Here is a 144,179-nt window from a genome sequence, read left to right as displayed (position 1 = left end):
CAGGCATGATGGGAATTGTAGTTTTGCAACAGCTGGAGGGATGAAGGTTACCCCATCCCTGCCCTAGAGGGTACAAAAGGTTTAACAAGGGTCCAGTGGGTGAACACTCCCCTTAAAAGACCCTTTAAATAAACCCCTGGGGTGTTAATCTGGTGCAGGGCCCCTTGATGCTGCCCAATGGGGTAACTACTGGGGTAACTGCCCCATCTGTATATTGCCTTCTGTTGCCCATAGTTTCTGACCCTCCCATGCTTAGCATAGACTTGCTTCAGTGCCCCCCCCCTCCCCCCATGAGGCCCTATAGAGTAGGGAGTATGATGTCATGGTTATTCGGTCAGGGTCAGTCTCTGTCACCTTTTTGAGTAGCCGAGGGGCGTCCACATTAAGCTTACAGCTGCGCTCCACCACATGGAGAGACCCGTCCTCGCTCTTGTGCTCATAGGTGACATCGCTGCCCAGGAAGACGGGGATGAGCGGGCAGGTAGGGAAGCGTTTCTCGTAGGCCTGCGGGATTGAAGAACAAAAAAAAAAAAAAAATTCAAAAAGTTTAAAGGGATACTCCCTGCCAAAATCTTTTTCTTTCACCTCCGAACATTACATAGATTTCTAATTTACTTCTATTTAAAAATTTCAAGTCCATTACTTATCCGCTGCTGTATGTCCTGCAGGAAGTGGTGTTCTGTTTCCAGTCTGACACGGTGCTCTCTGCTGCCACCTCTGTCCATGTCAAGAACTGCAGCAAATCCCCATAGAAAACCTGAGATCCCTACTGATGCCAAGTTGATCATATATCTATGGATGAGACTCCCTACTGACCCCAACTCACATTTCATGGAAATCTATAGAAGATGACAGAGTGATGTCATCACGCCAAAATGGCTGACAAACTATATTTATCTAAAGAGCCTCATCATCATCAATGCTGGAGGTTTATACTATTCCACATGATCCCTGAGATCCCCACCTGCTCCCAGATGACCACGTATCACACGGCACTGGATTCTGTGGATATGTAAACACTGTGATGTCATCAACCCAAGATGGCTGCCGAAGGAGATGGATGAGGATGTGTGAGGAGCCGTCTTATCATAACAATCTGCAGCCTCACCAGGAACATTCCGGAGCAAATGAGAGGCTGATGAGAGGATCTGCGGGGGGCCGGTGACAGAAGACGTCAAACTCATATCTGATAATCTGCAGGGCCCGATCCTGGCGCTCCGTCCACCGCACAGACCCTCAGGAGACCCCCCAGCTGCTAAGAGGTGGCTGATCCGGAGGTTTATCCAATGTCATATGCCGAGTGGTGGAGGAATTCTATCCCCGGAAGATGGAGACAACTGGCACATACTTCATAGGGGTCACAACAGGCCCAACCAGACGGAGAATTACCTGATCAGCAAGGGGAGGACCGTCACTCCACGGCCTTAGATCAGGGATGAGCGGAGATGCCAAACTATTGGGTTTGGCCAGGTTCTCTGAACCCGAATGCTCGGCATTTGACTGGAGAAGTTGGAAGCCGCCCTAGGGAGTCCTGGAAAGCATGGATACAGCCATAGGCCATAGGCCGTATCCATATTTTCCTGGCAGCCCTAGGGCGGCATCCAACTTCTCCAGAAAAATGCCGAGCACTCAGGTTCGGAGAACTTGGCCAAACCCAAACAGTTCTGCTCAACACTCATAGGGAACCTTTCGGCCCTTCAATTGGTGCAAAACTACAATTCCCATCATGCCTGGACAGCCAAAGCTTTAGCTTTGGCTGTCCAGGCATGATGGGAATTGTAGTTTTGCAGATGGAGGGCCCAAGGTTCCCCATCCCTGCCGTAGATGATTGGTAAACCTATACCATGTGACCAATCTGTTCCAACACATAGAAGAATTTGGGATTTGGCTGTGAACTTTGAGGACTATGGGGGAGATTTATCAAACATGGTGTAAAGTGAAACTGGCCCAGTCGCCCCTAGCAACCAATCAGATTCCACCTTTCATTCCTCACAGACTCTTTGGAAAATGAAAGGTGGAATCTGATTGGTTGCCGGGGGCAACTGAGCCAGTTTCACTTTACACCATGTTTGATAAATCTCCCCCTATATGAATCAGTGGTGTTGTCACGACTCTTTTTTTATTAAAAATTTCTTATTTCAGTACGTTAGAGATTTCACTGGCTATGGGTCAGGTTTCTATGTCTTTGGGGTCAGCGTATAACCTGGCGTTGCCCATATTGGTTGGGAGGTCTACCCGCAGGTTGGCCGTGGTCACCGCCGGATGTTTGTTGAGTTACAGCCTCACAGACCTCTCATCATCCGCAGGTTGTGGCCGCTCATCGGTGGAATGTCCTTCCCTTCCCATAGTAGGATTGGCACTTGAGGAATGTAGTGTAAGCGTTAGCATCTGCTTTCCCTTTAACCCTTTGCCTCCTAGTGGACACTTCTGTAAGGACATCTCTTCTCCTTCTGTAGTCTTCGAGGGAAACTTGAAGGAAGAGTACACTTTTTTAGTTTTTGCAAGATTTTTAAGGTTTTGGGTGCAGCCAGAGCTGAATTCATAATTCTGCTGGTTTTTTAGTACTGGACATCAATGTCTTGTGGGAGCTCAGATAAGAGTGATCCAGTCCTTTCACATACCGGCCGGAGTCCTAGAAGAATCTTTCTCCTCTTTGGATGGATGTTATGGATGTATGGATGTTTTTATGGGTTGTTACTATGAGAATGTTGGTATGGGGTAGTAGGGGGCTGTAGTATAGCAGTAGTATGGATGTTGTTATGGGTTGTTACTATGAGAATGTTGGTATGGGGTAGTAGGGGGCTGTTGTATAGCAGTAGTATGGATGTTTTTATGGGTTGTTACTATGAGAATGTTGGTATGGGGTAGTAGGGGGCTGTAGTATAGCAGTAGTATGGATGTTTTTATGGGTTGTTACTATGAGAATGTTGGTATGGGGTAGTAGGGGGCTGTAGTATAGCAGTAGTATGGATGTTGTTATGGGTTGTTACTATGAGAATGTTGGTATGGGGTAGTAGGGCGCTGTAGTATAGCAGTAGTATGGATGTTGTTATGGGTTGTTACTATGAGAATGTTGGTATGGGGTAGTAGGGGGCTGTGGTATAACAGTAGTATGGATGTTGTTATGGGTTGTTACTATGAGAATGTTGGTATGGGGTAGTAGGGGGCTGTGGTATAACAGTAGTATGGATGTTGTTATGGGTTGTTACTATGAGAATGTTAGTATGGGGTAGTAGGGGGCTGTAGTATAGCAGTAGTATGGATGTTGTTATGGGTTGTTACTATGAGAAGGGTGGTATGGGGTAGTAGGAAGCTGTAGTATAGCAGTAGTATGGATGTTGCTAGGAGTTATTACTATGAAAAGGGTGGTATGGGGTAGTAGAAGGCTGTAGTATAGCAGTAGTATGGATGTTGTTATGGGTTGTTACTATAAGAATGTTGGTATGGGGTAGTAGGGGGCTGTAGTATAGCAGTAGTATGGATGTTGTTATGGGTTGTTACTATGAGAATGTTGGTATGGGGTAGTAGGGGGCTGTAGTTTAGCAGTAGTATAGATGCTATGTTGTTAGGGGTCCTTACTATGAGAAGGGTGGTATGGGGTAGTAGGGAGCTGTAGTATAGCAGTAGTATGGATGTTGCTAGGAGCTATTACTATGAGAAGGGTGGTATGGGGTAGTAGAAGGCTGTAGTATAGCAGTAGTATGGATGTTGTTATGGGTTATTACTATGAGAATGTTGGTATAGGGTAATAGAAGGCTGTAGTATAGCAGTAGTATGGATGTTGTTATGGGTTGTTACTATGAGAATGTTGGTATGGGGTAGTAGAAGGCTGTAGTATAGCAGTAGTATGGATGTTGTTATGAGTTATTACTATGAGAAGGGTGGTATGGGGTAGTAGGGGGCTGTAGTATAGCAGTAGTATGGATGTTGTTAGGGGTCCTTACTATGAGAAGGGTGGTATGGGGTAGTAGAAGGCTGTAGTATAGCAGTAGTATGGATGTTGTTATGAGTTATTACTATGAGAATGTTGGTATGGGGTAGTAGGGGGCTGTAGTATAGCAGTAGTATGGATATTGTTAGGAGTTATTACTATGAGAAGGGTGGTATGGGGTAGTAGGGGGCTGTAGTATAGCAGTAGTATGGATGTTGTTATGGGTTGTTACTATGAGAAGGGTGGTATGGGGTAGTAGGGGGCTGTAGTATAGCAGTAGTATGGATGTTGTTAGGGGTCCTTACTATGAGAAGGGTGGTATGGGGTAGTAGAAGGCTGTAGTATAGCAGTAGTATGGATGTTGTTATGAGTTATTACTATGAGAATGTTGGTATGGGGTAGTAGGGGGCTGTAGTATAGCAGTAGTATGGATGTTGTTAGGGGTCCTTACTATGAGAAGGGTGGTATGGGGTAGTAGGGAGCTGTAGTATAGCAGTAGTATGGATGCTATGTTGTTAGGGTCCTTACTATGAGAAGGGTGGTATGGATGGCATGAATATCTAATCTCACGACTGATATGAGGAATAAGTGGCGGCCATGGGTGTCATCCTCCACCTCACGCTGAGGTGTCACCGCCGCACACAGTCCTCGCTGGACACCACACGGATAAGCAGCTCTGTGTAATCCAATTTACATTCGGCTAAAAATACAAACAGTGCAAGGAGCTAATGGAGAGATTATGACTTTCCCTCAGAGAGGGGCCCAGCGAGGAGGAATCATGGCTGAACACTCAGTACAGGGCTTGTATACAGGGTCAGGTGCGGGATATGTTAGCAGGTTACATGTCCATACATCTCGCTATATACAAGTATATAAGCAGCTGTACTTAGTCCAGGATGTGCAGAGTGTGCGGTAATAATATAAGATAATGTTGTGATGATATACTGCAGCGGAGTATATGACGGGTCTATACTGTGCCGGGGAGGGGGCTACGCCGCACCTCTTATCTCACCGTGCCAGTGTATTTCCTGCTCGCTAGATCTGTCACCAGGACAAACTATTATTAGTATACAGCTCCCCAATGCATCATGTGTCACCCGCTGTACTAGCAACAATACCGCCACTCCAAGAATACATCAACATACATCAACCACTGCCACCCACCGTATGGAAAACTACAAACTATTGTGTATGATGGAGCATAGATTATAGGAGCCGTACAATTATACAGAGCTCACAGCTAAAGGAACAGCATCTACAGGATCACATTAAATACTGTATTGTAATAGTATTATAGTAGTTATATCCTTGTATATAGCAGCAGTATTATAGTAGTTATATTCCGGAATATAGAAGCAGTATTATAGGAGTTATATTCTTGTATATAGGGGGCAGTATTATAGTAGTTATATTCCTGTATATAGGAGCAGTATTATAGTAGTTATAGTCTTGTATATAGGAGCAGTATTATAGTAGTTATATTTCTGTATATAGGGGGCAGTATTATAGTAGTTATATTCTTGTATATAGGAGCAGTATTATAGTAGTTATATTCCTGTATATAGGAGCAGTATTATAGTAGTTATATCCCTGTATATAGGAGCAGTATTATAGTAGTATTATTCTTGTATATAGGAGCAGTATTATAGTAGTTATATCCTTGTATATAGGAGCAGTATTATAGTAGTTATATTCTTGTATATAGGAGCAGTATTATAGTAGTTATATCCCTGTATATAGGGGGAAGTATTATAGTAGTTATATTCTTGTATATAGGAGCAGTATTATAGTAGTTATATTCTTGTATATAGGAGCAGTATTATAGTAGTTATATCCTTGTATATAGCAGCAGTATTATAGTAGTTATGTGAAATGGAGAGAAGAGTGCAGCTGCACCTCACACCTATGGCTGATACTAAAGCCGCGAAGCTACTTTAAAAACAAACACCAGGAATTTGGTATACAATTTGATCAAACCATACTGCCCCGTGTACCACGTGCAGGTATCCTGGTTCACACGGGTCCCTACCAGGGCCGATTGAAGGGTTTCTGCCGCCTGAGGCAAACCTCCGGCGGCCGCCCCGAGTGATAGCCGGCATCCCCCCGGACCCCCCCCCCCCCCGCCGCCGCCGCCGCCATCTACTCACCTGTCCCACACCGCAGCCGGCCCGCGCTCTCCGTTGTCTCCACATCCCGTCAGGTCCCGCGATGTCACCCTGCAGCTGTCACGGACCTCCAGGCTGTGGTGAGTGAGTGGGGTGATCGGGTCGCGCGGGGCAGTCCCGCGCGACCTGATCACCCCAGCGCGTCCCCCACCGACCCCGGGCACTCACCACAGCCTGGAGGTCCGTGACAGCTGCAGAGTGACGTCGCGGGACCAGACAGGATGTGGAGAGCGCGGGCGACGGGACAGGTGAGCGGCCGCTGTCATTTTTGTTAAGTGATACTTAACAAAAATGACAGCAGGGGGGACATAATGCCGCCCCCAGCCGGACCGCAAATTCTGCCGCCTGAGGCGGAAGGCTCATTCCGCCTCATGGCAGAAGCGGGCCTGGTCCCTACGCTAACTCTGTACCGTGTCAGTCAGTGACTGCCTCCCCCACAAGGCGTGCACATGCTGGGAAGTGAGGCCATGGAATGGTCCTGCAACCCCACTGTCACAGGACCAAACCCAAAATGCCCCACACAGGCCCTGCCGGCACCGCCGGCGGAGAACGCTGCCCCCAAATGACACAAGTATGAATATGGCCCCCGTTCCCTGACTGTGCACGCCTGCGGGGGGGTGGTGATGGCCACTGACTGGCACGGTGTGGACTTAGTTTAGGGACCCATGTGTATCAGATACCTGCACGATTGTACATGGGGCAGTATGGCTTGATCAATTCATACACAAAATTCTGATGTGTTTTTTATTTAGCCTAGGGGCACTAGTATCAGCCATAGGTGTGAGGTGAAGCACTCTTTTTCTTCCCTGAACCGTATTTTGTTTCTCTCTTTTCTCCGTGTTTTTGCACTCCTCCTGGTGAGACCCACATGACCGCAATTAGCAGGAGACACCTGAGTGCACATGGTTTTAATCCCTCCTGTCTTTTCCGCCGTCGGTGCTGGCCGGGTTCTGGTGTGGTGTTTTTGGGTCTGGTCCTGTGACATGGGGGTCGCAGGGCCGTCCCATGGCCCCCGTTCCCTGACTGTGCACACCTGCGGGGTTGGTAGCCACTGACTGGCACGGCGTGTAGGGACCCATGTGTATCAGATACCTGCTCGCGGTACATGGGGCAGTGTGGCTTGATCAATTCATACACAAAATTCTGATGTGTTTTTTATTTAGCCTAGGGGCACCAGTATCAGCCATAGGTGTGAGCTGCAGCGCTCTTTTTCTTCCCTGAACCGCATTATAGTAGTTATATTCTTGTATATAGAAGCAGTATTATAGTAGTATTATTCTTGTATATACAGTAGGAGCAGTATTATAGTAGTTATATTCATGTATATGGGAGCAGTATTATAGTAGTTATATTCTTGTATATAGGAGCAGTATTATAGTAGTTATATTCTTGTATATAGGAGCAGTATTATAGTAGTTATATTCTTGTATATAGAAGCAGTATTATAGTAGTATTATTCTTGTATATAGGGGGCAGTATTATAGTAGTTATATTCTTGTATGTAGGAGCAGTATTATAGTAGTTATATTCTTGTATATAGGGGGCAGTATTATAGTAGTTATATTCTTGTATGTAGGAGCAGTATTATAGTAGTTATATTCTTGTATATAGGGGGCAGTATTATAGTAGTTATATTCTTGTATGTAGGAGCAGTATTATAGTAGTTATCCGACATGGAGAGAAAGGAGCTGTTGCACATTACAATTATGGCTGACACTAATGTCACAGGACCAACCCCAAAGTGCCCCCCCAAAACCCAGTTGGCACCACCGGTGGAGAAAGCTGCCGCCAAACAACACAAGTGTGAATACGTTGGTTTTTAAATATAGCCGAATGACATTAGTATCAGCCATAGGTGTGATGTGCAACAGCTCCTTTCTCTCCATGTCGTATTTTATTTTTTTCCCTTTTCTGAGTAGTTGGCACTCCCCTTCGTAAGACCCACGTGACCCAAATTAGCAGGATACACCTGTGCCCACATGTCAGTACCTCCTATCTTTCCCATTCTATCTGCAGCAGTTAAGGCGAGTACAAGATCACATTCACACTTGTGTTGTTTGGCGGCAGCTTTCTCCGGTGTGATGTGCAGCCACTCCTTTCTCTCCATGTCGCATTATAGTATTTATACTCTTGTACATAAGAGGCAGTATTATAGTAGTTATATTCTTGTATATAGGAGCAGTATTATAGTAGTTATATTCTTGTATATAGGAGCAGTATTATAGTAGTTATATTCTTGTATATAGGGGGCAGTATTATAGTAGTTATTTTCCTGTATATAGGAGCAGTATTATAGTAGTTATATTCTTGTATATAGGAGCAGTATTATAGTAGATATATTCCTGTATATAGGAGCAGTATTATAGCAGTTATATTCCTGTATATAGGAGCAGTATTATAGTAGTTATATTCTTGTATATAGGGGGCAGTATTATAGTAGTTATTTTCCTGTATATAGGAGCAGTATTATAGTAGTTATGCGGTTCAGGGAAGAAACAGAGTGCTGCACCTCACACCTATGGCTGATACTAGTGCCGCTAGGCTAAATAATAAACACATCAGAATTTTGTGTATGAATTGATCAAGCCACACTGCCCCATGTACCATCGTGCAGGTATCTGATACACATGGGTCCCTACACTAAGTCCACACCGTGCCAGTCAGTGGCCACCAACCCCGCAGGCGTGCACAGTCAGGGAACGGGGGCCATGGGACGGCCCTGCGACCCCCATGCCACAGGATAAGACCCAAAAACACCACACCAGAACCTGGCCAGCACCGCCGGCGGAGAAGGTCGCCCCCAAGCAGCACAAGTCTGGATAAGGAATTACACTCACCATAGCTGCAGCAAACAGAATGGGAAAAAACAGGGAGGGATTAAAACCATGTGCACTCAGGTGTCTCCTGCTAATTGCGGTCATGTGGGTCTCACCATATCCATACTTGTGTCGTTTGGGGGCAGCCTTCCCCGCCGGTGGTGCTGGCTGGGTTTTGGTGGGGCTTTTTGGGTCTGGTCCTGTGACATTGGGGTTGCAGGGCCGTTCCATGGCCTCCCTTCCCTGCATGTGCACGCTTTGCGGGGTTGGCGGTCGCTGACCGACACGGTGTGGAGTTAGCGTAGGGACCCGTGTGGCCCAGAGGACCTGCGCGGTGGTACACGGGGCAATATGGCTTGATCAATTCATATACAGACACTCTGGTGTTGATTTTTAATATAGGCCTAGCGGCATTAGTATCAGCCATAGATGGGATGTGCAGCCGTTCCATTCTCTCCAGTTCGTATTATAGTAGTGTGGACATGTGACGGGAAAAGTGCTCGAGGGGATGTACATCTCACCCAGGTTAATACATAGCGTGAGATCAGGGGCGTAGCTAATGTCTCCTGGGCCCTGGTGCGAGAGGCCAACTTGGGCCCCCCCCCCCTCCTTTCACGACCAAGTGATGCTATTGTTGTGTGTGTGTGTGTATATATATATATATTTATATATATATACACACAGTGGTGCCTTGGATTATGAGCATAATTCGTTCCAGGACCGTGCTTGTAATCCAAATCCACTCTTAAACCAAAGCAAATTTTCCTATAAGAAATCATGTAAATGCAGACAATTGGTTCCACACCCCAAATATATTTATTAATCTGTACTGTACAGTAATGGAGAGGATGGGAAACACAAGGACTGACAGAGACTGCAGGGAGCAGGGAGGAATGAGCAGGACAGATGTGGGTACATACATGCAGCACTCTCTGTCCGGGGAGAGAGGGGTTACAGCTATGGAGAGATTACCCCCCCCCCCACAGTCCTGTCCCCTGATGTAAGCCCCAGCTTGAAGGGGATCTGCTATGATTTGGAAGGTGTTTAGAGTACAGTGCTGTAGACCCCGCTATGCAGGCCATGCCCCTTCTCCACTCGCGCTCCCACCCAATACAGGAAGTTCTTAAACCAAAGCAATGCTCTTAAACCAAGTCACAATTTTGAAAAACTGTGAGCTCTTCAACCAAAACGCTCTTAAACGAAGTTACTCTTAAACCAAGGTACCACTGTATGTATATATATATATATATATATATATATATATATATATATATATACATATACACACACACACCAAGACAGATATTACCTATTACCGCCATACTGTTACCGACCAAATCCTGTATACTGAGACCAATATTACCAGTAATACCAGTATATAGGAAGGAAACATTACCGCCACACCACAACCACTACCATCACCACCATATTGTTACTGACCAAATCCAGTATACTAAATCACCTCATCCAGTCATATAGAGGTGGTCCCAGCTCTACACAGGCTCTATACACCATATACATTACTGTGCAGTTATATCAGGTGACTCACAGGAGACGTCTTCTCTGATCGGAGTTCTTCCCTTTTCATCTTCTTCTCCATCCGTCCTGGGCCGTTATGAGAACTTCTCCGAGCCACGAATCCACAGAATCTGCCAGACAGACATATTAGGCTCCTCACACTGACACCATCCTCATCTCTCTACACACTGCACATCTGTACTGTCCCCTTTACACCCTCATTTAGTGGGTAGCCCTGACTCTGTGACCTCCTAATAATATATGCCCCCCTCTGTGTATTCCCTCTCCCCCTATGTTGCCCCCCCCCAAATAGATGGCCCCCTCCCTTACAGATGGCCCCCTCTACCCCCCCCCCCCTTATAGATGGCCCCCTCTCTCCTCACCCTCCCTTATGGATGGTCCACTCTCCCCCCACCCTCCCTTATAGATGGTCCCCTTCCCCCCCCCCTCCCTCCCTTATAGATGGTCCCTTCCCCCCCCCCTCCCTTATAGATGGTCCCCTTCCCCCCCCCTCCCTTATAGATGGTCCCCTTTCCCCCCCTTTATAGATAGTCCCCTTCCTCCCTCCCTTATAGATGGTCCCCTTTCCCCCCCCCCCACCCTCATAGATGGCCCCCTCTTTCCCCCCACCCTCATAGATGGCCCCCTCCTTCCCCCCCACCCTCATAGATGGCCCCCTCCTTCCCCCCCACCCTCATAGATGGCCCCCTCCTTCCCCCCCACCCTCATAGATGCCCCCCTCCTTCCCCCCCACCCTCATAGATGGCCCCCTCTTTCCCCCCACCCTCATAGATGGCCCCCTCCTTCCCCCCCACCCTCATAGATGGCCCCCTCTTTTCCCCCCACCCTCATAGATGCCCCCCTCCTTCCCCCCCACCCTCATAGATGGCCCCCTCTTTCCCCCCACCCTCATAGATGGCCCCCTCTTTCCCCCCACCCTCATAGATGGCCCCCTCCTTCCCCCCCACCCTCATAGATGCCCCCCTCCTTCCCCCCCACCCTCATAGATGGCCCCCTCTTTCCCCCCACCCTCATAGATGGCCCCCTCTTTCCCCCCACCCTCATAGATGGCCCCCTCTTTCCCCCCACCCTCATAGATGGCCCCCTTCACCCCCCCTCCTCCCTTATAGATGGCCCCCTCCTTCCCCCCCCACCCTCATAGATGGTCCCCTTCACCCCCCCTCCTCCCTTATAGATGGCCCCCTCCTTCCCCCCCACCCTCATAGATGGTCCCCTTCACCCCCCCTCCTCCCTTATAGATGGCCCCCTCTTTCCCCCCACCCTCATAGATGGCCCCCTCCTGATAAAAAAACAAAACTTAACTCACCTGACATCGCGCTCCCACGTTGATCCTCACTCCTTCGCCTTCGGTCTGTCCCCGTCTGCTGCGCGGCTGCCGGGGGTGTCGCGTCTTATCCCCGGCAGCGCGCGCATCCCAGAACTCCCTGCGCGCCGGAAACCGGAAGTCAGGGCCCAAGGCGCGCAGGGAGTTCTGGGATGCGCGCGCTGCCGGGGGTAAGACGCGACACCCCCGGCAGCCGCGCAGAAGCCGTGGGAAAGACGGAGCCCGATTCTTGTGACCGCAAGCAAAACAATGCTTGCGGTCACAAGAGTGATTGATCGGGGGGCCCCGCGGGCCCCCCTTGTGGCGGGCCCGGTCGCGGCGGCGACCCCCGCGACCACGGTGGCTACGCCACTGCGTGAGATGGTGAGTCCAGGAGGCATCGGTGCTCAGCAGTGTTATGCTGCTGAGCTATTATTTATTATTGCCGGGCCTGGACTTACATGGAATGGCAGGTAGGTTTTGGTAGTGGGACTTGCCATTCCCTTCCCCCGATCCAGTATGGGTTTTGGGATCAGGTGAGCTCTAATCCCAATCAGCCTGAGAAGGCAAAAGGTGGGCTCAGTGTACAGGTCCTAGCTCTCAGACAGGAGTAAACAGCCTGCGTGGTCTGTTTGGTGAGAGCTGGGAAGACAGCCGCTGCTGGGGCCTGTTCACAACCTGCAATACTGCCGACTGAAGTGCCAGAGAGGTAACCTGCTTTGTTAGTTAGCGCCCAGACGGGCAAGACCTTTTTGTTTTGTTCTTAAAGCACAGTGTTGCTATATTTCTGTTATGGACTCTTTATGCTGCAAATAAATGCCAAGCTGTTATTTTACAAGTCCAAGTCTGCTGTGAACTGTGTCCAAACACACCATCCCCCGGGAAGATCCCTACAGTAGTTATATTCTTGTATATAGGAGCAGTATTATAGTATTTATATTCTTGTATATAGGGGGCAGTATTACAGTATTTATATTCTTGTACGCATGGATCAGCTGTACGGTATATTCCCCATCATTCAGTCCAGATCCTCCTTGTATTATCTGTATAGACTGTAGAGAAGTGTAAGCTCTTCTTTATCTCCCCTGTTGTAGCACACAAGTTTTTTGCTCGTTCCTGGAAGAACAAACTCTTATGTACTTTCCGTATGACGTGTACAATTACCAAACAGTTTCCCCAGTCAGTTCAGTCCAGTTCTCCCAGTTTAATAGTGAGGCAGTCATTACCGTACAGTCTATCCTATAGTTCTGCCCCCATACTGAGAATGATGCAGCTCTTTCCTCCTCTGTCTCAGGAAGAAATCTCAGCACAATCTCAAGCTTGTCATCACAGAAGACAATCATCTAATGAACTTCTAGTTGTGATTGACGGCCCATAACAATGTAGCTGAGCTGAACCTCTCGGAGGAACGCGTAGTTTGTTTTCGGTTGGCTGAACATAGCAGCGGTTACATGGTACTGCCTCTCTTCCTCCTCAGCTCCTTCGCTGACCACAACTTAATTAAACGGACAACGTCCTAATCTTAATATAGATAGATAAAATAGTCGCAGAAATGAGATCTGGTCATGTGACTCAGGAAGGAACTCGTTCTCACCGGATCCTAAGACAATTAACCAGCATTCCGCTTTCCTCATCTGCATTAATTCCCTTAAGGCACCGACTTAAGAATTCGCGTCCGTTCCTCCAAGTATCAAGAATGGGATGACTTTTAGATTCTCAGGACGTTGTACACTTATAAGGTTAGGTGAACGGATGAGGTGCACCGCTTTTTGTGCCGATCTTGGTCATACCCCATCATACCAACCGTCTGCGTTAAGCTTCCATGACCTTGCAATGTGGAACTGGAGCCGACTACCGGTGTTTAGTAAGAATCCGGAATGTGTGCATGCACAGCACATAGTATGGAGGACTTAGTATGTTCTAGCCCCTCAGCGGGACAGACCAGAACTGGGCAGTTCAGGGAGGGCAGGGGAGGGGGGATATAACTTAAAAGTTCACCATGACCTGTATAAACAGCAAGTAACAGCTCCATTCATGCAGCAACGTGCGGCTCTGTGTATACATACCATACTACAAGCCCTCCGGCAATGTCCTCCAGACTTATGGAAATATGGAGGGGGGGGGTCTAGAAAAACCTGTGTGCTGACGCGGTCATCTCCTCATACCTGCGGTCTTCTTCTATCCAGACACCACGGCTGATGACATCCTGATGCTGCCCCCCGTGTCAGCCCCGGGGGGTAAACAAGGCCCCGATTATGAGGAGAGACGTGCATCTGTGTATTCTGGTCTGGGGCCTGAAGTCTCTATATTGAGGGCCTGGTCTGAGGTCTTGGGGTTTGCAGTCTCGTGTTGGGATTGTATTTTTAGGGGTCCAATCTGTTTTTGTTTAGAGGTCTGTATCTGTTTAGGGATCTTGTCTGGGGTCTATATTAGTTTAGGGGTCTGGTTTGAGTAATCCGAGGCCAGTAATAGATTTAGTCTGGGGTCTATATGTGTTTAGGGGGTTTACTTATTTAAAGAGTCTGATCTGGGATCTGTATTTTTAGGAGGTAGGGTCTGTATTTATAAGGTGTTCGGTCTGGGGTTTGTATTTTTAGGAGGTAGGGTCTGGGGTCTGTATTTGTTATGGGGGTGTGATCTGTATTCTTAGGGTACGGTCTGGGGTCTGTATTTTTAGGGGGGTATGATCTGTATTTTTAGGGTACGGTCTGGGGTCTGTATTTTAGGGGTACGGTCTGGGGTCTGTATTTTAGAAGTGTGGTCTGGGGTCTGTATTTTAGGGGTACGGTCTGGGGTCTGTATTTTAGAAGTGCGGTCTGGGGTCTGTATTTGTTGTGGGGGTGTGATCTGGGATTTGTATTTTAGAAGTGCGGTCTGGGGCCTGTATTTGTTGTGGGGGTGTGATCTGGGATTTGTATTTTCAAGAGTCTAGTGTGGAGTCTGTATTACTTTAGGGTGTGTAGTCTGCGGTCTGAATTTATTTAGAAGGCCTAGTCTGTGATCTGCATTAGTGGTGGTGGTGGTAGTGGTGTCCTGGTGTCCTGGAGTTTGTAATTTTCTGGTCTAATTTCTGGTCCCATGGTTCATGGCTGCTCATTGTTCTGCAGCTGGGGAAGGTCCAACCTGACGGCCACACCTGTCATCATCATTCATGTCCACATGCTATGACACATCCACATGACAGCCCACATCCATACATTGGGAGCTGGACATTGTGGATTTCCATCATTCCATGTAATTGCCTTAGATCTGCGTCTTATCATTCGTACAGTAAGAACAGATGGATGTGAAGGGATTGTAATAATTACTGGGAATCCATAGATGACAGGGCTTTCTATGATAATGAGGCCCTTACTGACACGGGCCTCCATCTGTCTGACAGGCGGCCGGTCCGGCACATGCAGGAAAGCCTCCAGCTCTCTGTTATCCTAATCACACTGATCTCCGGGGATCGATAGGATGAATATTCAGTGTCTGCTCTCTCAGAGAACACGTCGCCACCTCCTGAGGGCATCATTTACCCAACAAGGACATCAAGGAGAAGTCGTACCAGGAATCCTCCGTCTCCTCGGAGCTCTGTAATGGTGAGATAGGGAACAAGACTACTGGGACATGTCCATGACTGGGTATTGTGCACCCATGACACCACCCAATGTCTGGCTATAGGGGCCTGAAGAAGTCGCTGGAAATGAGAAAACGTGAGAAAACGTGACTATGGGGGTCTTATCATCCCCTACTGAAATGTCACTTTCCACTCCTGATGTGGGAACATTGTATTCTGCTAGTTGTGTTGCAGCATTACCATTAGGTTAGTGATCACTAGGCTCCACATGTGACATGACATCACTAGGCTCCACATGTGACATGACATCACTAGGCTCCACATGTGACATGACATCACTAGGCTCCACATGTGACATGACATCACTAGGCTCCACATGTGACATGACATCACTAGGCTCCACATGTGACATGACATCACTAGGCTCCACATGTGACATGACATCACTAGGCTCCACATGGGACATCACTAGGCTCCACATGTGACATCACTAGACTCCACATGCGACATGACATCACTAGGCTCCACATGTGACATGACATCACTAGGCTCCACATGTGACATGATATCACTAGGCTCCACATGTGACATCACTAAGCTCCATATAATACATCACTAGGCTCCACATGTGACATCACTAGGCTCCACATGTGACATCTTTAGGCTCCACATGTGACATCACTAGGCTCCACATGTGACATCTTTAGGCTCCACATGTGACATCACTAGGCTCCACATGTGACATCAGTAGGCTCCACATGTGACATCACTAGGCTCCACATGTGACATGACATCACTAGGCTCCACATGTGACATGATATCACTAGGCTCCACATGTGACATCACTAAGCTCCATATAATACATCACTAGGCTCCACATGTGACATCACTAGGCTCCACATGTGACATCTTTAGGCTCCACATGTGACATCACTAGGCTCCACATGTGACATCTTTAGGCTCCACATGTGACATCACTAGGCTCCACATGTGACATCACTAGGCTCCACATGTGACATCACTAGACTCCACATGTGACATCACTAGGTTCTACATGTTACATCACTAGGTTCCACATGTGACATCGCTAGGCTCCACATGTGACATCGCTAGGCTCCACATGTGACATCACTAGGCTCCACATGTGACATCACTAGGCTCCATATGTGACATCACTAGGCTCTATATGTGACATCACTAGGTTCCACATGTGACATCACTAGGCCCCACATGTGACATCACTCGGCTCCACATGTGACATCACTCGGCTCCACATGTGACATCAGTACAGTCTCCACATGTGACATGACATCACTAGGCTCCACATGTGACATCACTAGGCTTCATATGTGTCATCACTAGACTCCATGTGACATCACTAGGCTCCACATGTGACATCACTAGGCTCCACATGTGACATCACTAGGCTCCACATGTAACATCACTAGGCTTCATATGTGACATCACTAGACTCCATGTGACATCACTAGGCTCCATATGTGACATCACTAGACTCCATGTGACATCACTAGGCTCCACATGTGACATCACTAGGCTTTATATGTGACATCACTAGACTCCATGTGACATCACTAGGCTCCACATGTGACATCACTAGGCTCCATATGTGACATCACTAGACTCCATGTGACATCACTAGGCTCCACATGTGACATCACTAGGCTTTATATGTGACATCACTAAGCTCCACATGTTACATGTGACATCACTAGGCTCCGTATGTGACATCACTAAGCTCCACATGTGACATCTTTTGCATCCTTTTTGACCTGACTATGTTCAGTACCTCTATATAACTAGGCTCCATATTGGTAATATTAATAAGGAGTAAGAATAAGGAGAGCGGATAAATCCTGGAGAACGTCGGCACGTTACCCCCCGTTCCTCATTACAAAGTTGCAGATCTAGGCCGAGGTCTCCGGGGGGCGCTGTGTAAACAGTCACAGAGAGAGAGTGCACCCGGGGGAGCTGAGCTGTAACAGCTGCTGCGCTGTCACATTCACATGTAAATCACAGAACGGGGCCCCCGGGGAGCAGGAGCCATTACTGTAAAAGCCTAAACATGTATCACCTGAGAGAAACATCCGAAGGCGAAAAAAGAGTTCAGCTCCGGAGTGTGCGAGTACAGATTGTGCCTGGAGTGTCACATATTCCGCCTGCAACGTGGACATGGATGGGTCGCTATAGGGGACATCACGTGCGGCCCGGCCTACGTGACCACAAGGGACCAGCCCAGGGCGGGACCCCAGGGGTGAGCAGGGCAGCTGTGATACCCGATCACTATGAATGGATAGTGTTTACCCGGTAAACAGAGGTATAATACACAGGTTAGAACCGGCATCAGGCTGAATATAAAGGGGAGCTCCACCCTCGATTAACACCGGCTCCATACTCAGCAAACACACCACCTGCCATCTCTGGAATACATCTCTATTACCCTTTATGTTGTATTTACTTCCCTATTAGACTGTATATAGCGATATACTGCCACCTGGAAACCTTGTTGCTGTTGACAGATCTTTACTTTTTAAATTATAATTTGGCTGTCAATGAATCCCAGGTTCTACTTATTAGTGAGCACCTGATAGTCATTTAAGCTGGAGATAACATCAGATGACCATATAATCAATATTTATTAAAAGTGGAGTATCCCTTTAAATAGCTTCACTTGTTGCAAGTGTTCCATTTAACTGCAGCGCCTCCGCAGGGGAAGTGAAGTATTACACATTCCTAACTGAAATAAATGAGATGTCTGTGTCAAGTACAGATGGGCTGGGTCCTCCAAAGGGTGGGGACCATCCAGTGAGGGGCTCCGTCTACGACCAGGGGTAGTCAATAGAGTAGGAGCAAATAAAGTCCGGGCTGTAACACCAGGGATGGCGCAGTAAATGTCACACATTAAAAATGTACGGCTCATTGTTAAACGTTCACTGCATCAATACAGCTCCACATTGGATGTGCCACCCAGCGAGACCCACTATAAAGCCGCCACTCACTGTCATATACAGCGGCGGAGGGATAATGGAGACGGCAGCGTCATAAATGAATAATATGAAACAGACACTGTCAATGGGGCCGACGATGAAAATTTAAACACGGGTGGAAATCAGGAATATCTATTACATCTACTGATAGAGATAATGTACAGCGTACACAGGCAGATCCGTATCTCCCATTACACCGTCCAGGCACAGCAAGATCTCCGGAGATACAAGATCTCCTTCACCTGACACCTGAGGACACGTAATACCGCACAACAGGCGCATGGCCGAAATCCAAGTACCGTCCAGTCGCCTCACATCACTGCAACTATATCAGGCTCTCATCCAATACCAATATACATAGGAGGAAGCAATAAAATAGATATATACGTATACATACAAGCAGTATTATAGTAGTTATATTCTTGTATATAGGGGGCAGGATTATAATAGTTATATTCTTGTATATAGGGGGCAGTATTATAGTAGTTATATTCCTGTATATAGGAGCAGTATTATAGTAGTTATATTCTTGTATATAGGGAGCAGTATTATTAATAGTTATATTCTTGTATATAGGGGGCAGTATTATAGTAGTTATATTCCTGTATATAGGAGCAGTATTATAGTAATTATATTCTTATATATAGGGAGCAGTATTATAATAGTTATATTCTTGTATATAGGGGGCAGTATTATAGTAGTTATATTCTTGTATATAAGAGCAGTATTATAGTAGTTATATTCCTGTATATAGGAGCAGTATTATAGTAGTTATATTCCTTTATATGGGGGCAGTATTATAGTAGTTATATTCTTGTATATAGGAGCAGTATTATAGTAGTTACAGTATATTCTTGTATATAGAGTTAGGCTGCATTCACACGTTCCGGGAAGTTGTCCGTGCTCACAGATCCGTGGGCACGGATAATTTTACAGTCCATTGCTTTCTATTGGGCTATTCAGATGTTCCGTGATTTCACGGATCCGTGATCCGTTCCGCTAAAAAATAGGACATGTCATTACTCGGAACGGATGCACGGAAAGGATTCTCCATAGAAATCAATGAGATCCGTGTTTTTCACGGATGTACACGGATGTGACATCTGTGTTCATCCGTGGAAAACACGGATGTGATGTAATCAATGTAATTTAAAATCCTTTAACACAGATCCATGAAAAAAACGGACACGGATGCAAAACGGATGAAAAACTGACTGTTTTGCACGGATCACGGAGGTAGCTGCCGGACCACAATCACGGACCGGGAAAAACATTGAAAGTGTGAATGCAGCCTTAGTATTATAGTAGTTATATTCTTGTATTTAGGGGCAGTATTATAGATATATTTCAGTACACTGGGGACATACCTACATTAGAAAACACTGTCGTTGGCTCGGTCATTGACTCTAATGACATCACTATTCCTGGATTTTTTCTGTCAGTACTAGATTTCTGACACAATGACAGAGTTGACAACATGCAGTGGTTTTGTTCTGATATCGCTGCAGGGGCCAATAATAGTTCACTGTAGAAGGTTGTAGTCTGACTTGTTTCCAGCTATTAGCTTCTATCCCTCCCCCCTCTGTACTTGAATGTGCTTCCGTTTCGGAACACACTAGGAGCCAATAAATGTCAAGGGTGCCGGTCACACTGCAGCTGAGAAAGGGTTAAGTCTCCGTCTCTACTCATCTCTTGATGGAGAACAAGTAGTGTGACGTCAACGTTGTACAGAACATGAAGACAAAGCCGTGTGAGAGTGATCGGTGGCTCATATATCGCTGGTGGCTCCAGGCCAGAGTCATTGCGTCATTCATGTGGACCGCTCTATGGCACAGATTGGGTAACATTTCCCAGTTCCCCAAATGTATCAACCTGTACCAACATATACTATACTATACTAAAATATACAGCTATTAAGAATATAACTAATATAATACTGCTCCTATATACAAGAATATAACTACTATAATACTGCTCCTATATACAAGAATATAACTACTATAATACTGCTCCTATATACAGGAATATAACTACTATAATACTGCTCCTATATACAAGAATATAACTACTATAATACTGCTCCTATATACAAGGATATAACTACTATAATATTACTCCTATATACAGGAATATAACTACTATAATACTGCTCCTATATACAAGAATATAACTACTATAATACTGCTCCTATATACAAGAATATAACTACTATAATACTGCTCCTATATACAAGAATATAACTACTATAATACTGCTCCCTATATACAGGAATATAACTACTATAATACTGCCCCCTATATACAGGAATATAACTACTATAATACTGCTCCTATATACAAGAATATAACTACTATAATACTTCTCCTATATACAGGAATATAACTACTGTAACACTGCTCCTATATACAAGAATATAACTACTATAATACTGCTCCCTATATACAGGAATATAACTACTATAATACTGCTCCTATATACAAGAATATAACTACTATAATACTGCCCCCTATATACAAGAATATAACTACTATAATACTGCTCCTATATACAAGAATATAACTACTATAATACTGCCCCCTATATACAGGAATATAACTACTATAATACTGCTCCTATATACAAGAATATAACTACTATAATACTGCTCCTATATACAGGAATATAACTATTATAATACTGCTCCTATATACAGGAATATAACTACTATAATACTGCTCCTATATACAAGAATATAACTACTATAATACTGCTCCTATATACAACAATATAACTTCTATAATACTCACCCCTATGTATAAGAATATAATTATATATATTATTATATACCCAGGTTATACCAGCATGCTCGGTATCACTATATGTACTCACCGCCATGACCAGCTCAAATGGGTACTTGTAGACCCGCACAGGTGACTGGTATTTCTGAACCATCTTGTGTCCCGGTCTTGGTCTGTAAATATAAGTAAGAAGTGATGACTTGTCAGGAAGAAGGTGCTCAGTTCCTCGTCCCTGTAACATAGAAGAGTTAATCCTTTGGGGGAGGGGAACACAGCAGAGAACGTTTGGGAAGTAGAACCGATTGATTAAGATGCAATATCCTGGAAATAAGGAAATAGTCACCCTGTCTTATATCTCTATGGTCTGATGAGATCTAGGAAGTTTTCACCTGCGCACCGGCCCAGACAGACATTCACCTGCCGTAACCAATGATCAGGCTCAGATCAATAAGAACTTATGACATCACCGAGTGACATGAAGTGAAGGTCAGATATAGTGAAAGAGATTAGAGGGATTTCTTTAATTGAGGAAAATTACTGACGGATCAAAACTTCTGGATACATTACTGATCCTGAGTTACATCCTGTATTATACTCCAGAGCTGCACTCACTATTCTGCTGGTGGGGTCACTGTGTACATACATTACATTACTGATCCCGAGTTATATCCTGTTTTATACTCCAGAGCTGCAATCACTATTCTGCTGGTGGGGTCACTGTGTACATACATTACATGACTGATCCCGAGTTACATCCTGTTTTATACTCCAGAGCTGCACTCACTATTCTGCTGGTGGGGTCACTGTGTACATACATTACATTACTGATCCTGAGTTATATCCTGTTTTATACTCCAGAGCTGCAATCAATATTCTGCTGGTGGGGTCACTGTGTAAGTAATATAACGCCATGAAGGGAGCGCATACAACACCCATGGATGTGCAGAGACACAGGGGTCAAGTTACTTTCTAACTACACAGCCTCCGGAGGTTCCATAAAGCTGCCATATACCTCAAGGACGTAAATGATCCATCTGACTGTTCACTATAAAACATAAATTAAAAAAACGCACTTAGTCACACTACAGGATACTGAGGGGGGCGCCCTGACACAGAGCAAAAAGAAGAACGGGAAGGAGAAAAGTGGTCGAAAAAGAAGTCAGTCCCATTGGCTTCATGTCCGATCAGATACCATGGAGTAGAAGCCGAAACGTCATGGATATACTGCTCCCCCCATACCTGCCCTCCAGCTGTTACCTCCGCACCTCCGCTCCTCCAGTCTGACCTGTCAGTGTCTTCTACCTCTTGCACACCTTCACGTATTACATCTATTATCGGACTTTCTTGGAAACTGTCATCTGGAAGGTTGATCCTCGGAAGACTGCGAGAACCACTGGGAACGTCCTTATTGCTCCAACATTTCCTGCTCTTATAAAAATACCGCCCTCTTGGGGCTCATAGACGTCAGAGGCCGTTCCTTGAATTAGATGGTGAGCTGGGGAGCGGGTGTCTATGGTCACATGGCTTGTGTTATGTAATCTGCTGCTTTTGGGAAGGGCTGGGGCCCGCCTGACATTGGGCAGACAAGTGGTCCTTAGTAGTGGAGACATTGGCCATCAACATGTACGGACAGCAGATCCACTGGTGACCACCGATGACCGGGCTTATCCAGTCATAGGGTTGATATTCTAGACCAGGTGGTGGATAGCCCTGACAAGATGTAGACCCCATTGGCAGGTATGGTTGGCTTATCGTACACAAGAAGCGGGAGGAAAGAAGACGGAGTAGGAATAGTAATCTGCCTATAAGTGACCACCAGGGTTCAGCAAAGTTGCCGAACTGTTGGGTTCAGCAATGTTGTCCGAACTCGAACACTTGGACTATCGGCAGCTGGAGAAATTAGATGCCGCCCTAGGGAGTCCTAGAAAACATGGGCACAGCCATAGGCCATAGGTCAGGGGTCCTTAACTGGCGGACGGCTGTCCGGACCCCTGCTGCAGCTTAGTATACCTGTATACTGAGCTGCGCTGCTCTTCTCTGCACAGTAACTATAAGCGCTCGTAACAAGCACTCATAGTTACCGTGCAGGAGCAGCACTGACAGAAAGGGAGCTATTGGCTCCCTTCCTGTCAGTCACTATTGTGGCCGCAGCGGTCACAAGAGGCCGCTCTTTCCTATCTCTGGTTTTGTCGCTCGAGTGACGTCACTGGAGCGCCGACGCCAGGACAAGAGGAGATGCCGGACCCAGGTGAGTATAAGTGTTTGTTTTGTTTTGTTATGTTATATGCTATATGGGAGGGGGAGCACAGGGGGGCTATATAACTGGGGGAGCACACAGCAAGGGGGCTATATACTACTGGGGGAGCACAGGGAGTATATATATTACTGGGGGAGTGCACAGGGGGGCTATATACTACTGGGGAGCACAAAGCTGGGGTCTATATACTACTGGGGGAGCACACAGGGGGGCTATATACTACTGGGGGAGTACACAGGGGGGCTATATACTACTGAGGAGCACAAAGCAGGGGTCTATATACTACTGGGGGAGCACACAGCGGGGGCTATATACTACTGGGGAGCACAAAGCGGGGGGCTTTATACTACTGGGAGAGCACAAAGCTGGGGTCTATATATTACTGGGGGAGCACACAGGGAGCTATATACTACTGGGGAGCACAAAGCGGGGGTCTATATACTACTTGGGAGAACAGAGCGGTGTATATACTACTGGGGGGGTGCACAGGGTGTTTATATACTACTGGGGGAGCACAACATGTTTACTACTGATGTTCAGCTCAGACAATAGACCCGGTAAGTGGACCTTCACTAAAAGTTGCTGAGTACCCCTGCCATAGGTTATATCCATGTTTTCCTGGCAGCCAATGGGCAGCATGCAAATTCTCTAGACACCGGGAGTACAATGCAGAGTGTCTGGGTTCGGAGACTACTGCCAAACCCAACAGTTCGGCAACTCCACTCAGGTGACCAAAAACTATTCTCTGTGGCCACTAAAACGTCTAACTCCAGTGTCAACTAAACTGAATACAGCTCTGGAGCACAAACTGCAGCTCTAATACTAAAAGAGGTAAAACATTTGGAAAGAGGAGACAACAGAACTGGTCTGAGTCCATGTCACCTCTGACCGTGGTGTCCCCCTCCATGTAACGCATGGTGGAGGCAGACAGCCGAGGAGGATCACTCCCATCCGCATCACATCCACTAGTGACAATGTTTCCCCTTCTAAAAATAACAAGGACTCTTTTACCAGGCACAGGGGGACAGCGCTGGTAGTGGAGCGTGCCGTGGGAGGACCACCGCCAGTCGCCGCACATTACCGGGACAATGCCCTGCTTGAGAAGAACACAAATGCTCCTTGTACTGCCGCGTCCCTAAGCCTTCAAAGCCGGTAGGAGGCTGGCAAGTCCTAGCCCCGCCACACAGCGACGCGCGCCCTGCATTGTGCTGCTCCGCACCAGAAGGAACGTGTGGGAGGAGGAATAAAAGGCCTTCTCTTTCACTTCAGCACATAAATTGGCAGCTACACCGTAACCTGCTGTAATAAGAGAGCGGAGGACTATAAGACCTGCTGCAATCCCTATCCAGCTATACTATAGATATGTATATTATTTATGTGTAACAATGGCGGCATCTATATACTGGACAGAATACTGATCTATAACACACATATATATATATATATATATATATATATATATATATATATATATATTACACAGCACGAGAAACACTGCAGGATTATAGTACTTATAGTCCTCTATATAAGAGCAGTACTATAGTAGTTATATTCTTGTATATAGGAGCAGTATTATAGTAGTTATATACTTGTATATAGGAGCAGTATTATAGTAGTTATATTCCTGTATATAGGAGGCAGTATTATAGTAGTTATATTCCTGTATATAGGAGCAGTATTATATTAGTTATATTCCTGTATATAAGAGCAGTATTATAGTAGTTATATTCTTGTATATAGGAGCAGTATTATAGTAGTTATATTCTTGTATATAGGAGCAGTATTATAGCAGTTATATTCCTGTATATAGGAGCAGTATTATAGTAGTTATATTCTTGTATATAGGAGCAGTATTATAGTAGTTATATTCCTGTATATAGGAGCAGTATTATAGTAGTTATATTCTTGTATATAGGGAGCAATATTATAATAGTTATATTCTTGTATATAGGGACAGTATTATAGTAGTTATATTCTGGTATATAGGAGCAGTACTATAGTAGTTATATTCCTGTATATAGGGGGCAGTATTATAGTAGTTATATTCTTGTATATAGGAGCAGTATTATAGTAGTTATATCAGCACAAGCCATTGAGGAAGTAAAGACCACCGGCACTCACCGGGTTGATGCAGTGATGGTGATTTATTGGTAAGATGTCATCTTGCAGATAAGCTCAGGGCAGGGGGAGACAGGTCCAGAGGTGCTGTGCACCGTGGCGACGGCCGTTTCGCGGGTGCACAGCACCTCTGGACCTGTCTCCCCCTGCCCTGAGCTTATCTGCAAGATGACATCTTACCAATAAATCACCATCACTGCATCAACCCGGTGAGTGCCGCTGGTCTTTACTTCCTCAATGGCTTGTGCTGATTAAATGAATTGCTTTCTCATTTACGCTGAGCACCACTATGATGCATGAATGTCACTGAGATTACTCAGTCAACAAAGACTACAACGCTCCTCATCTCACAAAGTCACTTAACCTGAATACACAAACAGCTCCACACAAATTACGGGTCACTGATAGTGCCAACACATCTATTTGCTTGTGCTTATAGTAGTTATATTCTTGTATATAGGAGCAGTATTATAGTAGTTATATTTTTGTATATAGGAGCAGTATTATAGTAGTTATATTCCTGTATATAGCAGCAGTATTATAGTAGTTATATTCCTGTATATAGGGGGCAGTATTATAAAAGTTATATTCTTGTATATAGTAGGCAGTATTATAGCGCTTATATTCTTGTATAAAGGGATGTGTAAATATTATAAATATAATTTCTATAGGGGATCAGACCTGGTATAGACAGTAAGTACCTTGGTGCAGGTAATCCAGGTTGTCAGGTGATCAGTGTGACATGGAGTCAGATCCCTACACAGGCCACATTTGGAGCTTCCTGTAAATTCTCTGAAATAAAGGAACAAAGACGTGTGAGAGAATAATTATTACCCGTGGAGAACATCACCTCATACTACAGCCAGTCCATGAGGTTCTGTCATGCGGTTACAGATTCCATACAGCCCATTCTCAGGTGGTAGCCAGTGTGGCCATCAGTCAGGCTTTGACCTGCAGCTGAATTACTGTCCCTTGAAATCTCTGGAGATCTGAATGGTCGTGTAGTCCCAGCCTTTCCCCATATAACCTTACGTGATCCGGCCACCTCTCTGCGCTCCGTCTGCTTCCACTATTTCCTGCAGGTGAAGGATGGGGGCGATCGCAGGAAGGTAGCGTACACAGTCAGGTCTCCACTACACAGACTAGGGCTAGCAGCGGGGCTGCGGACCGGCTGGCGTAACATAAAGCTGTAATGTGACCCGGTTTCATAGATACCCACATGGTGAGACGGAAGGAGCTGCAGCCTGACACCGGGCGGCTATTTTGGTGACAGAATTGTATGTGCTGCGGGGACGTTGTCACTCTCCTGATCCTGACCCTACAAACAACCCTGAAAGAGGTGAAAAAAAACGCACCCAGCTTCACCAGACTCCTGAACGGCAAACCTGTACTGTGAGACAGCAGTGTGGCAGCACTTTAGGAAGCCACGCCATTCAGGATTCTGGGAAAGATGGCTTAAGACTAATATGGAAAAGGCTTCAACAAGGAGAAGGGTTGCCTCCAAACTTTTTTCAGCTTCCTAAATAGAAGATTTGTCTTAAAGGGATACTCCTGTGCTTTTCTTTCCCTTTCAAATCAACTGTGCTCTCTGCTGCCACCTCTGTCCATGTCAGGAACTGTCCAGAGCAAGAAAGGTTTCCTATGGGGATTTACTACTGCTCTGGACAGTTCCTGACATGGACAGAGGTGGCAGCAGAGAGCACTGTGTCAGACTGGAGAGAATACACCACTCCCTGCAGGACATACAGCAGCTGATAAGTACTGGAAGACTGGAAATTTTTAAATAGAAGTAAATTATAAAGCTATATAACTTTCTGAAAAAGATTCTCACCAAAGTACCCCTTTAGGGTGCGTTCACACGTACAGGATCTGCAGCAGATTTGATGGCGCAGATTTGAAGTTGCAGATTCAATGCAAAGTAACTCTGGGCCTTCAAATCTGCTGCAGATCCTGTATATGTGAACGCACCCTTAAGGGGTTGCAGTATGAGCAGGACTTGCCTTCTTATTGTATAGTCAGGACCTGCCTTCTTCAGGATTCTGGGAAAGCTAAAGTTAAAACCAATACAATATGGAAAGCAATATAGTTTTCATAGTATGGTAGGTGTTGCTCCCATACTTTCTCATACCCCTGAATGACAAACTTGTCTCCTTATGCAGAGATATGAAAGTGCTGACGGTGTTAGTGTACAGTCAGGATGTCTAAGAAAGCTGCAGTATATGTCAGCACTGAACTTTAATAGGCACAAAAGTCACCACCCAGCTTTCTCAGACTTCTGAATGACAGGTCTATGTCACGAGGTGGCTGTATGACGCCACTTCAGGGCTGCTCTTGTGTAAGGAAAAAGATTTGCTTTTCAGGATTCTGGGAAAGCTGGGTTATAGGTGATATGGAAACAACTCCCATAGGGATATGTGATGCTTCCAAACTTTCTCAGACTCCCGAATGACAAATTTGCCTTCTTGAAGATGTGCTGCTGTACAACTAAGAAGTCAGGAACCCAAGAAAGTTGGATGGAATTATATATACAATGGGGGAGATTTGTCAAACATGGTGTAATGTGAAACTGGCTCAGTCGCCCCTAGCAACCAATCAGATTCCACCTTTCATTCCTCAGAGACTCTTTGGAAAATGAAAGGTGGAATCTGATTGGTTGCTAGGGGCAACTGAGCCAGTTTCACTTTACACCATGTTTGATAAATGTCCCCCATATATATATCCAATAGGCACAAAGGTTAAACACACTTAAAGCCTTGTTATGGGGTGACATGGAGCCCTGTAGGTCTGTTACTATATATCTGACAACATTTGCCATTCAGTAGTTTAGGAAAGTTAGGTGGACACCAATATGCCCCCTGCTACAGCTTTCTCACACTCCTGAATGGCGAGTCTTGTTATGCTGGGATGAGGTGACGTTATTACTATATGAGGAGATTCCGAACTTTCAGTAAAGTTTAGTACAACTCAATGTTGCTGCCAATGCACCTTGTAATTCAGCTTTCTCAGACTCCTGAATGGCAACGGTACAGGAACATGACGGTATATAGCGGTATGACCAAGATTTACCTCTGATATCATTTCTATTTTATGTTCCGTTCATTGACAACAAGCTGAGATCTTAGAAATATGTGATACAGTGCTTGGTGCCAACTGATACATTGTAACAAAATACAGCTGTGTGAACTACATGGGGATGACATGAATCCCATCATATCAGCCTCTGGCTGGGATCGCCCACCTGAAGAGTCCGTCTCGCCCTTGTCCCCGGTACGTCTCGGGTTCCTTACACATAATCCTGTTTTATTAGTATCGTAGAAATCCTTTGCTTCCAATTTCAGTGAATTATGAGACGTTCATTCCGCGGGATACGGTTACACACGGGAGCTTTGAGAGTTCGCCAGCGCCTCCCCCCTACCCCCATATCAATACCCAGAAATGCACCTATTGGGTTACATGTACAGCCCTTCATGGCTGGAAGCAGACGTGTCTTACATAAGTCACATTATAGTCCGGGACCTTGGTGAGGGTCAGTCATCTTCTAGAAGACATAACATAATAGATCTGGTCTTCCCGATTAGATTGACGCGTCTCCCGTTTCTCTAGGATGTTCCCAATAAATCTTTTAGCAGTTTTGAGTTACTTGCAATACCACTTTTCACCACCACTGACAGCACAGCAAAGGTTTTTTATTGAAACCAATGCAATAGCGCCCCCATTTCCTGAACACTGATTTCTGAAACGATTTAAGTTTGGGATAAAAAAAATAGTTTAATAAACATATGATAAAGTCTTAGACGGAGAGAAAAAAAATCTACAAAATCTGATGTTTTCAAAGTAGGTGCCGCAACCCCTTTAAATGTGCTATAATGGACGATTTATGGTCAAACAGACCTCGGATTAAGAAGGAAAGGGGTATGGGCAGTGCCATGGACTATAATAGGCCCATATAACATGAAATGCCCAATCTGGGCTGCAGTGAGGTATATGGCTGAGATGATGGTATATAGAGGAGGCCTGCCTGCCCAGATCAGCTTCTCTAGTAATACAGCGCTGTATGCTCAGATTTCCTGCCTCCGCCTATCAGTCGATCAGTATGCCACCTTCTCAAGGACAAGATCTTTCCATGGATATCGGACAATAAAAACTCTAATTACAGCTCAAAGGCGCAGAAAAGTACAGAACGTTGGCGCCAGCAACAAGTCCCGCGCCAAAGACGACCCTTCAAGGTCAGGACCGATGTCTTCCCAACGCCCCAAGACTCCAGGATTAGCAGGAAAAGCTGTATCCTAGTTATATCTTGTTCCTAGGAAAGCTGGGTGACAGCCTGTATGGCCACTATTCTCACCCGACCCAGCTTTACTACAGTCCTGAATGGCAGCTCCATCCCTCTTACTGTATATTTTGGTTGCTTTTACCAGTCATAGTGTCACTGCTCAGCTCCCATACAGGTTATTATCCAGTTTTCGTAATGGTAGATCCATATTCCCCAACATTGTCATTCAGAAGCCTTGGAAAGCTGGGTGACCAAGAGTTGGTAAATCCATCTTCCATTTCTGAGAGTGAAGAATGTAAATTGAGCCGTACATCATCCACTATGTAACAAGGCTGCTTTGCCTTTGAGGAGCCTGGTAAAGCTGGGTGAGAGCCCATATGGGACCCACATCAGCCTCCACATACTTAGAGTTGTAAACTGCAGATTGGCCTGGCTATATAGTTATATAGTCATCCACCATGTAACGTGCTAATGCTGCCATTCAGGGTCATGGAAAAGTTGGGTGACCATGGTTTGCATGGCAAAGCTGAGTGACCACCCACAGAGGTTATTGTAACCCATCTTTCTGAGAGTCATGAATACAAAACCCCTCTTTCCTAGAATCTACCTAAGAAATTATATAACATGAGGCAACAGTGGAGTTCAGGGGCCTGGGAATGCTGGGTGACAATGTGTTTGTAATCCCATCTCCTACAAGAGTTGTAACCGTTTCTGAGTCAAGCCGTACCTTATCTACTACATACATAGGTTGCTTTGCCATTCAGACATCTGGGAAAGCTGAGTGAAAAGTCATATGGCCACTATTCTCATTCTCCCATGCGTAGCAATCCAGCTTTATTAAAATCCTGAATGGTAAATGTATCATGTTCTGCAGTTACATTCCCGTGTACAGTGTAACTGCAGCTTACCATGCAGAGGCTTTGGAAAGCTGGGTGACAGCCCATATGGAAGCCTTTCTAGCTCCTGCAAGTTGTGAACACCAAACCAGCACGGCTATACAATCACATATCCATCCACTCTGCAACGTTGCCATTCAGGGGCTTGGAAAATCTGGGTGACAACTTTTTCTGTGGTTGCATTGTTTGAAGCTAGGCAGCTCTGCCATTGAGGAACCTAGAAAAGCTGGGTGACATATGATGCTCCATATTGTTGTAACCCAGACATGAATTGAAATAAGGCCATCCATCATTAATCATGTGACCAGGCTGTTTTACCATTCAGGAGTGTTGGAAAGCTGAATATCCACTAAAATAGCCACTGTTCACACAGGTGCTGTGTGAATAGGTGGCTTTCACACTACAGAACCTAGGAAAGCTGGGTACACATGACGACCCACATGGAAGTTACTTATAGGAGTTGTCACCCAGCTTTTCTTAGAATCTACCTAAGCAGTCATATAAAACAAGGCAGCTGCAGCATTCAGGGGCCTGGGAAAGCTGAGTGACTTTGGTTTTGCGTCTGTTAATCTCCATATAATCCGGCTGCACACAAACAAATGATGTGAAGGGTAAAACACAAATGATCCGGGTGCTGAGCGTGGCGGTGACACCAGGATTCCTGAGGGATTTGCATGGCTGCAGTCAGGTATGGCGGCCGGCGTGCAGCAGTATCTACACCGCACTATCATCCATAGTGACACACACAAGGAGTAGTGTATATGTGAGCGTGTGACGGGGGTGCAGGAGAAGGTTTTGCATTTGTGGACTTCCAGTATTATTTATCACAAGCTCAGGGCGGCCATATCACAATGCAAATGAGAAGCGTCCGCCTATACAAGCGTTATATTATATTATCTTACAGCTTACTGGTCGCTGGCGTCTTACATAACTGTCCTCCTTGTCATAGCTTATGGGATCTGTAAGTATATATCTGAAAAATCACTCCTTACCCCAGGAAAACAGCTCTGAAGTCCTGGCCACTAGGTGTCTCACTTATCTGCTGACCATTGCCCGTTGTTAGCGGAAATCTGTCTCAAGTAACAGACAAACCAAGACAGAACACAGGAAGCAGGAGTGGAGCTTAGCATGTGCTATGTTCAGGAGAGAGCCTCGGCTGTGTACTTTACCTATACACTAAGTCAGTCTGCCTGCTGAAGATGAACCACGCTTGTTTCTCAAAGGTTAATCAAGGCTTCTCTCTCATCCCACAACGCATAAAGCTGTTGCTTGTGTAAATACCAGAGAGGAGAAGGTGCTGTGCTGTGTGACTGGCCAGAGAAGTAAAGGAAAGCCATCTATAGTAACGTTTATCCCCTAGCACAGTATCAGGATGTTCTGTCTAGTAGGTGCTGTGCTGTGTGTGACTGAGAAGTAAGGAAAGGGAAGTTCAGGTCTAAGTACTGCTGACCAAGAGGCCAGTCCTGGTGCCATCCCCTGAGAGGGAGAAATAGCTGTATAACAGCAGTGACAGCACTAAAGTTGTCACCTCTCTGAAGGGTTCATGGAACCAGGTAAAGTGTCACTGTCGTTTCATTTTTTGCAGAAATCAATAGTCCAGGCGATTTTAAGAAACTTTGTAATTGGGTTTATTAGCTGAAAAATTTGATCATGAAAAAGCAGTTTGACGCTCTCCCCCCTGTCTTCATGGTTTTCAGATGAGGCACCAAAACAGGACAACAAAGAGTTAATTTACAGCTACATCACCGGGCTATCTCCTCTGAAGTCAGCACTGACCTCTCTGACCTCTGAATAGTGGCTTTCACACAGCTCCTGCTGTGTAATGCGTTGTTCTCTGCTCTCTTCTGGTGACTAATCTCCCTCCTCCCCTCTCCATAGGTTACACAGGGCCCGACTGATGTAAAAGAGTCGAGATTTGGTGATAATGAGCAGTGAATGAGAGAGAGGAGGGAGGGGGGGAACCTGGGGAAAGTCTTTTTGAATGCAGATAATGACAGATTTGCCTAATAAACCCAATTACAAAGTTTCTTAAAATCGCCTGGACTATTGATTTCTGGAAAAAAAAATAAAAAAATGAAACGACAGTGACACTGTCCCCCCCTTTGTGCATTCTGACATCTCTACACAGGTGTAATGGGTAAATTTAGCAGGTTTTATACCTTATTTTATATCATACGTCACGGTGCTTGTTTAAGTAAAAAGTCATCTTTTATCAACTGCAGATTATGTTAAGTGGGCGGGGCCTCACAGCATTAGCACCACTTAGCCCCGCCCATAACTGTTGGCCCCACCCACTCACCAGCCATTGGAACAGGCTGGCCTAAAGCTCTAGGCCCCACCCCCTCTAGGTCGGCTCACCAATGGCCGCCAGCGGGGCTAAGTGGCGCTAATGTTGCGAGGCCCCGCCCACTTAACACAATCTGCAGTTCATAAAAGATGACTTATTACTTGAACAAGCACCATGACATAGGATATAAAATAAGGTATGAAAACTGCTAAATTTACCATTTACACCTGTGTAGAGATGTCAGAATGCACAAAGGGGGGACAGTGTCACTTTAAGCATTTTTTTCTTTAAATCTTCTGAAATTACTGGAAAGCATTAAATTCAAAATTTTATTCAAGATCTCTGCTTGCTGTTAAAGAAAGAAAAGCCTCCACCAAGTAGAGATGGGACCCAGTGGAGGATCCGGTCCCGATAATAGTGAGAAGTAGGGGGTCAGGACAGGAGACCAGCAGGTGTGTGCTTCTACTCACTGACAGCAATCACAGGTGTGTGCGCTCCTATTCACTGAAAGCAATCACAGGTGTGTGCGCTCCCGTTCACTGACAGCAATCACAGGTGTGTGCGCTCCTATTCACTGACAGCAATCACAGACGTGTGCGCTCCCATTCACTGACAGCAATCACAGGTGTGTGCGCTCCCATTCACTGACAGCAATCACAGGTGTGTGCTCTCCCATTCACTGTCAGCAATCACAGGTGTGTGCGCTCCCATTCACTGACAGCAATCACAGGCGTGTGCGCTCCCATTCACTGACAGCAATCACAGGCGTGTGCGCTCCCATTCACTGACAGCAATCACAGGTGCACTCCTGCATCTCTACACTACAGAATGAGCACAGGTAATGATGGAAAATATAACAAAGTCGCAGTATGACGCCCATAGCAATACAGTTACACAAAATATGGCAGCAAATTTCTGTCGCAAAATGGGACAAACCAAATGAGTGGGGGGGGGGCACCCTGAGAAAGTGCCTGAAAATGCAATAAATAATAGCCCCCCCTACCCCTCCCGAGCAGACCCCATGGACAGTGCTCACCTCCTCTGCAGCCGGCGCCATCTCCACTTTCCAGGTCACTCCACTTGTGAGCCGTCTCCTGGTCTGCACGCCTGGTGTGGTCCCATCTGTCCTCACCTGCAGATTCTCCAGCTCTCTCCGCCCCCTCCCTGCTGACCCCTGACCTCTAACCTGCGGCAGTCAGTGCTCCATCACCATCTCGGAGTGACCTGTGTAATAACTTCTGCTGTAAGTTCTGTGGATGGTGCTGAGGACCGTGCAGGTTATCCGGCTGTCACACACAATCTGCCCAACCTGCTGCACCGCCTCTACCGCTGCGCAACAGCTGTCATCCACATCTGTCAATCACAGCTAAGCCCCGCCCACCACCATCAATCACTGGTGACAGCGATCAATGGTTATTACTGACCACCTGGGAAGGGGGGCGCTCACACAGATCACACAGATATCAAACCTGTCACTAGTGCACACATACTCACTATCACTGGTGTACAGGTACTGCTATCACTAGTGCACACATACTCACTATCACTGGTGTACAGGTACTGCTATCACTAGTGCACACATACTCACTATCACTGGTGCACACATACTCACTATCACTGGTGCACACATACTCACTATCACTGGTGCACACATACTCACTATCACTGGTGCACACATACTCACTATCACTGGTGTACAGGTACTGCTATCACTAGTGCACACATACTATATCACTGGTGTACAGGTACTACTATCACTAGTGCACTCCTACTCACTATCACTGGTGTACAGGTACTGCTATCACTAGTGCACACATACTATATCACTGGTGTGCAGGAACTACTATCACTAGTGCACACATACTATCACTGGTGCACACATACTATATCACTGGTGTGCAGGTACTGCTATCACTAGTGCACTCCTACTCACTATCACTGGTGCACACATACTCACTATCACTGGTGTGCAGGAACTACTATCACTAGTGCACACATACTCACTATCACTGGTGCACACATACTCACTATCACTGGTGTACAGGTACTGCTATCACTAGTGCACACATACTCACTATCACTGGTGCACACATACTCACTATCACTGGTGCACACATACTCACTATCACTGGTGTACAGGTACTGCTATCACTAGTGCACTCCTACTCACTATCATTGGTGTGCAGGTACTATTATCACTAGTGCACACATACTATATCACTGGTGCACACATACTATATCACTGGTGTGCAGGTACTACTATCACTAGTGCACACATACTCACTATCACTGGTGTACAGGAACTACTATCACTAGTGCACACATACTCACTATCACTGGTGCACAGGTACTATATTACTGATGCTCAGGTACTACTATCACTAGTGCACACATACTCACTATCACTGGTGCACACATACTATATCACTGATGCCCACATACTATATCACTGGTGCTCAGGTCCTATATCACTGGTGCCCACATACTATATCACTGGTGCTCAGGTACTATATCACTGATGCCCACATACTATATCACTGGTGCCCACATACTATATCACTGATGCCCACATACTATATCACTGATGCCCACACACTATATCACTGATGCCCACACACTATATCACTGATGCCCACATACTATATCACTGATGCCCACATACTATATCACTGATGCCCACATACTATATCACTGATGCACACACACTATATCACTGATGCACACACACTATATCACTGATGCCCACATACTATATCACTGGTGCCCACATACTATATCACTGGTGCTCAGGTACTATATCACTGGTGCCCACATACTATATCACTGGTGCTCAGGTACTATATCACTGGTGCACACATACTATATCACTGATGCTCAGGTACTATATCACTGGTGCCCACACACTATATCACTGATGCACACATACTATATCACTGATGCCCACACACTATATCACTGGTGCACACACACTATATCACTGGTGCACACACACTATATCACTGGTGCACACATACTATATCACTGGTGCTCAGGTACTATATCACTGATGCACACACACTATATCACTGGTGCACACATACTATATCACTGGTGCACACACACTATATCACTGATGCACACACACTATATCACTGATGCACACACACTATATCACTGGTGCACACACACTATATCACTGGTGCTCAGGTACTATATCACTGATGCACACACACTATATCACTGATGCCCACATACTATATCACTGGTGCTCAGGTACTATATCACTGGTGCCCACATACTATATCACTGGTGCACACACACTATATCACTGATGCACACACACTATATCACTGATGCACACACACTATATCACTGGTGCACACATACTATATCACTGGTGCCCACATACTATATCACTGGTGCTCAGGTACTATATCACTGATGCCCACATACTATATCACTGGTGCACACACACTATATCACTGATGCACACACACTATATCACTGATGCACACACTATATCACTGATGCACACACTATATCACTGATGCACACATACTATATCACTGATGCACACACACTATATCACTGATGCACACACACTATATCACTGATGCCCACACACTATATCACTGATGCCCACATACTATATCACTGGTGCTCAGGTACTATATCACTGATGCACACATACTATATCACTGATGCACACACACTATATCACTGGTGCACACACACTATATCACTGATGCACACACACTATATCACTGATGCCCACACACTATATCACTGATGCCCACACACTGTATCACTGATGCCCACGCACTATATCACTGATGCCCACATACTATATCACTGATGCCCACATACTATATCACTGATGCCCACACACTATATCACTGATGCCCACACACTATATCACTGATGCCCACACACTATATCACTGATGCCCACACACTATATCACTGATGCCCACACACTATATCACTGATGCCCACATACTATATCACTGATGCCCACATACTATATCACTGATGCCCACATACTATATCACTGATGCACACACACTATATCACTGATGCCCACATACTATATCACTGATGCCCACATACTATATCACTGATGCCCACACACTATATCACTGATGCACACACACTATATCACTGATGCCCACATACTATATCACTGATGCCCACATACTATATTACTGGTGCACACATACTATATCACTGATGCCCACATACTATATCACTGATGCCCACACACTATATCACTGATGCACACACACTATATCACTGATGCCCACATACTATATCACTGATGCCCACATACTATATCACTGGTGCACACATACATGCCCACATACTATATCACTGATGCCCACATACTATATCACTGATGCACACACAGTATATCACTGATGCTCAGGTACTATATCACTGGTGCCCACATACTATATCACTGATGCCCACATACTATATCACTGATGCCCACATACTATATCACTGATGCCCACACACTATATCACTGATGCCCACACACTATATCACTGATGCCCACATACTATATCACTGATGCCCACACACTATATCACTGATGCCCACACACTATATCACTGATGCCCACACACTATATCACTGATGCCCACATACTATATCACTGATGCCCACATACTATATCACTGATGCACACACACTATATCACTGATGCACACACACTATATCACTGATGCCCACATACTATATCACTGATGCACACATACTATATCACTGATGCCCACACACTATATCACTGATGCACACACACTATATCACTGATGCCCACATACTATATCACTGATGCCCACATACTATATTACTGGTGCACACATACTATATCACTGATGCCCACATACTATATCACTGATGCCCACATACTATATCACTGATGCCCACACACTATATCACTGATGCACACACACTATATCACTGATGCCCACATACTATATCACTGATGCCCACATACTATATTACTGGTGCACACATACTATATCACTGATGCACACATACTATATCACTGATGCCCACATACTATATCACTGATGCTCAGGTACTATATCACTGATGCCCACACACTATATCACTGATGCCCACATACTATATCACTGATGCCCACACTCTATATCACTGATGCCCACATACTATATCACTGATGCCCACATACTATATCACTGATGCCCACATACTATATCACTGATGCTCAGGTACTATATCACTGATGCCCACACACTATATCACTGATGCACACATACTATATCACTGATGCACACACACTATATCACTGATGCCCACACACTATATCACTGATGCCCACATACTATATCACTGATGCCCACACACTATATCACTGATGCCCACATACTATATCACTGGTGCTCAGGTACTATATCACTGATGCACACATACTATATCACTGATGCCCACATACTATATCACTGATGCCCACATACTATATCACTGATGCCCACATACTATATCACTGATGCACACACACTATATCACTGGTGCACACACACTATATCACTGATGCCCACACACTATATCACTGATGCCCACATACTATATCACTGATGCCCACATACTATATCACTGATGCACACACACTATATCACTGATGCACACACACTATATTACTGATGCTCAGGTACTATATCACTGATGCACACACACTATATCACTGATGCCCACATACTATATCACTGATGCCCACATACTATATCACTGGTGCCCACATACTATATCACTGGTGCTCACATACTATATCACTGGTGCCCACATACTATATCACTGATGCCCACATACTATATCACTGGTGCTCAGGTACTATATCACTGATGCCCACACACTATATTACTGGTGCACACACACTATATCACTGGTGCACACATACTATATCACTGATGCACACGCACTATATCACTGATGCACACGCACTATATCACTGATGCACACATACTATATCACTGGTGCCCACATACTATATCACTGATGCACACATACTATATCACTGGTGCTCAGGTACTATATCACTGATGCACACACACTATATCACTGATGCACACATACTATATCACTGATGCCCACATACTATATCACTGGTGCACACATACTATATCACTGATGCCCACATACTATATCACTGATGCACACACACTATATCACTGGTGCCCACATACTATATCACTGATGCACACACACTATATCACTGATGCACACATACTATATCACTGATGCACACACAGTATATCACTGATGCACACATACTATATCACTGATGCACACACAGTATATCACTGATGCACACATACTATATCACTGATGCACACACAGTATATCACTGATGCACACATACTATATCACTGATGCCCACACACTATATCACTGATGCCCACATACTATATCACTGATGCCCACATACTATATCACTGATGCACACACACTATATCACTGATGCCCACACACTATATCACTGATGCCCACATACTATATCACTGATGCTCACATACTATATCACTGATGCTCACATACTATATCACTGATGCACACATACTATATCACTGATGCCCACATACTATATCACTGATGCACACATACTATATCACTGGTGCACACACACTATATCACTGATGCACACACACTATATCACTGATGCACACATACTATATCACTGATGCCCACATACTATATCACTGATGCACACACACTATATCACTGGTGCACACATACTATATCACTGATGCACACACACTATATCACTGAAGCACACATACTATATCACTGATGCCCACACACTATATCACTGATGCTCAGGTACTATATCACTGATGCCCACATACTATATCACTGATGCACACACACTATATCACTGATGCACACACACTATATCACTGATGCCCACACACTATATCACTGATGCTCAGGTACTATATCACTGATGCCCACATACTATATCACTGATGCACACACACTATATCACTGATGCCCACACACTATATCACTGATGCCCACATACTATATCACTGATGCCCACATACTATATCACTGATGCACACACACTATATCACTGATGCCCACACACTATATCACTGATGCCCACATACTATATCACTGGTGCCCACACACTATATCACTGATGCCCACATACTATATCACTGATGCCCACATACTATATCACTGATGCCCACATACTATATCACTGATGCACACACACTATATCACTGATGCCCACATACTATATCACTGATGCCCACATACTATATCACTGATGCCCACACAGTATATCACTGATGCCCACATACTATATCACTGATGCCCACACACTATATCACTGATGCACACATACTATATCACTGATGCACACACAGTATATCACTGATGCACACATACTATATCACTGATGCCCACATACTATATCACTGATGCCCACATACTATATCACTGATGCACACACACTATATCACTGATGCCCACATACTATATCACTGGTGCCCACATACTATATCACTGATGCCCACATACTATATCACTGATGCACACATACTATATCACTGATGCACACATACTATATCACTGATGCTCAGGTACTATATCACTGGTGCCCACATACTATATCACTGATGCACACATACTATATCACTGATGCACACATACTATATCACTGATGCCCACACACTATATCACTGGTGCTCAGGTCCTATGATGACTGGTGGTAGAGCCCCAGACACCAGTATAATACTCACACGCCCCCGCCCTCGCCTCCGTGTCCCGGCTCTCCCCTCAGTCCCGGCTGCCGCTGCTCCCCGCCCGCTCCCGGCGCTGCCTGTCATACTCAGCGCTCCGGCACAGCAGCCACATCTCGAGCCACGCCCATATCCCTGACAGCTGTGTATAGCCCCTCCCATCACCATGGCAATAGAACGCTGATACCGGCCGCCGCCCCTGTGATTGGCTGAATCCATTACAGATAAGGCCAATAGAAAAGTAAGGATCTACATAGTCCCGCCCATCTAGCGTGGACATTCTCTGCCCGTACACCTGTCAATGTTTAGCTCCTCCCCTCTCTAAGCCCAAATTTGGTGTTTCCCCCCGCTCAGATCGACGACTGAAAAGGGCTGTACCAATGTGAGATGGGGGGCGGAGACGTGTCCTAAACACCTGGACCGGCGCGGGACAATTCTACCTGACGTCACCAGCCACGCTCCTTGCCTGCTGGGATTTGTAGTCCGGCAGCTAGTTGTACAGTTCTGTCACGGTGTGTCGGCTATTGGGGGCAGAGTAGGCGCCCATTAGTGTCCCACAGAAGTGGCTGTAACATGTACGAAGCGGAGCCCGGCCCATATCAGAGGGCAGATACGGGGGCGTCTGTGACAGAGGAACAACTACTGTGCCACAGAGTGATGCTAAGTGCACTGCATGCTGGGAGTTGTAGTCCGGAGGCAGGAGGAGATCACGTGTCGGAATTATCAGAGTATCAGTTCATAAGTGAGGTTTACAAAGGAGGGCGATATGTTTATATGCAGTGGCTGCCATCTGGTGGTGGAGTGTGGTATCACATGGATCCTTTTAACTAAAAGTCCAGCGAAAATTATTACTAAAGTGTTGTGTTGACCCCCAAAAGTTATACAAATCCCCAATATACACTTATTAGGGAAAAGGTTATAAGGGGCTTTTTTCCCTGCACTTACTACTGCATCAAGGCCTCACTTCCTGGATGGTAGTGACTAAATCCCATACCGTAAAGGGACCTCTCCAGGCAAGCCCCGCCCCGGACAGATTTAATTGGCTGCTCCACTCCGTGCTTCCCAGCAGCCAAAATCAGACCCTGCCGGACCTCGACCCGAATCCGAACGTTTAGTATTAGGGTTGGGGGTCGGGTTAGGCTTACCACCAGACTATTTAACTACCCCCTACCCACACAACAACCCTAACCCTCGGGAATGGTGCTAATCAGGAGGGTTAGGGTTGGGGCTGTGGGGATGGTTAGAACATGACAAATCAGTGGGATGTAACCCTAATCTGACCCCCAACCCTAACCCTTAAACTAAACGTTCGATGTAGGGTCGGGGGTCTGGCAGGGTCTAATTTTGGCTGCTAGGAAGCCCGGAGTGGAGCAGCCAATGAAATCCGGCCGGGACCGGGCTTGCCTGGAGAAGTACGTTCACAGTATAAGATTTAGACACTACCCTTCCTGGATAACATGGTGATGTCACTTCCTGGATAACATGGTGATGTCACTTCCTGGATAACATGGTGATGTCACTTCCTGGATAACATGGTGATGTCACTTCCTGAATAACATGGTGATGTCACTTCCTGGATAACATGGTGATGTCACTTCCTGGATAACATGGTGATGTCACTTCCTGGATAACATGGTGATGTCACTTCCTGGATAACATGGTGATGTCACTTCCGGGATAACATGGTGATGTCACTTCCTGGATAACATGGTAATGTCACTTCCGGGATAACATGGTGATGTCACTTCCTGGATAACATGGTGATGTCACTTCCCGACTCCCAGAGCTGTGTGGGCTGTGGCTGCTGAAGATCATGACGGCAGAGGGACATTGAGGGACACAGGGCACTGGAGGGACACTGAGCATCCCTCTGCCATCATCCTCTCCAGCAGCCACAGCCCACACAGATCTGGGAGTCGGGTCGTGACATCACCATTTTATCCAGGAAGTGACATCACCATCTTATCCAGGAAGTGACATCACCATGTTATCCAGGAAGTGACATCACCATGGTATCCAGGAAGTGACATCACTATGTTATCCAGGAAGTGACATCACCATTTTATCCAGGAAGTGACATCACCATGTTATCCAGGATGTGACATCACCATGTTATCCAGGAAGTGACATCACCATGTTATCCAGGAAGTGAAGCCTTGATGCAGTAGTAAGTGCAGGGAAAAAAACACTTTATAAGCATTTCCAGTAATAAGTGTATATTAGTTATTTGTATAACTTTGGGCACTATAAATAATAAGGGCAATATAGAGGGCAGTATTATAGTAGTTATATTCCTGTATATAGCAGTATTATAGTAGTTATATTCCTGTATATAGGAGCAGTATTATAGTAGTTATATTCTTGTATATAGGAGCAGTATTATCGTAGTTATATTCCTGTATATAGCAGTATTATAGTAGTTATATTCCTACACGGGGCAATATGGCTTGATCAATTCATATACAGACACTCTGGTGTTGATTTTTAATATGGGCCTAGCGGCATTAGTATCAGCCATAGATGGGATGTGCAGCGGTTCCATTCTCTCCAGTTCGTATTATAGTAGTTATATTCTTGTATATAGGAGCAGTATTATAGTAGTTATATTCTTGTATATAGGGTCAGTATTATAGTAGTTATATTCCTGTATATAGGAGCAGTATTATAGTGGTTATATTCTTGTATATAGGAGCAGTATTATAGTAGTTATATTCCTGTATATAGGAGCAGTATTATAGTGGTTATATTCTTGTATATAGGGTCAGTATTATAGTAGTTATATTCCTGTATATAGGAGCAGTATTATAGTGGTTATATTCCTGTATATAGGGGCAGTATTATGGTAGTTATATTCCTGTATATAGGGGCAGTATTATAGTAGATATATTCTTGTATATAGGGGGCAGTATTATAGTAGTTATATTCTTGTATATAGGAGCAGTATTATAGTAGTTATATTCTTGTATATAGGGGGCAGTATTATAGTAGTTATATTCCTGTATATAGGAGCAGTATTATAGTAGTTATATTCCTATATATAGGAGCAGTATTATAGTAGTTATATTCTTGTATATAGGAGCAGTATTATAGTAGTTATATTCCTGTATATAGGGGCAGTATTATAGTAGATATATTCTTGTATATAGGGGGCAGTATTATAGTAGTTATATTCTTGTATATAGGAGCAGTATTATAGTAGTTATATTCCTGTATATAGGGGCAGTATTATGGTAGTTATATTCCTGTATATAGGGGGCAGTATTATAGTAGTTATATTCCTGTATATAGGAGCAGTATTATAGTAGTTATATTCCTGTATATTGGAGCAGTATTATAGTAGTTATATTCCTGTATATAGGAGCAGTATTATAGTAGTTATATTCTTGTATATAGGAGCAGTATTATAGGAGTTATATTCTTGTATATAGGAGCAATATTATAGTAGTTATATTCTTGTATATAGGGGGCAGTATTATAGTAGTTATATTCTTGTATATAGGAGCAGTATTGTAGTAGTTATATTCCTGTATATAGGGGCAGTATTATAGTAGTTATACGAACTGGAGAGAATGGAACGGCTGCACATCCCATCTATGGCTGATGCTAATGCCGCTAGGCCTATATTAAAAATCAACACCAGAGTGTCTGTATATGAATTGATCAAGCCATATTGCCCCGTGTACCACCGTGCAGGTCCTCTGGTCCACACGGGTCCCTACGCTAACTCCACACCGTGTCGGTCAGCGACCGCCAACCCCGCAAAGCGTGCACATGAAGGGAAGGGAGGCCATGGAACGGCCCTGCAACCCCAATGTCACAGGACCAGACCCAAAAAGCCCCACCAAAACCCGGCCAGCACCACCGGCGGGGAAGGCTGCCCCCAAACGACACCAGTGTGGATATGGTATTACACTTACCATTGCTGCTCTCACAGAATGGGAAAGACATAAGGTCCAGACATGTGAGCACAGACATATCCTGCTAATTTTGGTCATGTGGGTCTTATAAAGGAGTGCTAGCTGTTCAGAGAGGGAGAACTGTGAAACACGAACTGGAGAGAATGGAACGGCTGCACATCCCATCTATGGCTGATACTAATGCCGCTAGGCCTATATTAAAAATCAACACCATATAGTAGTAGTTATATACTTGTATATAGGGACAGTATTATAGTAGTTATATTCTTGTATATATGAGCAGTATTATAGTAGTTATATTCTTGTATATAGGAGCAGTATTATAGTAGTTATATCCCTGTATATAGGAGCAGTATTATAGTAGTTATATACTTGGATATAGGAGCAGTATTATAGTAGTTATATTCTTGTATATAGGAGCAGTATTATAGTAGTTATATTCTTGTATATAGGGGGCAGTATTATAGTAATTATATCCTTGTATATAGGAGCAGTATTATAGTAGTTATATTCTTGTATATAGGGGGCAGTATTATAGTAGTTATATTCCTGTATACAGGAGGCAGTATTATAGTAGTTATGCGGTTCAGGGAAGAAACAGAGTGCTGCACCTCACACCTATGGCTGATACTAGTGCCCCTAGGCTAAATAAAAAACACATCAGAATTTTGTGTATGAATTGATCAAGCCATACTGCCCCATGTACCTCGTGCCGGTATCTGATACACATGGGTCCCTACACTAAGTCCACACCGTGCCAGTCAGTGGCCACCAACCCCGCAGGCGTGCACAGTCAGGGAACGGGGGCCATGGGACGGCCCTGCGACCCCCATGCCACAGGACCAGACCCAAAAACACCACACCAGAACCCGGCGACCTTCTCCGCCGGCGGTGCTGGCCGGGTTCTGGTGTGGTGTTTTTGGGTCTGGTCCTGTGGCATGGGGGTCGCAGGGCCGTCCCATGGCCCCCGTTCCCTGGCTGTACGTGCCTGCGGGGTTGGTGGCCACTGACTGGCACGGTGTGGACTTAGTGTAGGGACCCATGTGTATCAGATACCGGCACGAGGTACATGGGGCAGTATGGCTTGATCAATTCATACACAAAATTCTGATGTGTTTTTTATTTAGCCTAGGGGCACTAGTATCAGCCATAGGTGTGAGGTGCAGCACTCTTTTTCTTCCCTGAACCGCATTATAGTAGTTATATTCTTGTATATAGGAGGCAGTATTATAGTAGTTATATTCTTGTATATAGGAGCGGTATTATAGTAGTTATATTCTTGTATATAGGAGCAGTATTATAGTAGTTATATTCTTGTATATAGGAGCAGTATTATAGTAGTTATATTCTTGTATATAGGAGCAGTATTATAGTAGTTATATTCTTGTATATAGGAGGCAGTATTATAGTAGTTATATTCTTGTATATAGGAGCGGTATTATAGTAGTTATATCCCTGTGTATAGGAGGCAGTATTATAGTAGTTATATTCTTGTATATAGGAGCAGTATTATAGTAGTTATATTCTTGTATATAGGAGCAGTATTATAGTAGTTATATTCTTGTATATAGGAGCGGTATTATAGTAGTTATATCCCTGTGTATAGGAGGCAGTATTATAGTAGTTATATTCTTGTATATAGGAGCAGTATTATAGTAGTTATATTCTTGTATATAGGAGCAGTATTATAGTAGTTATATTCTTGTATATATGAGGCAGTATTATAGTAGTTATATTCTTGTATATAGGAGCGGTATTATAGTAGTTATATTCTTGTATATAGGAGCAGTATTATAGTAGTTATATTCTTGTATATAGGAGCAGTATTATAGTAGTTATATTCCTGTATATAGGAGCAGTATTATAGTGGTTATATTCTTGTATATAGGAGCAGTATTATAGTAGTTATATTCTTGTATATAGGAGCGGTATTATAGTAGTTATATTCTTGTATATAGGAGCAGTATTATAGTAGTTATATTCTTGTATATAGGAGCAGTATTATAGTAGTTATATTCCTGTATATAGGAGCAGTATTATAGTGGTTATATTCTTGTATATAGGAGCAGTATTATAGTAGTTATATTCCTGTATATAGGAGCAGTATTATAGTGGTTATATTCTTGTATTTAGGAGCAGTATTACAGTAGTTATTTTCTCATATATAGCGGGCAGTATTATAGTAGTTAATATTCCTTTAGTATGTGGCAGTATTATACTATGATTGTACACTATCTTTGCCTCCCTTAATAAAGTGAATATAAAGTCTCTGCTCCCCGTAACAATGATGCGTGTATTCATGGCTCTATGTATTACTGCTGCATCATTAGTATTAGTGTTCGGTGACTCTCTTGACCCTCTTACATATATATATTAGCTCTAGGCTACTATGACTGATGATGAGGTTAGATGATTGTATAGTTACCGGTTGTGCAGTATGTGTCCTGGGGCTCCGGGGCGTCTCCATAGATGGCCGTTACCTGGGACTGCAGAGGACGGGGAGTCACGGGACACGCGGTGCCAGCATCAGTCAGAGCCGCTGTCATACACCAGGCTGCCAGCCCAGCTCTTTGTTAAGCCGCTGCAAACTCCATCCTGCCGAGCCAGCAGATTTCCTCCTGAATAAGTGCATTAAGGGCTGGGAGCGTGATGACATCATGCAGCCGGGAGACACCAGGAGTGCGGCCATTATCAGGACGCTAACACCTTTTCTATTGATTTTTACACTCTGTCACTGAAGATCGCCTCTTCCTTCAGGGCGAGAAAACATGAAAAATGATATGTCTGATGTGGAGGCGACATCCACCATGATGAACCCGGTCACTCCAGGGACCTATGCAGGGACCTGAGACAGATGTGGATGATGGGAGTTATAGTCATAGACATTACTGAGGATTACAGTATATAGACACAATGGGGAGATTTATCAAACATGGTGTAAAGTGAAACAGGCTCAGTTGCCCCTAGCAACCAATCAGATTCCACCTTTCATTCCTCACAGACTCTTTGGAAAATGAAAGGTGGAATCTGATTGGTTGCTAGGGGCAACTGAGCCAGTTTCACTTTACACCATGTTTGATAAATCTCCCCCATTGGGTTATATTCTGTGTAGGGATGGTCCGAACTCGCCGAGGTTCGGGTTCGGATGAACCCGAACGCTTGGCATCAGATTCCCGCAGTCTGCCCGCTCCTTGCAGCGGGTGGATAGAGCGGGAGGACCGCCTAGAAAACTGGAATACAGCCTATGGCTATGGCTGTATCCCAGTTTTCCAGGCGGTCCTCCCGCTGGATCCTCCCGCTGCGCGGAGCGGGCAGACTGCGGGAATCATTACCGAGCGTTCGGGTATGTATGAACCTGAACCGAACTCGGTTCGGACCATCCCTAATGCTGTGTAACTGCGTGTATATACTTTTTATTATGACGAGCAGATTATTTGGGCCTCAGATATGATAAAGGGGTACTTCAGCAAAAAAAAAAAAAAAAAGTCTTTTAAATCAACTGGTGCTAAAAAGTTATATAGAATTGTAATTTACTTCTATTAACAAATCTCCAGTCTTCTAGTACTTATCAGCTGCTGTATGTCCTGCAGGAAGTGGTGTATTCTTTCCAGTCTGACACAGTGCTCTCTGCTGCCACCTCTGTCCATGTCAGGAACTGTCCAGAGCAGGAGAGGTTTTCTATGGGGATTTGCTGCTGCTCTGGACAGTTCTTGACATGGACAGAGGTGGCAGCAGAGAGCACTGTGTCAGACTGGAGATTACACCACTTCCTGCAGGACATACAGCAGCTGATAAGTACTGGAATATTACTTAAAGAAGCAGTTCACTTTTTATTTTTTTCTCCCCCCCGGGTAGCCGCTGTCAAGTATACTTACAGAAGATGGTCGGTGTCCCGTTCCCGTCGGTCAGTTCCGTCCCGCGGTGCCGTTCACATCGGGCGCGCGCTCACTTCCGCCGGCGCTGTGACTCCTCTTCTCTCCCTTGTCATTTGAACGCCGGAAGTCACGCACTTCCATAGAGAATGCATGGAAGCGAGTGACTTCCGGCGTATAATCACTGGGCAAAGAAGAGGACTCGCAGCAGCCGGCGGAAGTGAGCGCGCGCCCGATGTGAACGGCACCGCGGGACGGAACTGACCGACGGGAACGGGACACCGATCATCTTCTGTAAGTATACATGACAGCGGCTACCCGGGGGGGGCGAAAAAAATAAAAAGTGAACTGCTTCTTTAAGATAGTTAAGATTTTTCTCTAGCACTTTCAGGCACAAGTTGATTTGAAAGACTTTTTGTAAACGACTTTGTTACTGTGGAGATCTGTTTCTATTTGTAAGGACTGAAAGATTATAAACTACAAGCAACTAGCAGTGAGCTGACCTGTGCATAGTCTGATGGGAGGGGTTTAATAAAGGGGAGGGGCATCATCAATGGGAGGGGTCTCATTAAGGGAAAGAGTCTCAATAAGGGGAGGGGTCTCATTAAGGGAAGGAGTCTCATTAAGAGGAGGGGTCTCATTAAGGGGAGGAGTCTCATTAAGAGGAGGGGTCTCATTAAGGGGAGGAGTCTCATTAAGGGGAGGGTCTCATTAAGAGGAGCGGTCTCATTAAGGGGAAGAGTATCATTAAGGGAAGGAGTCTTATTAAGAGGAGGGGTCTCATTAAGGGGAAGGGTCTCATTAAGGGGAGGGGTCTCATTAAGAGAAGGAGTCTCATTAAGGGGAGGGGTCTCATTAAGGGGAGGAGTCTCATTAAGGGGAGGGTCTCATTAAGGTAAGGAGTCTCATTAAGGGGAGGGGTCTCATTAAGGGGAGGCGTTTCATTATGGGGAGGGGTCTCATTAAGGGGAGGAGTCTCATTAAGAGGAGTCTCATTAAGGGGAGGGGACTCATTAAGAGAAGGGGTCTAATTATGGGGAGTCTCATTAAAGGAAGGAGTCTCATTAAGGGGAGTATCCCAATAAGGCTCGATAAGGGGGGGGGGAGCCTGAAGTCCCTCTTTTCCAGGTGATCACAGCACAGATGTCAAACTTGCGACCTTCTAGCTGTTGCAGAACTACAACTCCCATCATGTCTGGGTAGCGAAAGCTTTGGTTGTTTGGGCATGATGGGAGTTGTAGTTTAGCAACAGCTAAAGATGGGACACCACTGGGTTTAGGTTCTCTTATCTGCGAGCTTATATCCCTGCTCATCCAGAGCTTCCTTGTTCATGACTAAATGACAGCATATTGTAATACATGTTACAGAAGCATTGCTGTATGAAGAAGACAGATGTGTATAAAAGGGGAATTACACTCTTTCTAGGACTCAGACAGCATCTGTGCCCTGTGTATTAGACCAAGAGCGGTCAGGAGTATGCCAGAAGAAGGTCTCTCAGGGTCACATGACGCTCTAAGCTATAGGGCCCATCTGTACCTAACAGACCCCATATCCTCTGTATAAGGGGGAAGAGAGAGGATTACATTACAATATGCAGTTACTCTGACCGCGGCTTCTCTCACCCGGAATAACATGGGATCTCTCCTTATGGAAGACTCCTAAGGCTAATAAGAGGATTCTTGTATATGATACTCCATATGGGATCTGCTGTATATGCAACTCTATGTAATATTCCTGCAAACCAGTTCCCAGCTGTAATTTCAACAGATTTCCACAAGATGGCAGCAATGAAATAGAAAATATAAAAGACTTGAGGTTCACATCTGCGTTTGTCTCTGTTCATGAACGGATCCGTCCATATTAAATGAAAGGAGAAGCACTTCTGGCTTAAAAAAAACGGATGGTTTACACCAGGTCGCTTCCGTCTCCATCCGTTTATTAAGGGCTTTTTTTTTTGTTTGTTGGTAATTCCTCCTCTTCCTGCTTCCAGCGGCCATAAAGGAAGCCAAGCAGGGAGAAGGATAGCTGTGTACTTGTAGTTCTCTCTGCTGTTCAGACTATTACAATGCTGCCTGTACATATTCTTTACAGCCTGGACACAATGATGGTGCGAATGAAGCACAGACGGCATGCCAGGGAGAGACGCCCGGCCGTCCAAAGACGACTTCGCAGACTGAAGATCGGAGACGAGTCGGCACGTGACAGGTAATGTATAGCGCACCACACTTACACGGTACACGGGTGGGGGTGGTGGGACACGGAGAAGGGGGCCATTCACAGACATAACATACATTACAAAGTTGTATAACTTTGTAATGTGTGTTATTCTGTCAATAATTCTTTACCGCCGCACTACCCCTTTAAGTTGTTTAGGGTGTTATCAGGAGGCTGAAACTGGCCAGAGAATACAGGGCAGAGACAACTTTACATACACTTCTGTGCCTGCACTGTGAGGATGTCTGACCCCACTGTTCTATGTGCACTCAATGGTAGCCAAGTGCATCCAAATCCTTCAGAGGTGGTGCTGCAACAACATCCCCCCCCCAGCTCTCATACATAGTGGTCCAGATGAGGGTGCAGCAGGGGTTAAGAAATTCATGAGCCCTGGTGCATTTCAGCCCCCCACCCCCACCAAATCCTTTCTAGGGCGGCTGCAATAAAATGTCCCCACCCCCACATACACTGTTGTGGTCCATGTAACCTTACAAGGGTGCTGTAAGGGTTAATAACCTGGCCAGGCTCTCTGCTTCCTGCTGCTCCACGCTGCTGTGGATACGCGCCCCTTCACCACTAGTGACAGAGCTGGAGGATCACAGAGAACATGGCAGACCCAGCAGAGGCAGGACATGATGGGATTCGTCAGGCACAGAAGCGCGCTGCCGACCCTCCACATTGACCAGCACAAGCTGACAAGCTCCTGGGACACTGTAATGGCGGGAGTGCTGTGCAATGTCTATGTGAGAGCCAGGCAGCAGCCCCAGAGTGTGACTGAACAGTGTAGGGGCAGGCAGAACACACAGGATTAGCATGCAGGCACAGCGGGAGCTGCTTGTATTGCAAAGCAACGCTTGTTACAATTTTTAAAAAGCCTGAGCTCGTCTTTAAAAACACTCTTAAACCAAGTTACTCGTAATCCGAGGTACCACTGTATACATATTTATATTTGTATATGTTATTTGCAGGTTTCTTGCGACTGGGGAGAGTTTTTCTTCTCTGGACTTCCAGTTCCGACTCGGCAAATCCACCATCTCCGGCATTGTGCGTGACACCTGTAAGGCCTTGTGGGATTGTCTTTGAGGGGATTTTATTCCTCATCCGTCCACGCAGCAGTGGATGGACATCGCTGACAAGTTCTGGGAGGTGACGCAGTTTTCGAACTGTGTTGGTGCAGTTGATGGAAAAACACATACGAGTGCAAATGCCTCAAAACGCCGGCTCGGAGTCCTACATTTACAAAAAGTACTTCTCAGTCATCCTAATGGCCATTGCTGATGCCCAGTACAAGTTTGTGGCTGTGGACATTGCGTTGCATGGCTGAACAAATGATTACCGAGTCTTCAAGAACGCCGCCATGGGTAGAAGGCTTTACTCTGGAGGGTTTGGACTTCCTGAACCAAGGCCCTTCCCTGGGACTGACGGATCTCCGATGCCCTTTGTGGTTGTTGCCGATAAGGCCTTCCAGATGTGCGAGAACCTTTTGAAGCCATACTCCAGTCGTGGCCTTAACTACGGCCAAAGGATCTACAACCACAGACTGGCCAGACCCAGACGTTTTGTAGACTGTGCCTTTGGATTACTGACGGCAAAATGGAGGGTTTTCACCAGGCCCATCCAACTACAACCTGATGTCGTCAATGAAGCGGTGAAAGCGGCGGTGGTGCTTCATAATTTCCTCCTAACCACGGAGCCACCTCCATCGGACGCTCAGGAAATGGCCTCCGAATTGCCTGCCCTTCAAGACATCGGATGTAGATCCACAGTGGCAGTGAGCCAGATGAGAGACCATTTTGCAGAATTTTTCCAGTCCGATGCTGGTTGGGTCGACTGGCAAGATGTGATTTGAGTTTTTATTCAATTTTTAAAAATGTATTGTGTTTTTGGCTTTGTTTATTTGTTGTGCTGATTTCCCACAGACTTAATGGGGTTGTCCAGCCTAAACTACTACTACTGATGCTGCTGGGGCTGCAGGGATATAAGAGTGCTATATATTTATCTGTACTGCTCAGCCGCCCACTGTCCGTCTCCGCCTTGATCTTCACAACTTCCACTTATGAGCTGTTCTGACAGGAAATGGCTGCTCGGCATAGACCAGTGGCCATTTCCTGCCAGAACCGTACATCAGCAGAAGTGGAAGATGACAGTGGGTGGCCGAGCAGGACAGGTAAGTATATAGCACTACTAAGTCCCTGGCAGCAGCAGAGATTAGTAGTTTGGACAGGACGACTCCTTTAAAAGTTTGACATATGACGGATACTGTGCTTGTTTCCCGCAGGAAAGGTGAGTGCTAGGAATCCGAAAAAAAGATTGGAGATGGTGGGTAAGTGGTGTAGAAGAGGGGGGAAAGAGGATGTCAGAAGACGGGTTGAAGGACGTTGAGGGTTACAGGATTGGGTAGGGGTCTGGGAAGAAGGTACAGATAAGGGATGGTGTGGAGTGGCAGGAGACATGGGTCGGGAATGAAGGTTCGACTATAGATGAAGCACGGAGGGGGGGGGGAGGGCCTGAGGGATTGTTTGGGTCTTGGAATAGCCAAAAAAGACTGGGAAAAAGACTGGGAAAAGGCCTGGTGAGATCCTCCCAGACCTGTGGCTGCCTCCTTCCCGATCTCCTTGGCCATAACAGGTCCCCAAAAGCTGAATGGGTTGGCCGGCCGATGCAGCTGCTCATGGCCCTGGATGTGTAGCAGCAGATGGTCCCTGATCAGCAGGGTCTGGGGCTGAGTGGACCGTTCTTCAATCACCTCATCAGGGACACGTTGTCTAGGCTGCAGAACACTGGACACTAAGAACTTAGGTCACATTTTTTTAATGGATTTCACAAAATTAAAAAATAATAGAAATGATAATACTCTATGGTATTCTTCGTTCATTTTAGAAGTCCTGCATATAGCTGTCCCTCACGGATCGCCGCTGGTCCTATAATGGTCGCCTCTCATGAACCATTTGGATGAGGAGATCAGTGTACATCTTGACCCTTTGGGTTTGGTTTGGAGTTGTGCGGCAGGAACACTAAACAAAAAAACATATGAAATCATTAGACAATTTTTAAAAATATTGTAGAAGATAATTAAATATGGGAAGCTAAATTTACAATATGTCACTGCATCCCGGCTGGATCAGTACATTCTTGTGAAGATTCGTACACTTACAGCTCTCCCGGCATCATACTGATACACGATGCCGGGAGAGCTGCGAGTCCACCGGGCAGCCTCACACACCATAACCTCCGTGGATTACAGAGCGTGGGAATGAGCCCGTACACAGGGCAGTTTTATGATGCAGCTTGTTAGACAAACATGCAATAAACCCTGTGCAGGTGAACCGTATACGATGTCTGGATCACTCAATTTGACTTACACTAGTCATATGTACTCAGCATGCAATGTGAATGGGAGCCTATGTGGATCAGTTATATCGTAATAACATTAGATAGTAAAGCAGGAGACCGACTCACTGTTTGCTGTCTTCGTTTTTCTTTTATTTTTCATTCATTGTTATATCCATCATAAGGCTGTGGAGGCTTTAGAGGTATGCATAGACGAAGCTGGCATGGGTCCCGTCTGCCGCACGACGTTTCCAGGGCGTATCCCTCTTACTCATGCGTGCTGACGGGGTGTATGCCGCATCTTTTTACTCCCGTGAAGCCCGGCCTTCATTCATGACATCATATATAAAATTCATATAAGTATTCAAACGTTTTCGTCTATTCAAACGTTTTTGTCTTTTTAGACAAAACCGATGTGCATCGCAACAAATGAGATAATATATAGACCAGACACTCCTGGTATATAGGGTACAAGCAGTGTCTGCTCTTTATATTATCCACATCTGCTCCATGGTTTTTCTGAAACATTTTATCATAATACCTGTCAGTGTGCAAGAACAGCCGTATACACAGAGGTAAGACTGCATTCACACAGCCGCAGTGTGTAAGAGCCGTATACACAGAGGTAAGACTCTGTTCACACAGCCATCAGTTCATCTATGAAAAGAAAAACATCTACAAAAAAGCCTGGTAATTAGAGATGAGCGAACCTGGAGCATGCTGGAGTCCATCCGAACCCGAACGTTCGGTATTTGATTAGCGGTGGCTGCTGAAGTTGGATAAAGCCCTAAGGCTATGTGGAAATCATGGATATAGTCATTGGCTGTATCCATGTTTTCCAGACAACCTTAAAACTTTATCCAAGTTCAGCAGCCACCGCTAATCAAATGCCGAACGTTCGGGTTCGGATGGACTCCAGCATGCTCCAGGTTCGCTCATCTCTACTGGTAATGCTGATCACATGATGAACAAAGACAGTCAATTCACAGAGCCCACATAACTAATTAGGCTTTAATTAAAGGTGTCCAAAAAAAATATATAAATCCGATGCAGGCAGGGGGAACATAATAAAGAAAGTATACTTACCTGTCCCTGTGCCGCCGCAGTAACGTTTTAAAGGGTTAGTGCGGTCTAAAGGATTTTTTCACTAACACACATTACAAAGCTATACAACATTGTAATGTGTGTTATTTAAGTGAATGGCCCCCTTCCCTGACCAATACCGCCATACTGTGACTGGATAACACCATCATACCAGTCTCCCTCATTCTACTCTGTATTCACTCTGTTGTTTTATTCCCCCTGCAAGGTGCTGCCCTAGACACCGGACCACGGGTGCCTAGTGGTAAATACGGCCCTCCCCACTACTGGTGTTTATTCTTGTCTTTACACACCCGGGTTATGCTGCGTTTACACGTAACGATTATCGTGCGAATTTGCGCGATAACGGTCAAATTCGAACGATAATCGTACGTGTAAACGCAGCGAACGATCGAACGACGCACGATAAATCGTACATTTTGATCTTTCATCAGGTCATCAAATCGTCGTTCATCGTACGCAAAGAATTCACAAATCGTTCCGTGTGAACCGTCATTCGACGATTTAACCAATGTGTGAGATAGGCTTAAACGATCGCAAAACGATCGCAGTGCGAATATTCGTACGATATAACGTACCATCTAAACGCTGATCGTTATAAAAAAAAATCGTAAATCCGACATCGCTAATCGTACGATCGGGCCAATAATCGTTACGTGTAAATGCAGCATAAAACTAGTTCATTTAGGTGTCACACCAAGTGAGTTTAGCTGCAATGTCCACTGCAGCCACTAGGTGTCCCCCTGTGCACAGCTCCAGTATATGAAGAAAGGTTAAGCTATGCTTATATGTGATGTTTTATGGAGCCGACTTTCTTTACACTTCTACTATCTCTCACACACAGGCAGAAGGCGGATAGATAGCGCAGATTTATCTAAACGTGAGAACGAGGAGATTCTTCTTCACTACTCAGACAGGGGCTCCTACCTGGCCCCTATGTACTGCTATAGCTTCATTTTTACTTTACCTTCACCTCAAGTTACCGAGAGATCAGTACCAAAGCACTGTTATCTTTTGTATTGAACTGAAGATATTTTCAAGTAAAGTTCTATCAAAGGTTCTACCAAAAGGTCAGTGCCCGTGTGTCCGGGGTGGGTGTTACCACTGCTGGCCACCATGACAGGTCGCCTCAAAATACCAGAGCCCCCCGGCTGGTTCAGCACCAGTATCCAGCACCCTGGGCCACAGCGGACATAGTGATAGTGTTACTTTGGGGAAAGATCATAAGCAGCGTAAGAAGATATTACTTTACTGAAAGAGTAGTAGATACTTGGAACAAACTTCCGGCAGATGTGGTAGGTAAATCTACAGTAAGTGAATATAAACCTGCCTGGTATATATATATATCTATCTGAACTGTAATGCAGCACACAGACTGGAGACAAGGGTGGCGCTGTTTCTTGAAGAAAGTTGTCATGTTTTTCTAATTCTGGATAACCCCCTGTAACCTGTTTGTGTAAATCTTGTCCTCTCCGTCCTGTGCGCTCTTAGATCCAGCAATGATTTTGGCTGAGATGAAACTGAGATCTTGGTATCTGTAGAAGTCATAAATAAGTTTGACCTACTCTAGTCACTTTCTTAGTCTCCCATAAATATCACTTTTTTTCTGGAGTCTCTTCTAGCGGCTAAAATTGGCTCATTGGGAATAGTCCTGGTGCCTGCAAAACTCATCTATTTGTGGATGGAGTCAGCCGGGGAGGAGGGGACCAGGAGTCAGACGTGAGGAGAGGAGGACGAGAAGAGACCACTCCGCAGAGACGCACGTGAGGGCGAGAGAATAGACAGGAGAAAATAGGAGGAGAGAAGAATGGCGTAGTAGGCGGAGCATCCTATGGTGATCACAGGAGATCTGGACACTTCTCATAGAGTAAACTTCTCATTGATGATGAAGATGACAGGTGGAACCATGTGCAGATCTCTACTGGTCTTCTCCATTCTCTCTCTTCCGGGGGTCTTCATGGAGCAGACCCGTCTTCTAGAGCAGAGGAAGCCGTTCTTTGAACGTTTCAGGCGACTGGAGGAACAGGTGAGGCTATAAATATGGTCCATGTGTGTAGTAAGCGTGCGTATGAGTGTCTATATATACTGAGTCCATGTGTGTAGTAAGCGTGCGTATGAGTGTGTCTATATATACTGAGTCCATGTATGTAGTAAGCGTGCGTATGAGTCTCTATATATACTGAGTCCATATATGTAGTAAGCATGCAAGTGTTTCTATATATACTGAGTCCATGTATGTAGTAAGCGTGCAAGTGTCTCTATATATACTGAGTCCATGTATGTAGTAAGCGTGCAAGTGTCTCTATATATACGGAGTCCATGTATGTAGTAAGCGTGCAAGTGTCTCTATATATACTGAGTCCATGTATATAGTAAGCGTGCAAGTGTCTCTATATATACTGAGTCCATGTATGTAGTAAGCGTGCAAGTGTCTCTATATATACTGAGTCCATGTTTGTTGTAACCGTGCGTATGAGTATCTATATACTATATATACTGACTCCATGTGTGTAGTGAGCATGCGAGACATGACATATATTAACTATATATATATATATTTAACTATAACTAAGGTGACTGCCATGTATAAAATTCCCAAAGGTCCATCATATATGACCTGGTCACAGCACATCGTTGTATGACAGTGACGGCACATCATTGTATGACAGTGACAGTGACGGCACATCGTTGTATGACAGTGACAGTGACGGCACATCGTTGTATGACAGTGACGGCACATCGTTGTATGACAGTGACAGTGACGGCACATCGTTGTATGACAGTGAGAGTGACGGCACATCGTTGTATGACAGTGACGGCACATCGTTGTATGACAGTGACGGCACATCGTTGTATGACAGTGACAGTGACGGCACATCGTTGTATGACAGTGACGGCACATCGTTGTATGACCAGTCTGAATGTGAGCTGTCAGTGTGCACGCCGCCTCTCTTTCTCTGATAGTGACGGACAGCTGACATAAGTGTGAAGCTCCGGCTGAGTACGCTCTGCCACCTGCCTGGCATCATTTCATGAGGTGTTGATGGTCAACAGTGATTTATTCTTGCCCCATTGTACTTTCGAAAAAATTACAGTTGTACTCTGGCGATTTTTTTAAATTATTATTTCAAATCAACTGGTGTTAGGAAACAATACAGATTTGTAATTTGCTTCTTTTTAAAAAGTCTCAAGTCTTCCAGTACTTATCAGCTGCTGTATGTCCTGCAGGAAGTGGTGTATTCTTTCCAGTCTGACACAGTGCTCTCTGCTGCCACCTCTGTCCCCCTGCAGGTTTCGCCAGAGTCTCCCTTTAAGCAGCATTCAGTGTCACACACCACTGTGCTGTTATAAGGTTTTGTGACCTTTCACAGATGATGAAGGTTGTGTATGAAGTTTGATTAATAATCTGCAATTTTTTATTTTTTTTTGCAGTTTCGTCGCTTTCAAGATGTAACCTTGACCCGTCTACAGGGGATCGCTGAAAACTACAACATTTCATACAACATTGATGCCCGTTTCCACCACATTTATGACCAGCAGCAGTCAATGGCTGAAGCTTTCAATGCTACCAATGAGGAGACTCAGAATGAGCTGAACGGCATCAAATTCTGGCTGAAAAAGGTCCAAAAGAAAACCAAAAAGTTAGACTTGAAAATCTCGGCCCTGGAGGAAGCGATGACCGAAAGGAACAAACAGCTAAGCAAGGAGAACAAAGTGAGGGATGTGACCGTGGCCAACCTGACATCAACCCTCAGCGGTCAAAAGAGGATCATCTACCAGCTGGTGAAGGACAAGATGGCGTTACAGAAGGGGATGGAGATATTCCGCGAGTCTGTGGAAAGACAAGGAACCAAGATAGCGGAGTTAGAGAAACAGATACAGAATATGCAGCAAAATGAGATCCTGCCACCAAGTGCTTTGATGGCACCGCAAGAGATGAACCGAACCCCTGAGACCAAGCAGGTGGTGCCACCCCAGGCTGATCCTGGACCCAAAACAGTCCAACAACGCATGGTGAAGCTTCAGGCCAAACATAATCTGAGGAAGAAGCTACAGGAAGAACAGCAGATGCTGATGACAACCATCAATAAGATGCCTCCAACGGCATCTGAACGTAGGGAGGAGACCAGGACGGTTGGTCCATGGGAGAAGACAACTTTACTACAAACAACAAGGGTACCACCAAGAGTAACACCTGTCCCACACCAAAATCAAAAGAGTACCCAGGAGCTAGCTGACCCAGACATCGATAACATCATCCATGTGTCAACCTTGCATGCCAATGTGACCAAGAACGACAGTCCTCACAGGGAAGGGAGACCCCCAAATATGCTCACTACTAGGAAGCCACCACATGTCACTGAGGCCCCAGAACCTAAAGAGAAGACCACCAAGGCTCCAGCAACACGTAAGACCTTTTCATAGAGATAGTGGATCTTAGGCATCGGGGAAGGGGGTAAAGTCATCGATAGCTGGTAGCATCTTAGTGAAACTGGTAATTTCTGTAAAAAAACAGATCTATGTAGTCCCAAATCTTGAGTCCCAATCACTTTTGTTGCCCAGTTTTCCACTGGGCGCCAAAGGCTCTCAAACATTAGATGTGTCAGCTGAATCTACTGATTTTGGTAGGACCAGACAATAGCTCAAAATAAATTAAAACCTCAGACCAGACTCTTTAGTAGTGAAGTGTCACCACTGAGTAAAAAGAAAAATGTTTTAGTGTTAAAGGGCAACTCCGGCGTTTTTTTCCCCCTTAATTAACACACATTACAACGTTATATAACTTTGTAATGTATGTTAGTCACCTGCCTGGAGCCGTTCCGCCTCTTTAACACCCCCCCCCCCCCAGAAGTAAAAAAAGAAAAACATACTTACGAATTTACTGTCGACCTCTGTCCTCTTCTCCCGCCGCCATTTTGTGATGGTGTCATCACAAGCGGGGGGCGGGCCTGGTCATCCTCTTCTTCCCCGTCTTCCTTTAAAATGAATGGGAGCGAAAAACTGCCGGTGCGCAGCAGCCTTTTCATTGGCTGGAATGCATCACATGGCTTCCAGCTTGCTTAGCTCTGATTGGCTGAGCAAGCTGGAAGCCATGTAATGCAATCTAGCCAATGAAAAGGCTGCCGGTGCGCACGCGCATCGGCAGCCTTTTCAGTCTCATTCATGACGTGGGACCTCGGAAGTGAGAAAGAAGATGAAGACGCGGACGGGTTGACGGAGAACGCCTGCCAGCGGGATTTTTGAATGGCGATCGACTTAGAAGGTATAGTCAGTATGGGATCTGTGTCTGTTAGTGTTTTTTTTTTTTTTTCTTTTTGCTGACGCCAGAGTTGTCCTTTAATTTTGAAGGCCCTATTACACGGGTCAATTAGAGGAGCAAATGAGCGGTGTCAGCACTCGTTTGCTCCTCGTTCCCAGCTCGCTGCCGCTGATATTGCATGCAGCACGACGAGTGGGTAAGTGCAGGGGAGGCCGCGGGGAGGTGCAGGGGGCAGCAGATCGTTGCTATCCCAGTCGTTTGTCTTTCAACATGTTGAGAGACTAACGACTGCAACAATCAGCCAACATTGTTCTTGTCGGCTGATCGTTGCCTTCTATTACACGGGACGATTAACGGCCAATACGGGCCTTTAGCCAGGGCTCTAACAGTGCAACCAGCCACACATCTCTGATGGTGGGATTGTGTGCATAAGATAAGATTATACTGTAATAGTCCCGTCATGGGGAAATTCAGTGTGTTACAGCAGCATAGATATTACAAATACAAAAAGCTCCAAGGTTAAGTAAAGGCATTACTGTTACAGTAGACACAGAAAAAAAAAAGATACAAGATAGGAAGGATATCAAAAGTTTAATTTTCCCTTTTCTCATGTTACGTATACTTAATGATGGTCTTCTGCTCTTGTTTCTCCTTACAGTCTGTAACGTGGATTCTATGCTCATTTTCCCCAATTCCTCCACGGAGAACTTTGCAACATTCGGTAAAGGGTTGAAGGAACCTTTACATGAACTTTCCATCTGCAGTTGGGTGAAGACTAACGTAAGCTATGTGGGCACCATCCTGTCATATGCCACAGAAGACAATGATAACAAGCTGGTTCTTCATGGTAGAAATGGGGCCACCTATGACTCTCTTCACTTTGTCATTGGAGACCCAGCCTTCCGAGACCTCCCCCTTGTCCCCCTGGCAGATGGCAGCTGGCACCATACTTGCTTCATCTGGTCATCCATCCAAGGCAAATACTGGTTTTATGTTGATCGCAGGTTAATTTCTACCGGCTCCAGATTTCAGAAAGGATATGAGATCCCTCCTGGAGGATCTTTGGTTCTTGGCCAAGAGCAGGACACCTTGGGCGGTAGCTTTGACAGTTCTGAAGCTTTCGTTGGATACTTGGCAGGATTTGCTATGTGGAACAGAGCTATAACGCCTGGAGAAGTCTCTGGCATTGCCACTGGAAAGGGCTTGCCAAGAGGCACCATCCTAACCATAGCTGATGCCTCTTCCCTTCATGGTTCAGTGGAGCGGGTGCACTGTACCTGCCTGGAGAACTGTTTGTAGACTTCCATACTGCTGTGTAAATAGAAGATTGCTTCCATATTGGACTATTATTTATGGGACAGCTATGGGCATGTTACATGGACTACATAAAAGCCTTTGTAGCGACCAATAATCAAAAGTATATGAATATATTTAGCCGATCAGAATAAGTGTCGTACTGATCCACCGGAGGGTCCTGTGATAGGTCCATTTTATGACATGATAATGGTGGTCTTCCACCACTAAGAGCATAAGATCCAGTAGATGACATTCCCAGCGCAGGAATCGCTTGGACACTTATTTTTTGTTGTTCCCATATGACCTATTAGTCCTTTGTAAAGATAGGATGGGTCCTTTGAGGTTTGGTTCACATGCCGATGGACTCCATAGAAGTCTGTCTGTGTACAGTGGACCTGCTGGCTCAGTTTATTCTTTTTCTTCTGCCCTGATGTGCAAATGAACAGAAAACCAACCTAGATATGAACCTAGACTTAGTTTCTGGAGGGCCCACAGTACAGGAAACGTCACAACAGAGCACCAAAGAAGTCTAAAGCTGACCATATACAAGGGCAGGTTTGGGCAAAATGACTTGAATGTGTATGGCCGACTTTCACGATGTAATACCCCAGTATGTGGTGGTGTAGAATACGTTATATTTTCTGTTCATTGGGCACATTGGCCTTTTATCATTCTGCAGAAGTCACGTATAGTACATTATAGTGTGTGTGCTCTGCCTTTGCCAAGAAAATAAAGTTTCTCCACCTGGTATATAAGAATTGCTTGGTGTTTTTATGCTTTGTCAACATATGTAGAGTCACTTTCATATATACAGTGGTACCTTGGTTGAAGAGTAACTTGAATTGAGAATGTTTTGGAAGAAGAGCTCACATTTTTTCAAAATTGTGACTTGGTTTAAGAGCATTGCTTTGGTGTAAGAGCTCCCTGTACTGGGTGGGTGGCGGAGTGGAGGAGGGGCATGGTCTGCATAGCGGGGTCTACAGCCCTGTACTCTGACCCAGGAAGTCTCCCTCACCTTCCAAATCATAGCAAATCCACTTCAGGCTGGGGCTTACATCAGGGGACAGAACTGTGGAGGTAATCTCTCCAGGCCCGGATTGGTAATCTGGCAGAGCGGGCGAATGCCTGCTGGGCCGCCAGGATTACCAATCAGAGGGGCCGCTGGTCCTCGTGCACACTTCCATCGGCCCCTGCAGTGGTTGAGAGAACAGTGCTGCTGGCCGCTGCGCTGTTCACTCATAGGCCTTATTCACACGTCCCGTAATTTACGGATCCGTAATTACGGATCCGAGTTAGTGCACATTGATGTCCATTGTCCTATTCACACTATCAGTAGCAGAAATGGATGAAAATCAATCCTGAAAAAAAAAAGGACATGTCCTAGTACGGACCCGGTGCGGACCCTGATTTATTTACGGATGCTCTCATTGACATCAATTGTCTACGGATTGTTTGCGGATTGTAACATGTTTGGCATCCGTATTTCCGTAAAAAAATATGGATAACTCATGCTCCTATTTGCACAGCAGTTTATAGAAGTGCTGGGATCTTTAGTTCTCCGGATCTCTGTTGCTGCACATCGTGTGCCGATTGTAGCAGAATCCTAGTTACAGTATGGTGTGCCGATTGCAGCAGAATCCTAGGCAGTGTTGGTGATTATATAATCAGAGAGCTGGGATCTGTAGTACTCCACAAGGTGAAGACCAGGGTGCCTGCTCTAAGATCTGGGGAGAGATAGTTGGAAAAAACACTGCCGGTGGCACCTCTCACCCTTTCAATGATGACACAGTTCCAGGAACGATCTTCTTGATAGTGAGCTGCACCTCCCTAACTTTTGTAACTTCTGCCATAAACTACTCCACTGTATTGCCACATTGTGTAGGAAAAGATGCCGAGATTTGCTACTTACACAGCCCTATGGCTCTCTGATGCGATCTCCTTCTTGTCCTGTGCCGATCTCTCTCTCTCTGCCATTCCTTCACTGCTCAGTAACTCTTAATTGATTCATTCATACTTTTCCTAACCACATTGTAAACACCAATTTATTGTGCTAATTGGTAATGATGAGTGACAGCGGGATTCAAATGCACCCGAACCCAAACCTCGGCCAGGTTCACTCATCTCTAATTATAATCAATACTATAAAATTAAAAGGATTATCCAGGATTAGAAAAACATAGTTGTTTTCTTTCAAAAAGCGGGCTCAGGTTGTATGTGGTATTGCCGTGCTGTTTTTGGGAGAAAGTAGACATGTTTTATCTAATTCTGGATAACCCCTTTGCAAGGAGTGTCATCAGGAGAAGGGCACAATACATCCCCCTGATGACGCTCTTTGCAAGTGAAACTAGTTGAGGGGCTATGCAGCTTTTAAGATATCACTTGGTCATCAGTATTCTGTTGATAGTAGTCTGCAGCTACTACAGTATAGGCAGAGGCTGTGTAAGCCGCCATATCCATACCCTTCATATACTGGTGACTTTGAGTGTATTTTTAATAGTGTCACATTCATCTTCATGTTAAACTTATACTTTTATCAGGTATTAATTAACAGTATGTTTTAATAATAGAATCATGTCCAAGGTGTGAGTGGGCCATTGGCCCTTTTGTTAAGGGGGCCACAAACACTTTGGCTGTATGGGGCTCCAAAATCCCTGTTGGCGGCCCTGCCTATACTATGTGGAGGCTCAGAGAGGACAATTATAAAAGTTTACACAGGACTTGTCGCTGTCGCTTATATCTCCCCTGCACCTTTCTGCTGGGATCTACAGCTCTGTACCTGGTATGGACCTCATAGATTCCCTTTAAGTGCACTGACACTAGTAATCCATTGATGCTGCTGAAATACATAAATATGCAACAACAAATCCACAGCAGATTATGTTGTTTTTTATGTGTTGATGGTAGGGTTCATATATTTAATGAAGCAGTGAGCAGAATTCGCTACAGCATGTTTAGAACACTGCTATCTATGATATATCAGGGGGGGGGGGGGGATATATGTTATGTGGGCTGCTGAGGTTTGAGTGCCAGGGCTGATTTTAAGTTCCAGTCCGGCCCTGAATCTCTCCATAGCTGTAACCCCTCTCTCCCCAGAGAGTGTTGCAGATATATCCTGCTTATTCCTTCATGCTCCCTGCAGTCTCTGTCAGCCCTTGTGATTCTTATCCTCTCCATGCCTTCTATACTGTGCCTGCACTCACACTCAGCTATACACACTGCTGCTACAATGTGCCTGCACTCACTCAGCTATACACACTGCTGCTATAATGTGCCTGCACTCACACTCAGCTATACACACTGCTGCTATAATGTGCCTGCACTCACACTCAGCTATACACACTGCTGCTATAATGTGCCTGCACTCACACTCAGCTATACACACTGCTGCTATAATCTGCCTGCACTTCACACTGCTGTATAGAGAAGTTTATGTCACTGTCCTCCTGCACAGCTCTGTGATTCTCACTTCCTGATAGGCCCAGGCTGAACACACCCACTTCCTCATTGCTGTCATGTGACCACACAGAGCTCTGACAGCAGCCCTGCTTCTCTATTCCAGCCTGTTGTACTGCATTATGGGGATCTGCAGCTCTATCCTGTATCTACAAACTGCTGCTGTTTTTTCATTCTTATGCACTTACTATATATTATACACCACATGCTGCTTGGCTATACTCTACAGTGACTTATAATATGACATATCCAGCTTTTAAAATGTTTGTTTTACCTGTTATTCAGAATTAAAAGATCATTATTTTTGGGGCGTGGAACCAATTGTCTGCATTTCAATAATGGGAAAATTTGCTTTGGTTTTACAGTGATTTGGATTACAAGCGCGGCCCCGGAACGGATTATGCCTGTAATCCAAGGCCCTACTGTATGACATAAATCAGAGGGAACTGTTTGGTCTACAATGTACTGAATGAAGACTGACACCAAAGCTCTGGTCACAAGACTATATATAGGATACTTGGTTATGGCTATGGCGGCTGTCTCTGATATCTATGTCAGGTTTAAACTGTATCTGTGGCCATAAAGAGAGAGACCATACATCTGCATTGTGTTAGGATGAAGAGGCTCCAGGCAATGGGAGTACAAGGTGGTCAATATATGGTCCAACAGCCCATTGATTTCCAATAAGATCCTGTAATTCGACTAACCAACAATGGTGGATTCCCTGTGGAAATCCTGAAATAGCTGTGGGTCGTCCATCTTGTCTGGCATAATCTTGCAGTGTTTTCATGAAGTCTCTAGGCTGGAGCTAGGTGATGATATGTGAAGCGAATCTAGTTGAGTTAAAACTCATCAGTCATCAAAACTTTTATGCCACCCACTGCAATGAAAAATATTATGAATTTCCTATTGACTCCTATGAGCAGCGGAATAAAGTTGCGTGAAGGTTCTATCATGGGTTTGGGTGGTGGGGCCTCCTCGGCGAAGTCATGAACCATATCTGGCCTTACAAAGTGTAGTAAATAAATCACAATATCTTCAGAAATATAAGTATAATACATCAGGTTGATGACTTCAAGATGACAAACCCTGGTGGATCTTCTTTGATTTACGACCACTTGACCCCTTTCCAGGAAGTTAAGACGGGATGGTTGGTGTTTGGAGAAAGTTTACCCAAGTGTAGTGTAGTTTTACTATGTCATATGGTTACTGTTCCCCACTGAGTGAAGACTTTAAATAACTCAAGAATAACAAGTGGTGCTGTGGTGAGGAGGTGCTCGGGTTACATTGTGCTCCAAGACTGTGCTCCACCATGAAGGTGTCTTTTACGAGACCAGGCTGGTGGCTTCAGAAGCCGCCATGGACTCACGGAGGAATCTGGTTTGCATTCTCTTTTGTCTCGTCTGTGGCTTCTCTTGCGGGGATCTTGGGTGGCCGTTACTAAATATGGACCTGCTGGACGAGGACATCAGGAGAGAAGTAGACCAGGCCCTTCAGATGGTGAACCAGCCGGACTTCCAAGGATGGAGCTCAGAGCTTATCCGACAGGTGAGAGGCGGACATGGTGGTGTCAGACTTTGCACAGTCTCTTTAGGTCTAGGTAGAGGTTACTGTAGCAGCTGAGGGTCCAATGGCTCCTATATGAAATACACGAACATCTATAAACTACAAAGGGGATATAATGGGGTTTATCTCTGACTTGAAAAAACTGGGCATTAGCAGTGAAATTTTCTAAAACAATGGTGTTGCCATTACTCAAAAGAGAACTAAGATGAAAACATGAGGGTAACTTACCTTATATCCATCCAGGCTGACATATACAGTCCGGGCAAGTTGTGTAGCTATCCATGATTACAATAACATAGGAAGTTAGTTAAAGAACAGCGCCACCCCTTTCCTCAGGCTGTGTGTGGTATTACAAGTCAGCTTCATTCACTTCACTGGAACTGTGCTGCAAAACTCCACACAAAGTAAGCACAAGAGGGGCGCTGTTTCTGGAAGAAAGTGGATATGTCTTTTCTAATCCTGGATAACCCCTTTAAGCAATGGCATTTATAAGAAGATGTAAAACAAAGAGTAGGGACCCCTGCTCCGACCCTGGGCACCCTACCCCTGTACTTTATACCTCAAAAATCATATTAGTGATAAGAAAAATGTAACAATATGATGCTTACTCAGATATCGTAGCTAAGTCCCCCAGCCGGATGACAGGCATTGCATGCAGAGGGCTGTATAGTGACTGCTCCTAGTGTAACCTTCTATAGGTGGATATTCCTTCTTTATAGCCTCGGTTTATTTGCATCACTAATTCATTTGTAACAGATCCCCCTGTCCCATTTACAGAACTGATATCTTCTTAAAGGAGAAGTCCAGGGCAATATAAAATGTTCAGTACGAGCAGGGGGGAACATAATAAAGAACCTACCTACTGGTCCCGATGCCCTCGCAGCGCTGCATCCTGCTCCTGACCCCCACTGGGAATCTCCATCTCTCCTCCTGCTATGTCACGACTTGTGATGTACAAAGAAAACATTCGGCGGGGTCCAAGACATAGCAGGAAGGAAGAGATGGAGAATCCAAGCGGGGGTCCAGGAGCAGGGTGCAGCGAGGGCACGGAGGTCAGTAAGTATAGGTTCTTTTTGTTTGTTTATTTTGTTCTTCTCACCTCCTGCCGTCAGTGATTATCAGTTTTGATGGACTTCTCCTTTAGGTGGCGGATGAGTCAGTCTATAGCTCCCCCCTGCTACCTCTGCACCCCTTGTAGCTATGCCCCTGTAGAGATCTGCAGATGGTTTCATTGTGTAATGCTCTGCAGACACCTCCTCAGTGCCGCCTTCTGTGTTGCAGGCGGCTCCCCGGATGCACATCGGTCTGGTAGAATTATGGCTTCAGTTCAGGAAACTCCAGAAAGTTCAAGATGAAACATGGAGGAAGATGAAGAGGATGATGAGGGTGACGTCAGCATCCTGCCAAGGTGTAATATGTGTATCCAATCCCCACCCCCCAGTGCACCCTATTCTAGTGACACCCTATTATACCCCAAACTATGCATAGACACCCCCATTATACTAATCTGCCTCTTCATATGGAGACGTATTTGACGGCAATTCTATATTCTCATCAAAAATCTAATAGTAAATTGGTCTATTCTCTCCAGTCTTCCAGTACTTATCAGCTGCTGTATTTTCTGCAGGAAGTGGTGTACTCTCTCCAGGCTGACACAGTGCTCCCTGCTGCCACCTCTGTCCATGTCAGGAACTGTCCAGAGTAGCAGTAAATCCCTATAAAAAAAACTCTCTTGCTCTGGACAGTTCCTGACATGGACAGAGGTGGCAGCAGAGAGCACTGTGTCAGACTGGAAAAAATACACCACTTCCTGTAGGACATACAGCAGCTGATAAGTACTGGAAGCCTAGTAAATTACAAATCTATACAACTATCTGACACCAAAAAAAAATTCTGTGGAGAACCCCTTTAAGGTATTATTATGGCGTGTTAGGCTTCATATAATAATAATGTTTAGTAGGACCATCAAATAACTGTAAAGCCCCCTAACATAAATTACAGGAACCCCACCCCCTATGTTGTCCAGTTTATGGTATAAGTGAGCCTAAAGGCAAGTATCAAAGCCTTATCACATTATTTTACAGACCTGGAAGACAAAATGAAGGACATTACAGTCCGGGTGCCCGAGCGGTTGGGTGTGATGGAGAAACGCCTGGAAACAATGGACGTGAGGATGAAGACTATGGAGGATGCACACAGAGCCGAAGCTGCAAACAGAAGCCGTGACGGTGACCTAGAGGAGAAGAAGGACTCGGAGCAGCCGCCTAGGAGGGCATGCCACCTGCAACCATGTGCCAACAGGAAGGGTAAAGGCAGCACTACCCAGCTCGCCCACAAGGTGGCAGCGCTCAGCGAGTTACTGAATGGCCACAATGAGTTGTTGGTGGAATTGTATCAGAGGATGAGTGACCTGGAGGAAGCGAAGGGAACAAGACACTCACCAGTCACCACGCAAGACGGGAGCGGAGACGGACATTAAATGGAGGAGTTAGATTATGTCTCATACTTTAGTCACATCCAGAGCTGCACTCACAGTTCTGCTGATTTTGCTCCTAAAGTCTACTGTATCTGCTGTAATGCATTGTGGGGGATGGAGTGCTCACACCAGGCACTGTGCTACAAAAACATGGCCACTTTTCCCCCTCTCTTTTCTCCAGATTGGGTGGGGTTTCAAACTCAGTTCCATTGAAGTAAATGAAGCTTAAAGGGGTTATCCAGCGCTACAAAAACATGGCCACTTTTCCCCTACTGTTGTCTCCAGTTTGGGTGGGGTTTAGAAACTCAGTTCCATTGAAGTAAATGGAGCTTAATTGCAACCCACACCTGAACTGGAGACAACAGTAGGGGGAAAGTGGCCATGTTTTTGTAGCGCTGGATAACCCCTTTAATGCATTATAGGAGCTCAGCTTATGTGCAGAGGGTGTACAATAGTATGGAGTAGGTATTAGGAAGCAGAATTATGATTACTGCTCTGAATGTTACTATAGAATAAGACAAAATGTAGTTCAAAGCAGCCTACCTGGAGAATTAGGGGCTCTAGTGGTGGGATCCTCCATAACAGACAGGTTAAAGTGTCGCTTGCTTTATAACGGAGGACTGATCAGAATAGACAATCCCTTTAATATGAAATACATGGACCAAAACAAGTGATAATAGTTTACATTGTCATAGAGTTTCCAGGGAGGTGACCCCCTGCACATCAATATGGTGACCCCCTGCACAGACCGGGACCACCAGCGGTGACTGCACCCTCCCAATGCAGCTGCTGACCAGATGGAGGACCTGGATGGGGGGAGGACTATGACGGAAATGGAGAAACTACATTCCTATGTCTCTTTATGTTATTAGAGGTTTTATACATACAGTATATACATGATAATAAAAGACAATGATACGTGATATAATACTGCAGGGAGACATAGATAGCCTCTTATTTATGCTGCTTGCAATAAACTATATATAACTTTAAACAAAGCAGAATGATACAGAATGATGCTTAAATAATACCGACACACAGTGCTCAAATAATACTGCCATACAGTGCTTAAAGGGGAACTATCAGCAGGTTAGAGGAATCTAAACTACTGATAGCCCCCTACAGCGCCGGAAACACTGAGGAGGAAGGTATAAGGGTGCTCCCAAGCGGACTTTAAATAGTTTAACAATGCAGGACCAGCCCTGAGGAGGAAGGTTGGATACATACCCTCCTCCTCAGCGTTCCTGGCACTATAGGGGGCTATCAGCAGGTTTGATAGTTCCCCTTTAAATAATACCATTATGCAGTGCTCAGTTAATACAACCATACAGTGCTTAAATAATACCAATATACTGTCCTTAAATAATACCACCATACAGTGCTCAAATAATAACACTGTAACTGAAGTCATATATACTAATAACACATGTGATGGAAAACTGCATATGAGCATATAGCGTGCTCAAATAATATAGTACCATACAGTAGGTGTGGGGTCTGTATACAGGGAGGTATGGGGTCTGTATACAGGGAGGTATGGGGTCTTTATACAGGGAGGTGTGGGGTCTGTATACAGGGAGGTGTGGGGTCTGTATACGGGGAGGTGTGGGGTCTGTATACCAAGAGGTGTGGGGTCTGTATACAGGGAGGTTTGGGGTCTGTATACAGGGAGGTGTGGGGTCTGTATACAGGGAGGTTTGGGGTCTGTATACAGGGAGGTGTGGGGTCTGTATACAGGGAGGTGTGGGGTCTGTATACAGGGAGGTGTGGGGTCTGTATACGGGAATGTGTGTGGTCTGTATACGGGAACGTGTGTGGTCTGTATACAGGGAGGTTTGGGGTCTGTATATGGGAACGTGTGTGGTCTGTATACAGGGAGGTTTGGGGTCTGTATACAGGGAGGTTTGGGGTCTGTATACAGGAAGGTGTGGGGTCTGTATACAGGGAGGTGTGGGGTCTGTATACAGGAAGGTGTGGGGTCTGTATACAGGGAGGTGTGGGGTCTGTATACAGGGAGGTTTGGGGTCTGTATACAGGAAGGTGTGGGGTCTGTATACAGGGAGGTTTGGGGTCTGTATACAGGAAGGTGTGGGGTCTGTATACAGGGAGGTGTGGGGGTCTGTATATGGGTGGGGGCTCTGGTCTGAAGTCTGTGATTTTTATAAGGGATCTTGTTGGGGGACAATAGTTATTTAAGGGACCTTAGGTCTGTGTTTATTCTGAATTCTCTGGTATATGTATGTGTTTAGGGGTTTGGTGTCTGTATGTGTATTTAGGATCTGGTCTGGGGTCTGAATGTATTTAGGGGTCCAATCTGTGATCTATGTGTATTTGGGGTCTAGTCTGGGGTCTGTATGTAGTTAGGGTCTGGGGGTCTGTATGTAGTTAGGGGTCTGGTCTGGGGTCTGTATGTAGTTAGGGTCTGGGGGTCTGTATGTAGTTAGGGGTCTGGTCTGGGGTCTGTATGTAGTTAGGGTCTGGGGGTCTGTATGTAGTTAGGGGTCTGGTCTGGGGTCTGTATGCATTTACGGTCAAGTCTGGGGTCTGTATGTAGTTAGGGGTCTGGTCTGTGAGCTCTGTGTATTTAGGGGTCTAGTCTGGGGTCTGTATGTGCTTAGGGTTCTGGTCTGGGGTCTGTATGTGTTTAGGGGACCAGTCTGTGACCTGTGTGTATTTAGGGTCTAACCTGGGGTCTGTATGTGTTTAGGGGTAGTCTGTGACCTCTGTGTATTTAAGGTTCTGGTCTGGGGTCTTTGTGTATTTAGGGGTCTAGTCTGGGGTCTGTGTGTATTTAGGGGTCCGGTGTCTGTATGTATATAGGGTCTGGTCTGGAGTCTGTATGTAGTTAGGGGTCCAGTCTGTGACCTGTGCATATTTGGGGTCTAGTCTGGGGTCTGTATGTGTTTAGGGGTACAGTCTGTGACCTCTGTGTATTAAGGGTTCTGGTCTGGGGTCTGTACGTAGTTAGGGGTCTGATCTGGGGTCTGTTTGTATATAAGGTCTGGTCTGGGGTCTGTATGTATATAGGGTCTGGTCTGGGGTCTGTATAAAGTTAGGGGTCTAGGGTCTGTATGTATTTAGGGGTCCGGTGTCTGTATGTATATAGGGTCTGGTCTGGGGTCTATATGTAGTTAGGGTTCTTGTCTGGGGTCTGTATGTAGTTAGGGGTCTGGTCTGGGGTCTGTATGTAGTTAGGGGTCTAGTCTGGGGTCTATATGTATTTAGGGTCTGGTCTGGGGTCTGTATGTAGTTAAGGGTCCGGTGTCTGTATGTATTTAGGGTCTGGTCTGCGGTCTGTATGTAGTTAGGGGTCTGGTCTGCGGTCTGTATGTAGTTAGGGGTCTAGTCTGGGGTCTATATGTATTTAGGGTCTGGTCTGGGGTCTGTATGTAGTAAGGGGTCCGGTGTCTGTATGTATTTACGGTCTGGTCTGCGGTCTGTATGTAGTTAGGGGTCTGTATGTAGTTAGGGGTCTGCGGTCTTTATGTAGTTAGGGGTCTGGTGTCTGTATGTATTTAGGGTCTGGTCTGCGGTCTGTATGTGGTTAGGGGTCTGGTCTGGGGTCTGTATGTAGTTAGGGGTCTGGTCTGCGGTCTGTATGTAGTTAGGGATCTGGTCTGGGGTCTGTATGTAGTTAGGGGTCTGGTCTGGGGTCTGTGTGTAGTTAGGGGTCTGTATGTAGTAAGGGGTCTGATCTGGGGTCTTTATGTAGTTAGGGGTCTTGTCTGGGGTCTGTATGTAGTTAGGGGTCTAGTTTGGGTTCTGTGTGTAGATAGGGGCCTGGTGTCTGTATGTATATAGGGTCTAGTCTGGGGTCTGTATGTATTTAGGGGTCTGTATGTATATAGGGTCTGGTCTGGGGTCTGTATGTAGTTAGGGGCCCGGTGTCTGTATGTAGTTAGGGGTCAGGAGTCTGTATGTATATAGGGTCTGGTCTGGGGTCTGTATGTAGTTAGGGGTCTGGTCTGGGGTCTGTATGTAGTTAGGGTCTGGTCTGGGGTCTGTATGTGGTTAGGGGTCTGGTCTGGGGTCTGTATGTAGTTAGGGGTCAGGAGTCTGTATGCATATAGGGTCTGGTCTGGGGCCTGTATGAAGTTAGGGGTCTGGTCTGGGGCCTGTATGTAGTTAGGGGTCTGGTCTGGGGACTGTATGTAGTTAGGGGTCTAGTCTGGGGTCTGTATGTAGTTGGGGGTCTGGGGTCTGTATGTGGTTAGGGGTCTGGTCTGGGGCCTGTATGTAGTTAGGGGTCTGGTCTGGGGTCTGTATGTGGTTAGGGGTCTGGTCTGGGGTCTGTATGTAGTTAGGGGTCTAGTTTGGGGTCTGTGTGTAGATAGGGGTCCGGTGTCTGTATGTATATAGGGTCTAGTCTGGGGTCTGTATGTAGTTAGGGGTCTAGTTTGGGGTCTGTATGTAGTTAGGGGTCAGGTGTCTGTAGGTAGTTAGGGTCTAGTCTGGGGTCTGTATGTGTTTAGGGGTCTGTATGTATATAGGGTTTGGTCTGGTGTCTGTATGTAGTTAGGGGTCCAGTCTGTGACCTCTGTGTAGTTAGGGGTCCAGTCTTTGACCTCTGTGTAGTTAGGGGTCCAGTCTGTGACCTCTGTGTAGTTAGGGTCTAGTCTGGGGTCTGTATGTGTTTAGGGGTCTGTATGTATATAGGGTTTGGTCTGGGGTCTGTATGTAGTTAGGGGTCCAGTCTGTGACCTCTGTGTAGTTAGGGGTCTGGTCTGCGGTCTGTATGTAGTTAGGGTCTGGTCTGGGGTCTGTATGTATATAGGGTCTGGTCTGGGGTCTGTATGTATATAGGGTCTGGTCTGGGGTCTGTATGTAGTTAGGGGTCCAATCTGTGACCTCTGTGTAGTTAGGGTCTAGTCTGGGGTCTGTATGTAGTTAGGGGTCCAGTCTGTGACCTCTGTGTAGGTAGGGGTCCAGTCTGTGACCTCTGTGTAGTTAGGGTCTAGTCTGGGGTCTGTATGTAGTTAGGGGTCCAGTCTGTGACCTCTGTGTAGGTAGGGTCTAGTCTGCGGTCTGTATGTAGTTAGGGTCTAGTCTGGGGTCTGTATGTATATAGGTTCTGGTCTGGGGTCTGTATGTAGTTGGGGGTCCAGTCTGTGACCTCTGTGTAGTTAGGGTCTAGTCTGGGGTCTGTATGTGATTAGGGGTCTGTATGTATATAGGGTCTGTATGTAGTTAGGGTCTGGTCTGGGGTCTGTATGTAGTTAGGGTCTAGTCTGCGGTCTGTATGTAGTTAGGGGTCAGGAGTCTGTATGTATATACGGTCTAGTCTGGGGTCTGTATGTAGTTAGGGGTCAGGAGTCTGTATGTATATACGGTCTAGTCTGGGGTCTGTATGTAGTTAGGGGTCAGGAGTCTGTATGTATATACGGTCTAGTCTGGGGTCTGTATGTAGTTAGGGGTCCGGTGTCTGTATGTAGTTAGGTGTCTGGGGTCTGTATGTAGTTAGGCGTCTGGTCTGGGGTCTGTATGTAGTTGGGGGTCCAGTCTGGGGTCTGTATGTAGTTAGGGGTCAGGAGTCTGTATGTATATACGGTCTAGTCTGGGGTCTGTATGTAGTTAGGGGTCCGGTGTCCGTATGTAGTTAGGTGTCTGGGGTCTGTATGTAGTTAGGCGTCTGGTCTGGGGTCTGTATGTAGTTGGGGGTCTGGTCTGTGACCTCTGTGTAGTTAGGGTCTAGTCTGGGGTCTGTATGTATATAGGGTCTGGTCTGGGGTCTGTATGTATATAGGGTCTGGTATGGGGTCTGTATGTAGTTAGGGTCTGGTCTGGGGTCTGTATGTAGTTAGGGGTCCAGTCTGTGACCTCTGTGTAGGTAGGGGTCCAGTCTGTGACCTCTGTGTAGTTAGGGTCTAGTCTGGGGTCTGTATGTAGTTGGGGGTCCAGTCTGTGACCTCTGTGTAGTTAGGGTCTGGTCTGGGGTCTGTATGTAGTTAGGCGTCTGGTCTGGGGTCTGTATGTAGTTGGGGGTCTGGTCTGTGACCTCTGTGTAGTTAGGGTCTAGTCTGGGGTCTGTATGTATATAGGGTCTGGTCTGGGGTCTGTATGTAGTTGGGGGTCCAGTCTGTGACCTCTGTGTAGTTAGGGTCCAGTCTGTGACCTCTGTGTAGTTAGGGGTCCAGTCTGTGACCTCTGTGTAGTTAGGGTCTGGTCTGGGGTCTGTATGTAGTTGGGGGTCCAGTCTGTGACCTCTGTGTAGTTAGGGGTCCAGTCTGTGACCTCTGTGTAGTTAGGGGTCTGGGGTCTGTATGTGGTTAGGGTCTGGTCTGGGGTCTGTATGTAGTTGGGGGTCTAGTCTGGGGTCTGTATGTGGTTAGGGTCTGGTCTGGGGTCTGTATGTAGTTGGGGGTCTGGTCTGTGACCTCTGTGTAGTTGGGGGTCCAGTCTGTGACCTCTGTGTAGTTAGGGTCTGGTCTGGGGTCTGTATGTAGTTGGGGGTCCAGTCTGTGACCTCTGTGTAGTTAGGGTCTAGTCTGGGGTCTGTATGTATATAGGGTCTGGTCTGGGGTCTGTATGTAGTTGGGGGTCCAGTCTGTGACCTCTGTGTAGTTAGGGTCTAGTCTGGGGTCTGTATGTGTTTCATTGAATCTTGGTGTATGTAATAAAAACAGAAGCTGCATATATTGAGTATATATTCAGTATATACCAACCACAGAATGACCCGGCGAGGAGGCAGTCATGTGACAGACAGGACATCACTTTGGAAACTTCCATATTACAACTCATCAGCTGCTCAGGAAACTTCCCAGCAGCCATGTTGCCATGGTAACACAGTAGCGGCTGCCAGAAGGACTACATTACCCGTGATGCCTCGGCGCGCACACCTGGTTTGTCCCTGGTGATGCGCCGTAGCCGATGTCACGTGACCATGTGCTCGCTGAGGCTCCCATAATCACATGCCCAAACACCGAGCGGAGCGGCCGCAGCTGAGGGAACATGGCCAACGTGGCCAACAGGGTGTCCTGGTCCGGGAGGGAGCACTCGGAGGAGGACGGGGAGAGCACGCCGCTGCTGAACGGAGCCGGCTCCAGACCGGTGAGAGAACCGGGAGACTGCTGGGGAGGTGGGGTGTCCTGAGGGGGGCAGAGGGGTACGGCCGCCCGGGGGTGTGTGGGGGACATTAGGGGGGTCTTATATCTGGGGGGTTCGGGTCACCGTTATACAGGAGCTTAGAGAGAGATGGGGGGGATAATACGGGAGGTTGGGGGGGGGGGGATAATACGGGAGGTTGGGGGGGGGGGGGATAATACGGGAGGTTGGGGGGGGGGGGATAATACGGGAGGTTGGGGGGGGGGGGGGGGGGATAATACGGGAGGTTGGGGGGGGGGGGGATAATACGGGAGGTTGGGGGGGGGGGGGGATAATACGGGAGGTTGGGGGGGGGGGGGGATAATACGGGAGGTTGGGGGGGGGGGGGGGATAATACGGGAGGTTGGGGGGGGGGGGGGATAATACGGGAGGTTGGGGGGGGGGGGGGATAATACGGGAGGTTGGGGGGGGGGGGGGATAATACGGGAGGTTGGGGGGGGGGGGGGATAATACGGGAGGTTGGGGGGGGGGGGGTCTCATTAGGACGATGGGGCTGCGGCATATCCCCGGTTCCCCGTACTTCGCCCTCTTGTGTAATGACCACGCTCAGTATAAGGGGGGTGGGGGGGGCACATACATACACGTTTACACAAGGATTCTCTTGTTCATATCATGGACTTGCCCTTTAAGCCTTGGACCCTGGGGGAGGTGGGGTGATGGGAGAGGTCCTGAGAAGATTATAGATAATTACGAGACGTTTGGGGGGGGGGGGGGGGGGGGTCCGGGCTGCGGAGGGGGGGGGGGGGTGTCCGGGCTGCGGAGGGGGGGGGGGGGGGGTCCGGGCTGCGGAGGGGGGGGGGGGGGGGTGCGGGCTGCGGAGGGTCTCGCTGATCTCTGTCTCATGATCGTCTCTTCATCTTCAGCTATAGGGAACCAACCCTTCCAGCCACACAGGACAGTTTATGGCTATCAGTGCATGCTGGGGTCCGGCATCACATGGGGGCTTCCGGACCACCGGAGTGCTAGGGATGACTCTCCGCAGGGACAGATACTTATAATGGACTCCCAGGATTCCTTCTTCCAGGGGGCGACATGACGCTGCAGGGTGATATATAATATAATAATGTATACGGCTTCTTAGAAGACCTGAGGTCGCTGTCCCTTTAAATTGCTGACAGTGGTCTGGCACAGTGCGCCGCACCCCCTCCTATCCATAGATGCCTCGGACCCCCACTGTACTGTGCAGCAGATGTCACTGTCACATCACCAGAGCTATGCAGCTGTCGGAGCATGCTGGTGGTTGTAGTTCTGCAGCAGCTGGGGCCTCAGGTTAGGGACCCAGGGTGGAGCTGTTAGGAGGTATCAGGCGGCCTCTTCCTGTGACTCTTTGACCCTCACACATGTTCTGGGGTTACACAATAGATCCTGTGGTTTTAGCTTTACAGAAAGTCCAGAATAACCTAAACCGAAAAAATCAGGGCATATGAAACTGCGTAAAGCGGATGTCCTGTACCCCACCGAGTGCTCCAAGGGTGGGGGGTAAGGGGGGACATGGTCACCGGGGGGAAGCCTGTACTGATCCTGAGTTACATCCTGTATTATACTCCAGAGCTGCACTCATTATTCTGCTTGTGGGGTCACTGTATACATACATACCTTACATTACTGATCCTGAGTTACATCCTGTATTATACTCCAGAGCTGCACTCACTATTCTGCTGGTGGGTCACTGTGTACATACATTACATTACTGATCCTGTAATATACTCCAGAGCTGCACTCACTATTCTGCTGGTGGGGTCACTGTGTATATATATATATATATATATATATATATATATATATATATATATATAGCAGTGTTTGTACATGTGAGGGGAGGGTCATGTGACTTGGATAGAAGTGCCTTGTCAATAATTAAGTGAACCCTTGAGAGATGAAGTGAAGCCTCTTACAAGGATTTGTGAATAACAAACAGCCAGAGGTGAGACATGTCGGCCATTGCTGTGGTGTATACAGGAGTTACCCAGTGTTGTAGGACTACAACTCCCAGCACATCTCCCAGCATGCATCCTCCTTTGCATAGTGTTGCTGTATATCTTCTCCTTCCTCTCGGTTCCTGTCTTCTCAGTGTTCCCCGTCCTCTTCCTTATTCTCCTTATTCCTCATCGGTCGTGTCTCACCAGGACGTTCTTACTCCTGACACGTTTACTGACCACTCGCTTCTTGCTTCCGGATCATTCTTCACGTTCGGCCGATCATTCTCAGAATGGAGGAGAATGGGAACTCTCCTCACTGTAGAATTTTTTTTAAGGGGTTGCTCACTAAAAAAAATTCTTTTAAATCATCTGGTGTCAGAAAGTTATACAGATTTGTAATTTACTTGATTTAAAAAAATCGCCAGTCTTCCAGTACTTATCAGCTGCTGTATGTCCTGCAGGAAGTGGTGTATTCTCTGCTGCCACCTCTGTCCATGTCAGGAACTGTCCAGAGAAGCAGCAAATTCTCAGGTGTGGGCAGGGTGGAGTGGCTGATAGCAGAGAGCACTAGCCTGTATATACAGTATATGAGGAGGCCGGTGGGGGGCACGATGGACTGGCTGATAGCAGAGAGCACTAGCCTGTATATACAGTATATGAGGGGGCCGGGGGGGGGGCAGGGTGGAGTGGCTGATAGCAGAGAGCACTAGCCTTTATATACAGTATATGAGGGGGGCAGGGTGGAGTGGCTGACAGCAGAGACCACTAGCATGTATATACAGTATATGAGGAGGTCGGCGGGGGGCAGGGTGGAGTGGCTGATAGCAGACAGCACTAACCTGTATATACAGTATATGAGGGGGGCAGGGTGGAGTGGCTGACAGCAGAGACCACTAGCATGTATATACAGTATATGAGGAGGTCGGCGGGGGGCAGGGTGGAGTGGCTGATAGCAGAGAGCACTAACCTGTATATACAGTATATGAGGGGGGCAGGGTGGAGTGGCTGACAGCAGAGAGCACTAGCCTGTATATACAGTATCTGAGAAGGCTGGGGGGGTGGCAGGGTGGAGTGGCTGATAGCAGAGAGCACTAGCCTGTATATACAGTATATGAGGAGGTCGACAGGGGGCAGGGTGGAGTGACTGATAGCAGAGAGCACTAGCCTGTATATACAGTATCTGAGAAGGCTGGGGGGGGGGGCAGGGTGGAGTGGCTGATAACAGAGAGCACTAGCCTGTATATACAGTATATGAGGAGGCAGGCGGGGGGGGGCAGGGTGGAGTGGCTGATAGCAGAGGGCACTAGCCTGTATATACAGTATATGAGGAGGCCGGGGGGGGGGGGTGGGGGTGGCAGGGTGGAGTGGCTGATAGCAGAGAGCACTAGTCTGTATATACAGTATATGAGGAGGCCGGGGGGGGGGGGGGGGCAGGGTGGAGTGGCTGATAGCAGAGAGCACTAGCCTGTATATACAGTATATGAGGAGGTCGGCGGGGGGCAGGATGCCAGGATTAGCTCTCTCCATGTAATGGATGTGTCGGCTAGTTATGGGGTGACCGCCCGCCCCCCCTGCACACAAGGCAGCACATTATGAGGAAACGGACATCTTACATAACCAACCTGCAGCTTCTCATTTCCTGACAGGACACTGAGGCGGCCATTGATGGCGCAGAGCGGCGTGTAACGTGCTGTGACCGGTGCGGCCTCCGGCACGGCTCTCAGATGTGGGGAGAACTGGAGAACTTTACCATCCCACTGAATAACACTGCGGTTATATGGCTGATAACAGAGAGCAGTAGATGTCATTTACCCATTATACAGCCAGTCTCTCTCAGGCTGATAACAGAGAACAGTAGATGTCATCCACCCATTATACAGCCAGTCTCTCAGGCTGATAACAGAGAGCAGTAGATGTCATCCACCCATTATACAGCCAGTCTCGCAGGCTGATAACAGAGAGCAGTAGATGTCATTTACCCATTATACAGCCAGTCTCTCAGGCTGATAACAGAGAGCAGCAGCCTTCTAGTTTCTATACCCTGGATATAACATCTCAGTATACAGCAGGGAGGGCCGGACTGACAGAACCGGTTGTTGCAGCCATTTGTGGTGATTGTCCTCACTTCTGATGTGTTTGTGGTACACACACACTGACGTATCTGAGCGATTATCTAAGCCGCCGGTGATACAAGATGATTGTGCTGTCTCCCTGGCCGTCAGCCATGAGGACGTAGAGACTAGATAAACCATGTTGTGTCCTGTATCATCCTTCGCAGCACTTTCCAGCTGGTGCATAACTACAAGTCTCAGTGGAATCTTCCAGGGCATGCTGGGAGTTGTAGTTTTCCCAGGGCTGCACTGATGCTTTTCTAGGTAGAGTTCTGTATTTTGCAGAGAAACCTCCGGTTCCCCTTCAGCTCGGCTCCTTCCTCTTTATAGTTATGATGTATCACTATATAATCAGTGTCTCATCAACCAGCCATGTCACTTAAAGGGGAACTCCGCTCCTATGCAGACAACCCGTGGAGTGTAGATCATAATAATCCGCTACCTTTAAAGGAGCACTCTGGTGAAAAACTTTTTTTCTTTCAGCTGGTGACAGAAAGTTATACAGATTTGTAATTTACTTCTATTTAAAAATCTCAAGTCTTCCAGTACTTATGAGCTGCTGTATGTCCCGCAGGAAGTGGTGTATTCTGCTGCCACCTCTGTCCATGTCAGGAACTGTGCAGAGCAGTAACAAATCCCCATAGAACACCTCTCCTGCTCTGGACAGTTCCTGACATGGACAGAGGTGGCAGCAGAGAGTAGTGTGTCAGACTGGAAAGAATACACCACTTCCTGCAGGACATACAGCAGCCGATAAGTACTGGATAATTGAAATTTTTTAAATAGAAGTAAATTACAAATCTATATAGATTTTTGACACTAGTTGATTTAAAAGTAAAATATTTTCGCCGGAGTTTCCCTTTAATTCTATTGATGTCCCTTCTCTCCTAGATCTCTAGCTCCATCCTCTTCCGCATCGGGCAGCTGAGCACGGTGGACCTCAGCGATGACAACCATGAGCTGGTAAGGGCTTAAAGTGATAGTTATTGAACTAAAAACTGCAAAAACTTTCCCTGATTTAATGAAACGCTCCACTCACCTCCAGAGCTGCATTCATAATTCTGCCGCCAGTCGAGTGACTTTGGATGAAAAAGTCCTTGCTGCTTTGGATTGTGGGAGTTGTAGTGTTTATGTCAGGTCCTTGTATGAAGCCCAATGCATCTTGGGATCTCATGTGATAATTTTTTTTTATTTCTTTTGCAGGAAACAGATTTCTCGTCATCAGTTGTTAAAGAAATCCCGCACAATGAGAACCTGCTGTCGCTGAAGTATGAGGTGACGTATCTCCCCCCCCTCCCCTGAATATAGGGGCAGCATTATATATATATATAAAATATATTAAGGGTGTTGGTCAGCTGAGGGGTCGTTTCAGTGTGTCACTTCTCATTGCAGAGTCTGGATTATGATAACAGTGAGAACCAGCTGTTCCTGGAGGAGGAGCGGAGGATCAATCACGCTGTGAGTATCTGGGGAGAGGGGGGTCATTATGCATATGTTATTAGCAGCAGTACAGGACTATATCTCCCAGCATGCCCTGACAGTAACTAGGGGAGGTGTTCTTTGCAGAGTTCCATAGTTGTGTTCTCTCCCTCTCTGGCAGGCATTCCGCACGGTGGAGGTCACCCGCTGGGTCATCTGTGGCATGATCGGCATCCTGACTGGACTCATCGCCTGTTTCATTGACATCATGGTGGAGCAGCTGGCGGATGTGAAGTACCAGGTCATAAAGAACAGTATCCTCTGTATTGCCCCTCATCTGATCGGGGGTGGGATCAATTGACTCCAGCAGCTAGTCTGGTCTGAACAGTCACTTAAAGGGGTTGTTCACCCAAAAAATGTATTTCAAATCAACTGGTCCAGCGAGTGCCAGAGATTTGTTATTAACTTCTTTAAAAAAAAAAAAACATAAGCCTTTCAGTACTTATTAGCTGCTGTATGTCCTGCATGAAGTGGTGTATTCTTTCTAGTGTGACAGTGCTCTCTGCTGCCACCTCTGTCCATGTCAGGAACTGCCCAGAGCAGTAACAAATCCCCATAGAAAACCTCTCCTGCTCTGGACAGTTCCTGACATGGACAGAGGTGGCAGCAGAGAGCACTGTGTAAGACTGGAAAGAATACACCACTTCCTGCAGGACATACAGCAGCTGATAAGTACTGAAAAAGACTTGAGATTTCTTAATAGAAGTAAATTACAAATCTTTGCCACCAGTTGATTTGAAAGAGTTTTTTTGGGGCAAACGGCCCCTTTTAAATATAGATGCACAACCCCTCCTGAAATACTCTGTGCTGCTGTGTACCCTTCTGTTCTCAGTATGTAACTTTTAGTCTTTGAATCCCCTTTGCGCTCACTCAGAAATACTCAGTGCTGCTGACCACTGTGTGTCTCTCTGTGACATCCTTCTCCATATCTCCATTCTCCCTATTATGTATGGTCTTGTCTTGACCTATAACATGAGTGGACTGGGCTACTGCATACTCCCCTTCTTCATAAGGTTAGTACACTTGTGTCCTGTAATACTCTGTGCTGCAGTGGTAAATGGCTTTATCAGCTTATCTGTGATTCCCTCCTTATCTCCATTCGCCTCTTTTATATACCGCCATGTCCTAATAACCCAGGGTCACTGATTACAAAATCAGCACATTGCTCTCCTGAAATACTCTGTGCTGCTGTGATCGATCATATATTCTAGCTGGATTGGACTGATGGTGATGATGATGAGGAGCACATCTTGCCCCTCCTCTCTGTTCTTTCTTTAACCTCTTCCCTCAGATATTGATAAGTTCACAGAGAAGGGGGGGCTGTCGTTCTCGCTGCTGCTCTGGGCCACGCTGAACGCCATTATCGTCATGTTTGGCTCCCTGATTGTCGCCTTTATAGAGGTAAGTGTGCGCACCACACAGCTTAACTCTGACGCCTTTTACATGGATTCTCCTCATATATTCTGTATTCTTCCTTATAGCCGGTAGCGGCCGGGAGCGGGATCCCCCAAATCAAGTGTTTCCTAAATGGAGTGAAGATTCCCCATGTGGTGAGACTTAAGGTAAGAGGTGACCTGATCCTATCCTGTCTTGTACTCCACTCACATCCAAAGCTGCAGTCTGATTTTAGGGCTGGCTGTCAAGTTACATGACCATACAGCTCTGTGCTGCCCCTGGTGGTGCGGTGTGTCACTGCAGGACTAGAGGGAACACAGACAGTAAAAGGTAAATGAAACTTTGTACATAGTCAGACATATAAGTGGCTGCTGTCTTTTCCAGACCCTGGTGGTGAAGGTGTGCGGGGTCATCCTGTCTGTGGTCGGAGGACTTGCAGTCGGCAAGGTTAGTGAATGGTTCTCCATAGTTATGTATAACTCTATGGGATTCCCACCCTGTGAGTGACACGTAGTGAAAGTTGCCGGCTCATTGTGTTTGTTCTGTATTCAGGAAGGTCCGATGATTCACTCCGGGGCCGTGGTCGCTGCCGGCATATCTCAGGGGAGGTCAACGTCGCTAAAGAAGGATTTCAGGGTGAGTGATGATGTAGGGGTGAGGAGGAGGGGGCTGTCACTAAAGCATCACAGGGAGATTGCTGAGACCCCGACATATCAGGAGAACAAGCGAAAAGCAGCGAGCGTCACTACCTGGCTGCCACTTCTCTCCATCCAGCCCCCCATAGACTTATAATGGAGCCTCCTGTAAGCCATTGTAATGCGCTGCGGCTCAATAATCGTCCCATGTAATAGGGCCCTTACACACTCGCTCCTTTGCTCACACACACTTCTCACGCAATTTTAGTGACACTATCCCTTTTGCTTGCTCTCACTGTGTCTTTCACTTGCTCACTTGTTTTGCTTGTGCTCTTTTCCGCTCATACTTGCTCTGTCTCTTTTTCCTGCACACTCATGCTCTCTCCTAGGGAACCCCATAATAACAGGGTGCAGTAAGCGTCCTCCAGCAGTGACTGCAGACGCACAGACTGGGATCATGTGACTCTGGCTTTGCATTTGGAGTTGTGTATTGTACAATATCTCCCCCTATAATTATACCATATTATAAGGAATGACTCCCTGCAGATGGAGCTGATGATTAGCTACTGATCATAATGTGGAGGCTCGCTGTAGCCATGCATTGTGTCTCTGGGTCTCACCATGTGCTTCCTCTTTGCAGATCTTTGAATACTTTCGCAGAGACACAGAGAAGAGAGACTTTGTATCAGCCGGAGCCGCCGCCGGAGTCTCTGCAGCCTTTGGGGCCCCAGTGGGTACGATCACTTATCTAGTCTGGATGCAGGCGCTTAGTATAAGAAATAAAATGACTGCAGAGATGAGGTCAGCCCCTAGGGGGCAGGAGTCTGCGATCAGAAGCCTCATCTGGGGGAAAGACGGGTGCTCCTTCTTTTTAGGGTCTGGCAGTCTATATCTGTGCGTGTGTATATGTATCTTCCTGGCCAGGCCTCTGTCTTTGGCTCTGCAGTAATTTATATCTATGCTGAGACTTCTAGTTCTCCAGTAGCAGGAGAGCCACAGGCTGCAGACCACCATTACACTGTAGTTTAGTATTGCGGGACTTGTCCCAGTCCCACTCAGATCTGCTGCACTGCATTGTGGGAGATGACGCTTACCCCTTAATGCCTGATGTATAGTGTACAATGCAAAGATTACACCACGGCTTGTCATACAGAACCTGAACCAGCAGAGGGGGAAGATCGAACATCCCAGAGTTCAGCTCTAATGGGTAAAAAGCAGAATTGTGGCTACAGCTCTGGATGTGACTGGAGAATTCTGGGTGTTCTGGATTAGTAGAGATGGTTTACAGAATACATGAGACTACTGATCTTGGTTCATAGATCATCCTCTTCTCTGTCCGCAGGCGGGGTGCTTTTCAGCTTGGAAGAGGGGGCTTCTTTCTGGAACCAGCTTCTCACATGGAGAATAGTGAGTACAAGTAGACACCATTTTCATGACCCCAATCTATAGGGGAAAGCCCCTCTTCTTGCACTGTACAGAAGTGGCTGTGACCAGTCCGAGAGTAAGATGCACAAACAGGACATGGGGCCACATTCATCTCTGTTGGCGACTAACCTGGTATACCATGGATCTGGGACCCACGCCCAGTAAATAGCCTTTTGCTACGTGTAAATCCTTCCATATTTACCACCGTCCATATCCTCATATGTTCTATAGAAAGCTTACATTATACCAGCCGGCTGTGTGAGAATAGAAAACATGGCTGCCCCCATCCCGGAACGGTACTCCTCTTCTGTGTGGAGTCTGAATGGAATGAGAACGAGCTGCAGTACCAGACACAGCCAGTAGGGTGACGTGGTTTCTGGAAGCCATGCCCTGCTGTAATGCATTGTGGTTACTGTAGTGTTATCAGGATGCAGTATTATATAGAAGTGTGCGTATCAGCGGTGCTTCAGTATAACAATAGGGAATGCAGCTCTGGAGGCTGCCGGGGTATAATAACGGTTAATGCTGCTGGAGCACAATGATGGTAAATGAAGCATAAAATATGATACAGCTGCAAGTAAAGCAAAGTGTAACGTGTTCAGATGTGAGGCCGTGTCCCAGCTCCTCCGCTCACTCCGTTGCCTGTAATCAGGTCAGGATGGGGGGCGGTGGTGCACAGCGTGCGGCACTCACCTCTCCTGTCTGTGCTCTCACACATCTGTGTCTGATATCCCGTGTAGCAGAGCTGAGGATTGTCATGTGTTTCCTCTTCCCGCTGACTGATATATGATTTTTCTCTCTGCAGTTTTTCGCCTCCATGATTTCCACCTTCACCCTGAACTTTGTCCTGAGTTTTTACAACCGCAAGCCGGGCGACCTCTCCAACCCCGGTCTCATCAACTTCGGGAGATTCGACACAGATGTGAGTCTCTCGCCCATGCACCAGGGTTTTCTATCGTAATAAGTTTCCTATTGTGGCATATTGCTTGTATCCATTCTATCATAGGCGGTTGTCCAGGAGTGGGAAAACGGTGCCACCCCCATCCTCAGGTTGTGTGTGGTATTACATCTCTGCTCCAGTCACTTCAAGTGCAATACCACACACACACTGAGGACAAAAGAGGCGCTGTTTGAGGAAGGGAAGTGACAACAACTGTGAGCACATTTAACCCTTTGTAAGTGGTCATGTGATCAGCCTGGCGCCTTTCAGTATAACCCAGAATCCATCTGGTCTTGTTTGGGAATTGGGGTTCATCACTGTCTGTCCTTTATAAGATCACAGTTCTGGAACATCCTTTTTTAGGCCATCCCCTCTGTTACTCCTCCTGGAAATCTGCTGGTATCTGGTTGTTACCCTTGGTGTGTCCTATCCCTACACGGCATGACACAGAGCCGATAGTGTCTAAGAGGAATTTCCAAGAGGAATAACAGAGGGATCACATAATGCGGCAGTTATGACTCCATGGCCAGTATAAGCATTTAGACTCATTCTATCAATCATTTCACGTGTCACACTTGTCTCATTGCAGAAGTCGGTGGTCTATAGTAAGTCTATGGAGTCCGACTCCGGCAAGTGAAGTGCTCAGCCGCGCGCTTCTCCCAGCTCTGTCTAGTGATTGGTGTTGTCTAAACGATCAAAACTTTTGATGTGACTGTGTGACATGTAAAAAGTTTTTATTTTTAAAGTGACATTGATGGCTTAACATCCCTTGTGTCCAAAAACTACAACTCCCAGCATGGCCAGCCAGCGACTGGGAATTGTAGGTTTGCTGAAGAGAAGCAGGTTGAACACTGTTCACTTGCCTACATGATACCCTGCAGTACTTAGTGCAAAGTATTATATCCCTGTCCCAGCAGAGGTATATGACGATGACCGGTCAGGACCCCCAGTTGGTTTATGGAGGGGGGGCGGTGATAATGGGGTTAACTGGTTGGGTTCATTAGAGCAGGACACTGACATTACAGCCCTTTTCCTATTGTACCATATTAACCATTATGGGGTTAATTCTATGACTTTATCACATGGTTCTTCTTCCACCTTCCATTTATCCGTCATTCTTCATATCTCTGCTTCCTTTTTCCACGAAGATCAGTGAGGAAGCGTCAAGGAATTTATTGCTCCATAGGATAAAAATATATTAATAGCTCAATGTTACACTGTAACAAACCCTCAGCTGTGTGAACAGAACGGAGTCAGGAAAGGGTCAGAGGTCAGGCTGGGCAGTGTAATGCTTCCATTCACTGAGAGCAAGCAGAAAACATGGAGGGCTCAGGGCTGTGGTACTGCGGAAGCACAAACACACAGAGCATTGTTCCTTCCTGTAATAAGGCTGGAATTATACGCTGCATGTGACATGATGGTGTGTGGCCATTACATGGACACTGCCCCCTCCCCCCACAATACATCTCCAGAAGATATAGCTGTATATAACAGTATGCCACCTACAAGTCACAAGGGAATCTCATGGTCCTCACCCCCAGGCTGTCCCCATGATGTATAATACAAGTAGTCAGTGCAGACAGTGTTATCAGGGATCAAATGTAATAGTCTCCTTACATCATCCCTGTTTTATCATGTAACCCCCTACTGAACTAGAATGTAACTTCTATCATACTGCTCCTATATACAAGAATATAACTACTATAATACTGCTCCTATATACAGGAATATAACTACTATAATACTGCTCCTATATACAAGAATATAACTACTATAATACTGCTCCTATATACAAGAATATAACTACTATAATACTGCTCCTATATACAGGAATATAAGTACTATAATACTGCTCCTATATACAGGAATATAACTACTATAATACTGCTCCTATATACAAGAATATAACTACTATAATACTGCCCCCTATATACAGGAATATAACTACTATAATACTGCTCCTATATACAAGAATATAACTACTATAATACTGCTCCTATATACAGGAATATAACTACTATAATACTGCTCCTATATACAAGAATATAACTACTATAATACTGCTCCTATATACAAGAATATAACTACTATAATACTGCTCCTATATACAGGAATATAACTACTATAATACTGCCCCTATATTCAAGAATATAACTACTATAATACTGCCCCTATATTCAAGAATATAACTACTATAATACTGCCCCCTATATACAGGAATATAACTACTATAATACTGCCTCCTATATACAAGAATATAACTACTATAATACTGCTCCTATATACAGGAATATAACTACTATAATACTGCTCCTATATACAGGAATATAACTACTATAATACTGCCCCTATATACAAGAATATAACTACTATAATACTGCCCCTATATACAAGAATATAACTACTATAATACTGCTCCTGTATACAAGAATATAACTACTAAAATAAGGCCTCCTATATACAAGAATATAACTACTATAATACTGCTCCTATATACAAGAATATAACTACTATAATACTGCTCCTATATACAAGAATATAACTACTATAATACTGCTCCCTATATACAGGAATATAACTACTATAATACTGCCTCCTATATACAGGGATATAACTACTATAATACTGCCCCCTATATACAGGAATATAACTACTATTATACACGAACTGGAGAGAATGGAACCGCTGCACATCCCATCTATGGCTGATACTAATGCCGCTAGGCCTATATTAAAAATCAACACCAGAGTGTCTGTATATAAATTGATCAAGCCATATTGCCCCGTGTACCACCGCGCAGGTCCTCTGGTCCACACGGGTCCCTACGCTAACTCCACACCGTGTCGGTCAGCGACCGCCAACCCCGCAAAGCGTGCTCCTATATACAAGAATATAACTACTATAATACTGCTCCTATATACAAGAATATAACTACTATAATACTGCTCCCTATATACAGGAATATAACTACTATAATACTGCCCCTATATACAAGAATATAACTACTATAATACTGCTCCCTATATACAGGAATATAACTACTATAATACTGCCCCTATATACAAGAATATAACTACTATAATACTGCTCCTATATACAAGAATATAACTACTATAATACTGCTCCTATATACAGGAATATAACTACTATAATACTGCTGCTATATACAAGAATATAACTACTATAATACTGCTCCTATATACAGGAATATAACTACTATAATACTGCTCCTATATACAGGAATATAACTACTATAATACTTCTCCTATATACAGGGATATAACTACTATAATACTTCTCCTATATACAAGAATATAACTACTATAATACTGCTCCTATATACAGGAATATAACTACTATAATACGAACTGGAGAGAATGGAACGGCTGCACATCCCATCTATGGCTGATACTAATGCCGCTAGGCCTATATTAAAAATCAACACCAGAGTGTCTGTATATGAATTGATCAAGCCATATTGCCCCGTGTACCACCGCGCAGGTCCTCTGGTCCACACGGGTCCCTACGCTAACTCCACACCGTGTCGGTCAGCGACCGCCAACCCCGCAAAGCGTGCACGTGCAGGGAAGGGAGGCCATGGAACGGCCCTGCAACCCCAATGTCACAGGACCAGACCCAAAAAGCCCCACCAAAACCCAGCCAGCACCACCGGCGGGGAAGGCTGCCCCCAAACGACACAAGTATGGATATGGTATTACACTTACCATTGCTGCTCTCACAGAATGGGGAAGACATAGGGTCCAGACATGTGAGCACAGACATATCCTGCTAATTTTGGTCATGTGGGTCTTATAAAGGAGTGCTAGCTGTTCAGAGAGGGAGAATTGTAAAACACGAACTGGAGAGAATGGAACGGCTGCACATCCCATCTATGGCTGATACTAATGCCGCTAGGCCTATATTAAAAATCAACACCAGAGTGTCTGTATATGAATTGATCAAGCCATATTGCCCCGTGTACCACCGCGCAGGTCCTCTGGTCCACACGGGTCCCTACGCTAACTCCACACCGTGTCGGTCAGCGACCGCCAACCCCGCAAAGCGTGCACGTGCAGGGAAGGGAGGCCATGGAACGGCCCTGCAACCCCAATGTCACAGGACCAGACCCAAAAAGCCCCACCAAAACCCAGCCAGCACCACCGGCGGGGAAGGCTGCCCCCAAACGACACAAGTATGGATATGGTATTACACTTACCATTGCTGCTCTCACAGAATGGGGAAGACATAGGGTCCAGACATGTGAGCACAGACATATCCTGCTAATTTTGGTCATGTGGGTCTTATAAAGGAGTGCTAGCTGTTCAGAGAGGGAGATACCGGCACGAGGTACATGGGGCAGTATGGCTTGATCAATTCATACACAAAATTCTGATGTGTTTTTTATTTAGCCAAGCGGCACTAGTATCAGCCATAGGTGTGAGGTGCAGCACTCTGTTTCTTCCCTGAGCCACATAACTACTATAATACTGTCCCCTATATACAGGAATATAACTACTATAATACTGCTCCTATATACAGGAATATAACTACTATAATACTGCTCCTATATACAGGAATATAACTACTATAATACTGCTCCTATATACAAGGATATAACTACTATAATACTGCTCCTATATACAGGAATATAACTACTATAATACTGCTTCTATATACAGGAATATAACTACTATAATACTGCTCCTATATACAAGGATATAACTACTATAATACTGCTCCTATATACAAGGATATAACCACTATAATGTAGAGGGAGAGTAAATATATCCAGCACTCACCGGTTACTTGGTCGTAGGCTTTCTTCTTTATTTCACATACCAGTGCAGGCAGGGAGGAGGAGGGTGCGTGGCGTGTCTCTAATGGCGACGGCCGTTTCTGGCGCCTCGGGCCTGTCGTCTAGCCAGGAGCATGCGCCGTGTAACAAGGGGGAGTGTAAAATAGACACAGGTAACACACGTGATCAGTGATACTAAGATATGTCAAAGCAATAAAAACGTTCCAAAAACACAGTTAGATCATTTCTTTCATTAAGGCCGAGTGGGCCCGTGGCTTCCAGACCTGCAATCCATAAAGACTCTCTTCTCAGTAGAGTTTGGTGTTGGTCTGTGCCATTACCTTTGGGGTTAACCCTTTCCAGACCTAAAAACTTTAAACACTTGGTATCGCCCCCGTGCTCTTTGCGAATATGATCTATCAGGCGCGGCACCCCTTTCCCTGTGCGTACAGAGTATACATGCTCTTTGTATCTGTTCCAAAGGGGCCGCTTCGTTTTGCCTATATAAAATCTTTTGCATGGGCATACCAGGGCATATACCGTGTATGTGGCAATCTTTGCCGTATTAAGCATTTGTGAGCAATAATTACATTGGCCGCACTTGTGGTTTCCTTCCGGAAGGGATGTATTCTGCCAATGCGTTTTTTTCTTATCTTGGTCTGAATTGTTGCTAAGCATATCCCCTATCGTTCTATTTTTTCTATGTGTAATACATGGTTTGCGGCTGGCTATCTCACATAGGTCGGGGTCGCTTTCTAGAAGGAACCAGTGGCGGTTTATGGCTTGTCTGATGATGTCGTTAAGCGGCGAATTCCGGAATACGAACATGAACCTTTTTTCTGCGGGTGGAAGGATCTAAGAGCTTTACCCTATCTTGATTAGCGGCACGATTGTAGGCATTCTGTATTATATCTTTAGGGTAGCCCCTGTGTGTAAGTCTCCTCTCCAGATCACCAGCCTGAGCCCTAAAGCTATCGTCATGACTATTTACCCTCCGTAGGCGCAACATTTGCCCATACGGTATAGCTTTTTTTAACAACGGTACGGTGAGAGCTGGTGAAGTGGAGAAGGGAGTTACACGCAGTGGGTTTTCTGTATACGGAAGTTTTTATGTCATTATCTACTACCTCGACCAGCACGTCCAGGAATTCAAGTGTGGGGCCTCCATACTTAAATGTAAAGAACATGTTTCTGTTGTTTTGATTATTGAGGTATTTTACAAAATCGCAGAAGTTCTCATAAGTACCCCCCCATGCAATGAAGATATCATCGACAAACCGATGATATCCCTTAATGCATGTGATGAAGGGGTTATGAGCCGCATACACCAAGTCATGTTCGAGCTTAGCCAAGAACAGATTGGCATACGCGCAGGATACCGGCGTACCCATTGCAGTGCCGATCTCCTGCCGATGCCATCTGCCCTCAAACTGAAATACGTTGTTCCTCAAAATAAATAAAAGAGCCTCCTTGACAAAGTTTCGTAAGGCTATAGGGTTACCTCCTTTTTCTAGGAACCAGTCCACTGCCTCTACACCCGCGTCATGGGGGATGCGGGTGTAGAGGCTTTCCACCACTATACCACTATAATACTGCTCCTATATACAAGAATATAACTACTATAATTGGCATAAGCAGGAAGAAAATAATCCAATGCACTCACCGGTCAGATGCACTCTTCAGTAGTTTATTGATATCGTATCATACCAAGGAGGGGGAAGGGTGGAATAGGTGCGGGAACGTCTCTGCAGCAACAACAGTTTCACGCCGCAGAGCTTTGTCAAGTTCAGAGAAACTACTGAAGAGTGCATCTGACCGGTGAGTGCATTGGATTATTTTCTTCCTGCTTATGCCAATTTTGTCCTCCGCTCCTCTGCTGCACCCCGACTGTCACCTCAGTTGATTTACATATGTGATCAAAAATGGTGTTGGGGTCCTCAGATGTATTACCAGTAGTGTATTGGCCTATTGGTTTGGTCAATATGTTTTAAAACATATTGACCAAACCAATAGGCCAATACACTACTGGTAATACATCTGAGGACCCCAACACCATTTTTGATCTCTTTGTACACTTTTTCTTCCCCTCTGGTATAAGGGTAAGGGGTTAACCTCGGTGTAAACCAATTGCAGTTGATCTCGTACTAATACCTCTGATTTACATATGTCTTTCCACTACCCGGATATCCAAACGTGAGCCACGCTCACCTGTAGTGCGGGCGCTATCCTCTATCTTGACTTTTGATAACTACTATAATACTGCTCCTATATACAGGAATATAACTACTATAATACTGCTCCTATATACGGGAATATAACTACTATAATACTGCTCCTATATACAAGAATATAACTACTATAATACTGCTCCTATATACAAGAATATAACTACTATAATACTGCTCCTATATACAAGAATATAACTACTATAATACTGCTGCTATATACAAGAATATAACTACTATAATACTGCCCCCTATATACAGGAATATAACTACTATAATACTGCTCCTATATACAAGAATATAACTACTATAATACTGCTCCCTATATACAGGAATATAACTACTATAATACTGCCCCTATATACAGGAATATAACTACTATAATACTGCTCCTATATACGGGAATATAACTACTATAATACTGCTCCTATATACGGGAATATAACTACTATAATACTGCTCCTATATACGGGAATATAACTACTATAATACTGCTCCTATATACAGGAATATAACTACTATAATACTGCTCCTATATACAGGAATATAACTACTATAATACTGCTCCTATATACAGGAATATATCTACTATAATACTGCTGCTATATACAAGAATATAACTACTATAATACTGCTCCTATATACAGGACTATAACTACTATAATACTGCTCCCTATATACAGGAATATAACTACTATAATACTGCTCCTATATACAAGAATATAACTACTATAATGCGGTTCAGGGAAGAAACAGAGTGCTGCACCTCACACCTACGGCTGATACTAGTGCCGCTAAATTCTGATGTGTTTTTTATTTAGCCTAGGGGCACTAGTATCAGCCATAGGTGTGAGGTGCAGCACTCTGTTTCTTCCCTGAACCGCATTTTGTTTCTCTCTTTTCTCCGTGTTTTGCACTCCTCCTGGTGAGACCCACATGACCGCAATTAGCAGGAGACACCTGAGTGCACATGGTCTTAATCCCTCCTGTTTTTTCCCATTCTGTTTGCTGCAACTATGGTGAGTGTAATACCTCATCCAGACTTGTGCTGTTTGGGGGCGACCTTCTCCGCCGGCGGTGCTGGCCGGTTCTGGTGTGGTGTTTTTGGGTCTGGTCCTGTGGCATGGGGGTCGCAGGGCCGTCCCATGGCCCGCGTTCCCTGACTGTGTACGCCTGCGGGGTTGGTGGCCACTGACTGGCACGGTGTGGACTTAGTGTAGGGACCCATGTGTATCAGATACCGGCACGAGGTACATGGGGCAGTATGGCTTGATCAATTCATACACAAAATTCTGATGTGTTTTTTATTTAGCCAAGCGGCACTAGTATCAGCCATAGGTGTGAGGTGCAGCACTCTGTTTCTTCCCTGAACCGCATAACTACTATAATACTGCTCCTATATACAAGAATATAACTACTATAATACTGCCCCTATATACAGGAATATAACTACTATAATAATGCTCCTATATACAAGAATATAACTACTATAACACTATAATAATCAGTATATGGCGGTATAATTCTCATTCTTGTGTTTGGTGACCTGCAGGAGAACAGCTATCAGTATTTTGAGCTTCCGATCTTTATCGGGATGGGCGCTGTCGGTGAGTCGTCTTCGTAGTGTAACAATCTCAGTATATAGCAGTGTATAAAGCTGACGGTAATATAACACGATACGCTCTGTTTGCCAGGAGGGATGCTGGGGGCGCTGTTTAATGCCCTGAATAACTGGCTGACCATGTTCCGGATCAGGTAATGTAACATTTTCCTCGTGTTCACAGTAAGATATACGATTGTTTCCGTCAGTCTTCGCTGTGGCCCCGCAGTGCGGCATTTCTTACTGATAATAATCTCTGCACGTAGCGTAGCTCATCCAGAGCTTCCTGGTTCATGTGCAGGATAACAGGTAAGGTGGTAATAGGAATAGAAGGAGCACACACACAGCTCTCTGGGTAACGTCCCTGGGTCTCTTAGTATTGATCCTTCAGCCGTGCTGCTCACAGGGTCTGCGCTGCAGTCGTTACAGTGTGTCGGCTTCTGCTTAACCCATCAATCTGCAGGAATAATTACCGTCTGGCCCGGCGACATTTAATCCTTCTCTTCCTCATTTCTCATCGACTTTGGCAAATTGAAGAAGTTTTAGGAAGTATTTTGCCTATTAAAAGTTTCCGCAGGACCCTAGACGGTTCTGATGAGACTGCGGGGGAGGGAAGTTCCTGCGTAATTCACAAAGCTGATGTCAAATTCAGATGTGTCGAGCCGGTCCAATGCATTTGTGGGGGGTACAGAGCAGGGGATTGTGGGTATCTGTATATTTCAGTGCCCTCTTTACTTTTACACTGTGGTATAATCCTATATAGGTGAATTGTCAATGCAGTAAGACTCTCCAGGTGTCGCAAAACTACAACTCCCAGCATGCCCGGACAGCCAACGGCTGGCTGTCCGGGCATGCTGGGAGTTGTAGTTTTGCCATTATTTGAGAATTAAAGAGGTATTCCACTCAATGATAACTTTTCATGTGTTGCTGCCCATGGTGAGACTAACAATTCCTTCCATACTTGTTATTATCTCATCAGTCTCCTTCCCCGAGTTCTGCGCTGCTGCTTTCAGCTGAAGACACAAAAATCTGTGTGTGAGCTTTTCTCTGTCTCCCCCTCCTCCCCCCTCCCTTCTAAGACAGCTGATGTAAACAAGTCCCTGGCAGGCTTTATCTGCAACATTGTAGCTTCTTTGTAATGCTGGGAGGGTGAATCACAGTGAGATCATTAGTAACTTGACCTCAGAATAACCCTCCCAGCAGTACAGAGAAGCTAAAATGTTGCAGATAAAGCCTGCCAGGGATCTTTTCTCTCTTGTCTCCCTCTCCCTTCTGAGACGGCTGATGCAAACAAGTCCCTGGCAGGCTTTATCTGCAACATTGTAGCTTCTCTGTACTGCTGAGAGGGTTATTCTGAGGTCAAGTTACTGATGATCTCACTGTGATTCACCCTCCCAGCAGTAGAGAGAAGCTCCAATGTTGCAGATAAAGCCTGCCAGGGACTTGTTTGCATCAGCCGTCTCAGAAGGGAGGGGGAGACAGGGAGGAAAGATCACACACAGATTTTTGTGTCTTCAGCAGAAAGCAGCAGCTCAGAACTGGGGGAAGGAGACTGAATGGATAATAACAAGTATGGAAGGAATTGTTAGTCTCATCATGGGCAACAACGTATCAAAAGTTATGATTGAGTGAAAGACCCCTTTAAGGTTTGTTGATGTGTAATAATGTCTTGGTTCTCTGTCTCAGGTATCTGCACCGCCGTTGCCTGCAGGTGATAGAAGCCATGTTGGTTGCCGCCGTCACCGCCACCGTATCCTTCGTCATGATATACTGCTCCTCGGACTGCCAGCCGCTGAGACAGAGCTCCGGGGAGTACACCTTACAGGTAGGAAGACATCACAACCTCCTAATACCTGGTTACCAGAGAGCGGTGCATGCTGGGAACACGGGTAACAGATCAGAACTGTTTGGTCACATGACAGACAGGAGTTTGTCAGTTTCCAAGAGCAGCCAGCAACACTCTAAATGGAGTTTCAGAACTTTGCTTTTAAAGTGTCTCTGTCGTTTAATTTTTCAATCAATAGTCCAGGCGATTTTAAGAACCTTTATTCTTAATTCTTAATTCTGCAAATCTGCCATTATCTGCATTCAAATCCCCAGGTCCCCCCACCCCCACACACACTCACACTCACACTCTCTCTCGCTCTCTCTCTCTGACTGCTTTCTGATGATAAAAATGCATTTTTTTTGGTAATAAACCCAATTACAAAGTTTCTTAAAATCGCCAGTACTGTTGATTTCGGCAAAAAAATAAAAAATTTCAACACTGACACTTTAAATTAAAATTTTGAATATTTAATCTATTCCTCTTTCTTCAGCTGTTCTGTGCAGATGGAGAATACAACGCTATGGCATCAGCATTCTTTACTACGCCAGAAAGCAGCGTGCGCAGGCTCTTCCATGACCCCGCCGGTAAGTGATGCAGGGATGGGGAACCTGCCGCCCCCCAGTTGTTACAAAACTACAATTCCCATCATGCCTGGACAGCCTATACTAAAGCTCTGGCTGTCCAGGGATGATGGGAGTTGTAGTTTTGCAGCAGCTGTAGGGCGGCAGGTTCCCCTCCTGCTGTAATCCTTCTTGTAGGATTTGATCTATCTCTGTAGCTCACCATTGTGTAATCCTCCATTGTTCGATTGCTCGATGTAACTGACGGCCATGTTGTGTCGTGTTCTCCGCAGGTTCCTTTAACCCGCAGACCCTGGGCCTCTTCACCCTGCTGTACTTTTTCCTGGCCTGCTGGACGTACGGTCTGACGGTATCGGCCGGTGTCTTCATCCCGTCCCTCCTCCTGGGGGCAGCCTGGGGACGGCTCTTTGGGATCCTGCTAACCACCATTTCTTCCGCCACTATTGTAAGTGGTGGCACATTGTTGTATCTGCTTCTGGGAAAGCTGGGTCGCTGCCAGTATGGCTGACACGTGAGCCGCCACCCAGCTTTCCCAGGGCCAATTTATTAGGGCCATGTGAGCAGTAAGTTATGGTCTATGGCAGGGGTAGGGAACCTTGGCTCTCCAGCTATTGCAAAACTACAACTCCCATCATGCCTGGACAGCCTTTGGAGAGCCAAAGTCCCCTCCCCCCTGGTCTGTGGTCACCCAGCTTTCCCGTATACAGATACTATTACTGAATTACCTTCTATGTAGCAGAGCTGGCACTGTTCATGTAGTTGAGCTCTAACCCTCCTTGTCTCTCCCCCTATACAGTCATGGGCCGATCCCGGGAAGTACGCCCTGATGGGAGCAGCCGCTCAGCTCGGTGAGTGCTCCAGCAGACGGCGGCCGCAGGCTGAATGCTGACAACTCTGGAATTTCTGCCCTTTCTTATTAATTCCCTATGGAGTTTGCTATGAACGTTTCCACAGATGTGCAGAAAGAGCGGTTATAGTCATGGCACTGTACAACTCCCAGCATGCTCATTCGTCTTAGGACATGCTGGGATTTGTAGTCTTACAACAACCTGCAACCCTATTAATCTGTGTACAGCGCACTCCTGAGCTGTCCGCTCTATACAACAGCAGAGGGTTTGGAGCTGTGTATCAGTTTTCTCCTCTCCCTTGTCCCCCATTACAGGCGGCATTGTCAGGATGACCCTCAGCCTCACCGTCATCATGGTAGAAGCCACAGGGAACGTCACCTACGGTTTCCCCATCATGCTCGTCCTCATCACGGCCAAGATAGTCGGCGACCTGTTTGTTGAGGTTTGTAACGTTGTACTGGAGTTGAGACTCAATGATTTAAAGGGGTTTTCTATTATATTATGTGAGCATCAGCTGACCAGGGACCCCCAGTGATCTGTGGGAAATCCTGGTGGCCATTTCTCTACAGCACCCCCCCTGCGGAGATGAAGTATTACACCGTTCTATCTACATAATGCATGCATGGGCCAGGTACCCCAGGAAAGGAGGGGGCGCTCTTTGTTATAATTAATTTACATTAAGCTGCTACATAGGTCTCTAAACCAGATGCCAGAAGATCTTCGCTTGCTGTCAGTGAATACAGGCTGCGGACCTATCGTAGTAACCCTTTTTCTTGTTGCACACAGGGCCTGTACGATCTTCACATCAAGCTGCAGAGTGTCCCGTTCCTGCACTGGGAGGCCCCCGTCACCTCGCACTCCCTCACCGCCAAGTCAGTGACATCACAGTCTTGTGTTTTTTCATTTTATATATATATATATATATATGTATGTGTGTGTATATACGTATATATATGTATATGTATATGCAAAAAAGGGGTCCGTGGAGCCTCAGTTACGAGTCTCAAAACATGGGAATAGCCAGATATCCCTCTCTCCAGAGAAGGAAGCCCATTGCCAAGGGGTGCCTCCTAGTGGGGAGAGCACCAAACCACCCTGATACGTAGTCCCTCAGGTCCTCACTCTGTTGCGAGCTTTAGGACCTAAATAGGGAAACACCAGGGTGGCCCCTGTAAGTCAAAGTCTAACTCTGTGGCGAGTATAACGACATAAGACAAGGGTTACCAAGGCTAGGCATCCATCCACAGACTGCAGTTTCGGGGTATTTGCCCCTCGTCAGTGTGGAGCACGATTCTGGCTACTGGGGCAATGATAAATAGACCAACAAAACACAACAATCACTGAACTCAGGGAGAACAGTGAAAAATTCCAATGGAGTACGAGTCTCCATTGATTGTCCCATACAAAATTTAAATATGCAAAAAAGGGGTCCGTGGAGCCTCAGTTACGAGTCTCAAAACACGGGAATAGCCAGATATCCCTCTCTCCAGAGAAGGAAGCCCATTGCCAAGGGGAATTTTTCGCTGTTCTCCCTGAGTTCAGTGATTGTTGTGTTTTGTTGGTCTATTTATCATTGCCCCAGTAGCCAGAATCCTGCTCCACACTGACGAGGGGCAAATACCCCGAAACTGCAGTCTGTGGATGGATGCCTAGCCTTGGTAACCCTTGTCTTATGTCGTTATACTCGCCACAAAGTTAGACTTTGCCTTACAGGGGCCACCCTGGTGTTTCCCTATTTAGGTCCTAAAGCTCGCAACAGAGTGAGGACCTGAGGGACTACGTATCAGGGTGGTTTGGTGCTCTCCCCACTAGGAGGCACCCCTTGGCAATGGGCTTCCTTCTCTGGAGAGAGGGATATCTGGCTATTCCCGTGTTTTGAGACTCGTAACTGAGGCTCCACGGACCCCTTTTTTGCATATTTAAATTTTGTATGGGACAATCAATGGAGACTCGTAAATGAGTACTCCATTGGAATTTTTCACTGTTCTCCCTGAGTTCAGTGATTGTTGTGTTTTGTTGGTATATATATGTATATGTGTGTATATATATGTATATGTGTGTATATATATGTATATGTGTGTATATATATATATATATATATATATATGTATATGTATATGTGTGTATATATATGTGTGTATGTGTGTATATATATGTATATAATATATTTATTTATTTTTAATATGTGGCAGGGTCTTAAAATGGTTGTTCACCAAAATGCTTTCAAATCAACTGGTGCCAGAGATCTGTCATTTACTTCTATTAAAAAAAAATCTTCCAGTACTTATCAGCTGCTGTATTTCCTGCAGGAAGCGGTGTATTCTCTCCAGTGTGACACAGTGCTCTCTGCTGCCACCTCTGTCCATGTCAGGAACTATCCAGAGCAGCAGCAAATCCCTATAGAACACCTCTCCTGCTCTCTGGACTGGAGAGAATACACCACTTCCTGCATGACATACAGCAGTTGATAAGTACCAGAAGATTTGGGATTTTTTAATAGACGTAAACTACAAATTTTTGGCACCAGTTCATTTGAAAGAAAAACATTTTTGGTGAACTCTCCCTTTAACCCCTGCAAAACTACAATTCCCATCATGCCTGGACAGCCTTTGGCTGTCCAGGCATGATGGGAGTTGTAGTTTTGCAATAACTTGAGGCCTTCAGATGTGCTTTGCTGCAATAGAGGAACAGAACTGCAGGCCCCGTCATGCCCCTTTAAGCAGCTGACACGCCTGCAGCGATTGCATGACTCTGCCATGTTGTAATGGACGCAGAGAATTTACTATAATCTAGAACGGTTCCGTGATTAGGACAATGTTCCGCACGTTTCACGGCTCCATTAATAGAAGGGATAAGTGAATTCTCTATGGTCGGCGTATCTGACAGACTTCTACATCCGCGAAATACTTGGAACCTCCAACTGTGAAGCTAAGAAGAGAATGAATAGTGGTGGAAGCCAAGCTACGCTGGATAATGGGAGTAGTAGTTTTGCAATAGAAAGAATACAGGGGGGGGGGGGTTGTTTGCTTAAAGTGGTACTCTGGTGAAAAGTTTTTTTTCTTTGATATCAACTGGTGTCAGAAAGTTAAAAACATTTGTAATTTACTTTTATTTAAAAATCTCCAGTCTTCCAGTACTTATCAGCAGCTGTATGTCCTGCAGGAAGTTGTGTATTCTCTCCAGTCTGACACAGTGTTCTCCGCTGCCACCTCTGTCCATGTCAGGAACTGTCCAGAGCAGCAGCAAATCTCTATAGAAAACTTCTCCTTCTCTCCAGAATGGAAAGAATACGACTTCCTGCGGGGCATACAGCAGCTGATAAGTACTGGAAGACTGGAGATTTTTTTAATATAAGTAAATTACAAATCTCTGGCACCAGTTGATTTTAAAAGATATGTATAAATATATTTTTTTGGGTGAACTACCCCTTTAAGTAAACATTCCCCCACCACCACTAGATAGCAGCACAGCTCAGATAATTGCACAGGTAACGTTCCCCAATCTATACCTATGGCTCGCTAATGGCTGCAGTACTACAGATCCTATATGGGAGTTGTAGTTTCGTAACAGCTGTGGTGCTGCAGGTTCTGGAGCACTATTGTATTAGGATCTAATAAATTCTAAAGCATGATGGGAGTTGTAGTTTGCAATAGTTGTAGTGAATCATGTTGGGAAGTGCTGCTCTAGTCTGGTCTACATGATGGGAGTTGCAGTTATGCAGCAGCTGGCGAGCCATAGGTTTTGGAACCTGAGCTGTGCAGTTATTGGAGCTGTGCCGCCATCTAGTGGTGCTCTTATGTAATTGCAACCAAGTTTATAAAATAATGTGTGTATAAATGGTTTCATAGACAGATAGTCACACAGGTAATAATACAGGGAAACCTCTGAGGAGACCAAGTGCTCTTCTCAAAAATCCAGCACTTTAGATCTGCTTTGGATAGAGGCCACTGGTGTTGAGAGGTTTCACTGTACTCCATAAAACTTAATCCAGGATTAGAGAAACATAGTTGCTCCCCCCTCCTATTCTCAGGTTATGTGAGGTATTACAGCTTCATTAATATGCTGAATAACCCCCTAATGTATGTTTCCATCTCTCCCTGTTCTACCAGAGAAGTGATGAGTACGCCGGTCACCTGTCTGCGCAGGAGGGAGAAGGTCGGCCTCATCGTGGATATACTGAGCATAACCACATCCAACCACAATGGCTTTCCTGTAGTGGAGAATAGCGGGAACACTGGTCAGGTGGGTGACGTGCTGTATTACCTGCAAAAGTATTCACACCCTATAATAGACTGTGATAGAGAAGGGAGCGGTAGTAGCTGACCTTCCTTCCATCTTTCTTGCAGCCTCCTCGGTTATGTGGGTTGATCTTAAGATCGCAGCTGATTGTGCTCCTCAAACATAAGGTAAGAATACTGACACACCCCGACATCACCGTCCTGCAAGTTGGTCTAAAAAAGGGTGGGGACATTGCAAGGGTGGACTAAAGGGGCGTGTCTTTGTGTTGGGGGGAGCTGAGATGGTGGTGACCTCTGATGACTCATCCCTTACCCTGTGTTCTTACCAGTCTTTAGTAATACTGACATCTGGTGGCCAATGGGAAAATTGCAGTAGTCAATTTCTATCTATCTATCTATCTATCTATCTATCTATCTATCTATCTATCTCCTATCTATCTATTGTCTATCTATCTATCTATCTCCTATCTCCTATCTATCTATCTATCTCCTATCTATCTATCTCCTATCTATCTATCTCCTATCTATCTATCTCCTATCTATCTATCTCCTATCTATCTATCTCCTATCTATCTATCTATCTCCTATCTATCTATCTCCTATCTATCTCCTATCTATCTATCTCCTATCTATCTATCTATCTCCTATCTATCTATCTCCTATCTATCTATCTATCTCCTATCTATCTATCTCCTATCTATCTCCTATCTATCTATCTATCTATCTATCTATCTATCTATCTATCTATCTATCTATCTATCTATCTATCTATCTCCTATCTATCTATCTCCTATCTATCTATCTATCTATCAGATACTATCTATCTATCTATCTATCTATCTATCTATCTATCTATCTCCTATCTATCTATCTATCTATCTCCTATCTATCTATCTATCTCCTATCTCCTATCTATCTATCTATCTATCTATCTATCTTCTATCTATCTATCTATCTATCTATCTATCTATCTATCTATCTATCTATCTATCTATCTATCTATCTCTAGTCCTATCTATCTATCTATCTATCTATCTATCTCTAGTCCTATCTATCTATCTATCTATCTCCTATCTATCTCCTATCTATCCCCTATCTATATATCTATCTATCTATCTATCTATCTATCTATCTATCTATCTATCTATGTATCTATCATGTTTTCCAATGTAAGGCCGGTGACTTCTATTGTCGTCTCATTGAGTTCCGGCTGTTATTGACGTCTTTTGTGATTTCAGGTTTTCGTTGAGAGGGAAAATCTGAGTCTCATCCAGCGGCGATTGAAGTTGAAGGATTTCCGTGACGCTTATCCTCGCTTCCCTCCGATCCAGTCCATACACGTGTCCCAGGACGAGCAGGAGTGTCTGATGGACCTGACTGAGTTCATGAACCCCACCCCATACACCGTCCCCCAGGTATCGCACTCACCTTCTGTGTTGTCTTATAGTGGCCGGTGATGATGTAGGTGATTGGTCTCATATATGACCTGTAATTCACAGGAAGCCTCACTGCCGCGGGTGTTCAAGTTATTCCGAGCGCTCGGCCTGCGCCACCTGGTGGTTGTGGATAATCATAACAGGGTGAGTGTCCCGGGGTGTGTGTGATTGTGGAGCTGTCCGTCCTTGCTGTGTATCACCCTCCTCTGTCCTCCCGCAGGTCGTGGGTCTGGTGACCAGAAAAGATCTGGCCCGGTATCGGATTGGGAAGAACGGCCTGGAGGAGCTGAGCCTGGCGCAGACGTGATGCGGCACAGCTTCGTTCCCCTCCTTTCTTTGGACTTTGAGCAGTTGTGAGAACTCGCCCACGGCCGAGACCCAATTTGCACTGGAGGCTCCTGGAGCGGCCGCAGCGTCTCCTCCTCCTCAGATCTGTGAACACACAAGCGGCCTGTTACTGATCCTGAGCGTTAGCCGCTCTGGTGTCGGCCGTACAATGTACGCAGCACCGGATTATCCTTGTTTGGTCCTATAGAAGCACACTATCCCACCCATATATACATCTACTAATCACGTCTCTACTTATCATCTCATACTGACATCTCTTATGTGTATGATACTCCAGTCACATCCAAAGCTGCACTCAGGATTACCTGTTACCTCTCAGGTTACACCTGCTGCATTGCATACTGGGATATGTAGTGTCAGGGATGTGTCTGACAGCACAGTGCTGACAGATCTAGGGTAATGCAGCTCTGGGTGTGATTGGAGTATACCATGACCTAACCCATACTGCTGAGCTGTATACTGTAGTATGTGGCCTCTGCTGTTGGTAAACTACAACTCCCAGCATGCCCTGACAGCCTTGTAGTTTGTGACAGGTTAGAGTCTATTGCTGTAGACCAGGGATAGGGAATCTTTGGCCCTTCAGCTGTTGCAAAACTACAACTCCCATTATGCCTGGACAGCCTTCGGCTGTCCAGGCATGATGGGAGTTGTAGTTTTGCAGCAGTTGGACGGCCAAAAGTTCCCCATCCCTGTTCTAGAGCCTTTTATTCCAGAATCTCTGCACAATAACTGGACGATATCTCTTTAAAAGAAAATACGTTTTTTTTATTGAAATCTGTTAGAAGTAAATGACATTTTGCAGCGGAGCCTCCGGATCACGTTATTACACTCGAGTACCACAGCGGCTTCCGTAGCGGGGGGGCTCTGCTCTGTGGATTGTTTACATTGGGATCAGGTTACATTAGGGGGCAGTACAAATCAGGCATCTTACAGGGCAGGAATAGAAAAACTATGGCTGCTTCTAAAAACAGCACCCCCCTGTCCTCAGGCGGTGTGTGGTACTACAACTCTGCTCCAATACTGAGCTGCAATGCCCCACACGACCTGAAGACAGAGGTGGAGCACAGGAGCAGCTGGGGTTTTCTAGTCTTGGATACCCTCTTTAAGTGAGCTGAGCATCATGGGATAGTAGGGGCTGTCTGACCACACCAAGCCTAAGGTTGAGCTGCGTTCATTTGGCGTCACTTATGCATTGTATTATATTGATTTATTTCTATTCTGTACATTTTTACGTTTCAGGTCTTGGAGGGTGTGAGTGAGTAGAAAAAGCAAAAATGAGCCAAAAAATAATAAAAATTTTATCTAGAATTTTTTTTTCTCTTAATTTTAATATTTTAATAAGACAGGTTTAGCGTCCCTGAGGAATTACTGAGCCTTTTAACAGAATGATAATAGAGAAGCCAATTTAGACCAATCAGAGTGAAAGATGAGAAAGTAGGACACACCCACAAGAGGCCCCACCCCTGAGGGCTTTGGTTACAGGTCTTAAATCAATAATTAGGACCAATTAAATGTCCTGTTTAAAAATTAGGCCCCTCCCATCAGTAGCACCGCCCCTGAGGGTCTATGTCTATCTTATAAACCTGGTTTCTGGGCTCCAGCAGGACCTGGCCTATTGAGCTGACTCTTTTTGTGGAGTTGCCTTGGTTCCTGTATACATGTAGCACTGATGATTCTGCGTTACACCCAACACACCAGCTGCAGGACCGTCAGCAGGGACCTGGCCACTTACTCTAGAAGCCAAATACGGTACAATTCCTGACAGGGTGTATTTTCTATATGAGTCCCGGTGTGTGTGAGGATGGATGGCTGTGTGCAGATGAATGGCGGTATACGTGCGCTGCTTTCATATTAAAGGTGTCATTTTTTTAATGGTTTCTGTGCTAAACTTTGCTGCTGTTTGAATAAACCATTGAGTTTGTCTGTATCTCGTCTGTCATTCTTTTCACACTGATATGACCATTAGGTGGCGCTGCTGATAGGACAGGTGGAATAATAACTGCAAGCCTTCTACTTAAAGGGGTTATCCAGCGCTACAAAAACATGGCCACTTTCCCCCTCTCTTGTCTCCAGGTCAGGTGTGGTTTGCAATTAAGCTCCATTTACTTCAATGGAACTGAGTTTGAAACCCCCACCCAATCTGGAGACAAGAGAGGGGAAAAAGTGGCCATGTTTTTGTCGTGCTGGATAACCCCTTTAAAGTGTCTCCCCCTAGTGGTGGGTGTGATCCGGTACAATAGAATGACATGGACCAGTGTTACCTGTTTTTCCAGCTGTTTTAAAAACTACAACTCCCATCATGCTGAAGACTAGGAATGATGTGAGTTGTAGTTTTGCTACAGGTTGGGGGACGCTGGTATAGACACTTTTCCTAGCATGCAGGGAATTCTCCTTTTACATGTAGTAATCAGATGTGACCAGCAGGTGGCAGCTGTGCACCATGTTTATGTAGTTCTTAGAGGAAACCTGTTTGGAGTTTCCCCTTGAAATTAGAGAAGTGACCCGCTAAGGTTGAGAGTCAATTCCACACACTGATGGGGTACGTGATGTATGTTATACGCAAATGGCAGCGTACTGACGCCCCTGTCTTATTGTTGGTTCTTGTGACTTTTTAAAGGATACAGACACAATCACAATGGCTCCATCTAATATACTGCAGCTCCTATACAGCTTTACGTTAGATTTTTTTTTTTTTTAGACTTTGGACCAGATTTATCGAAGCTTGTAAAACATAGACTGGTGTAAGCTGCCCCCAGCAGCCAATCACAGCTCAGCTTATATTTTACCCGAGGCAGCGGGTGCCTGAGCGAGGGGGCGCAGCTAATGCTGACTGCTTCTATAAGGAAGAGCTGCTGTATGGCCCAGGACCGGGCTCTGTAGTTTACCTTGTGCTGCCACTATTGGAATTCCAAGTGGATAGTGCGCAGCGCCCTCTGGTGTCCACACTTGAATTGTTCTTGTCTAATATAAATATGGATGTTTTTTTTTTATTGTACTTTTATCCTGCGGTTTTAATGCGTACCTGTCGTTATGCAGGTTTTTCTGTTTGGTGTGCGGCCGCTCCTGCACTGGGTTACCATGGATACGTCCATACTGGGTAAGTGCCATGAACATTCCTGATAATTATACAGAACTCACATAATGTGGACGTATCCATGGTTACCTGATCTTCCAGCAGAATAAGAGGTACAATTTAAAAGGATGCTCATTTAACTTTTTTTTATTTAAATAAATTGCTTTTATATAGTAATAGTAACATAACCTCACCACGCTCCCCCAGGGTCTTCCTGCAGTGTCATCCGGTCCTCCACTGGTCAGCCAATCACTGAGTGAAGCAGTACAGCGCTAGCCAGTGATTGGCTGAGCAGGATGTCATTTGTCCCAGCAGTGGCGGCGGGAGCGTTCAGCATGTGACCCAAAGATGCTGCAGGATGGCCCGAGTACCCCTTTAAATAAACCTGCACCAGTGTGTGATCCCACTGGATCTATCGAGAGGTGCATATAAGTTTATCATCGCTTGACTCCCACTTCCTGGAGAAGTTGGATGCCGCCCTAGGGAGTCCTGGCAAACATGGGTACATCCATAGGCATGCATCAGGAGAGAGATACGGGCGTAAGGGTGGGTTCGACTAAAGGAATTCTCGCTGATAAACTCCGCAGAATTCCTTCACCTTCACGCGCGCGTAAAGGCAACACGTCAATTTGGCAAAATCAGCCAGCCCATAGAATGGTGTCTATGGAGCAGACGGAAAGGCGCGCGTACAGACGACGAAATTCTGTGGAATTTATCTGCAAGAATTCCTCAGTGTGAACCCACCCTCAGTGAGTCTTAGGGCCCTATTACATGGAGCAATAATCGGCTGAATTAAGCCGATTCCGTGTCGGACTGGCCCACCAGAGAACCCTCCGGTGGGCCCCCAGCTTTAGAGCCTGCACTAACACTGACTGACATGTTGTTTCTCACTGGTTCTTCATTGGTGGGCCCCCAGGATCATTTCCTCTGCTGGGCCCCAGATACCCCAGTCCGACACTGAGCCCCGTGTAATAGAGACAATGATCATCTGCTGATTGTTTCTTTAGGTCCGACACCAAAATCATTGGGCGCCGACCGTGCATCACTACGTGTAATAGCGATGATTGAATAACCTGTTATACATCACCTCTCCACACTCCCGGTCTTCTCCTCCTCTGCACCGCGGCTGCAGCTTCAGAGCAGTTGTATGCACTGACAGGCCGCTCAGTACATCATTGGTGGCCAGTGATTTGCTGAGCGGCCTGTCGGCTCATACACCTGCTCTGAAGCTGCAGCCGCGGTGCAGAGGAGGAGAAGACCGGGAGTGTGGAGAGGTAATGTATAACGGTTTAGGGCAAGGACTGCACAGACATCAAGCCAAGCTGGGTGAAAGGCTCGGTAAACGAGTGCTGATCCCGCAGATCGGTGCTCGTTTACATTGTTTATCAGGCTGTGTGACAGGGTCCTTAGGCTGACAGCGATCTTGTGTCTGGCCATCTTATCTCTTTAGCATGTGCTGTAAGAGTGAGGAGTATTTTTGGTTCTCTAGGACATAACCTATACAGTAATACAAGACTACAGATTGTTTTCAAAACTTTATTAAGCAAAATATAATCTATATATTTATATGGCTGTACAGAATTAGGTATTTAGCATGTGGGGGGACATTTTTTTTTTTTTTTATTGTGGTACCGCCTATCACCTATAGAGGGCAGCCTTGATAAGTCTGCTGTATAAGTAGAATTTAGTGTGAGAGTGTGAGTGTCTGTGTGTGTGGGGGTGGGGGTGGGGACATAACAGTTAACCTCTTCGAGATCCATTGCCCAGTATCATAGACCTTGCTCCAGACTTTGGTAAAATTGCATGACATGGGCAGCAGCTATCACCTGGTGGCCTCGGACCCTCTTGGCTAGGGCGGTGCTTCCCTACTAGGGTTTCTAATATTGGGATGGGGTATTTGTAGAGTAGCATTTTTTGCCATAGTTTCCGCTATGGTTAATAGTCCGATATTATTGGGTTATCGCCAGCCTGATATGTGTAACCATTTTTCAGTTAAACCATATTGTTGGTCACCAGGTTTGGTCCATGTTTTGCTAAGCAGATGGAGGAATCTCCTAAGCGTCATCTACCATAGAAAATCGTTACTTCTCATTATATCTTGAGGAATAGAGGTGGTAAGAGGGTAGTCATGATAACATTGACCTATCTGCTGAATTCGCTCATGAGGTCCCGTCCAGCGCTCTGTAATTCGTGATGAGTGTCCGACGTCCAGTTTTCCAGGAGGTCACTGAAGTCGGGGGTGTTTGTGTTCAGAATGCAGGATGGAATGGGAGACGGTTCCTTCCAGAATGACAGAGGTAGCATCCGCCTGTGCATGGGCACTATATGGGCATATTTGCGGTCTAGCCTGTGTACCCTGGCGTCCTTACCCACTGGCACTTTTTGCCTTGTATACTTTCGAAGACCAAAGTCGAAGAGCTCGGTGAGAGGACCAAGCTTCTTGGGATCTTCCTTGGTGCAGATGGTCTTTAATATCTTATGATCTATCTCTGTGCGAGGGGTGAAGGAGTGGAATGGGTCATCTCTATCATGGTCTTTGCTTTGCGCCATCTTCACCAGGTCTTGATAATATAACTCCTGCCCTCCGTACATTCGAGGGGTGAAGTAGTCTTCATAGATATTACAAGAGTCCGGATCTTCTTCCTTGGTCTTCTGGCCAAAATATCTTTGAATGTCATTGCTGATGAGCTCCGAAAACTTGAGGAGCCGCTCGGTCATCTCTGAAGGAGTGTCTTCTGAGGAGGCATCACGGCTGCTTACGTCACTGGTTGACCCAGCATCTTGCTCTTCTCTGTAGGATAAGTCTTCTAGCTCATCTTCTTCCAACAGTTCATCCTCCTCTTCTGACGATTCGTGGAAGTCCACATCCTGGGTCAGAGTCGGGAATAGGAACGAATGTTGGAATGGTGGAGGCAACTTGAATTCTGAGAGGTTTCTTATCACGCCTGTGGCCATCGTGTCTCAAGACGTTCTACGAAGAAGAAATAAAGTTGGTTTAGTGTTTTTAACTTTAAAGTTTAACAATTCTCTATATTTTCCCTTCTTCTTTATTAAACCAAATGACAACTGGGCTAGAGATTGCGGCATCATTGGTGGTGACCTAGGATGTATGCCAGGCATGTCCAAACTTTTTTCGAAGAGTGCCAAATTTGATGAAGTGAACATGTGCGAGGGCCGACCATTTTACATGCTACATGCTATATGCTTTATAACACAGGCAGATAATAGCAAGCTGGATACCTGGGGGGCCGTAAAAGTTCGGAACGCGGGCCGCAAATGGCCCTCCGGCCGGACTTTGGACATGCCTGATGTATGCCTATGTGTACGACATCTCATGGTCTATTCCAGGGATGGGGAACCTCCGACCCTCCATCTGTTGCGAAGCTTTGGCTGTCCAGGCATGATGGGAATTGTAGTTTTGCAACAGCTGGAGAGCCGGAGGTTCCCCATTCCTAGTCTATTCTCTTAGGGTACTATTACACTGAACGATAATCAGCCGAATCAGCCCGATTCGGCCAATTATCGTTTTGTGTAATAAAGACAACGATCAGCCGATGATTGTTGTCATTGGCTGATCGTTGATATAGGATCTGACCTATAATTGTCGGGCGCCGACCGTGCACTGCTACGTGTAATACTGGTGTGCGGCCAGTGACTGATGATATGCATTACCTATCCAGGCTGCAGGGCTCCTCTTCCTCTGTACTTCTCCCTGAGTCCCGCGCGCTCCAGCTTCAAAGCGGCCTGTCTTAGCTGAAAGGCCACTCAGCCAATCACTGGCCGGGACTGCCGCGGCCAGTGATTGGCTGAGTGGCCTGTCAGCTGAGACAGGCCGCTCTGAAGCTGGAGCGCGCTGACCCAGGGAGAAGTACCGAGGAAGAGGAGCCCTGCAGCCTGGACAGGTAATGTATATTGTTTAAACAAGGGCTCCATTAGCTTCAGGTTGCAACTCACTGACTTAAAGGGGTATTCCCATCTCAACTTACATAAATTTACATATTTTTGCTAATTTGGCTCCTTCTGATATGCCGGCAAGTTTGTTAAATGAAAAAGATATACAAAATATAAAACCTTCTATAGATCTATGTCGCCTACTATGTTCATGAGAATTGTCAGTGAGAGGTTCTCCCCTTTAAGTCAATATTGTTTTTGTTATTTCTCAAATATATCTAGAAATCTTCTATGGTTTGGGGGTCTGCAGCTCCTATGCAGGCCTATGTGTCTCCATGGTTACAGACTACAAAGCCTGCGTAGTCTGCTCCTGAGGTCGTGTCACTCCGCTCCCTCTGCCTCTATGAAAGTCATCAAGGAAAAAAGAGAAGGAACAGGATCCGAATACATGATAGTCTGCAGCAGAGCTGTGTCCACACTATATATATTTTTTTCTTTTTGGGGTGCACTGGAGCAAAAAACAAAAACAACAACAAAACCCTTCAATCACTCCTCGTATAAAAGGAGGCAATGTGAAGAATAATAATATAATGCTAAATCATATAAAAATAAGGAACTGATTTGGAGAGCTTTTATATGGTTTTATGCCTAAGCTTCCAGAATATGCTATAAGAAGTTAAAGGGGTACTCCAACAACAACAACAACAACAACAACAACAACAAAAACCTTTCAAATCAACTGGTGGCAATAAGTGCCAGAGATTTGTAATTTACTTCTATGTAAAAATCTCTATGTAAAAATCAGCTGGTGTATATTCTGCAGGAAGGTGTATCTTTCCAGTCTGACACAGTGCTCTCTGCTGCCACCTTTATCCATGTCAGGAACTGTCCAGAGCAGGAGAGGTTTTCTATGCGGATTTGCTGTTGCTCTGGACAGTTCCTGACATGGACAGAGGTGGCAGCAGAGAGCACCGTGTCAGACTGGAAAGAATACACCACTTCCTGCAGGACATACAGCTGCTGATAAGTACTGGAAGACTGGAGATTTTTTAATATATATGAATTACAAATATGTATAACTTTCTGACACCAGTTGATTTGAAAGAAAAAAATGTTCACTGGAGTTCCCCTTTAACACTAAAGGCCAGTGTAATGGGATCCGGATTAAAATAGTAATTCCCTATCATCCTTCCTACACGACCCTTTAAATCTCCACAGATAATAATAAGGATGCTTTCCTTCCCCCACCACACTGCCCCGGGGTTCTCCAGACACACACACAGAAAGGCTATGTGCACACAATTGAGTGGGTGGCCGCCATTTAATGGCAATAATTACTGTTATTTTAAAACAACGGCCATTCACTCAATTTCAGAAGTGTGTGAACATAGCCATTCTGTGTCTTCAATCCACTCCTGGTTTTGGTTTGAAAAATACTGTGTGTGAACATAGCCTTATACTCAGTTCTCTTTGCCTTTAGGTTGCATCAGTTATAGTTATAGGTGACTAGTATAGGACGTATCGCTGTGTTTTCAGTAAAACCTTCACTTTATTAAATTTATTTTTGTACTTTTAGGTTCTTTTTTTTTTTTTTTTTTAAAGCCAAATTAACTAATCATTGCAGGAGAATTCCTTTCCTTTCAGGCGATTGTTTGTGACAAGATCAGAAGACGGAGCGGAGATAAGCAAATGGAAAGGCGAGATAAACGTCACGCTCAATTTCCCGTCTCTTCTCTAATGGGATCCTAACAGCTTCGTCTACCATAAAAGTGGGATTTATTCTACTGTCTGATCTATAAGGAACTATAAAGCCTGTCATTGCACAGAACAAAAAAAAAAATAATTAAATTTAAAAAAGAAAAAAAAAATGAGAAAAAATGAGAAACTTCTATTCAAACAAATGTAGAATTTATGTAGAATTTTATAAAACATAAAAGAAAAATATCGAAACTGAAAGTATAATTTTAACATTTCAATCTTACAGCATTTTTTTTTTTTGCCTAGTATAAAGTTCTATCTATATTACAGATCACCTACAGTATAAATGATTTTATAATCACATTTTAATTAAATTATTAGTCAATTTTAAAATTGGGATTTTTTTTTTTAAAAAATGGTATTAGTTTTGTCTGTTAATCAGAAATTAAGAAGCTAAATTTTTAAACAAGTAAAAAAATAAAATAAATCTAATTCAGATTAAACTAGGGAAAAAACTTAAATAATTATGTAAAAAATATGCAAAAAAATGTAACTTTAATAAATTTTAAAAAATATATAAATTAAAACTTTTTTTCTTTGTGTATTTTTTTAAATAATGCACTTTGTTTTTTTTTTTAATTTTAAAAGTTGAAATTTTAAAAAATGAAATGAAAATGCTGTGAGGCGACTCACCTTGTCGTGTGCTGGGCTCCCCCGTTGTTCTATAGCACCTGAGGCTTTAGATTAGTATTTATAGGGGAGGCTGGAGCTGACAGGTTGACAAATATTTGATAGGACTATTGTAATCGTACACTCGGCAAACACAGCAGGGATTTGTTCTAGCGCCCGGCAACCGGGGAGCAAGGGGAAGGGAGCAAATTAGAGCGGATGGGGAGTTTTAAGTTAATGGTGAGTTTGCCAGGGGATTGTGGAGTGGTGTTCCTGTGAATTGTGCTATGAAGTCTCTGGCCACAGATGCCTGGCGGCCCTGGGCACTTGTACCGATGGCCCTTATCACCAGGCCGGGCCCCGCTCTGACAGATTGCTGGAAAATTACATTTCATGCTATTTTGACTTCTGGAGTAGGGATCTTTTAGAGGACATGATGCTTGACAAACAGTTAATATTTATACAGACACTTTGTCAGTCAGGTGGAAGGACGTGGACGGAGACTGAAATAATAATCACAACGCTAAATAAAAAATACATCAACTGAGATTTTATTATTGTCAAATAAACTCATTGTTTTTGATTTTTTTTTTACAGTTAGATTTTTTTTTAAATTGTAAACATCTGGCCCTGTTTAGTTGTAGAGAAATGTGAGCTGATATACAGTATACACGAGCCTGTAGCTACTTCTGTGGATATTACCTTTAAAGGAGAACGCTGGGAAAAATCTCTCTCTTTCAAATCACCTGGTGTCAGAAAGTTATATAGATTTGTAATTTAATTCTATTTAAAAATCTCAAGTCTTCCCATACTTATCAGCTGCTGTATGTCCTGCAGGAAGTGGTGTAGTCCTTCCAGTCTGACACAGTGCTCTCTGCTGCTACCTCTGTCCATGTCAGGAACTGTCCAGAGCAGTAGCAAATCCCCATAGAAAACCTCTCCTGCTCTGGACAGTTCCTGACATGGACAGAGGGGGCAGCAGAGAGCACTGTGTCAGACTGTAAAGAATACACCACTTCCTGCAGGACATACAGTGGCTGATAAGTACTGGCAGACTGGAGATTTTTAAGTAGGAGTAAAAAGTACAAATCTATATAACTTTCTATAATCAAAGGTGTTTGCCCCTATACCCAGATGCACGTTTTCCTTAGCTGATCCTGCATGTTTATTTCAATATGGAGAAGGGATGATCGATGACTAGCATTAGCTGAAAGAAAGCATTGACTAGTATGATGCCCATCATGCCCTTCCCTGACATCTGGTGGGGGGGATAGTTGTAACCTACTTGTAGTTATTAAAGTGGTGGCCCCTAAAAAGAGGAACCCTTATCCCTTATCAGACTTCCACTTCCCATAGAGAATAATTAAGGGAGTACCCTTAAGGGGACTCTTACCCTCATGGGCCCCATAGTGGACACCCTTGTTGTCTCTAGACTTAGAATACAGCAAATTATTTCATTTGGAAAACATTGATTTTGATTTTTTTCCCTAAACACCCCCCCCCCCCCCAAAAAAAAAGTTGACATTTCAAATTGTTTTTCTTCACTTTGCCTAAGAATCCTACGGTACAATTCTTGTTTTCTCCTGCTGAGCACAGGCCCGGTCACCCAAACTACTGCTACTATATCCTATCCTACAGCATATGGATATCATATGGAGGACGTCCCATTGTTAAAGGGGTTATCCAGCGCTACAAAAACATGGCCCCTTTTCCCCCTACTGTTGTCTCCAGTTCAGGTGCGGTTTGCAATTAAGCTCCATTTACTTCAATGGAACTGAGTTTCAAAACCCCACCCAAACTGGAGACAACAGTAGGGGGAAAGTGGCCATGTTTTTGTAGCGCTGGATAACCCCTTTAAGAACTAGATGCAACCCCCCTGTATCAAATTTTTTTAACCTCTCAAACACTTATCAATGGTTTTCCAAGAAGAACGGTCTTCCGACTTTATTCAGGTTCAGAACTGGATACATTGAACTTCTGACCCCTAAGGGCAAAAATGGATCCACATCCTACCATTTCCTCTGATATACCTGACCCTGACTGATAGAGAAGATATCAACATCCATAAAAAGGGTTTCTGTTCTGCAGAAATGGCGCCACTGTTATCTATGGGCTGTGTTTGGTATTACAGCTTAACCCTATTGCAATATTGAAAAAAACAACCCCTTTGATAAAATGATATGGTGTTATCTGGCCGGGATCTGAGTTCTCACTGATTCCAGACACTGCCAGCCGGTGTGAGCTGGAGATGGCTGTCCACCTTGTATGGAGCGGGCGTAGCTCCTGAGCCTGCTCCTTGCTCCCTGACATACATCTATATTCTATGTCCGGAAGGGTTTATAAGAACCTTCCGGATAAAATGGATACACAGCTATGTCGGATCTGTGTGGTGGAGTATGACACAGACTCCCTCCGCAGAGTCCTCTGACTCCCAGCCTCCTGCTCCCTTAGCACCTGATATAACGCAGTGTATGAGTTTTGCCTGTAATATTCCTATAACTTGTCTCATTGTACTGAAAAACAATCATTGATATTATGGACCTCCCCTTTAAGCACAGGTTTTTTGTCACCTCTCAGGGGTTAATTATTCCAGTAACCGAGCCGACGTCCGAAAAATTTACTCTGTCCAACTGGTTTATCTTCACCTGAACGGATTTTCAATATTGACAGTGAGGCCACGTGGTCGTATTCACACTGCGCTGTATTATACCACTCCTGCCAGCACTGGGCAGGTACATAGGCTGTGAGGGGTGCACTGTGGGGGGGACTGGACTGCCTCACACCCAACAGAGAAGGTGCCCACCAGGTGCGATTCCATTTTTGTCTCTTTTAAGGCTGGGTTCACACTGTGTTTTTGCAATCCGTTTAACGGATCCGTTTTTTTTAATGGCCAAAAAAAATTGTGTCAGCAACGTTTTTGTGTCCGTAAAAAAAAACGGATCCGTTTTGATCCGTTTTTTTTTTATAATGGAAGACAATGAAAAATGGATCAAAACGGATGCACACAACTGCATCCGTTTTTACAATCCGTTTTTTGCAAATCGTTACCGATGTCCTTGCAGCCCTTGCAGTAATACATTACCTGTCCAGGCTTCTTCTCCGCTCTGTCTTCCTCCCCGGGTCCCGCGCGCTCTAGCTTCAGAATGGCCGGTCAGCTGACAGGCCACTCAGCCAATCACAGGCCGCGGCGGTCCCGGCCTGTGATTGGCTGAGCGCTCCGTCAGCTGACTGGCCAATCAGAATAGCGCGTGGCACCCTGGGAGGAAGACAGAGCGGAGAAGAAGCCTGGACAGGTAATATATAATGCTGCTGCTTCTTCTCAAATCGTCGGTCGCCCGCCGCGCACCGCTATTCAACCGTAGCGATGCGCGGTGGGTGACCGATTATTTTAGGTCTGGCCCTAAATGAACGATCAGCCGATGACACGATCATCGGCTGAGCGTTCTCTCTATTCCACCGAACGATAATCGGCCGAATCGGGCCAAATGGGGCCGATCCGGCCGATTATCGTTACTGTGGAATAGGACCCTTACACTTTGCTAACAATTAGGGCTGGATTCATACATTCAGTCTTTTCCCTGGTCCGTGAATGTAGTCCAGTAGCTGCCTCCTAGATACGTGCAAAACCGCCCACGTTTACAACCGTTTTATTACCGTTTTGCATCCGTGTCCTTGGTTAAAACTGTAGTGTCCTTATTCAAATAAAGTGGTTAAAAAAAAAAAAAGAATAAACTATCTTGCCCAACCCCTCTAGAAGGTCACATGATCGCTTGTCAGCCATGTTACACTTCCAACTTACACTTACAAGAAATAAAAAACAAACAAACATGATCCGTGTTTTCCACATCTGTGTATATCCGTGAAAAAAAACACAAAAAAACTGATCCCATTTTCTATGGGGGAATCCGTGCCGTGTTTCTGCTCCAAGTTATGACAATGAAACGGATTGGGTGAAGAAGTTGGGGTGGGTTTCTCAACAGTCAGTTGGGTGGAGCGGTATAGAAGGAACCCGGCACTCACCAGATGAATATGAGCTTATTTATTCAGCACAATATGCATCACGTTACATCAAGTACACGTTTTGAGCTTGCAAGCAGATCAAGGCCATGCCTGGCGAAAACGCGTACTTGATGTAACGTGATGCATATTGCACTGAATAAATAAGCTCATATTCATCTGGTGAGTGCCGGGTTCCTTTTTTACATACTACTGGATCTCTCCACCTTGTGCACCACTGACCAGTGGAGTGCCGTCTTCCTACTCTCTACAAATTGGGTGGGGCTGGCTTCTTCTAGGCCCCTGACACTGGCACTTTAAGGGTCCTATTCCACAGGCCGAGCAGGGCCTGATCAATAATGTTAACAAGCACCGATCTGCTAGATCGGCGCTTGTTTACTAGGCCTATTCCACGGCCCACTAATAGTTTAGCGAGGGCTGCAGGGACAACGTTACCGATATCCTTGCAGCCCTTGTTAAACATCATACACTGAAAAGGCCATTGTCATTGGTCGGTGATGTCATTGGTTGGGGGTTTCCTATGTTGGGGGTTTCCTCTATCGTTGGGGATTTCCCAATGGCGGTCCTGGCCAGTGATTGGCTGAGCGGTCTGTCAGGACAGGCCGCACCAAAGCTGCTGCTGTGCGCTGGACAGGGAGGAAGAGGAGCGCAGGAGAAGCCCTGCAACATGTTTAGGTAAAGTATGGTGCTTGCAGAATCGGCGGTCGGCCACCGCGCATCGCTATTCCATGCAGCAATGCGCGGTCGGTGCTCGATGATTTTAGGTTTGACCCTAAATAAACGATCAGCCGATGACACGATCATCGGCTGATCGTTGTCTCTGTTCCACGGACCGACAATCGCCCGAATTGGGCCGATTCGTCCGATTTTCGCTCTGTGGAATAGGCCTCTATGGGCAGGCCTTTATAAAAGCAAACAATGACCTCAATTGGCCAAGAGGGTCCAAGACAAGGGAGAAGCCGCCAAACACTAACACATTTTACCCCCTTATGGGCCTTAGTCATTGGCCTTCATGATGGCTCCATTCTATTTGTATTATACAGTTATATTGGCCCATCAGAAGATTCATAGGCCCGCGAGGTCTATGGCTCATAGTCACTTGCTCCATGTGGGTGACATCACAACCAGCCCAATATTCCTACTGATGATGTCACATATTTACTATGTAATCAACCAGAAGCTTGGGCTGGGACGGTCTGGGCCTATATTACCCTATATATGCTAGACCATGCTTGTGCTGGGGGTGATAATATAATTTATAAAACTATATTCCTTCCCACTTTTTTGACCCATCAAATGCTTCCCTGCCCCCCATCAGACCCAGACATAAAATAAACCACCTGACACATCGCAGCATATGTCCGAGCATCTGCTGCTCTGCTGAATTTCCACAGTCCTCCCCGTCCTCTCTCTTATCAGTCCATGGCAGTGGAGGACGCGCTGGGCCTCGCTTATACTGTCATGGTTGCCCAGAAACTTAAAAAAAAATGGCAAGCCTTAGTTAATAATACAACCCCGTCCTCCCCTCCCCCGCTGCTCCTCGTCTTTCACCCACTGATTTTACAAGGCAAAAATCAATATGTACAATATGTTTGCACTTAAGGAGGGCTCCAATGAATTACACAGTCCATTAGGCACACGAGGGCTGCGTCTCGGCTTCTGCCATTACATGGACATTAACCAAACTTTAATACAGTTTGTTTTTAGATAACAGATAAACTATCACCTCTTCTTCCTCCCCAGGATCCAGGAAGACAACGGCCGCGTTCTATGGGGGAAATCACAGACGAATTATAATTATAAGCCAATTGTAAAATGTTACAGCTTCTGAAAAGGCCATGTCATTGGTCGGTGATGTCATTGGTTGGCGATGTCATTGGTCGGTGATGTCATTGGTTGGCGATGTCATTGGTCGGTGATGTCATTGGTTGGTAGTTTCCTCTGTGGTTGGGGGTTTCCTATGTTGGAGGTTTCCTCTATGGTTGGGGGTTCCTCTATGGTTGGGGGTTTCCTATGTTGGAAGTTTCCTCTATGGTTGGGGGTTTCCTCTATGGTTAGACAAGACCAGTCTCGGTAATCCAAGAATGGGGAACCTTTGGCCCATCAGCTGTTGCAAAACTATGATTTCCATCATGCCTGGACAGCCAAAGCCTTCGGCTTTGGCTGTCCAGGCATGATGGAAATCATAGTTTTGCAACACCTGGAGGGCCAAAGATTCCCCATCCCTGACCTAATCTATCATCCATACCTTCGGTAAATCCTATAGTAGCCTATCCCTTTATGGTTTTATTCCTTGGTCCGATAAATCCAAGACAAGGGGAATCAAGGGAAATACTTGGTGGGGCCATCCCTGATTTTTACTTCTGTACTTAAATTAGTGATGAGGACCTGCTTGGGTTCAACAATGTTCTCCAAACTCCCAGGAGATGTTGGATGCTGTCCTAAGGAATCCTAGAAAACAACATACAGCCATGTTTTCCTGGCAGCCTTAGGGCGGCATCCAACTTCTCAAGCCGTCGAGTGTTTAGGTTCCAAGAACGTTCCTTAGCGTGAACAGTTCAGCAAGTCCTCTCAACACGTCCTCTCAGGCATTGACATACTGGACATTCAAGGAGCCCCATTATGGTGCTGGAGTTTTCACCCAAGACGGAAGAGCCTTCTTCACCCTCTTTCCATGGCGCGTGGGCCAAGTCTCCACCATCTTGGTTGTTAATAGTCCAGTTCTCTATATAGGGGAACCAACCCAAGAGCAAGTATGTCTGGGCCCCCTCGTTGTAGAGGCCCCATAGTAGTTTCATGGTCGTCATAGACAGCAGCTGTGGGGAAGTCATATTCTTGGTGGTTGCACCATTGACCAAGTCCCTGTTCCAATGCCAGTGATCTACGCAAAGGAGTAGTAGTTATGTTGACCTTGCGGTGACCTCGCTCTCCTCCATCCCTGGCTCTTATCTTTGGCCACCTCCTTCTATAGTCTTGTTGGTTTTCTTCCTTCTTGTACATAAGATCCTTGTATCCCATCAATCACTCTTCTTACTTCTCACAATCAAAGGAAACTATTGATCCCATTATAAGCCCCTTTGTCTTTATCCTAACCCTTGAGAAGTGATATCAGGGAAGTGAAAACCCGTATCTCTTCCTATGTCTCACTCAGGAGATAGCGGCTCACTCCCAAATAGTAATGTTTTATCCAAAGAAAAGACGTCACAGGTCAGAGGATTCTGTAAACATTAGAAGATTAGAGGGGAAAAAGGCTATAATGTAAGCTTACTTATAGGGAATGTCCACTAAGGGCGGTATTATAGTAGTTATTTTCCTGTATATAGGAGCAGTATTATAGTAGTTATATTCCTGTATATAGGGGCAGTATTATAGTAGTTATTTTCCTGTATATAGGAGCAGTATTATAGTAGTTATTTTCCTGTATATAGGAGCAGTATTATAGTAGTTATATTCTTGTATATAGGGGCAGTATTATAGTAGTTATATTCTTGTATATAGGCGCAGTATTATAGTAGTTATATTCTTGTATATAGGGGCAGTATTATAGTAGTTATATTCTTGTATATAGGAGCAGTATTATAGTAGTTATATTCTTGTATATAGGAGCAGTATTATAGTAGTTATATTCCTGTATATAGGGGGCAGTATTATAGTAGTTATATTCCTGTATATAGGAGCAGTATTATAGTAGTTATATTCTTGTATATAGGAGCAGTATTATAGTAGTTATATTCTTGTATATAGGAGCAGTATTATAGTAGTTATATTCCTGTATATAGGAGCAGTATTATAGTAGTTATATCCCTGTATATAGGAGCAGTATTATAGTAGTTATATTCCTGTATATAGGGGGCAGTATTATAGTAGTTATATTCATGTATATAGGAGCAGTATTATAGTAGTTATATCCCTGTATATAGGAGCAGTATTATAGTAGTTATATTCCTGTATATAGGGGGCAGTATTATAGTAGTTATATTCTTGTATATAGGAGCAGTATTATAGTAGTTATATCCCTGTATATAGGAGCAGTATTATAGTAGTTATATTCTTGTATATAGTAGCAGTATTATAGTAGTTATATTCCTGTATATAGGAGCAGTATTATAGTAGTTATATTCTTGTATATAGGAGCAGTATTATAGTAGTTATATCCCTGTATATAGGAGCAGTATTATAGGAGTTTTATTCTTATACATAGGAGCAGTATTATAGGACATTATCTCAGACAGTAAATGATCTATAAATTTTATGTTGCGTGGAGTGAAGAAGGATTTTTGTATCCATGATGTTGATATAAATCATTGCTCTCCAACACTTTAGCTGTTCAGCTGCTGCAAAACTACAACTCCCATCATGCACTGACAATGGGTTTGGAATCACTGACATACAGTAAATAGTGCAGGATCCTCAATGATTACTGGTGTAATAAGCCAAAAAGACAGAAATGGCTGCACTTCGCACCAATGGTTAAAATGAAAGCTTGTTCAGCTACATTAAAAACCAACATCAGAAGTTAGTATATAATTTGATCAAACCATATTGCCCCATGTACCAACGTGCAGGTCTCTGATACACAAGTCCCTAGTCCCTGGTGTAATGCTGCAGTCCATCCTCAGGGGGGAGTCCTAGACATACCGGTGTTATCTCAGCTCTCCTCTTCTCCTGGTGTGACCTGTCCATGGTGCTGAAGTGCTGATCAGGACACAGTAAGGGTGGTATTACACGAAGCGATTATCGTTCGAATAATCGTTCAATCGGTCGTATTTGAACGATTATCTTTAAGTGTAATAGTAGACAACGATTAAACGACGAACGATTGGTCGCTGGTCGTTTAATAGGTTTTGAATCTATTTTTATCGTTTGTCTTTTACACATCGTTCGCACATCGTTCGTTTGAATAAGATGTCGTTAGCCGTTCCCTGTTCATTCGCAAATTGAAAGGGGAGTGTTCTTGAATTTTGTTGCTCCAATATAACCGATAATCTTTCCGTGTAGTAAAACGAACGATTATTAGGCAACCGCTATTGCGATCGTTGGAGATCGTTTATCGTTAATCGTTAATTGAAAAAAATCGCTTCGTGTAATACCACCCTAAGTATAGGCACACACCTATATGCAGTCATATGTAATGGAATCTGTGAATGGAAATACTGTGGAAATAAGTTTACTGTAAGATCGTAGTAATGATTTTCATTGGAATATGGGGAACGTTTTCAGGTTAATGATAAACAATCTTGTTTGTGATAATTTATCATTAAAAATGGCTTTGTCTAATAGGACCTTAAGAAATTGTAACCCCATCCAGATGTCCCGTGAAAAGAAAACGTAAAAAGAAAATGTTTGTGCTCTACCATGTTCTATATGGAATATAGCAGAGTAGGTAGGTCTCAGGACGGGTGAGAGGTGGCTAACCACCAATTTTCTGCTTTTCTTCCCTTTCGAGACCCCCGCTTCAATGTACACGTCCCTTCCTTATCTCTCTGCAGCTGCCAGAGATATCAGGGTACACACTCGTCTCTCTCCGGCGGCTCCATAGAGAATGAATAGAACCGCCAGAGATATCAGGGTACACACTCGTCTCTCTCCGGCGGCTCCATAGAGAATGAATAGAACCGCCAGAGATATCAGGGCACACACTCGTCTCTCTCCGGCGGCTCCATAGAGAATGAATAGAACCGCCAGAGATATCAGGGTACACACTCGTCTCTCTCCGGCGGCTCCATAGAGAATGAATAGAACCGCCAGAGATATCAGGGCACACACTCGTCTCTCTCCGGCGGCTCCATAGAGAATGAATAGAACCGCCAGAGATATCAGGGTACACACTCGTCTCTCTCCGGCGGCTCCATAGAGAATGAATAGGACCGCCAGAGATATCAGGGTACACACTCGTCTCTCTCCGGCGGCTCCATAGAGAATGAATAGAACCGCCAGAGATATCAGGGCACACACTCGTCTCTCTCCGGCGGCTCCATAGAGAATGAATAGAACCTGCCAGAGATATCAGGGTACACACTCATCTCTCTCCAGCGGATCCATAGAGAATGAATAGAGCCGCCAGAGATATCAGGGCACACACTTGGCTCTTTCTGGCGGCTCAATAGAGAATGAATAGAACCGCCAGAGATATCAGGGTACACACTCGGCTCTTTCTGGCGGCTCAATAGAGAATGAATAGAACCGCCAGAGATATCAGGGTACACACTCATCTCTCTCCGGCGGCTCCATAGAGAATGAATAGAGCCGCCAGAGATATCAGGGCACACACTCGTCTCTCTCCGGCGGCTCCATAGTGAATGAACAGAACTGCGGGTCATGTGCTGTACTTGCAGCTGTATTCAAAACAAAGGTGCCCGGGCCAATCTGGATATCCCCTGGGGGGGGGGTATAGAGGTCGGACCCCCCATGATCTCTTACCTGTCCCCTATCCTTTGGATAGTTTAGGTTGGACACCCTCTTTAAGTTGCCCATACACTACACTAAAGTCGTACAAACTCACCACTACCAATGGGTTTGGCTGACAGTATAAGGAGTGTAGGGGGGCTCCCAGCTCACAGATGATGTTGGTGGAGAGAAGCATCAGTCAGTTCAACTCTTTTGTTCTCTGATGGATAAACTGCCTCTGTGAGAAACTTACTAAACAATAAACATCACCTAATGTCACACATTATGCCCAAACTCCTTTAAAGGGAACCAATCCAACCCAAACTGGCCCTGACACTAAGGAAACGTGCTGGTACATCACCCAGCAGGCTTCCCAAACATACCCCTGTACCCTGCGTCCCATCTGTATATATAATCCTCAATCTCGCTTTTATAATCTCTCGGGCTGTATGTAAATTCTGGCCAAGTGGTCATCTGGGTGTGTGGTTCCTCCATGTAGTCACCGTCCTGGGCAGGTTTCAGGGCTGTAATCACTCCCCTCTGGGCATGATAAAAAAACCTGTTGTCTTTTGATGTCACCCGGTGGCCGACATGGTGGCGCGCCGATGTCTTTACTAAACTGCACATGCACAGTACAGCGGAAGAAGACGCCTCTCCTGCTGTACTGCGCATGCGCGGCATAGTATAGACGTTGGTGTGCCAATGTGCCATGCCAGCCTCCGGGTGACGTCACAAGACAACAGCTCTTTCTATCACGCCCACAGGGGAGTGATTATAGCGGGGAAACCTGCCCAGGACGGTGACCACACACCCAGATGACTATATGCCCAGAATTTACATACAGCCCAAGAGATTATAAAAGTGAGATTGCGGATTATATACAGATGGGAGGCCGGGTGCAGCTCATCTCTTATCCTGTGGAAAGCAGCTCCTCCCTGAGAGATAAAACCGATCCGTGAAGATGTCCTGGAATTCCCAGATGTATCATCACTCATGAGACTCTGCTGACTACCAGGTGGTACTGCTCCCCGTCTCTTACTCTGCTGACTACCAGGTGGTACTACTCCCCGTCTCTTACTCTGCTGACTACCAGGTGGTACTGCTCCCCGTCTCTTAGTCTGCTGACTACCAGGTGGTACTGCTCCCCGTCTCTTACTCTGCTGACTACCAGGTGGTACTGCTTCCGGTATCTTAGTCTGCTGACTACCAGGTGGTACTGCTCCCCGTCTCTTACTCTGCTGACTACCAGGTGGTACTGCTCCCCGTCTCTTACTCTGCTGACTACCAGGTGGTACTGCTCCCCGTCTCTTACTCTGCTGACTACCAGGTGGTACTACTCCCCGTCTCTTACTCTGCTGACTACCAGGTGGTACTGCTTCCGGTCTCTTAGTCTGCTGACTACCAGGTGGTACTGCTCCCCGTCTCTTACTCTGCTGACTACCAGGTGGTACTGCTCCCCGTCTCTTACTCTGCTGACTACCAGGTGGTACTACTCCCCGTCTCTTACTCTGCTGACTACCAGGTGGTACTGCTTCCGGTCTCTTAGTCTGCTGACTACCAGGTGGTACTGCTCCCCGTCTCTTACTCTGCTGACTACCAGGTGGTACTGCTCCCCGTCTCTTACTCTGCTGACTACCAGGTGGTACTGCTCCCCGTCTCTTACTCTGCTGACTACCAGGTGGTACTGCTCCCCGTCTCTTACTCTGCTGACTACCAGGTGGTACTGCTCCCCGTCTCTTACTCTGCTGACTACCAGGTGGTACTACTCCCCGTCTCTTACTCTGCTGACTACCAGGTGGTACTGCTTCCGGTCTCTTAGTCTGCTGACTACCAGGTGGTACTGCTCCCCGTCTCTTACTCTGCTGACTACCAGGTGGTACTGCTCCCCGTCTCTTACTCTGCTGACTACCAGGTGGTACTGCTCCCCGTCTCTTACTCTGCTGACTACCAGGTGGTACTGCTCCCCAGACATCGCTTACAAATACTTTCCAAATTCTTCTAGAAACTGGAGATGGGATACCAGACCTGACTCTTTCGCACGTGAAGGACGACCGGCCCAACCATCCTCCCATTTATATCCACGCTCAAACACTCAATAAACCTGATCTGCTCGATCTGCTCCCCAGGTACAGATGACACCTCCAGGGGTGACCTTCTAGGCCACCTCCTCCCCCGTTGGTGGAGCTACCCTGCAAGACCTTGTGGATGGAAAAAGTCAACTAGACCTACTGCCGGGAATGGCTCCTGAGTTGGGAAACCAGCACACCCAATTATTTAATGTCTATATGGTCCGACTGGAAGACATGGAGAACAGCGAGGGCTCCAGCTTCCCTAATGTCCTAATGTTACACCCACAGTGCCCCAATGGAAAAAAATAAGGGACCAATAAGGGACATCCCGAAGACGTAATAGTCAGAGAAGGATCATGGTATCTGTTCCATGGATTCAATAAAGAAAGAAATTCTAGGCTTGGGATATGTATCTTAGGTCTTTATTTTTTTAGGTGTCTTGTCTGCAGTCTGTATGCATTTAGGGGTCTGGTCTGGGGTCTGTATTAGTTTAGGGGTCTGGGGTCTATATATGTTTAGGGGTCTGGTCTGGGGTCTGTATTAGTTTGGGGGTCTGGTCTGGGGTCTGTATTAGTTTGGTGGTCTGGTCTGGGGTCTGTATTAGTTTAGGGATCTGGTCTGGGGTCTGTATTAGTTTAGGGATCTGGTCTGGGGTCTGTATTAGTTTGGTGGTCTGGTCTGGGGTCTGTATTAGTTTAGGGATCTGGTCTGGGGTCTGTATTAGTTTGGTGGTCTGGTCTGGGTCTGTATTAGTTTGGGGGTCTGGTCTGGGGTCTGTATTAGTTTAGGGATCTGGTCTGGGGTCTGTATTAGTTTGGGGGTCTGGTCTGGGGTCTGTATTAGTTTGGGGGTCTGGTCTGGGGTCTGTATTTGGGGGTCTGGTCTGGGGTCTGTATTAGTTTGGGGATCTGGTCTGGGGTCTGTATTAGTTTGGGGATCTGGTCTGGGGTCTGTATTAGTTTGGGGGCCTGTATTAGTTTAGGGGTCTGGTCTGGGGTCTGTATTAGTTTGGGGGTCTGGTCTGGGGTCTGTATTAGTTTACGGATCTGGTCTGGGGTCTGTATTAGTTTAAGGGTCTGGTCTGGGGTCTGTATTAGTTTGGGGGTCTGGTCTGGGGTCTGTATTAGTTTAGGGGTCTGGTCTGGGGTCTGTATTAGTTTGGGGGTCTGGTCTGGGGTCTGTATTAGTTTGGGGATCTGGTCTGGGGTCTGTATTAGTTTGGGGATCTGGTCTGGGGTCTGTATTAGTTTGGGGGTCTGTATTAGTTTAGGGGTCTGGTCTGGGGTCTGTATTAGTTTGGGGGTCTGGTCTGGGGTCTGTATTAGTTTGGGGGTCTGGTCTGGGGTCTGTATTAGTTTACGGATCTGGTCTGGGGTCTGTATTAGTTTAAGGGTCTGGTCTGGGGTCTGTATTAGTTTGGGGGTCTGGTCTGGGGTCTGTATTAGTTTGGGGGTCTGGTCTGAGGTCTGTATTAGTTTGGGGGTCTGGTCTGGGGACTGTATTAGTTTAGGGGTCTGGTCTGGGGTCTGTATTAGTTTGGGGGTCTGGTCTGGGGTCTGTATTAGTTTAGGGATCTGGTCTGGGGTCTGTATTAGTTTGGGGGTCTGGGGTCTGTATTAGTTTGGGGGTCTGGTCTGGGGTCTGTATTAGTTTGGGGGTCTGGTCTGGGGTCTGTATTAGTTTGGGGATCTGGTCTGGGGTCTGTATTAGTTTGGGGGTCTGGTCTGAGGTCTGTATTAGTTTGGGGTCTGGTCTGGGGTCTGTATTTGTTTAGGGGTCTGGTCTGGGGTCTGTATTAGTTTAGGGGTCTGGTCTGGGGTCTGTATTAGTTTAGGGATCTGGTCTGGGGTCTGTATTAGTTTGGGGGTCTGTATTAGTTTAGGGGTCTGGTCTGAGGTCTGTATTAGTTTGGGGGTCTGGTCTGGGGTCTGTATAAGTTTGGGGGTCTGGGGTCTGTATTAGTTTAGGGGTCTGCTCTGGGGTCTGTATTAGTTTGGGGGTCTGGTCTGGGGTCTGTATTAGTTTAGGGATCTGGTCTGGGGTCTGTATTAGTTTGGGGGTCTGGGGTCTGTATTAGTTTGGGGGTCTGGTCTGGGGTCTGTATTAGTTTGGGGGTCTGGTCTGGGGTCTGTATTAGTTTGGGGATCTGGTCTGGGGTCTGTATTAGTTTGGGGGTCTGGTCTGAGGTCTGTATTAGTTTAGGGGTCTGGTCTGGGGTCTGTATTAGTTTAGGGGTCTGGTCTGGGGTCTGTATTAGTTTAGGGGTCTGGTCTGGGGTCTGTATTAGTTTAGGGATCTGGTCTGGGGTCTGTATTAGTTTGGGGGTCTGTATTAGTTTAGGGGTCTGGTCTGAGGTCTGTATTAGTTTGGGGGTCTGGTCTGGGGTCTGTATAAGTTTGGGGGTCTGGGGTCTGTATTAGTTTAGGGGTCTGCTCTGGGGTCTGTATTAGTTTGGGGGTCTGGTCTGGGGTCTGTATTAGTTTGGGGGTCTGCTCTGGGGTCTGTATTAGTTTAGGGGTCTGGTCTGGGGTCTGTATTAGTTTGGGGGTCTGGTCTGGGGTCTGTATTAGTTTGGGGGTCTGGTCTGGGGTCTGTATAAGTTTGGGGGTCTGGGGTCTGTATTAGTTTAGGGGTCTGGTCTGGGGTCTGTATTAGTTTGGGGGTCTGGTCTGGGGTCTGTATTAGTTTAGGGGTCTGGTCTGGGGTCTGTATTAGTTTGGGGGTCTGGTCTGGGGTCTGTATTAGTTTGGGGGTCTGGTCTGGGGTCTGTATTAATTTGGGGGTCTGGTCTGGGGTCTGTATTAGTTTGGGGGTCTGGTCTGGGGTCTGTATTAGTTTGGGGGTCTGGTCTGGGGTCTGTATTAGTTTGGGGGTCTGGGGTCTGTATTAGTTTAGGGGTCTGGTCTGAGGTCTGTATTAGTTTGGGGGTCTGGTCTGGGTCTGTATTAGTTTAGGGGTCTGGTCTGAGGTCTGTATTAGTTTAGGGGTCTGGTCTGGGGTCTGTATTAGTTTGGGGGTCTGGGGTCTGTATTAGTTTGGGGGTCTGGTGTGGGGTCTGTATTAGTTTAGGGGTCTGGTCTGAGGTCTGTATTAGTTTGGGGGTTTGGGGTCTGTATTAGTTTGGGGGTCTGGTCTGGGGTCTGTATTAGTTTTGAGGTCTGGTCTGGGGTCTGTATTAGTTTGGGGCTCTGGTCTGGGGTCTGTATTAGTTTGGGGGTCTGGGGTCTGTATTAGTTTGGGGCTCTGGTCTGGGGTCTGTATTAGTTTAGGGGTCTGGTCTGGGGACTGTATTAGTTTAGGGATCTGGTCTGGGGTCTGTATTAGTTTAGGGGTCTGGTCTGGGGTCTGTATTAGTTTGGGGGTCTGGTCTTGGGTTTGTATGTGTATAGGGGGTCTGTATATTTTAGGGTCTGGTCCTGGCTCAGTATGTGCTGCAGGGAACCATATATCGTGTTACAGACTGTATATTGTTGTCACGTCCTTAATAAATATGTGGGACAAAAAGCCAAAAGATTCTGTGTACATGACACTTTCTATTCCTCCCGGTGGGATTTCTCTGAATATTCATACATATACTGCTGATTCGGCAGGCTGCACTTCTCCATTCAGCAGACAGGAGTCTCCTCTGAGGGGAAAAACAAAACAAAACACTTTTTAAGCAAAAAAAAATTCCCAATGTGTTTCTATATCTGCCCTTCTAGTTATATCTGCCCCTGGGAAGGTTACAGACAGAACTGCTGGTATCACAGATCCCTACAGGCTGGCACCCAGCTTTCCTGGTCTCCTGACTGGTAAATGTGATACTGCATTCTGCAGTCTAATTTCTGCATACTAGCTAGGTTTGCCATTCAGGAGCCTCAGAAAGCTGATTTATGACCTCTATGGGATCTGTAATGGTGGCTGTGCCCACCATCATTTACAATTCACCCCGACCCTGCCATTACATGCAGCTGGGAAAGGGTTAACAAATAACATGTATTTTTTTTCTTAAACCTGCCAGACAGGACATAGCAGCAGCCAGCGCCTCCAGTGAGACCAGCATGGATGAGGAGGATCCTGTCATACCCGGATCACGTCCCCGCACAGGGTTATACTATGTATGCAATGTCTCTGCCAAGTTTCCAACAAACCTGCGCTTTCCCACGGTGCCAGTTTGTTACCAATGACCGCACCTATTCCTCATTGTCATATCCCAAAGAGCTCAGACAATGCATATAGGGGGCACTATAGCAGAGGTACAGTATATGGGGGGCACTATAGCAGAGGTACAGTATATGGGGGACACTATAGCAGAGGTACAGTATATGGGGGCACTATAGCAGAGGTACAGTATATGGGGGGCACTATAGCAGAGGTACAGTATATGGGGGACACTATAGCAGAGGTACAGTATATGGGGGCACTATAGCAGAGGTACAGTATATGGGGGGCACTATAGCAGAGGTACAGTATATGGGGGCACTATAGCAGAGGTACAGTATATGGGGGCACTATAGCAGAGGTACAGTATATGGGGGGCACTATAGCAGAGGTACAGTATATGGGGGACACTATAGCAGAGATACAGTATATGGGGGCACTATAGCAGAGGTACAGTATATGGGGGCACTATAGCAGAGGTACAGTATATGGGGGCACTATAGCAGAGATACAGTATATGGAGGGCACTATAGCAGAGGTACAGTATATGGGGGACACTATAGCAGAGATACAGTATATGGGGGACACTATAGCAGAGATACAGTATATGGAGGGCACTATAGCAGAGGTACAGTATATGGAGGGCACTATAGGTGCAATGGGGACACTCTGCTACACATGGGATATTAGTGGTTACATTTAGAGTTACATTTGTCACAGCATCTTGTCCCACTTTAACCCTTGAGATGTTCTGTACATTGCTGGGGAGAGTTCAGATGTTCATCTTGCAGCCTATAAATAAAAACATGAAAACCATGAAGTATTTACACAGTAGAAGAAGAATGTAATAATCCAAGGAGGAGAAGGAGGAGGAGGAGGAAGAAGAGGAGGAGGAGGAAGAAGAGGAGGAGAACTGGTGTGAGCGGCTCTATAAGGATCTATAAAAGCAACTTCCCCTACTCCTCTATGTGGAAGAAGAGCTGCAGATGCTGCATGTCCTGATGGGGGTAAGGAGGGATCCCCGGCCAAGGAACCGGAAAGCAAGAATCACAAAGAAATACAAAAATATTTTATTTTATTTGAACTTTGTTTTATTATATAGTTTTTTTTTTTTTTACATTAAATAGCTTTATATTTAGCTTTGTTTATAATAATAATAATAATAATAATAATAATAATAATAATAATAATCCTTATGGCACATTTCATAATTTTTTGAGAGCAAGCAGGACCGGCACGCTTAGACTGGAATAAAACTCTGTATTTGTTGCCACATTGTATAGAGGGGCAGTGTATATGGGGTCATCTTTAGCTGGGCACTGTCTAGAGGGGCACTCTGGATGGGGCATTGGGTATGGTGCAGTCATTGGCTGGGTACTCTATAGTGGGGCAGTGTGTATGGTGCAGTCATTGGCTGGGTACTCTATAGAGGGGCAGTGTGTATGGTGCAGTCATTGGCTGGGTACTCTATAGAGGGGTATTGTGTATGGTGCAGTCATTGGCTGGGTACTCTATAGAGGGGCAGTGTGTATGGTGCGGTCATTGGCTGGGTACTCTATAGAGGGACAGTGTGTATGGTGCAGTCATTGGCTGGGTACTCTATAGAGGGGCAGTGTGTATGGTGCAGTCATTGGCTGGGTACTCTATAGAGGGGCAGTGTGTATGGTGCAGTCATTGGCTGGGTACTCTATAGAGGGGTATTGTGTATGGTGCAGTCATTGGCTGGGTACTCTATAGAGGGGCAGTGTGTATGGTGCGGTCATTGGCTGGGTACTCTATAGAGGGGCAGTGTGTATGGTGCAGTCATTGGCTGGGTACTCTATAGAGGGGCAGTGTGTATGGTGCAGTCATTGGCTGGGTACTCTATAGAGGGGCAGTGTGTATGGTGCAGTCATTAGCTGAGTACTCTATAGAGGGGCAGTGTGTATGGTGCAGTCATTGGCTGGGTACTCTATAGAGGGGTATTGTGTATGGGGCAGTCATTGGCTGGGTACTCTATAGAGGGGCAGTGTGTATGGGGCAGTCATTGGCTGGGTACTCTATAGAGGGGTATTGTGTATGGTGCAGTCATTGGCTGGGTACTCTATAGAGGGGCAGTGTGTATGGGGCAGTCATTGACTGGGTACTCTATAGAGGGGCAGTGTGTATGGGGCAGTCATTGGCTGGGTACTCTATAGAGGGACAGTGTGTATGGTGCGGTCATTGGCTGGGTACTCTATAGAGGGGCAGTGTGTATGGTGCAGTCATTGGCTGGGTACTCTATAGAGGGACAGTGTGTATGGTGCAGTCATTGGCTGGGTACTCTATAGAGGGGCGCTCTCTGTAACACCAATATACCTGGAGATAGAGTTTTTCCATAGTCCTGATGAACAGTTGGTAATGACTAGAAACATGTCGGTGCTTTCCTCCCATGACATGTATTGCTTTGGTCCCCGGTGCTGGATCCGCTCTGACAGGTGTCTGGAGGTGACGTGTAGTGCACCTGTGGGGTCAGAGCTGTTTCTTATCTTTTTTCCAAACTTTATTATATTCACGTTTCTCTTTAGGTTTTTGTTGTTACTTTTTATCTTAGAAGATTGTTTACCTACTAACAATGTAGTATCATGGGGAGCCACATCCTGCCGTCCCCTCTGTGTAGTCTGTACCTGGGACCCACACTCCAGGCTGCGGAGATCTGATGGAGACGGAAAACACTGAGATATTAATCTCATCCTGATTAATATTTGTATCTAAGCCTCTCATGTGTGATACAGTCTGCTGAATCTGTGTATCTAAGCCTCTCATGTGTGATACTATCTGCTGAGTCTGTGTATCTAAGGCTATCATGTGTGATACTGTCTGCTGAGTATGTGTATCTAAGCCTATCATGTGTGATACGGTCTACTGCACAGGTGTGAAACTCCGCTTTTCAGCTGTTACAAAACTACAACTCCCATCATGCCCGGGTGGCTAAAGCTTTGGCTGTCCAGGCATGATGGGAGTTGTAGTTTTGTAACAGCTGGAGGGCCGGAGTTTCACACCCCTTGTGTACTGAGTGAATCTAAGCTTATTGTGTGTGAGACCATCTCCTGTGCCTGTGTATCTAAGCCTAGGATGTGTGATACTATCTCCTGTGCCTGTGTATCTAAGCCTATGATGTGTGATACTGCCATTAATGTAATGTGATACAGTTTCTGCCATGTACAATAAAGATGGAATCCTCCGTGTCTGGTGTTCTTGGTTTTTCATGCAATAAAACATCTGTGGGAATAATCTGTCTGTGACATCACATGCTGGGAGTTGTAGTTCTGCAGCGGCTGTAGGACCAGGTATATATATATATATATATATATATATATATGCAGCGGGGATGGAGGAGCTCAGCCCTTGTTCTCCATTTTCTTCTTATACATCTGTTCCTGGGAAAGCTGGGTGACAGCCTATTCACCCCCAGACCAGCTCCCATAGGCGTGCGGTGCCATCCAGCTTCCCCACAGCTCTGTGTGACCCTATAACTAGACCAACTTACCATTCTGGGCTGCGGGAAAGCTGGGTCATTACCCTCTTGGTCGTCACCCAGGAACAGATATAACTAATAATTGCCTGAATAGACCTATAGCCGGAGATATATTCTCTGCTTGCTGTCAGTGACTGTGACCATACCCAGTCCAGCCCTAATCCTCCTCACAGCTGAGGGTTCGTTACAGTTGTATCCAGTGTAGACTATGCTCTATGAGCTAAACCCTCCGCATATCTCTCCCCTGTCCTGTTTGTTACAATGTATCAGTGCAGGCGACATGGGACAGACTATGTGAGAGAACTGCGCTGCGTCTGATGATGGGAGAGGATCAGATAGATTGGATACGGCTGTAACAAACCCTCAGCTGTGAGAAGTAACACATCCGTATGTATCAATAAAGGTTTCCAGTCTTTGACAGCAAGCGGTGATCTTGAACCGGGGGAGGGAGGGAAACGTAAAGTTCATTGAAACGTTGCAGAACTTTATTTGTATAGACAGAGTGCAGGGGCGGTTCCCTCTTGTGTTCTTTGTCCGGAGTGTTCCTTTAAGATTATTAGAAAAAAAAGTTGTAAGACGCATGCGTCATAATGTATAAAGGGGGTGTGACCATTGTGATGCCCGATGAGGTCACATTCTAGCGACACTCAGGGGGGCTGGCATCATCTGTGCCAACCAACTTCCTCACAGCCGCGCCAATCTCATCAAAGGTAAAAGCCGTAATATAGTTATATATAATATATACAGTCGTTCCTCCCCCACTCCCTTATATAAGAGACTATCCACCCCCCACCCCGTATATATCGTACATCCACCCCCATATATATATAGAATGACGGAACATTGGTGACTATATACGCAGCTTCATTCGGCCTTGAAGGAGTTAAAACTGGGGCTTAAACCACAAACAAGTAAACAGGCAATAAATTGGTGGGAGATTTTGGCGCCAAAAAGGGTCCGGCCATCTTTGACCCCTCTCTGTACCGCGTCGCTGTGAGTGTGAGGTTAGGAGGAGGCCTCTCACACCCGGTAATTACGGCCTATGCAGAGTGGATTATTGTAGCTACAGGCGGCACATGGTACAGTGTGTATATAGTATATAAATATATTTATGTGTATATACTGTACGTGTTGTAAGCCACACGCTGTGTACGGATATGCTGGTATAGTATGAGCGGGATGATGCACAAGAAGCATGTGTATGGGGGGATCAGTACTGCAGGGAGGAACCATAGTGGGTGCAGGGGGGGCGGTACTGCAGGGGGGTAACCATAGGGTGCAGGGGGTGGTCAGCACTGCAGGGGGTAACCATAGTGGGTGCAGGGGGTGGTCAGTACTGTAAGGGGGTAACCATAGTGGGTGCAGGGGGCGGTCAGTACTGTAAGGGGGTAACCATAGTGGGTGCAGGGGGCGGTCAGTACTGTAAGGGGGTAACCATAGTGGGTGCAGGGGGTGGTCAGTACTGCAGGGGGGTAACCATAGAGGGTGCAGGGGGTGGTCAGTACTGCAGGGGGGTAATCATAGAGGGTGCAGGGGGTGGTCAGTACTACAGGGGGGTAATCATAGAGGGTGCAGGGGGTGGTCAGTACTGCAGGGGGGTAATCATAGAGGGTGCAGGGGGTGGTCAGTACTGCAGGGGGGTAACCATAGTGGGTGCACGGGGTGGTCAGTATTGCAGGGGGGTAACCATAGTGGGTGCACGGCGTGGTCAGTACTGCAGGGGGGTAACCATAGTGGGTGCAGGGGGGCGCGGATGTGTCCAGGCCCATAAAGTCTCCAGCACAACACATCAAGCACCAGAGCTGGGGGCCCTGTTATTACTCCAGTTATCACTGGTGGGTAGGGATAGTGGTTGGCCAACAGTATACTGAAACTGGATATATATACACCATTTATATAACCAGTATAGCTCTCTATATATATAGCTCTATGTCACTTCATATACCTCCATATAACCTACATATAACATCAAATAATCCATATAACCTGCATACATCTATATGACCTTGTATGCCATCCAGATAGCCTGCACATCTCTATGTCCCTTCATATACCTCTATATAACCAGTCTACTTCTATATCAGCTCATCTACACCCATATAACCTGCCTACCTCTATATAACCTCCTATACCCTCCATATAACCAGAAGTGGATTATAATAGGGGCGTTTTGGGCGGCAGCCCGGGGCCCTGAGCTCCTGGGGGGCCCATGACCACCCAAAAAGACTTATACTTTCAGTGGTGTACTGTCTCCTGGCTACACTTCTGCCATGATTTGCAAAAACCACGGGGTTTTTTTATGGCAATTTTGCACAAATCAGGACATCATGACATTATCTGTCCTGTACTATGAACGCCAGGCTAGTGCCGCCATAGTTACAGTGGGGTGGGGGGGCCCAGGCCTGGTGAACAGCCCGGGGCCTATGGTAAAGTTAATCCACCCCTGCATATAACATATATACCTCTATATAACCTCATATATACCTCTATATAACCTCCTATACTCTCCATTTAACATATATACCTCTATATAACCTCATATACCCTCCATATAACATATATACCTCTCTATAACCTCATATACCCTCCATATAACATATATACCTCTATATAACCTCAAATACATCCATATAACCTGCATACATCTATATTACTTTGTATACCATGCAGATAGCCTGTATATCTCTAGGTCACTTCATGTACCTCTCTATAACTATAAACATGAGCGAGTAGCACCTGATCAATTACGTATTCGATCGGATACTACGCTATTTGACATAGTCGTTTTCGATCAAATATGCTGTTAAAATTTGTTTCCCCTCCCACCTTGCCTGGAGCCTTTTTTGGACCAATAACGATGCAGGGGGTGACGCCCGAGAAGCAGGAATAGGTGGTAATATGGATAGCCGATAATGCTTCCAGTCACTTCTCCACCACCCAGTCATCCACACAGTCCAGCCTCATCGCCAGCCAAGAGTCTGGACTGCAGGAACCTCACTCTGATCCTCCTTCCTGCCAACCTGCCCAATCTCACCAACAGAGTCATGCCACCCTTGCCCACGCCCAGGAGCTCTTTTCAGGTCCTTTTCCAGAATTGGACTCCAGTAAAGCACAGCAAGAATCCCAGGAGCTAGCGGAGGATTTTGTGTCTAGTGATGCCCAAACACCGGAGGATCCGCCATCTCCTGGTGATTTTGGTGGAGTGCACGGGCAACCTGCATCTCAAATCATGAGCGATGATGGAGTTGCCATGGAGGGAGGCTGTTGAGATTTCCTGTGGGCAGTAGGAGAAGAAAATTGAGAAATTGGAAGAGATGGTGCTGGACGAGGAAGTGACCGACCCGAACTGGCCAGGGGTGATGTCCAGCGGGGAAAGCGGAGATGTGGAGGTCTGCGCAGCACCGTAAAAGGCAGCAAGAGGCAGAGGGATGGCCATAGGCAGAGGACAGCTGGTTCAGAGAAGGCAGGCCAGAGCCAGCAGGGGCCAAAGCTCTTCCCTATGGCAGCCCCATCGAGGGCGCGTTCTTCTTTGATGTGGAGATATTTTAATGTGTGCGCAGATAACCAACTGAGCGCGGTTTGCACACACTGCCATTCCAAATTGACTAGCGGTTCTCAGAAGAGCAACCTGACCACCACAGGCACTTGGAAGCCAAGCACAGGGTTAAGTGGGAGAGAGCAAATGGAGGACAACCTGGTGCTTCTGCCTCTTCCCCTGTTTTGTGTGCTGGCTCTGCAGTCCAGACCACCAGCCAAGACACCTCCACATCTGCCTGTGCTTCAGGCACCTTTGGGGCCTTCTACTTCAGCCTCCCCTTCACCTGCGTCTGCTCCTTTGTCTGCACCATCATGCGCCTCGTCTCATCAGTTGTCAATATCTCAGGTGTTTGATCGCAGGCAGAAGTAAGCCTCAACTGACCCCCATGCCCAAACCTTAAACTGCCACATCTCCAAACTGTTGGCCATGGAGATGTTGCCATTTAGGCTTGTGGAGACGGAGGCCTTTCGCGACCTGCCGCAACTCGCTGCAACAGACTCACCCACATTTATTTTAGAGGGCTCATCTCAAGGGCCATGCATACATTTTATTTCTGGGGGCTCACCTTAACCCTCAGGCGACCCTGGACATACCCGTACGTCCAGGGCCCACAGGTGTTCAGAGCGGGGCCGCGCGACGGCCACGCTCTGAACCGCCACGCTCCCGGATGCCGCATGTAGCCCAGGACCACGGCTATTAGAGGGCACGGTCCGATCGTTGTGCCCGCTAATTAGATAATCGGATGCAGCTTTCAAAGATGACAGCTGCATCCGATTACCTGATGCAGCCGTTCCCTGGTGTCTAGTGGCGGAAATCACCCCCCCCCGGGATGTTGTCCCGGAGGAGCAATCCCCGTGTCTTGTCCCGGCCGGGTCTGATGGCGCTGATCCCGGCTCGGCATTCGGTTTCTTCCGGCTGCAGCAGCCGGAAGCAATCGAGTGCCTATCTCATCGATCTATGCTGCATATCTATGCAGCATAGATCTCAATGAGAGATCAGTGTACTTATACTAGAAGTCCCCCAGGGGGAATAACCCTAACACCAGGAGGAATAACCCTAACCCCAGGGGGGAATAACCCTAACCCCAGGGGGAATAACCCTAACCCCAGGGGGAATAACCCCAACCCCAGAGGGAATAACCCTAACCCCAGAAGGCTTCTAGTATAAGTGTAAAACTAAAAAAAAAGTCTTATTATTAATAAAAAGCCCCATCCCCTAATAAAAGTCTGAATCACCCCCCTTTTCCCAGGTTATAAATAAAAGTAAATAAATAAATAAACATGTTTGCTACTGCCACGTGTGTAATCGCCCGAACTATTAATTAATCACATTCCTGATCTTGTACGGTAAACAGCGTAAGCGGGAAAAAATCCCAAAGTGCAAAATTGCGCATTTTTGGTCGCATCAAATCCAGAAAAATTGTAATAAAAAGCGATCGAAAAGTCGCATATGCGCAATCAAGGTATCGATAGAAAGAACACATCATGGCGCAAAAAATTATACCTGACACAGCCCCATAGGCCAAAGGATAAAAGCGCTATAAGCCTGGGAATGGGGCGATTTTAAGGAACATATATTTGTTAACAATGGTTTGAATTTTTTACAAGCCATCATATAAAAGTTATACATGTTACATATCGTTGTGATCGTAACGACTTGAGGAACATATATAACATGTCAGTTTTACCCCAGGGCAAATGGCGTAAAAAAATACCCTCCAAGTAAAAGAAATTGTTTGCGTTGTTTTTTTTCAATTTCACCACACATTGAATTTTTTCTGGTTTCGCAGTGTACTTTATGAAAAAATACAGCCTGTCATTGCAAAGTACAATTAGTGGTGCAAAAAATAAGGGCTCATGTGGATTTCTAGGTTAAAAAATGCAAGTGCTATGGCCTTTTAAGCACAAGGAGGAAAAAACGAAAACGCAAAAATTTTAATTGGCTCGGTCCTCTAAGGGTTAAGGGCCTAAAAATAATGTTTATTGAGCTCTGCTCAAGGGCCTAAAAAATAATCTTCGTTGGGCTCACTACAACGGCCTAAAACATAATGTTTGTTGGGCTCTGCTGAAGGGTCTAAAAATTTATGTTTGTTAAGCTCAGCTCAAAGACCTAAAAATTAATGTTTGTTGGGCTCTGCTCAAGGGCCTAAAAATTAATGTTTGTTGGGCTCTGCTCAAGGGCCTAAAAATTTATGTTTGTTGGGCTCGACTCAAGGTCATCAAAATCAATTTTGGGAAGGTCTCAATTCTAACTTGTTTAACTCCATTTTTGGAGGGCTCACCTCACTCAATGGACTCAATTTCAATGTTTCCATGAGAACCAAACCCCTTACGTGTCTGACCACATCACACACACACAATGATAGCTAGCGGTGGGTGCAGTTTGACTTCCCCCTTGCCTATGCCCTCTGTAGTTGTAATAGGCAACTTGATTTAAAGGGGAGCAGGAAAATGTTTCTTTTGCTTACAATTTGGTGTCATGGTTTACTTGGAAACCTAAATTTGAGCACTTGGACATCACCACCTGCATAATTCTATATTACCTCTAATATGACATTCAGATATACTGTGTACCTCTATATAACCTCATATACCTCTATATAACCAGTATGCCTCTATATAGCCTCATATACTTCTATATAACCAGTATGCCTCTATATAGCCTCAAATACCTGTATATAACCAGTATTTTTTTTCCTTCTAGGTCACAATATAAAATGGCGTCTTGTAAGTAACTACAGAGAATTAAAGGGGTATTCCTAGATAAAATACTTGTTCCCTATCAACAGGGTAAGGGATATGTATCAGATCACAGAGGGCGGGGGGATAAATCTGGCCCGGGAGGAGGTCAGCGGGGGATACGGCTGGAGTACACCTAATAAATGTTCTGTATTCTCTCCTCCTGTCCAGGTCTCATGAATCTCACCTGCTGTTTTGGATATAAACGTGGTAAGATGATATATATCTATATATTCTATGCTTATTCTCACTGTACTTATTGGCTGTAGAAGATCTGTAAGACGTGATCAGACCCCCCAGGAGGCCTCTAGAAAGAGCTCCGGGGTGTGAAATGGCTGTAGGTGCAGTGGGTCCAGGTTCTCCTGAATCAGCTGATAAAATGACAGACATTTCTGGACAATTCTTATACTAGATGTTTTTTATTTGTCGTAGTAACTGTAGGGTCTGTGTTCTCCCCTGGTTTAGGGGCCCAGCTGTAACTGTAGGGTCTGTGTTCTCCCCAGGTTTAGGGGCCCAGCTGTAACTGTAGGGTCTATGCTCCTCCCCAGGTTAAGGGGGCCAGCTGTAACTGAGGGGTCTATGCTCCTCCCCAGGTTTAGGGGCCCAGCTGTAACTGAGGGGTCTATGCTCCTCCCCAGGTTTAGGGGCCCGGCTGTAACTGAGGAGTCTATGCTCTGCCCCAGGTTTAGGGGCCCGGCTGTAACTGAGGAGTCTATGCTCTGCCCCAGGTTTAGGGGCCCAGCTGTAACTGAGGGGTCTATGCTCTGCCCCTGGTTTAGGGGCCCAGCTGTAACCGAGGGGTCTATGCTCTGCCCCTGGTTTAGGGGCCCAGCTGTAACTGAGGGGTCTATGCTCCTCCCCAGGTTTAGGGGCCCAGCTGTAACTGAGGGGTCTATGCTCCTCCCCAGGTTTAGGGGCCCAGTTGTAACTGAGGGGTCTATGCTCCTCCCCAGGTTTAGGGGCCCAATTGTAACTGAGGGGGTCTATGCTCTGCCCCTGGTTTAGGGGCCCAGCTGTAACTGAGGGGTCTATGCTCCTCCCCAGGTTTAGGGGCCCAGCTGTAACTGAGGGGTCTATGCTCCTCCCCAGGTTTAGGGGCCCAGCTGTAACTGAGGGGTCTATGCTCTGCCCCTGGTTTAGGGGCCCAGCTGTAACTGAGGGGTCTATGCTCCTCCCCAGGTTAAGGGGCCCGGCTGTAACTGAGGAGTCTATGCTCTGCTCCTGGTTTAGGGGCCCAGCTGTAACTGAGGGATCTATGCTCCTCCCCAGGTTTAGGGGCCCAGCTGTAACTAAGGGGTCTATGCTCTGCCCCTGGTTTAGGGGCCCAGCTGTAACTGAGGGGTCTATGCTCCTCCCCAGGTTAAGGGGCCCAGCTGTAACTGAGGGGTCTATGCTCCTCCCCAGGTTAAGGGGCCCGGCTGTAACTGAGGAGTCTATGCTCTGCTCCTGGTTTAGGGGCCCAGCTGTAACTGAGGGGTCTATGCTCCTCCCCAGGTTTAGGGGCCCAGCTGTAACTGAGGGGTCTATGCTCCTCCCCAGGTTTAGGGGCCCAGCTGTAACTGAGGGGTCTATGCTCCTCCCCAGGTTTAGGGGCCCAGCTGTAACTGAGGGGTCTATGCTCTGCCCCTGGTTTAGGGCCCCGGCTTTAACTGCAGCACTAATATGCAGCACTCACTCTACTGCACTCAGATACTGTTGATACACTTTTTTTTTTCTTTTCTTCTGGATGAACACAGCGTGGCGATCTTTTATAATACTAATACTAAATGGTTTTATTTTCTTTAGATGAGAATGCAGACCATGAATGTGAAGGGATGGCTCTGTCCAATGCCAACAAAGAAGAACAGGACGCCGCAGGCAATAACCATAGAGGTTGGTTGTAACAATCCTCCTCTGAAAGGTCCAGCGCGGGTTCATCCTGTACTACATACTAGACTTAGATACTAAACCAGCGTATATTGTGTTTTTTCAGGCATTCCAGATCTGAGCCTGGCTTATATGTTCACAATGTATGCCATCCATTCCCTTTAGTCTCTGACTATACCAGCAGCTCACCAGTGACCCATGGCCATCACCTGTTTCCTACAATGAGATGGTGATCACAGCTTTACCTATGTCTGTCTGCCATCACCAGCTGCTTATGGCCCTGACCTTACCTGGGTACATTGTAAAGACCATATCACCCCATGGCTTAGGTACATTATCCCCAGATGGTAAAGACCATATCACCCCATGGCTTAGGTACATTATCCCCAGATGGTAAAGACCATATCACCCCATGGCTTAGGTACATTATCCCCCAAATGAATGGAGCCCACCATGCAGAGCCACCACTCCCTTTTTAAATGCTTCTTGCCTGGAGAGGTAAGTATAATCTTTGCTATTTTACATACTGTAGAAAGGAGTACTCCGGGCAACATCCAACTCCTCCGGTCCCCAGGCCGGCTCCTCTCCTTCACTTCTACGGGACAGAGACTCTACGGCCTGAGGAAGGTCCTGGCAGGACCAAAACGTTTCTACGCTTATGGTCTCTCGCCCTTATGTACTAAACTTATCGGTCGGAGTACAATCATGTTTATTTTCACTGTACAAAAAACTTTCACTTATTCGCATTATTTAAGGAGTGCCGTCGTCTTACTACCTATACTAGCACCTGGGTTGAAGAACCTGTTGACGACAGAGCACCTACCCCAGTGGGTAGAGGTGTGCACCACTGATCCACAGAATACATTTTCTAGTCTGAGACTGGGCTTGAGATGTGACGTTTCCGGCCCGCTGTAGCGAGGTCCCACCTCTGCCACTGACTGGCTGAGAGGGTCTGAAACCTCACGTCTCAAGCCCAGTCTTAGACCCAATAGCGGCCCAGTAAATCATGATAAGTGAGGCGCAGGGGGAGGCCACTCCTCCTCCTCGCCTTGCCGGCCCCCCATCAGGCAAGCGGGGGATACAGCAGGAGTACGCCAGGGAGAAGGGAGAATCTGCCCCTTTTCCCTGGGGTATGCCCCTGCTGGAATGTCCGTAAATGTCCCCCTTTTTCTGGATGAACCCAGCATGGAGATCTTGTATGATACTAATACTAAATGTTTTTATTTTCCTTAGAGGATGATGAAGAACGTGACTCTGAAGCGTCTGACCAAGATGCCGCAGGTAATAACCAGACAGGTGGGTTGGTTGTGTATTTTACACCCTTTGATAAATCTCCCCCTAAATGTTTTTATTTTTCTTAGAGGGAGATGAAGAACAGGAATCTAATATGACCGAACAAGATGCCGCAGGTAATACCTAGGCCAGTAGGTGTTCTGCAACAACCCAACTTTGTAAGGTCCATTGTGGTTCTTGTTTGCTGGAGGGAAAAGCAAAGTAAAGCGGATGGAGGATTCAAAGTTAGTTGGGGAATTAATAAACTCCATATCCTTGATCCCCTTATTCTGCCCCTTGGAGTACTCCTCTTACTCTTTGAAATCTTCAGGTAAAGGGGTAACATGAAGCTCTTAGGCCCCATAGTTTGAACCTTTAACAGGTTCCCCAACTACCATGTAGCCATTTATAATACAGATGTCTTCTTGAGGACTTAGGTCCCTTCAGGGCATCTGGGCTCTAAAGATACAGCATTTTTAGTGTTTTTTCCTTAATAGATGACGAAGAAGGTGAATCTAAAGAGATGGCTCTGTCCAGTCCTACTGAAGAAGAACAAGACCACTTACATAATAACCAGACAGGTAGGTTGGTTGTAGCTATCCTCCATTCCTTCTTTCAAAGGCCAAACAGGGATCTATCCTGTGCTATGGTACTTTTATGGCATTTCAGATTAGAGATTGACTCAAAGGCAAAAATTATTATTAAAGTATTGTACTGCCCCCCACTGGAGGGACACTGAGCATCCCTCTGCCATCATCCTCTCCAGCAGCCACAGCTCTGCGAGTCGGGTCATGACATCACCATGTTATCCAGGAAGTGACACCACCAAATTATCCAGGAAGTGACATCACCATGTTTATCTAGGAAGTGACATCACCATGTTATCCAGGAAGTGACATCACCAAGTTATCCAGGAAGTGACATCACCATGTTTATCCAGGAAGTGACATCATCATGTTATCCAGGAAGGGACATCACCATGTTATCCAGGAAGTGACATTACCCTGTTATCCAGGAAGTGACATCACCATGTTATCCAGGAAGTGACATTACCATGTTATCCAGGAAGTGACATCACCAAGTTATCTAGGAAGTGACATCACCATGTTATCCAGGAAGTGACTTCACCAAGTTATCCAGGAAGTGACATCACCATGTTATCCAGGAAGTGACTTCACCAAGTTATCCAGGAAGTGACATCACCATGTTATCCAGGAAGGGACATCACCAAGTTATCTAGGAAGTGACATCACC

General features: G+C 45.8%; 5 protein-coding genes and 1 long non-coding RNA gene across 7 annotated transcripts in view; 3 read left to right on the top strand and 3 right to left on the bottom strand.

Moving 5' to 3' along the window:
* The window catches only part of SEC14L5 (SEC14 like lipid binding 5), a 51,743-nt gene extending 17,663 nt beyond the window's left edge, over positions 1 to 34,080 (bottom strand). The window contains exons 1-4 of one of the 2 annotated variants that reach the window (XM_069982159.1): positions 33,966 to 34,080; positions 26,175 to 26,265; positions 21,190 to 21,271; positions 355 to 504 (exon numbers count right to left, since the gene is read on the bottom strand). In XM_069982159.1, the coding sequence (XP_069838260.1) occupies positions 355 to 504; positions 21,190 to 21,252 (213 nt within the window). In that variant the 5' untranslated portion in view covers positions 21,253 to 21,271; positions 26,175 to 26,265; positions 33,966 to 34,080. Of the gene's footprint in view, positions 1 to 354; positions 505 to 1,108; positions 1,372 to 21,189; positions 21,272 to 26,174; positions 26,266 to 33,965 lie in introns of those variants that run through there. The other variant, XM_069982160.1, reaches the window with a different exon arrangement.
* Positions 34,081 to 53,490: 19,410 nt separating this feature from the next.
* On the bottom strand, positions 53,491 to 75,981 carry LOC138801453 (uncharacterized). The gene is made up of 3 exons (XR_011364622.1): positions 75,830 to 75,981; positions 65,833 to 66,762; positions 53,491 to 53,699 (listed from the first exon to the last, which is right to left on the bottom strand). It is a non-coding gene; the product is annotated as an uncharacterized lncRNA (long non-coding RNA).
* On the top strand, positions 56,111 to 62,353 carry PTX4 (pentraxin 4). Its single transcript, XM_069982158.1, has 4 exons — positions 56,111 to 56,186; positions 56,729 to 57,142; positions 58,549 to 59,524; positions 61,035 to 62,353. The coding sequence occupies exons 2-4, from the start codon at positions 56,948 to 56,950 to the stop codon at positions 61,673 to 61,675; spliced, it is 1,812 nt and encodes a 603-aa protein (XP_069838259.1). The 5' UTR covers positions 56,111 to 56,186; positions 56,729 to 56,947; the 3' UTR covers positions 61,676 to 62,353.
* Positions 75,982 to 76,029: 48 nt separating the features above from the next.
* Positions 76,030 to 105,998, top strand: CLCN7 (chloride voltage-gated channel 7). The gene is made up of 25 exons (XM_069984295.1): positions 76,030 to 76,214; positions 81,190 to 81,261; positions 81,502 to 81,573; positions 81,691 to 81,756; positions 81,899 to 82,031; positions 83,069 to 83,178; positions 83,259 to 83,339; positions 83,557 to 83,619; positions 83,725 to 83,808; positions 84,448 to 84,541; positions 85,150 to 85,214; positions 86,038 to 86,154; positions 94,745 to 94,799; positions 94,887 to 94,947; positions 96,479 to 96,617; positions 97,111 to 97,204; positions 97,474 to 97,646; positions 97,998 to 98,049; positions 98,364 to 98,491; positions 98,836 to 98,921; positions 102,159 to 102,291; positions 102,396 to 102,455; positions 103,526 to 103,702; positions 103,787 to 103,867; positions 103,944 to 105,998. The coding sequence occupies exons 1-25, from the start codon at positions 76,116 to 76,118 to the stop codon at positions 104,028 to 104,030; spliced, it is 2,382 nt and encodes a 793-aa protein (XP_069840396.1). The 5' UTR covers positions 76,030 to 76,115; the 3' UTR covers positions 104,031 to 105,998.
* A 2,727-nt stretch (positions 105,999 to 108,725) lies between these two features.
* Positions 108,726 to 110,099, bottom strand: PERCC1 (proline and glutamate rich with coiled coil 1). The gene has a single exon (XM_069982157.1). The coding sequence runs from the start codon at positions 110,097 to 110,099 to the stop codon at positions 109,287 to 109,289; it is 813 nt and encodes a 270-aa protein (XP_069838258.1). The 3' UTR covers positions 108,726 to 109,286.
* Positions 110,100 to 134,161: 24,062 nt separating this feature from the next.
* The window catches only part of LOC138800470 (acidic leucine-rich nuclear phosphoprotein 32 family member A-like), a 12,283-nt gene continuing 2,265 nt past the window's right edge, over positions 134,162 to 144,179 (top strand). The window contains exons 1-7 of the mRNA XM_069982154.1: positions 134,162 to 134,221; positions 139,753 to 139,775; positions 139,959 to 139,997; positions 141,573 to 141,659; positions 142,887 to 142,934; positions 143,015 to 143,062; positions 143,423 to 143,506. Coding sequence (XP_069838255.1) covers positions 139,766 to 139,775; positions 139,959 to 139,997; positions 141,573 to 141,659; positions 142,887 to 142,934; positions 143,015 to 143,062; positions 143,423 to 143,506 — 316 coding nt within the window. The 5' untranslated portion in view covers positions 134,162 to 134,221; positions 139,753 to 139,765. The remainder of the gene's footprint in view (positions 134,222 to 139,752; positions 139,776 to 139,958; positions 139,998 to 141,572; positions 141,660 to 142,886; positions 142,935 to 143,014; positions 143,063 to 143,422; positions 143,507 to 144,179) is intronic.

This window comes from Dendropsophus ebraccatus, chromosome 9 (genome assembly GCF_027789765.1).
Source record: "Dendropsophus ebraccatus isolate aDenEbr1 chromosome 9, aDenEbr1.pat, whole genome shotgun sequence".
Lineage (NCBI taxonomy): Eukaryota > Metazoa > Chordata > Amphibia > Anura > Hylidae > Dendropsophus > Dendropsophus ebraccatus.
This window is presented reverse-complemented; position numbering and strand designations above follow the sequence as displayed.

Bases quoted from the DNA above. Each gene is read 5' to 3' on its own strand.
- PTX4 (XM_069982158.1), top strand. From the start codon at position 56,948: ATGGTGATCACAGGAGATCTGGACACTTCTCATAGAGTAAACTTCTCA. The intron at 57,143-58,548 runs GTGAGGCTATAA...TTTTTTTTGCAG, and splicing joins TCAGGCGACTGGAGGAACAG to TTTCGTCGCTTTCAAGATGT. The intron at 59,525-61,034 runs GTAAGACCTTTT...TTCTCCTTACAG, and splicing joins CACCAAGGCTCCAGCAACAC to TCTGTAACGTGGATTCTATG.
- CLCN7 (XM_069984295.1), top strand. From the start codon at position 76,116: ATGGCCAACGTGGCCAACAGGGTGTCCTGGTCCGGGAGGGAGCACTCG. The intron at 83,809-84,447 runs GTGAGTGATGAT...TCCTCTTTGCAG, and splicing joins CGCTAAAGAAGGATTTCAGG to ATCTTTGAATACTTTCGCAG. The intron at 102,292-102,395 runs GTGGGTGACGTG...TCTTTCTTGCAG, and splicing joins ATAGCGGGAACACTGGTCAG to CCTCCTCGGTTATGTGGGTT.
- PERCC1 (XM_069982157.1), bottom strand. From the start codon at position 110,099: ATGGCCACAGGCGTGATAAGAAACCTCTCAGAATTCAAGTTGCCTCCA.